Here is a 144,179-nt window from a genome sequence, read left to right on the forward strand (position 1 = left end):
ATGGTGTTTATGTACAATCCTATTCATTTGTAGCCATATAAATCACTATTTAATTAATATGAGAGGGGAAAATTGATTGAATGTCTCCAACTTTTTAATGCACAGACCATAGGCTGAGTTTTTGATATGCTGACTCTCTTAAAAGCTTAGACCATGGAGAATAGAAACAACTGGTGGAATAGCTATATACAAATAATATCAAAGGACATAAATTATGGTGATATTATATATGATAACAGCAAATCCTAACAAAGGGATTTTACAAAGTTAACCCAGTTGCCAAATAATTTGATTATAGCAATAAGTATCTATTGCCTTCTTAAACCCTAAGACAGGAGGAACCTCCTGCTTCCTCTATAGAGCCTCTATTTCCCCAGTCCTGGAACCTCTAGAGTGGGGCTCACTTTCCTGCATGCTTCTCTCAATTCATACGAAATGATATAGCATCTGCTGATCCCAAAATATTCAATGCAATGAGTGCCACCTCAGCATGCTTCATTTCAGACTGTGTCCACAGACATCAGACATGCTACCAGGTTCCAGATGCTAGCATGATGCCAACTGGACTTCCCTGGACAGATGACCCCACCAATGTGTCCTGGAGCTCCAATTCCCCAGAACTCCACCCCAATAGGGAAAGAGAGAGGCAGGCTGGTAGTATGGATCAACCTATCAATGCCCATGTTTAGAGGGGAAGCAATTACAGAAGCCAGACCTTCCACCTTCTCCATCCCACAATGACCTTGGGTCCATACTCTGAGAGGGTTAAAGAATAGGAAAGGTATCAGGGGAGGGGATGGGATACAGTTTTGGTGGTGGAATGTGTGGAGTTGTACCCCTCTTATCCTATGGTTTTGTCTGAGTTTCCTTTTTATAAAAAAAATCATGAAAAAATTAGGTAGCCAAAAAGTAATGAATAAATTATTAGAAACATTCCATATTTAATAAAGAAGAAATAGAAAATCTGAACAGATTAAATTAGAAGTTAACAGACTGAAACTGGGGAGATGGGTTGTGGCACACCTGGTTAAGAGCACACATTATAGTGCAGAAGGACCCAGTTTTGAGCCCATGGTCCCCACCCACATGAGAAAAGTTTGCAAGTAGTGAAGCAGTGCTTCAGGTGTCTCTCTGTCCTTCTCTCTATATATATCTCTCTCATCCATCTTGATTTCTGTCCATCTCCATTAAATAAAGATAATAAAACACTTAAATATACCAAACATTGGAGACTTCCAATCTGTCAACTTTACAGAACATCCAGGTAGAAAATCAATAAAGTAATGAGGGAGCTAAATAAAGAGATAGATAAACTAGAACTATTAGATATTATCAGAGTCATTCACCACAAGAAACTGGAATACACATTCTATTCAAGTCTACTTGAGTCATTCTCAAGGACAGACCATGTACTAGGCCACAAAGACAATGTCAAAAACTCAAGAGCATTAAAATCATCCCGAGCATGTTCTCAGACCACAGTGGAATTAAATTAACACTTAACAATAAACAAAAAAATTAGCAAAAGTCCCAATATATGGAAACTCAACAGTACACTACTTAACAAGTACTGGACCAAAGAGTAAATTAAGGAATAAATAAAATTGTTTCATGGGTTCAATAAAAATGAATACACAAGTTTTCAAAATAGCTGGGACACAGCTAAGGCAGTACTGAGGGGGGAAGTTCAGAGCCATACAAGTACACATTAGGAAATGAGAAAAAGCTCAAGTGAACAATCAGACCTCACACCTTAAAGACTTAGAAGAAGAAGAACAAAGGAACCTGAAATCAACTAGAAGGACTGAAATAACTAATGTTAGGGCAGAAATAAATAACATTGAAAATAAGAAAACCATACAAAGGATAAATGAAGCTAAATGTTGGTTCATTGAAAGGGTAAATAAAATTGGCAAACCCTTAGCCAGACTCACAAAACAAAAAAGGGTGAAACCCCAAAGAAATAGAATTCTAAATGGCAGAGGAGATATCACAACAGATACCACACAAACCCAACACAGCATGAAAATCCTCTATGAAGAATGATATGCCACCAAGATAGAGAATTTGGAAGACATGGATGAGTTCCTATATACCTACAAGATTTCAAAATTAAATAAAGAGGAACTAGAAAATATGAGCAGACCTATCACAGCCAAAGAAATTGAAACAGTTACCAAAAAACTTCCCAACAATAAAAGCCCTGGACCAGAGGCTTTTACAAATGAATTCTACAAAACTTTCAAGAAAGAATTAATACTTCTACTTTTAAAGCTCTTCCAAAATGATTGAAGATACAGGAATACTACCTTCCACCTTCCATGAAGCCAATATCACCCTGATACCAAAAGCAGACAGGGATACAACCAAAAAAGAAAACTACAGACCAATATCTCTGATGAACATAGATGTCAAAATATTGGAAAAAAAATCTAGCGAACAAGATACGAATGTATATTAAAAAGATTGTTCATCATGACCAAGTGCGTTTTATCTCAGGGATGCAAGGTTGGTTTATATATGTAAATCAATCGTGTTCCACCACATCAATAAAAGCAAGACCAATAACCACATGTTTATATCAATAGATGCAGAGAAAGCCGTTGGCAAAATCCAACATCCTTTTATGATAAAAATACTACAAAGACTGAATAGATGGAAAATTCCTCAAGATACTGGAGTCCATATATAGCAAACCTACAGCCAGCATCATATAAATGGTGAAAAACCTAGAATCATCCCAACTCAGATCAGGTAATAGACAGGACAGGCCACTGTCATCATTACTATTCAACATAGAGTTGGAAGTTCTTGCCAAAGCAATCAGTCAGGAGTAAGGAATTAAAGGGATACATATTGGAAGAGAAGAAGTCAAACTCTCCCTATTTGCAGATGACATGATAGTATACATAGAAAAACCTAAAGAATCCAGCAAGAAGCTTTTAGAAATCATCAGGCAATATAATAAGGTATCGGGCTACAAAATTAACATACAAAAGTCAGTGGCATTCTTTTATGCAAACACCAAGTTAGAAGAAGAAGAAATCCAGAAATAAATTCCTTTTACTATAGCAACAAAACCAATAAGATATCTAGGTTTAAACCTAAACAAAGAAGTGAAAGACTTGTATATTGAAAAACATTAGTCACTATTCAAGGAAATAGAAAAAAGATACAAAGAAGTGTAACAATATCCCATGTTATGGCTTGGGGAAATTAACATTATCAAAATGAATATACTAAAAAAAATGAATATACTACCCAAAGCCATATACAAATTTAATGCAATCCCCATCAAGATCCCAACTGATTTTTAGGATAATATAACAAAAGCTACGAATGTTTATCTGGAACCAGAAAATACCCAGAACTGCCAAAACCATCTTCAAAAGAAAGAACAGAACTGGAGAATTCTATCAAACACGGGAATTCTACAAAAAGTGGGAATAGATAGAAAATTCTGTCTATTTACAGAACTGTGAATTCTATCAAACTTCACATTATCAGATCTCAAATAGTATTATAGGGCCATTGTAATAAAAACTGCTTGGTATTGAATATAATAGACCTACTGACAAGTGGCATAGAATTGAGAGCCCAGATGTAAGCCCCTACACCTATGGACATCTAATAAATGACAAAGGTGCCCAGACTATTAAATAGGTAAAGAGGAGTCTCTTCAACAAATGGTGTTGGAAAAAAATGGGTTAAACCATGCAGAAGAATCAAACTGAAACACTATATTTCGCCAAACACAAAAGTAAATTCTAAATAGATCAAAGACTTGTATGTTAGACTAGAAACCATTAAATACTTAGAGGAAAGTATTGGCAGAACTCCTTTCCATATAAATTTTGAATACATCTTCAATAAAACGAATCAAATTATAAGGACGACTAAAACAAAAATAAACAAGTTGGCCTACATCAAATTAGAAAGCTTCTGCACAGCAAAATAAACTACCGCCCAAACAAGGAGACTCCTCACAGAATGGGAGAAGATCTTTACATGCCATACATCAGACAAGAGGCTAATAATCAGAATATATAAAGAGTTCACCAAACTCAGCAACAAGAAAACAGATGATCCCATCCAAAAATGGGGAGAGGATATGAACAGAATATTCACTGTAGGAGAGATCCAAAAGGCCAACAAACATGAAAAAATGCTCAAAGTCATTGTCAGAGATATCAAATAAAGACAACAATGAGACACCACTTCACTCCTGTAAGAATGTCATATATCAGACAAGGTAGCAGCAACAAATGCTAGAGAGGTTATAGGGTCAAAGGAACCCTTCTTCACTGCTGTTGGGAATGTGTATTGGTCCAAGCCCCATGGAGAGCAGTCTGGAGAACTCTCAGAAGGCTAGAAATGACCAAGTGGGGTTTATGACCTTGCAGTTCCTCTGTTGGTGATATATCCTAAGGAAACAAACACACCTGTCCAAAAAGATCTGTGTGTACCTATATTCATAGCAGCACTCTTTGTAATATCCAAAACGTGGAGGCAATCCAGGTGTCCAACAACAGGTGAGTTGCTGAGCAAGTTGTGGTATACTTATACAATGGAATACTACTTAGCTATTAGAAATGGTGATTTCACTGTTTTCAGCCCACCTTGGATGGAGCTTGAAGAAATCATGTTAAGTGAAATAAGTCAGAAATAGAAGACTGAATATGGGATGATCTCACTCACAGGCAGAAGCTGAAAAACAAGATCAGAAAACACTGGGGCCAGGTGGTGGTGCACCAGGTTGAGCGCACATATTACAGTGCACAAGGACCCAGGTTCGAGCCCCCTGTCACCAGTGTGAGTGGTGAAGCAGGGCTGCAGGTGTCTCTCTGTCTCTCCCTCTCTATTATTCCCTTCCCTCTTGATTTCTGGCTGTCTCTATCCAGTAAATAAATAAAGATATATTTTTTTAAAAAGTGGACCCTTTTTTTTTTACTGGGCAGGCCTCCTTGTATTTAGAAGAAGAAGAAGAAGGAGGAGGAGGAGGAGGGGGAGGGAGAGGGAGAGGGAGAGGGAGAAGAAGAAGAGAAAACACTAAGCAGAACCTGCACTGTAGTTGGTGTATTGCATCAAAGTAAAAGTCTCTGGGGTGGGTCGGGGGGAGAGTACAGATCCTGGAAAAGGATGACAGAGGACCTAGTGTGGTTTGTATTGTTATGTGGAAAACTGTGAAATGTTATGCGTGTACAAACTGATGTATTTACTGTTGAATGTAAAACTTTAATCCCCAAAAAGAAATTTAAAAAACCCTGAAACATAAATTCAAATTATCTACCAACTCAAAAATAAAGGACAAGATGTTTTTACTAGTGAATTCTACCAAAATTTCAAAAATAATTTATGTATACTCTTTTGTAAGTCCCCATAAACCTGACAATAAGAGAAAACTTTAAAACACATTCAATTAAGTAAAAATACCCTATTTCTGAAACCAGTCAATGATATCACAAAAAAAGAAACTGATATGTCAGTATATCTGATAAAACAAAATCCTCAATAGAACACTAGGAAACCATTTATAATTCAAGAAGATTTAAATTGTTGGTAGTCTGCCTGGATTTTGATAATTCAAAATTCTAGCTGTTAGAAACATGACTCACTTTGGAACTAAGATCTATAACTCAGTCAAGCTCAACTTTTTATAAATGGACCACCAGGTATAATAATACTAGATGTCTTCTCTATTTCCACCCATTGGTATATCCTGACTGTAAAAGAAACATTGGGATTGGTTCAGGACACATACTATATCACAATGGTTGTTATCCCAGCTGAGGTCATAATTGAGCCTGTGTTATATGATAGCACTACCCTAGGAGATTATCAGTTTTTGGGTAATGGTTTACAAGGTAAGATCAATAAACTCCATAGTGGTAAGATTATTATCTCTTCCTTTTGCTGTTAAATTAGTTACTTGACTGGAAACAATGTTGAAATTATACAGTGATGATGAATTCATACTTGATAAATCTATAGGAGGTTGTAGTAACAGAAGGACTGTGAATAGGTAACATGAACACATACAGAAAATGACTGCTTAGTCCACTTCTTCTTCTAGCGTTTGCCCTTCTTCCATAGCCAGTCAACAGCGTCAGGTTGAGCCTGATGTAAAGTTTCAAGACCTCTGAATCTGGAGAGGTGTCAGTCGTTGACTATGTGGGTTATAGTCTGTCTGTAGCCGCAGGGGCAGTTCGGGTCATCTCTGGCTCCCCAGCGATGGAACATAGAGGCGCACCGGCCATGGCCTGTTCGATAGCGATTGAGGAGGGCCTAATCATAACGTGCTAGGTCAAAGCCGGGTTGACGCTTGCAGGGGTCTGTGATGAGGTGTTTGTTCTTTACCTCAGCTGACTGCCAACTCTGTTTCCAAGAGACTGGAACAGAGAAGTTCAGTGTAGGCATAGGGGACCAGATTGGGTGACAAGACATCAAGCGTTGGACAGGGTGGGTGAAGATATCCGCGTATATTGGCAGATCCGGTCGAGCGTAGACGTGGGAAATGAACTTAGATGATGCCGCATCCCGACGAATATCTGGTGGGGCGATGTTGCTAAGAACTGGCAGCCATGGAACCGGGGTGGAACGGATGGTTCCAGAAATTATCCTCATGGAGGAATATAATTTGGAATCGACTGAGTGGACATGGGGGCTTCGGAACCATACTGGGAAACAGTATTCTGCAGTGGAATAGCATAATGCCAGAGATGATGATCGTAGTGTGGAAGCACTCGCGCCCCATGAGGAGCTGGCCAGTCTTGCAATGATGTTATTCCTCGTGCCCACCTTTGCTGCAGTTTTTATGAGATGTTCGTGAAATGACAGAGTGCGATCGAGAGTAACGCCAAGATAGACTGGCTGGGCTTCATGCCGAATTCTCGTATCACCAAGCTGCAGTTAAGCTCACGTGAGGCTGAGGCATGGTGTAGATGGAAAACAGATGATACCATTTTTGCAGTGCTAGGGATTAGTCGCCATTTTTACAGTAATCAGATATCAGAGACATGTCTTTCGTAAGTGTTTCCTCGAGGATGTCGAACTTGGATGCCTGAATTGCACAGCAGATGTCATCGGCGTAGATGAACTTCCTTGAAGAAGTTTCTGGGAGGTCATTGATGTAAATATTAAATAGCGTAGGAGCCAGAACAGAGCCCTGGGGGAGGCCACTTGAGACAAGTCTCCATCTGCTAGACTTGTCACCCAGATGCACCCGGAATCTTCTGTTTTGGAGAATAAACAATATAGTTTTGGCCACCCATGGAGGCAGGCATCTTGAGATCTTGACTAGAAGACCACGGTGCCAGACCGTGTCATAGGCTGCTGTGAGATCAACAAAGACAGCACCCGTCTTTAAATTCTTCTGGAATCCATTTTCAATGTAAGTTGAGAGGGCCAGGGCTTGTTCGCAGGTAGATCTTCCTGGGTGGAAACCAGCTTGGGCGGGTGATAGGAATTTCTCTGTAAGATGAGAAATACGTGACAGAAGCAGCCTCTCAAGGAGTTTGTAACACACAGAGAGGAGAGAAATTGGTCTACAGCTGGTGGCTAGTGTTGGGTCTTTCTTTGGTTTCAAAACCGCTATAATCTTCGCACGCCGCCAAACTTTGGGCATAGACTCAGATTCCAAGATGTGGGACAGGAATGAAATGAGCCACTTCTTTGCCGCGGGACCCAGGTTAAGAATGAGTTCTGGGGTGATGTTATCATAGCCAGCAGCTGTTCCCGGTTTAACCCTCTTCAAAGCGTCTTCCAGTTCAGACAGTGTAAAGGGAGAGAGTTTTGGAGATGGACAAGATAACCGGAAGTGGGATGACCACTCATGGGAAATTTCTCTTTTCCAGACTGGGTCGATCTTAGCACGTCCAACTTGAGTTAGGTGACTGGCCAATGAGTTTGGAGATACGGGAGGATGGGATATGGGAGGGAGTTGGCTACCGGAACCCAGTCTGTGAAGAAGCTTCCAGGCCTTCCTACTTGAGTGGGTGAAGTTCAGACTTTCCGTGAGTTGTTGCCAGCGGGCTTGGCGTGCTGCATCCAGGGAGGCAATGAGATGGTCAGCCACATCTGGGTCACCCGACTAATCATACTGCTTTAGTAGTTGCTCGCATTCAGCATCAAGACAAGGCGTATAGTTAGCACGTCTCCCACGAGGAATGGCTTGGGAAGCTGCTTTGAAGATGGCTTGGCGGAAGCGCCTGTAGGAATCTTCAGAGGGGATAGAGTTAATTGGAATTGTAGGAATAGATTTGTTGGTAAGATCACTGAACAGACACCAGTTTGCTTTCCAAAAATTCCATCTTAGTTTCTCCGAGCACAGAATCAGTGGGAGCTGGAGACCAATGTGGATGATAGCTGGGCGGTGATGACTGTGCAGGAAGATCTTGAGAATTTGTCTCGTAGCGGGAAAGGCTTGGCTGTTGACTGTGCTAATCCAGCACAGGTCGGGTGACGAGTCTTTATTCCATCTAGCACTGTGAAAAGAGCCTGGCTGTTTGGGATCGTATAATAGGGAGAGGTCATTCGCTGAAGCCCAGTCAGCTAAGAAAGAGCCGTCAGCACGAGTGGAGGAATATCCCCAGTCTTTGTGATGACTATTAAAGTCTCCAATGTAAACGGCTGGGTGATTCGGGCTAGGCAGGACCTCATTATCCCATGAGGCACTGGGAGGCTTATATACGTTGACGAGCTGAATAGTTCCAATAGTAATGGAGTCGTAGAAGGTCGAAGAGGCCGTATGGTAAACGTCCGCAAGACACGATTTGGTGTAGATGGCTCGGCCGTGTTTAGGATGGAGATTATAGCATATTAAATCGAATCCACTGATGGTGAATCGAGCAGCTTCATCGACTGCTATATGTGTTTCTTGTAGGCAGATAATATCTGCCTGATGCTGTATCGCCAATTGACCAATAAGAACGCGTTTGGCAAAGGACAGCCCCTCAACATTAAGTTGGAGGACTCGAAGAGCAGGACCAACAGTTTGAAAGCTGTCAGGAGCTGCTTGTTGCTGGCTTTGAAAGTGACTGGGTTCCATGTGGATTCAGTCGGCTAGGAAGGATCGTCAGTTTCCCCAATGAATGGGTACTCACGAGATGCACCACGGGAAGGTCGATCCAATGCATCCCTTAGTCCACTAATAATAAATACCTCACAAGTAATGAATGTAATCACGGTGCATATTTATACTTATATGATTATATTTAGTTTATGGTACCAAATCAGGAACTCAGCAATGGTTTCTTTTACAAACAGACTGAGGAAGTCATTATCATCTATAAGCAGTTTAGTTTTGTTGGGTTGTGGGGAAGTTCATGATGTATAGCCACATGTATCTCTGTTATGGTTATTTTATTCATAAGTTTTGTTGAGCAAGCTCTTATGTAGCTGGATAAGGACACATAGAGGTATCTACATATATATTTACATATATATATATATATCTGCTTATATATCTACTTATATCTATAGTATCTATTTATGTGAAATTAAGCACTTGCTTAATCCTGATCTTATATATGATGCTATTTGACTAAAACCTGGTGGACTAAATAAGCATAATTTATTACAGGTAACTTGGATCTCAGGATTACTTTGTTTTCAACAACAAGCATTTTTTTCTTATATAAGACACACTAGCATATTATGAACTATTTCTCAGAACAAGTTTTATTTTTTTCTCCATAACCTGTGGGAGAGGGACAAGGTTTAGATTTAGATTCTAGTGGAACTTGCCACCATCGCTATATATAAAGTTGATCTACTATAGACATCTTAAGCACCAATAGACGTGTTGAACCATTAAACCCAAGTTTCAAAGCTATAAGCATAAGTCATCAAAGCTCTATAATTACTATCTGTTGGGATAGTGCAATTATCGATGTCTTTATGGAATTAATTATAATAGATTCATAGAGTAGATATATTGTGAAATAAAATAAGGGACATACTGATGTCAGAAGTATGTACTGAAGTTCTACAATAAGAGTAAATAGGTAAAATATATGTTTTGTGTTTTCTTGCTATTGTATCACTTATTTCATTGTTACAGCCTCACAGAAATGAAATGAGTTTGAATTCTAATGCAAAGTCAATTGTTATGTATTTTAAAGAATGTTTATGATGTGTAAGAAATTGTTTTAAGACCTTAGCCTTACTGGGCAAAGAAGGTGTAACAGTTTTATGAGTGAATTAATATTTATTTACAAAATTAAAAGATGACAGGTACAGTTCCACACTGTTTCCATCACCAGAGTTCTGTATCTCCAATCCCTCCATTGTAAGCTACAGCAGTTCTCCTAAAGTTGCAAATATGGGTCAACTATTATTTCTACAAATATCTGTGTATGTTTATATCTTCTTGGTAATTTGGAGGAGATCCCATCTTCTCTTCCTTTCCAAGTCACACATACACCTATTATTAGATTTAGATGCCCCTCTCTTTTTCTTCCTCTTTCCTTGGTCCTGATAGAGTTGGAGTTCAGAGCCCTCTGGTCATCTTCTTCCTATCATTTCTCCCCCACTGGGAGTATCAATCAAAATTGTTTTATGGGTACAGAAGGTGGGGGTTCTGGCTTCTGTAATGCTTCTCTGCTGGACATGTACATTGACAGGTCTATCCATAACCCCCAGCCTGTTTCTGTCTTTCCCTAGTGTAGCAGATCTCTGAAGTAATGAGGTTCCATAACACATTGGTGAGATTATCTGCCCAGGGAAGACACAATAGAATTATGATAGTTTTTGCAACTTGGTGGCTGAAGGTGGCAAGATACAAAGTGGAACAAAATGATTAATGAACAGGAAACCAAAAACAGAAGTAGAACAGATGAGAATAGGCATCTTAGGGTGGAAAGAAGCTAGGGAGTCCATTCTAGACATGTTCTTAGGGGCCAAAGACTATTGTAGTTTTTTTTTTTTTGCTTGAGTTTGATAGTTAATATGGAGTTGGGCAAAAATATTGTCTGAGAAGATGGTGTCAGAGTAGAGGAAAGGGCTAGAAAGTTGGATTAGGGCAAAGAGTAGCTCCCATTCTTGAAAAAAAATATGAGTAAAATTAACTTTTTACCTCATCCACCTGACCTGGGATATATATGTATAAAAGCCTATGTAACCTCTAAGACTCTATTGGTCTGAGCTCACAGTTCATGGCAACAGAACACTTGGAACACTGCAGGCTGCACTCATTTCAGAACCAGTCTTTGTAGAGTGGCAAGGCAGGATACTCCAGCCTCCTTTCAGAGCCTGGGGCAGTCCCTACTTTTGTTGATTTATGGTGTGGGCAAAGTCCTGGTAAGGCCTGCAAGAGGGCTTACGATGGAGCTCCTGATAGAAGTGACTATTGATGGTTGAGAGAGGGATCCATTTGAAGTCTAAGCCCATCATATTTGTGTGGGAATTCAAGGATTCCCTGATAATGGGGTGGTGTGATATTGAACAAAAAAGCTATTATTAAGTGGGCCAGTCTCTTGTCCTTATCCAAGAATTTGTAACATTTTATTGGCATTTTCATGTGTCTTTTCTCCTATTCACTCCTATTTTTCTATCCTTGACCTGAATAACCATGATGTTTTTAAGAGTGGCTCACATTGTATCAATGAGCAGCTTATATTGTATCAATAGAAACAAAGAAATGAGAACATGCAGGCACTTGCAGTTTCCTGAGGTGACTAGAAACCAGTAGAGCAAAAGCAAGGTATTTGGAGGACTTACCTGGGCATGTTGCATATTTAAAGCTGACCACTCAAGTAACAAAGATATTATAGATGAATCAGTACCATCCAGAGAATGTAACATTATTTAAATTTCCTATTTTGAGGTAATTTAAAATAAAACACATGAATATAATTATTTCATTATAAATCAACAACTATATATATATAGAGGGTTACTTGCACTAGGAATTAGAAGACAATTATAAAAATTCTGGAAGCTCTGGGCTTCCTGGAAATCAAGCAAAAATGAAATTATGATAATTCAAAACTGCTACATGTTAATTTTGATTTTTTTAAAAAAATATATAATGTATTTTCTATGCAAAAATATGTCATGACTTTTCCGACAATCTAAAATATGTAGCTACAGTTGTTAAGATGGTAGCTTCCCCCAACTTTAGTTTCTCTTTGTCATGCAGTTTGGTCTGACAATTCCTTGACCTTTATATAAAATATTTGGCATAAGAGACCTTCTCAAACTAATTGTTTGAGAAGAGTATCTATAGTGTAGCCTTCAGATTCACTTTACAAAGGTTTTTTGGTTGGATTTGAACTCTCAAAGGTAAATGTCACAGATCCCATTAAATTATATTATTATATAAATTATTATACCAAGCTAAAAACCATGTAGAGTTTTTATTTCTCAGCCATTCTCCATAAAATTCTAGAATTATTTCTCTGGTTTTGTCCTTTTACTACTCTTTTTTAGTCAATTCCCCCAACTTCATCTATAAACAACCTATTCTCAGATACAAGAAATGCCTTGAAAAAATTGTGAACATTTCATTTTATCTCAAGAAATGGAGGAAGATAGCAATAATGTTTATGAAGTTTTCTTTGTTTGTCTTACTCTGGCATTCATATTGATTAGGTCAAGGATTTTGCCAAGTAAAATAGCCAGTTCTCTAAAAGAAGAAGCTAGCTAGCACATTGCTTATCAGAGCATTATGATTTTTTCCTGTGCAATTAGTTTGCTTCCTTGATTTCCTGTTCAATATATAAATGAAACTGTTCTAGCTGCTAATGCAGCCTGAGAATTTAGAAAAAAATCATGTAATTAACCATAGAGGATTGGGGGGGATTCACTAAGCTTGAGTTATAGAGGAGAGCTGGACAAGGCACTAGGACCTAGAAGGCATCTATCCACCCTGGCAGGAATTTCTTGCTTGGAGCTCAGACAACAAAGGCATAGAGAGATTGGTTTTCTTTCTCTCAGCATCTCCACCCAACCAGCAGAAAACCGGTGAGTGGGGCTTTCAAGCAATTTTCAGCAGAATGTAACAGATGTCAAATAGGAAAAAGCACAAGACTCTCTCTTTCTTTTTGTCTTATTCTATAGGATTTTTCTTTTAAGTATATACCTGGGATTTTCCTTCGGAAAAGTGAGTTTGATGCTTCTTTGTTTTCACTTTCATGTTTATTTAGAATAATTTTACTTTGATTTTTTAATTTTACTTTGATTCCAGGTATTGATTCTAAAGCAAATCCAGGTATTGTAAGTATGCCCAGGAAATGCTTGCCACTTGTCTTGAGCAGGTGGGGTCTCTTACCACTGCAGATTATCTGACAGAGACAATGCTGAGCTCAGCACAGGTCATAGTGACATTGGAAGGAAAGGGGAACCAAGCCTGGCAAATCTTCTAGACATCAGTATATCCTTTATCTCCTTTCTTCCTGGTCTCTTACAAATATTTTGTGGTGGCAGTGTGTGCTAGCTGAACCTTGCTTGCTTTGTGAGTTCTTTTATCCCCATCTGTGAGATGCATGCTAATAGTTTTGTTCTTAGGCTGTCACTGCCTTTGCTAACATGTTCGGTTTTGGAATCTGACTTTATTTATTATAGGGTGTGTGTGGATCAGTAGAAGGGGGGAGAAAGAAAAACCTGGTAGATGACAATGACCATCTTTTTCTTCAGATAATACACCTGAGTTAAATTTGGGTGAATTGCCTACTATGAGGGCAAAATAATCTTTTAGTCAGGCTAGAAATCCAGAACAATGAAAGGTGTGCTTGTTTTTAATGAATATCCCTTACGTTTTTTTAGGGATACATTTGGGAATTTTTCAACAAATTATTCCATTGAGAGGCAGGGTTTTATTGACAGGGAATAGATAGAGCACCTGAAAAAAAAAAAGGATTTTTGTGACCAAATGGTACTGGGTGAAATCAGAACTACTAACTTAAAAAATAACTGGTTTGTAATATTTTTGTCAGTGTATCTGATGAATGTAGGGATAACTGTACAAGCTTTGTAGAGGGAAAGGAATTGATGAATAACACAAAGACATTGGCTATTCCTTGGAGGCAGTCCCTTTAAAAGAATGATGGTTTATTAGGTAGGGGGGAGGGGATGTACACATTTGAGTAGCGAGGTTTGAGATAAAATTAAAGAACTCTCCATTATAGTCATTTTACTGAGATTTAAAGATTGGTTCATAAACTGAGGGTGCTAACCTTGGCTTGCTCCTTCTGTTCTCTTCAAGGAATATTGTTGTCAGGCTAGGAATCCATTTACAACTGCTCATCATGTGGGGATGTGTGAGGAAACAGATTCCAGTTTTAATGTATTTAGCCTGAAGTTACAATTTGATAGGAGTGACTGTCACTAAGTCCCAGAATTTTAAGCAGTTTTCAAATCCCTCCCTCTCCTTGATTTGGAATAGCATCAAAATTGCCTCTCTGCCTATCTCTTGCCTTAAGCCCCATAACCACCAGATCCCTACTCCTCCTTCTTCTCTATTAAGATCAATATTGTGTAGGTCAGGGGCAAGCAGCAGATGGGTCACTGGCTTTTTTCAACCAGCTTTTTTTTTCAGAAGCAGCAGACTGTAGATCTCAATCTGGCTAATATCTGATTTTCTTTTGTTTTCTCTTCACCCCCTTTTCTCTGTCTCTTTTCACTCCCATCCTTTCTCAAACACTCAGGTCTTTAAAGTTCCAACAAAATATGGAACTTGATTTTGGACATTTTGACGAAAGAGATAAGGCATCCAGGAACATGCGAGGCTCACGTATGAATGGGCTTCCCAGCCCTACTCACAGTGCTCATTGTAGCTTCTATAGAACAAGAACCTTGCAGGCACTGAGCAATGAAAAGAAGGCCAAGAAGGTACGTTTCTACCGCAATGGGGACCGCTACTTCAAGGGGATTGTGTATGCTGTCTCTTCCGACCGTTTTCGCAGCTTTGATGCCTTGCTGGCTGATCTGACCCGATCTCTGTCAGACAACATCAACCTGCCTCAGGGAGTTCGTTACATTTACACTATTGATGGATCCAGAAAAATCGGAAGCATGGATGAACTGGAGGAAGGTAATTAACGCAAGGAGCGGAATGGGTGGTAGTAACTGGTGGGATGTGGCATCACTGGATATAGTTACATTTCTTGGGTTATAGTGAAAGCATTTAAAATATATTTGTCAAATCACTAGGCAAATGTTCAAGCTTCTGATTCTATAGGCATCATATCCATTAATCATTCATTACTCCTTATGGTTTTTAGTCTCTGCGGAGGTTACGGTGTGAATGGTAGTGATAATTAGAAAGGAAAAGCTGTATTATGCCACTCATTTTAGATTTAGATCTTATTCTTACTTAACTCTAAATAGCATTGTTGAGGTAGAAAGTGAAATTGCTAGGGGTTTAAAATTAGGAAAGTTTAGTGGTATGAACAGAGATAAAATATCATTATATCCAAATGTATTTGATCTGCTGAGATACTATTTATGAATTGTACTTCATGGAAATGTGGACCCTGAAAGCAGGACTTCCTGGACATACAAAGGACTTTGGTTTTTGGTAAGTGGTCACTGCTCAGCTGTTGCTTCTAAAAAGCCTACTTCAGGGTGTGTCCCTTAAACTGAGGTCACTGAGAGAAATACCAAAGAAAGCCATAGTCATGTTTGGTATTTTAGTATATGCCATTCCTATCAGAATAAGAAGTGACTCACTGTACCTAGATTTTAAGTTCTTTCTAGATTTTAGTTTTGCAGTTGAATTTTGTGTCTAGATTGCTAAAAATATTGGCAACCTGTGTACCTTCCCCAATTGAAATAGAGTATATCTTACCTCTTACTACTACTTGCTAACTGTGTCGTTTTCTGAAGTTGTCTGGAAAAAAAGACGTTAGAACACTATTTTTACAATATTTTTACATTATCAAATCAATTATATTAAGGACTACACTACCTACACTTTTAAACTGGTGTGACAGACTTGGTCATGTATCCTGACACAGTCTTTTAAATGACTCTCTTAGTGAATGGCAATAATGAATATATTTTCTCCAATTATCTACCTCACTCTTAAACTCTTCCTCTTTACTCCTTCCATTCCTTGAACAAAGGTGAGCTTAGAACTGCCAGATCTCTAAGGAAATCAAATTGTGAAACAGCCAACAGGGAAAGAAAAATAGCACACTAAGTGACTTGGTATGGGAGTGCCCCACCTCTGCTTCACTGTTTCTAGGTTTCTTGTGTTCCTAGACAAAGGAGCATGAATGCATTCCTTATATAAGAGCACATTCTCACTAGAACCTCTTGTTTCCCAAGTCAATTCAAGTGATTTAGGGACTATTGCTTTCAAGAGACTGTGTCTATATGATTACTGAATCTGGGTCTTAGGGTTCAAGCTGACCTTGACAAATAAAGCTGAGGACACTTTGATTACTTCATCATGTGCTGCATGACTAGGCATAGGTTAATCCTAGGATTTTTTTCTGAACACTGAATGGTTATCTTACTACATATATTAAAATAAAGGAGAGTCAGGGCACACTTGAAAGGCTTGAAACTACATTGAGTGAGATAGCAGAATAATTGATAGGGTGTGCATCTTTTGTCACAGTATAATCCTCTTGTCATTTGAATTTGAAGGGTTACTTTTACAAAGGGTTAATTTTACAAAGTACCCTGAGTCACCCCAGTATGTCTTTGTTTCCACCAGCTATGATACTCTTAAAACCACAATAGACCTTAAGGGAGAATTATGAGTCAGATGATACTGAATTTGGAGAAAAGATTTTCATGTTCATATTTATGCTATACAAAAGATCTCATGAAAAGATATTTTCCTACAAATTTGTTTTGTTTTCAGTGTATATTAACCTAAGGGCAAACCTATGGATTGTGTGTGCGTGTGTGTGTGTGTGTGTGTGTGTGTGTGTGTGTAGGGTATGTGCAATAATCCCAATGCAATATAGGTATTAAATATAATAATTAAGACTGCAGTCTGCTCTTGAGTTCTGTTGGGTCCTCCTAGATTGGACTCCTCCTACCTACTACTCCTAGACATCTTTGTGAATAGCTAAACTATGTGGAGTATGAATAGGACAGAGTTTCATTTACTATGTGCTATCGACAACTGCAAGACTTAGTGGGCATCAAATTCCTTCTATACCCGAGTACTGAGTATTGCCCATTCAATCAAGAAAAATGCAGGTTATCTCTGGGACAATAGTGAGAATTTGGGAAGAGCTCCAGGTGAACTCTGTACACACACACACACACACACACACACACACACACACACACACACGCACACACACTTTTTTTTAATGCTCTCATAGATCTGAGTGACACTTGTCAAGGACACACTACTTTTAATGGGGTTGCTGATCTGTGGTGATACTTAAAAACAAAAAACAAAACAGTATGCAGAGATTCTAATTTTAGAGGCAGTAGATTAGAAGTCTTTGGTTCAAGTTTGACTTTATTTAAAATACAAAAGTTGCTGCCTACTAGGTTGTGTGACTTTGGGGGAAGTATTTTGATTACCAGAGCTGCAAATTTTCATTGGTTAAGTGTAAATTACTGATTTGAGGGTTAAATAAGACAACGAAGCTTTCATAATTCTTTCTAGTACACAATAGCAATCAACAAATAGGAACCTCAACTGTTATAACCTCAATTAGTCATTCTAATTTACAACTAGTTATCTACATAGGTTTTTATATGTAAATAAATATTATATTTATTTTTCCTTAGTTGTTGATAGAGACAGAGAGACATAGAGGAAAGAAAGAAGAGAGTAGAGATACCTTCAATACTGCTTCTCCACTCATGAAGCTTCCCCCACACCAAAGGTGAAGACCTGGGAGTTGTACCCAGGCCCTTGCACACGGAAACGTGTGCTTTACTGAGTGTACTACTATCCATCTCTGTTAGGTTTGTTTTTTATCATCTCTGTGATTTATGTTCTTTCTTTTCATAATATGTTTTTAATAAGGTATGATTTTAATATGGTAATTTCAGTCATTTTTAGTGTATAACCTAATTATTTTTAGAAGCTCATCAAGTGTTACAGTAATTATCCTAATCTAATTTTAGACTGTTTTGTCAACCTGGAAAAAAAAAACCTGTAAAATTTGACATGACTGTCCATTTTTCGTATACTTTTCAACATTAAACAAAAACTAATCTACTACTTGTCTCTATAGATTAACATATTCTAAACATTTCATATAAATTGAATCACATATAATGTGATATTTTGTAACTGGATGCTTTCAATCAACATATTTTTTTACCTTGTTCATCATCATGTTTATTCTTTTTAATACCTATATAGTATTCTATTTTATGTTTGTGTATCCATTGTAATATCTGTAACACCTACTCTATATAGTGTGATTTTATGGGTGACATTATGTAATAGATAATGGAAATAGATAAGCAAGGTAAAAATACAACTGAATATTTTAGTTAATACACATTGTGTCTCTTCTCACACATATATGCACACATTCATCTAATCATAGTGGATCTTTAAAATTTATCTTATTTGTTCTAGTGGCTAGTCCAGTACCTTTCCCTGTGACACATGAAAAATTAAGTTCTATTTTTACTTTTATTGATGCATCTTTGTAGAACAAGTGTTTGCAAATTAAGTGAATTTGGTTAAAAAAAAAAGCAAAACCCAACAACATCTACAAGACACTGTTACTGTCAATGATATAATAATGATAATAATTTTAATAATGATGATAGATGCCTGAAATGATCAGTGGTTAACAAGTCTGACTACATTTCAGAATCATTTATAACTTTAGACAAATTTAAAAAATGTGGCCCACAGCCCAGATACATTCAACCAGAATCTCCAAACTAAAGTAATATCTACGCTTTTATAAACCTTCCCAGGTGACACTTAGGAGAATTTAGACTTGGGAGATACTGGATTATTTTATCGTCATAGTCCCCTTGAACTAACTAATATGATAGACACTGCAAAGAAATAAGAATCATTTTGTTTGTTTGCCTGTTTTGCTCTAAGGGACTATAGAAAATAATGAATCACATTATATATCATGCTTCCAAATCAACATATTACTAAATGTTTAAGCTAAAATAAAATTAAAGAAAAGAAAAAAAAATTTACTATTAGTCACTCTGGTCTTATGGCCTTTGTCTGATGTCTTCAGTACACTTTATATGACAAGATATGGAAAACAGCAAGGAGAATATTTTAGACTGAAGTCAGGTCATGATGTTAACTTTTCCACAGTTCCTTGCTTTTATTTATATAAGTGTATATTTACAGAATAAATATTCCAAATTTAAATTATTTTGATATTTCTTGCAAAAATCCTAAACACCTACAACTATAAGATGATGTTGTCAGTGATGTAATAATGTTAATAAATGTAATCATAATGATGCTAGTGAGAGGCTGAAGTGACCAGGGGTTTCTAAATCTGACTGCATTTTGGAACCATTTAGAGCTTTAGACAAATTTGAAGGCCGCATCCCAGATCTATTGTAACAGTGTCTCCATATATTGCCCTTAGAGAAGTTACATAGGGTATGAATATGCATATATTTGCCTTGTTCCCAGTGGGTTGTTGAATGCAATTAGTCTTTCACCATAGAATCTTTCTCTTTCTGTCCAAATTCTTCTCAGAATTCCTTGTTGTGAATACTCAGATCAATCTTAGGAATGTTATAGTGCAAAATATGGGACCAAATATTAACAATTGAGGGAGTTTTAATAGAAAATGTGGGCTGTGTGGTAACACTAGGTATGATCTCATTTATTTGCCACAATATATTTACTCTAATGAGTTGAATCCACCTTCTCACTCATTTATTTTCTTTCTACTGAAGTGAACACATAGCTTAAGATGATTTTTTAAAATTTTATTATGTGTGGGTCAGGGTGTTAATGGTTTACAATATAGTCTTTTTATCTTTTTTTAAATTGATTTAGTAATGATCAACGTGATAGTAGGATAAGAGAGGTACAATTCCACACAGTTCTCAGCACTAGATTTTGCATCCCATCCCCTTCATTGGAAGTTTTCCCATTTTTATAGTCTTTAACATATAGTCACAACCTCTCATCTCTCCTTAATTGGTGTCTAGAAGAAACATCAAGATCCCAGTGTTTCTTCATCCTGCCACTTTTCCTCCTTTCCAAGAGTCATTTGCTTTGGTGCAATACAACACCCCAGTCCACTTTTCATCTTATGTTATGATAACCCAATAAAGTACAACTTAACATTTTAGTCTTAAGTAAGGAAGCACTGGAATTGAGAAAAACCCAGGCAGAAGTGCTTTTGAATTTAGAAAATACTAATAAATTTCATGTTTAAAATGGAAACCTCCTGAAAGTGAAGGGAAATGGACTTTCGATCATCTTGAGCTCAAAGACTCTCTTCCTGCTCTCTTAGCTGAGATTTCATGATTTCATTTCCTTACTCCTTCACTCTGCAGTATGTTGTTCATTCCAGAAAACTCACTTTGCTTGGCTGTCTGAAGTCAGCTTTCCATCTGGCCTGTCAGTGAGGGAAAGGGACCCTGGAAACTGGCAGAATGAGAATCCAGATACATGAAGGTTCGACACATCTCACCCAGCTACAAGTGCCAGGCACCTGGGTGTACAGGATGATCAAATTCTGGCAGTAGATGTAGATGTCTGCAAAATCAGAACAAGGAAAAGTTAGTATAAATAGTCAAAATTTGATACCTTTCCAATACTTAAGGGGGGAACACTCTGTGATCGTCTTTTCTTTTTTTCTGTAACATTGAAATTCATAACAGCTTTGCTTCGTAAATTCTGTTTGGAATGGAGAATAAACCAAAATGTCTTCTTCAAGACTATTCAGACTTAAATACTGGAAGGAACTGAAAGAGACCCCCTTGTCACTAATACAGTATCTCTGATTTATAGATGAAAATCTGAGTCGCAGAGATTAAATAATTTGCCTGTGCACATAGTTGGAAATTGAATCCAGATTGACTTCTCCATTAACCACCATAAATATCCTGCCCTCTGGTGGAGGATACTGATTATTGGAATGGTTATACCCATGTACAAATGGGGAACATAAGGGAAATCTCTATTCCTTCAGGTTTTTTTCTGGAAACCTAAAACTACTCTGAAAAAAAAAGTCTTAATAATATTCTGCCCTCTGTGTACATCAGCATGGCAGCAATGATTTTTCTGGATGTTAGCCAATGGGGTACTACATTTAGCATTTGTAGAAACAAGAGCCTCTCCTTAACCAATAGGAAATGTTATCCTTGAGGCCTAGAACCTGGCCAGTATTCATGTAACATAACATCTCTATTGTAGTTCTGAGATTGCTATCCACCTTACTCGACACCCTTTCTTTCTTCCTCCCTTCCTTCCTTCCTTCTGTCCTTTTTCTTTTTTTTCTTTTTTCTTTAAGAAAGGATTAATTAACAAAACCATAGGGTAGGAGGGGTACAATTCCACACAATTCCCACCACCCAATCTCCATTTCCCACCCCCTCCCCTGATAGCTTTCCCATTCTCTATCCCTCTGGGAGCATGGACCCAGGGTCATTGTGGGTTGCAGAAGGTAGAAGGTCTGGCTTCTGTAATTGCTTCCGCGCTGAACATGGGCGTTGACTGGTCGGTCCATACTCCCAGTCTGCCTCTCTCTTTCCCTAGTAGGGTGTGTCTCTGGGGAAGCGGAGCTCCAGGACACATTGGTGGGGTCTTCAGTCTAGGGAAGCCTGGCCGGCATCCTGATGACATCTGGAACATGGTGACTGAAAAGAGAGTTAACATACAAAGCCAAACAAATTGTTGAGCAATCATGGACCCAAAGCTTGGAATAGTGGAGAGGAAGTGTTAGGGGGACACTCACTGCAAACTCTAGTGTACTTCTGCTTTCAGGTATATATTTTGCAGTAGTTTACGGATACGTGTGAACATATGCTCTCTCTCACAGAAACTGGTGTTTATCTAGGTTTTGGGACTTTGTTAGAAAGTAAACCACCTGAGATGAAATTAGAGTATACTATGAAAGGAAAGGTCTCACCAGAGTAATGAAGTTGAAGGGTTGTCATTCCACAACCCTGTGGTGAGGGGTAGACATGCAGCTTCCTGGGCCAGTGGGGGGTGGGAGTGGGTGGGAGGGATGGGTCACAGTCTTCTGGTGGTGGGAATGGTGTTTATGTACACTCCTAGTAAAATGCTGTCATATAAATCACTAGTTAATTAATACTAGAGGGGGAAAATTAATTTATGTCTCAAAGTTTTTCGAAACACAAACTGAATCTTTTCAATATATAGGCTGTGTAATTGATATGCAGACTCTCTCAAAAGCCTAGACCAAGTAGATCAGAAGCAACCAATAGCACAGCTATATACAAGATACTGGGTACTGTACAGCAAACCCTAACAAAAGGACTTTTCAAAATTAACCCAATTACCAAATAATGTGATGATAACATTAACTATCGATTGTCTTTTTGAACCCTAAGACAGCAGGAACCTCACATCTCCACTATAGAGCCTGTACTTCCCCCAGTCCTGGAACCATTGGATAGGGCCCACTTTCCCATATCCCTCTCCCAATCCATATCAAATAATATTGCATCTGCCAATCACAACCTAACCAACACAGTGATTGCCACCTCAACATGCTTCCCTTCTGTCCTTTTTTCATAGAGGCAAAGATAGTGAGAGATAACATAGAACAGAAGCTTCCTTCAATGTGGTGTGGGCCAGGCTTGAACCTGCCTTCTTTTAAAAAATATTTATAAAATAAAGAATATTGACAAGACCATAGGATAAGAGCGGTACAATTCCACACAATTCCCACTACCAGAGTTCTGGAAGTTTTCTTTATCTCTCTGGGAGCATGGACCAAGGACAATTATGGGGTGCAGAATTGAACCTGTCTTCTTTTTTTTTCCTTCAGTTTCTAGCCTCCTCCTCTTTATATATTTAATCTGAACCCTTCCCCCCTCTTTTTCCCCTCCTTGCATCATGTTCTCTTTATTCATTAAGATGAGGATCTTAATAAAAATGATAGCTGGATTTTGTCAAGAACTTACTATGTTCCAGGCTCTGGATTCACAACTTTTTATTTGCTGTCTGATTTGTGCCTCCTAGCAATGCTATAAGGTAGGTATCATGATCATCTCTACCTTATAGGCAAGTAACTGAAACCAGACTAGGCTAGGTAATTTGCCCAAGGACTAGGAGTTATTTGGGACCACATTCTGACTGACATCACATCACCTGTTCTTTTTCCATTACTCCATACTGGAGCCAAAAAGAGAGTGGAGGGACTATAATGTACTGTCAGAAGGTGCTCAACATAGTTTTGGCTGACTGCTCGACCATCTGGAAAATTCTCGGGTGACACCTAATACTATAACTGCCATCATGCTAATTTTCATCTGGGGATAGTTAATCATAGTCAAAGTTCAGAGGCTTAAGAGTTTTAAAAGACATGAGCATAAAATATCCAGCACCCTAATAGGGCCATACAGCTGACTCTCTAGAGGAGATTGTGGAAGAGTGAAATCATAAATATATTGCTCACACATTTCTAAACTACCAGTTGTCTGACTGTTTTAAAATACATGCCATATTATGGAAAACATCTGACTTAAAGACAGTGCTTTCTTGGAAGATGCCTGCGAATCTGGTGAACTTCTAAGGCAAAACACTGTATCTTGGGTGTGGGGAAAATTATCTATGTATATATGGGAAAACAAAGGAGATACCTTATGCTTTAAATTCACAAGTTAAACACCCAAGTCTTTAAATACTTGGAGAGCTAGGATTAATTTTGTCAGGGATCCAGAGAAATGTGAACTTCTTTTGATCAACTTTTTGACATTCCCATCCTGGGTGATTTTTGTGAACCAGAGGAGAGGATCTGTGTTCATTTACAAATCTATAAATTATTCCCTAGTTTCCTGTCAGGGTAGAACACAACTAGTGACTTCTGAGACTCAAAGTAATATTGGAAGCCACTTTGCATACACTAAATGTCATTTACTCTCCATGTTTACATACACATAAAATGTCCTCAAAGATGCCCTAGAAAATCTGACTGAAAACTATCTAAGCAACAAGTGATAAATTAATGTGACTTAAAAGATTTGTTGCTACAGCATGGCAATCAATATTTGCAAACAGAGTGAATTATCAACCCAATATTCCTGAATGTCTTTAGGCAGTTCTTCTGAGACTAAAGAAGAGTCATAAAACAATAATTATGCTTAATCCTTTTTTTACACTGGTTAAGGTTTACTTATTTATTTATCATTATTTCTGAACAATTAAGTATCATTAAATTATACCAGTTTTATGCAGCTCTATCTCTATATAGGCTTGGACATACGTTTTTTTTTTTTTTTTTTGCTATAAAAATTCAAACTTTTCCATTGTTCTCTCCCCCAGACAGAGCTTACTCCTCTCTCTTCTCTAGACTCCAGTACCAGCTATCCAATCCCCTTTTTGTCTCTATTCATTTCATTTCTTCAGCTGTGTTAGTTGCTTCCTCTCGTCAGAGGGAAATGGAAGTTATACTAGATCCCTCCAAACCATCATTCAAACTGTATAATGTAGTCTCCTATCTCTACCTCATTACTGCCAAGGGATGACCCTGAATACACAAATTCAGTCTTCAGTGTTTGAGAAAATGGAAAGATGAAGAATAGGCAGTGAAAGTAGGGTAAAACATTTATCAACCTCATCAATATAACCGTGAAATCCATCTCTCTGGAACCCTGCCCCACTAGGGAAAGAAACAGGCCAGGATTATGGATCAACCTGCCAACACCCATGTTCAGTGGTTACAGAAGCCAGACCTTCCACCTTCTGTAACACATAATCCTGGGTCTATGCTCCCAGAGAGATAAAGAATAGGAAAGCTTTAGAGAGAGGGGCTCTCTGGTGGTGGGAAGTATGTGGAATTGTACACTTCTTATCCTATAATCTTGTCGATATTTTTTATTTTATAAATAAATTAAAAAAGAAATGAAAAGAAAATAAATTACAAAAATTAAGATAAAACATTTATCAAACAAGATCTAGACTTGAAAATACAAGGAATATGTGTGTGTGTGTGAGTGATTGTGCGCGCTCACACAGATTTTAATGGTTTCATATCGAGATGAGCAGTGAGCAGCATAAAATACAAATATACAACCACATATTCTCTCTCTCTCTCTCTCTCTCTCTCTCTCACACACACACACAAAAACACATGTTTCAGCATTCTACTGTTTAGCCATATAATCTGCAAAGGACAATTTGGACTCATCCAAGTACTTGGTATATGCTTTTAATAGGCAAGCTTTCATTTAACACTTTAATTTGGAAACAATGTGTTTTGTCTATGAAGTACTTGCTTCATAATATAACAATGCATGAAACTGAGTTTAGAAATATTCCAGGAATATTAAGAAAATGGAACATAGTTAAATTACTCCTTTAAAATGCCCCTGGATATTAACAAAGATAATAGAAATTGTGACAAATATTCCAGTTCTAATAAAGCTATACCAAGTTTGAGTAAACATATCAATCCAACTCATTAGATTATATATAGATGTGTTCATTTCCTTTGGGAATTATCAAGTCATGATGTTAGAGTACCCCACTCAAAAATAAATTTGGTTATTATTGCCATATCCTTCAAAAGTACTGCCCCAAAGTCTGTTTATATGACTTTTGTTAAAATAGTCCATGCATCTGCTATTAAACTAATCATAATTTGTTTCTTCTCTTAGGGGAAAGCTATGTTTGTTCCTCAGACAACTTTTTTAAAAAGGTGGAGTACACCAAGAATGTTAATCCCAATTGGTCTGTCAATGTGAAGACATCTGCCAATATGAAAGCCCCCCAGTCCCTGGCTAGTAGTAACAGTGCTCAAGCCAGAGAAAACAAAGACTTTGTGCGTCCTAAACTGGTAACTATCATCAGAAGTGGAGTGAAGCCTCGCAAGGCAGTGCGTGTGCTACTGAATAAGAAGACAGCCCATTCTTTTGAACAAGTTCTCACTGATATAACTGAAGCCATCAAATTAGAAACAGGGGTTGTCAAAAAACTCTACACATTGGATGGAAAACAGGTATGTACTTTTCCCCCTCCAAAATACTCTTCTTTGTTCTGATTCCTTGGTCATCCTATATCTCAGGCATCATTCTTGTTAGGAGACTCTTATCATCCCTACCTCATATGTATATTTCTTATTTGGAAGAAAGACAAAACAATGGTCAAAAAGTGTGAGGTTTCAAAAATTAAAATTAATGTTTATGTGGAATGATCACTTTGACTCAATTTCCTTATCTGCTAAGAAAAATATGCTATAACCTATGTTTTAACACATTTTTGTTAATATCAATATATGTGTAGGGAAATAGGATTTACCCACTAATTTTTTCTTTAGATACACTCTTGTTGACCTTCAGCAACAATTCTGGTATAAAGAGGTTGAATTGCCTGTTATATTTATTCTAGAAAAATGTCAGATATTAAAGACACACTAAAGCCTCTGGTCCATTGTTTTTATCTTATACTAAACAATGTTTCTTCTCTTTCTCTTTCCCATGTGACTTACTGTCTTAATTTTGTTCAACTAGCAGTATATATATATCTGTTTCAATACCCTAAAATTATCTCAAGGAAGATGCAGCCATCTGTTCCCCTCTAAAACAAGTTCTTCATGTCATTGACTATTCCACTAAAGTGCCACCTATATTAATATCTGGGAAAGAATGCAGCCAGGCATTTCTACCAGACAGATGCACTTGGTCATAGGGGTGTAAATACATGACAAAATTATTACAGGGGAATTGGTTCAGTGGTCAGTACTGTTGACTCTAAAGAGAATTCTGGTCTCCCATCAGAGAAAAAAATGTGCATTATTTTCAGTCAATACTTTCTTCCTCTTGCAATATCTTTGGTGATTGAAAACCGTAGATTCTAATAAAAAAAGACTCAGTATACTACAGAATAACTATTCAAAGGCAGAACTGTGCCTCTTCCCTTAATTTTTATTTTTTAAATTTTCTAAAATATTATTTATTTACTTATTATTGGATAGAGACAGAAATTGAGAAGGGAGAGGGACAGAGAGACACCTGCAGCTCTGCTTCACCGTTTGTGAAGCTTCACCCTGCAGGTAGGGACCAGGAGCTTGAACCTGAGTCCTTTAGCATTGTAATGTAAGCACTTAACCAGGTGCACCACCGCTTGGCCCCTTCCTATGATTTTTATATATACTTTATGCTACAACTATTTTAAGTTTCTCAGAAAACTCACACCTATATACCGTCTATCTCATCCCAATCATTTTGTAATCCAAGGTACACTAATTGTACATGTTTTGTATTTGGTGTACCAAAGCCAAGGGCACGTTAAATGTTCTGATATGTCCCACAGAATAGTACCCTAATTAATTATACTGGGATTTCTTAGATTTATTTAAGTAAATTTTTTTGCAGATGAATATATTTAGAGAACATATTATGAAATACTTTTTATGGAAGTTGTTGTATAATTAGGAACTAACTATTGTTACCTTAATGGTAAAATTTGTATGTAAATGAAGCATGCCCACAAACACCAAAAAATTTGCTCTGTTTAGATTAAGAATATTAAATAGAAATATTTGGTTGTTTGAGGACAAATGTACTAATTACAAAATAGGTGCTGAGTACACTGAAAAGTTAGAGCCAAACTCAAAGTTTTGTAACCCAGCCCATTTCTCATAGTTAGCAATGGCAGTTCTAATATTAACACATGTCAGTCACTTTTATTACTGGTAGGTATTCTTAAGACTTGAGAATATGATCTTCCTCTGTGTAGGCTGAGGACACATGTGTTGCAATGGCTTGAACTTCCTTGGGTAAGATTTCATTCCTGTTTTTAGCTAAGTCTGATACTGGTATTAAGTTGGAAATGAGAAAGTATGTTCAAGTTTATTTGTTATGGAACATTTAAATCATGAAAACAAGACCATAATTTGATTTAGGTATTAACTGAATGCCACATAGACCAGATCAAATGGTTTTATCCCTCTATTCTTTGTTTAAATCATAATTTTTAATCAGCCTGGTGGTTAATAGCATATTTATTGTTGCATTTATTCCTGTGTGTACCATTTTGCTGACTGGCTTAATGTAATTGAAAAGCATTATGAAGATAATGGCTTGCATCTCTTTGCATTTTGTTTGCATATGTCTTCAATGACCTTAATAATTTTGGCTTATGTTTGACAGTATTAAAGACCAGTTTCCAGACTTCTTGATAGGAGATAGTTGTGGTCTGTGTAGACAAGGAAATTATCCATCCAGCTTATTCCTCACCTCAGTAAGAAAGTTGTAATATAATTAGGAGTAGCTGGTAATGCCCTAGCTTTCTCATGTGGCATAATATGTCTTTATTTGATAAAGAAAAAAATGATGAAGGGGTGGTTGACCATAGTTAAGTTTGCTCTTAAGTGAGGTTGGCTTTTCTTTTTGTTCATTTGAAGCTGAATTGGTGGTGTGTTGACAAGGTTGCTCAACTATTACTTTCCATATTAAAGCTACAAATTATGTTTTTAATCCAGGTCATGCATTCATAAGTATTAAACCACTAATTTCTGATACACTTGATAGTAGTGGCTTAATAGTTACATGGTCTAACCTTAAATTTATTTCTATAAATTACAGAGTATGTTGTTTCTGTTAGAGGTTCAGAACTTTAATAATAAAGACTTCAGCTTTTGGTATCTAACACAAGCTTCACCTAGTCCTCACACTATCCATTTTCATTCTATACTCATTGGCATTCTTAGTTTCAGTTTTACCCACAATCAGGATCTGTGCAATAAGATTCACTGTTTCTTCAAGATACTGTCTAATGGATATGAATGACCTATAACATTTGAATAATTTAAAAGTTATTTTTACATTTATCATTTACAAATTTTTATATTAGGGTACGTGTATTTCTCCTTTCCACCTTTAGGGAAAACACAAAACAGCCTATAAGTAGAAGAAAGTTAGGAAAGGTTTTTTATTTCTTCCCTCCCTTCCCAGAGTCCTTTGCTTTGGTGCAATATACCATGCCCAGTCCATATGTCACTTTGTGCTCTCGCTCTCAATCCCTACTTTATTAACTCCAGCTAATGAGTGAGATAATTTGATATTTGTCCTTCTCTTTATGGCTTATCTCACTCAATATAATGTCCTCAAGTTTTATCAAAGATGATGAAAAGGAGACAACTTCATCATTTTTTACATCTGAGTAGTATCCCATCATGTATACATACAACAATATTTTTGGCTATTCATGGTATTTTGTGATTCTACAAACATTTCAGGGAGCCAGGTGGTGGTGCACCTGATTGAGCACAGGTGTTACAATGCACAAGGACCTAGGTTTGAGTCCCTGGTCATCACCTGTAGGGAAAAGCTTCATGAATGGTGAAGCAGTGCTGCAGGTCTCTCTTTCTTTCTTTCTTTCTTTCTTTCTTTCTTTCTTTCTTTCTTTCTTTCTCTCTCTCTCTCTCTCTCTCTCTCTCTCTTTCTCTCTCTCTCTCTCCCTCCCTCTCTATAACCACCTTCCCTCTCAATTTCTGGCTGTGTCTACACAATAAATAAATATTAAAAAATACAAATAATAAATTTCAGAAATGTTCCCACTATTTCCTTAAAGAGTACCACTGGGATTTTCATAGGGATTGTACTGAATCTATAAACTTCTTTAAGTGAGATGATCATTTTAACAATACTTATACTTTCAGTTCATGAACATGGGATATCTTTCCACTTCTTTGTTATTTCTTTTATTGTTTATAATAATGTCTTATAGTATTTGCCTCCTTTGATATATTTATTCCAAAGTATTTTATCTTTTTTCCTGCCATTGTGAATGATATTAGTTTCTTGATTTCCTTTTCCTATAACTTGGTTGTGTATTGAAACACAGCACATTTATGTACATTTACTTTGTATTCTGAATTTCACTGAATTTATTGACAGTCTCTTTTTTTAGTGAAATATTTAGAATTTTATAAGTATAGAATTATGTTTTCTGTAAATAGCGATACTTTTCCTCTTCTAATTTGGATTCTTTTTATATATCTTGTTTGTCATCTTGCTTTTACTAGGACTTCAAAGATCACAGTAGAAGTGATGAGGGCCCTTTGTCCAGTTTATAACTTACATTTCCATTCTAGATAAGTCAGATTTTATTTGGAACTGACTTTCATCTCATCAATTCAGTTTGCTCTAACAAATCAACCTTCATTTGTTCCTATCATCTTAGATCACATTTTTCAGATTGTGTTATATATAAATACTAATCTTACCAAATATTACTTGATAAAATAAGCCTATTAGTGTGGCATTATATATTTCCTTGTTTTGAAGAAGAAATACTCAGTAAGTTAATTTAGCTTAATCTAGTGTTTTCCAAACTTGTTTGAATACCAAACCTAAAAAAAAAAAAAAGAACAAAAAAGTTATGACCATATGGTAGAATGCACTTAAGGAATCATTCCTTTATGCCTCAGGTATTTATTTGCATTTAAATTAGAAAATTTTGAAAAGAAAAAAATGTAAAGCTCAAGGGAATAATTGTGGTAAAAAAAAAAAAAAACAGGCACCAATATATTTTTACAGATAAACTGGGGCAAGGCAGCCTTTGTAGATAGAGTATCAACAATCAGTACAAAGATAAGTAGCCTACTCATCCATAGTCAGGGTATGGCTTGAGAGCTTCTATCCTTAAAAATGAATAGAAGGAAAAGGAAAACCTTGATCTAAAAGGAACATTTCCAATGATAGGATGTTTCAAGAATCCTCCAAACTTGTGAAAAGATTAGGAGAATCTTTTTGGTCACATACATTAAAGGCAGGTTTCTCTAATCACAGTGGTAGGGACGTAGCAACATCAATTCCATTGTTGGGTTGAGGACCACCACATCACAAGAGATCTGGTTTTATACAAATCATCATTCTTTCCACTATTACATGCTGCAGCATCTCACTGGAGGAGTCAATTAAACTGCACTGTCATAAGTAGTGCTCGCTATTAAAGAAGACTACACATTTGATAGTACCAAGTCCACACTCCTCCAGCTGGCAACAGTTTGGCAGACATTAGGGGTCTGAATAGTTTGCCCAGAATGATAATATACCATAAAAGAGGTTTGGGGCCAGAGATCAATACCTCTTGAATTCTCATTGTATCTGTAAATTCATTCCTGCTCCCCTGTTTCTTTTCAGTATTGACATTTTAATCTGATGAAGTTAGATATAAATATTTATATATTAGGACATTTCTGGTCTTATTCACCAGATACTTTGGAACCTTGATAAAAACCTTCCTTCTGGCAATCTTAACCTTAATAGTTTTTTTTTTTTTTTTGTAGTTACTGATAGATTCACTTCCTTTTACTGTTTGCAGAGAAGATGAGTCACCTTGCATAGTTTCAAGTGTTTGGTTTGCTGTCTGCTGGGACTTGATGTTTGTGCTTTCCCGGGGATTCCCCCTGATTAAAAGAAGGGCCAGTTCTCTATTAGGTCATTATATTATTCAGGTTTTGGATCTTCAGGAAAAGTTGATATATTTAATGATGTAGCATGACCTTCTTATTCCCTATGCACTTTTGCCATTATGTTCCCCTTCCTCAACCAAAAAGATAATTACCACCCTATTGCTATGAAGATAAATGTATTAATATATATCAAACACTTTCTTCAAAATATAATATTTATTACTTTAAAGAGATTAAATAGTTGCCATAGTTATATAAAAGTATCATGTGCCCTGGACCTACTGCTCCTAATGAATACTTAGTCCTAGGCACACTAGGCAGTTTCCTCAGTTGTTGTTGTGAGTTCACAAGGGCTAAGAAGTGAATAAGAATGTCTTGACTGGGTATTCTTTTTTCTAATTGATTTAATAATGATTGACAAGACCGTAGGATAAGATTGGTTCAGTTCCACACAGTTCCCACCACCAGAACTCTATATCCCATCCTCTCCCCTGATAGCTTTCCTATTCTTTATCCTTCTGGGAGTATGAACCCAGGGTCATTATGGGGTGCAGAAGGTGGAAGGTCTTGCTTCTGTAATTTCTTCCCTACTGGATATAGGTGTTGGCAGGTCGATCCATACTCCCAGCCTGTCTCTCTCTTTCTCTAGTGGGGCAGGGCTCAGAGGAGGTGGGGTTCCAAGGTACATTGGTGAGATAATCTGTTCAGGGAAGTCAGGCTGGCATCATGTTAGCATCTGCAATTTGGTGACTGAAAAAGCATTGAGATAAAGCAGAACATTTTTTTAAAATAATCACCAATCTAAAGGTAAGAATATAGCAGATTGGATATGTTGTCTCCATTTTGGAAAATGCTAGTATGTCTATTTTACATATCTTCCCAGGGGTCAATGGTTTTTCTAATTTTTTTCCTGAGCCCAACAGCTAACATGCAGGTGGAATAAAGGTGTTGTCTGAGGAGATGGTGTCAGAGTTGGAAATAGGACTAGAAAGGTGGCTCTGGGCAGAGAGTAGCTCCCAAATATGGAAAAATATATAAATATTATTAACTGTAAATCCCATCGATTAGATCTGGGGCCCATATTCAGCTCAGGAGTCTGTGTAACCTCTGCATCCCTGTAGGTCTGAGCTCGCATTCTGTGGTCATAGTTAGGAATCAACTGGGTATTCTAAAAGAAAGGTGTTTGGTTTTTTATTGTTATAGTTATTGTTGTTACTGATGTCACTGTTGTTGGATAGGACAGAGAGAAATGGAAAGGAGGGGAAAACAGAGAGGGGGAGAGAAAGATAGACACCTGAAGACCTGCTTCACTTCCTGTGAAGTGACTCCCCAGCCTGCAGAGGAAAAGCTTCACTAGTGGTGAAGTTGTGTAGCAGGTATCTCTCTGTCTCTCCCTCTCTCACTCTTCCTCACTCTCAATTTCCTTCTGTTCTATAAAATAAAGTAAACACCATTCCCACCACCAAAAGACTGTGATCCATCCTTCCCACCTACTCCCACCCACCCCCCACTGTCCCAGGAGGCTGCATGTCTACCCCTCACCACAGGGTTTTTACTTTGGTGCCCTACTTACAATTTAGTCAGGTCCTGCTTTTAGTTTCCCTTTCAGATCTTCTTACTCAACTTCTGTTGATGAGTGGGATCATCCCATACTCATCTTTATCTTTCTGACTTAGTTTACTTAACATAATTCCTTCTAGCTCTGTCCAAGATGGGTCAGAGAAGGTGGGTTCATTGTTCTTGATAGCTGCATAGTATTCCATTGTGTATATATACCACAGCTTTCTCAGCCACTCATCTGTTGTTGGGCACCTGGGTTGCTTCCAGGTTTTAGCTATTATGAATTGTGCTGCTATGAACATAGGAGTACACACCTCTTTTTGGTTGGGTGTTATGGAGTCCTTGGGGCATAACCCCAGGAGAGGAATTACTGGATCATATGGAAGGTCCATGTCTAGCCTTCTGAGAGTTTTCCAGACTGCTCTCCACAGAGGCTGTACCAATTTACATTCCCACCAGCAATGTAAAAGGGTTCCTCTGTCCCCACATCCTCTCCAGCATTTGTTGCTGCTGTCCTTTTTGATGTATGCCATTCTTACAGGAGTGAGGTGGTATCTTAGTGTTGTCTTAATTTGCATTTCTCTGACAATCAGTGACCTAGAGCAGTTTTTCATATGTTTGTTAGCCTTTTGGATCTCCTCTGTAGTGAATGTTTTGTTCATATCCTATGCCCATTTTTGGATGGGATCATTTGCTTTTTTGGTGCTAGGTTTGCTGAGCTCTTTATATATTTTGGTGATTAGTTTCTTGTCTGATGTCTGGCATGTGAAGATCTTCTCCCATTCAGTGAGGGGTCTCTCTGTTTGTTTAATAGTTTCTTTGACTGTGCAGAAGCTTTTCAATTTGATGTAGTCCCATTGGTTTGTTTCTGCTTTGGTCTTCCTTGCAATTGGGTTTGATTCATCAAAGATGTCCTTGAGGTGTAGGTGGGAAACTGTTTTACCAATGTTTTCCTCTAAGTATTTGATTGTTTCTGGTCTGACATCTAGGTCTTTGATCCATTTGGTGTTGATTTTTGTTTCTGGTGAGATAAAGTGGTTCAATTTCATTCTTCTGCATGTTTCAACCCAGTTTTCCCAGCTCCATTTATTGAAGAGAGTCTCCTTCTTCCATTTAATACTTTGGGCCCCCTTATCAAATATTAGATGTCTATAGGTGTGGGGATTTACTTCTGGGCTTTCAATTCTGTCCCACTGGTCTGTGTGCCTATTTTTGTTCCACTACCATGCTTTTTTGGTTATGATGGCTTTATAATATAGTTTAAGGTCTGGGAGTGTGATGCCTCCATTTGTGTTTCTTTTCCTCAAGATGTTTTTGCCAATTCTAGGTGTTTTCAGGTTCCAGATAAATGATTGTAGTTTCTGTTCTATTCTCTTAAAGAAGCTTGGTGGAACTTTGACGGGTATTACATTAAATTTGTATATGGCTCTGGGGAGAATATTCATTTTGATGATATTTATACTTCCAATCCATGAGCATGGGATGTCTTTTCATTTCATGGTATCAGTTTCTATTTACTTGAATAGTGTCTCATAGTTTTCAGTATACAAGTCTTTGACTTCTTTGGTCAGCATTATTCCTAGGTATTTTATTGATTTTGCTGCAACAGTAAATAGGAGTGATTTCTGGATATCTTCTTCTTCAGATTTAGTGTTTGCATAAAGAATTGCCACTGATTTTTGTACATTGACTTTGTAGCCTGACACCTTGCTTTATTACGTAATAACTTCCAGTAGTTTTCTGCTGGATTCTCAAGGTTTTTCTATGTATACTATCATATCATCTGAAAATAATGAGAACTTGACTTCTTCCTTCCAATATGTATTCCTTTGATTCCTTTCTCTTGCCTGATTGCTATGGCAAGAACTTCCAAGACTATGTTGAAGAGTAATGGTGACTTTGGACATCCCTGTCTAGTCCCCGATCTGAGGAGGAATGCTTTCAGTTTCTGTCCATTTAGTATGATGTTGGCTGTAGGTTTGCTATATATGGATTCCACTATCTTGTGGAATTTCCCATCTATTCCCATTTTTTGTAGAGTTTTGAGCATGAATGGGTGTTGGATTTTGTGAAAGGCTTTCTCTGCATCTATTGAGATAATCATGTGGTTTTTGGCTTTGCTTTTATTGATGTGGTGAATGACTTTGCTTGACTTACATATGTTGAACCAGCCTTGCATTCCTGGGATAAATCCCACTTGGTCATGATGAACAATCTTTTTGATATGCTGCTGTATCTGGTTGGCCAAGATCTTGTTTAATACTTCGGCATCTATGTTCATCAGAGATATTAGTCTGTAGTTTTCCTTTTTTGTTGTGTCCCTGTGCTTTTGGTATCAGGGTTATGTTGGCTTCAAAGAAGGTGGAAGGGAGTATACCTGTTTCTTCAATCTAGACCAGATGGCTTCACAAATGAATTGTACAAAACCTTCAAAAAGTTAGTACCCATACTTCTAAAGCTTTTCTCTAGTTGGTGGCGTATAGTTCTTCATAGAAGTTTTGCATGATTTTCTGGATTTCTGTGGTGTCAGTTGTGATATTTCCTCTATCGTTTACAATTCTATTAGAGTCTTCTTTTTTGTTTAGTGAGTCTGGCCAGGGGTTTGCCAATTTTGTTTAATCTTTCAAAGAACCAACATTTAGCTTCATTTATCTTTTGCATGGTTCTCTTATTTTCAATGTTGTTTATTTCTGCTCTAATTTTATTGATTTCTATTCTTCTGGTTGTTTTAGGGTGTTTTTTTTTTTTTAAAAATTATCTTTATTTATTGGATAGAGACAACCAGAAATCAAGAGGGAGAGGGTGATAGAGAGGAATAAATACAGAGAGACACCTGCAGCTCTGTTTCACCACTCATAAAGCTTTCCCCTTGCAGGTCCACGGGCTTGAACCTGGGTCCTTGCACATTGTAATACTTGCGTTCAACCAGGTGCTTCATCACCTGCCCCCCAACTCCTGTCTTTTTAAAGAAGAAAATGGAAGTGTTCCTTTTACAAATACTTTTTCAAAACTATGCAGACAAGATGGACTTATGTCTACATAATTGTAAAATGACATATTGCAGTTATTGGTTTTTTTTGAATTTTTTGTTGCTAATTTCAAGTGGACCTTCATATGGGGGGTATTATCGATAGTATTAGCTTTTTATTTTTTCCAACTGTAGTTTGGGCTAAGATTCAGACACTAGAAAAAATAACTATCACCGAAAAAACTAACAAATTCCAGTCTCCTTCACTTAGCATGACACTTCTGGTTCTGGCTCAATTCACTCAGTGGTATTTAGTTTTACTACTCCACAGGGTCTTTGTTGAGACCTCAAGGTCATATTGAGCAAATCTCTCTCACTCCCTTGTAAAGCAAAAAGATTGTTTAAATCAATGTTTTGTCATTCGCCAACTAAATGTGATGTTCAAGGATGACAGCATCTGCTCCATAATTCCCTTACCCTTGTCAATTCCTGGTCTGAAATAAAGCAGATGTGTGTGGGGTAACTGGGTTTGTTAATGAAATACATACAGCGCAAATGTAAAGAAGTAGACCTTGGAAAAGTTCATACACCAGGCAGAGCTAATGAGTTACATACAAAGTAAGCATAATCAGAGTGAAATCTAATTGGAAAGAAGTAAAGTTAACCAGACTTTTCAAACTTCCCTTTGGAATACAAAGACCTTGATATTCCATTACTCACCAGGGTCATCAAACTATTGGTTTAAAACATAAGGAAGAAAAATATGGAAAATAGATCCTATTACAATTCAAAATCCAACATATTTATTATATGATCAATGCTAGCTCAAGTTCAAATCACCTCTCTCTCTCTCTCTCTCTCTCTCTCTCTCTATATATATATATATATATATATATATATAATTTGTTTTTAAGAAATGAGTTTAGATAGTAGTGAGGCTGGACAATCCAAAATATGTAGGCCAGGACTGCAGGCTCTTCCCATCTCAGAGAAGTGTTGATGTTTCAATCTTGACTTTGAAGGCATGGTTCATTATAGAAAATATTTGCCAAACATTGTAGTAGAGGAAGGAATAATATAAAATAGTCTTTGCATAGAGACTCATTCTTTACCAGAAAAGAGCTAGGTAATCAACAGTAAACTGCTGTCCCTCATTGGATCTAAGTTTCCATTTTTTAAAATTGTTTTTAAAAACATTTTCTTTCTTTTTTGTTTGTTTTTGTATAGAGACAGAAAAGATAAATTGAGGGTGAAGGAGAAGATAGATAGATAGATAGATAGATAGATAGATAGATAGATAGACAGATGATAGATAGACTGATTTATGATAGATATATTCAGCACTCTTTTACCACTTGAGAAACTTCCCCTATGCAGGTAGGGGCAGGTGTTTGAACCTGAGTCCTTGCACACTGTAATGTATGCACTCAATGAGATGCATCATACCTTTAAGTTTCTATTTTTTTTAAAAGTAGATTACACTATAAATTCTTTGTATTATCAGTGAACTAACTCAGTGTGCTGCTTTGTCATGTATGACAAAGGTTTGACCTAGGTTCAAGTCAATCTTCCACCGTATTAAAGGAAGATTTGGTGCTATGGTCTCTTTCACTCTATCTTTGTCTCTCTGTCTCTACCTAAAAAATCCTATACACAGGAAACATTCTATGCTTCATTACCTTTTTCATATTTATAGTTTTTTAACATAAGTCTGGAAGATCCTAAATAAACAAGTTTAACTAATTTCCTGTATGTCTAGAAATGGCTCCACACTGGCAAGATTCCAAGACATTAGTAAATTTTGATTATCTGTAACACAGAGAATAAACAAAATGCCCAATATTTCCAACTTATTGATTATTTCCTTAGCAGTAGTAGATTATATTAAGGGTAATTGATTGTAGCAGTCTTCCATAATCATTAAGCAATGATGTTTTCTGTAGAGTATCATATTAAGTACTACTTATCCTCTAGTTATGGAGAAATAGTCCATATCTAGAATAGTATCATAAGACTTATAGAGCAATATGTAACTATTGAGAAGACATACACACTGTTTACTTCAAGGGTGTATCCTTAGGATCTAGAACAGTGTCTACAAAACAATATGCATACATATGTATAGTGAATGTGTAAAGGGTAAATTATCTAGTAGTAATTACTGAAGAAATGTGTGCACACTTGGATCAGGATCAGGTAGAAGCTAATTTGAAAAGCCCTTCTAATAAAAGATAATATCTAGTGAACTCAGGGAAGGAAGGCAATAGTTAAAGGGTAATATTTCTAAATGCTAAATTTATGTATACACAGAGCAAAAGTTAGGGTTAAAGACAATAGTGATTTAGAAATTTTACTAGAAACAACCTGGAAAAGAGGCATAATCATTAAAGTATAGAGATACAGGTTATAACTCCCATGTAAAAACCAAATTAGTAGTTAACTTGTGGCAGATAAGTTACAAATTTTAGTTATTGTTGTGATCAAATCCTGCCCCATCTTTTACATCTTGTATCTGTTGTTCTCTATTATCATAAACATTACTAGGGATTCTACTGCTTAAAGCTGAAAGAAATGAATTCACTTGTAATAATAGTTTACACTAGTTTTAAATGTCAAGGTTATTGATATTCCTTCACATTTATTGTTTTCATTGTTACAGCAACTTTATGTAACCCTATTGGGTAATAGTAACTGTTTTCATTTAACAAATGCAGACATTTATACATTAAATGAAGAAAGTCAAACCACAATGATTATTCAAATAAAAATAATTTCAGATATTCATTCTGTGCTAATTAGGTACTGCAGACACAAATGTGAAACAAGCTAAAGTCTATAGAATTCTTAAACTTTGCAACCCAGGAGATGGTTCAGTAGATAAGGCATTGGATTCAAACATGAGACTCCTGACTTCTATTTATTTTTTTTATTTAAGAAAGGATTAATTAACAAAACCATAAGGTAGGAGGGGTACAACTCCACAGAATTCCCATCATCCAATCTCCATATCCCACCCCCTCCCCTGATAGCTTTCCCATTCTCCATCCCTCTGGGAGCATGGACCCAGGGTCATTGTGGGTTGCAGAAGGTAGAAGGTCTGGCTTCTGTAATTTCTTCCCCGCTGAACATGGGCGTTGACTGGTCCATCCGTACTCCCAGTCTGCCTCTCTCTATCCCTAGTAGGGTGTGTCTCCGGGGAAGCTGAGCTCCAGGACACATTGGTGGGGTCTTCAATCCAGGGAAGCCTGGCCAGCATCCTGATGGCATCTGGAACCTGGTGACTGAAAAGAGAGTTAACATACAAAGCCAAACAAATTGTTGAGCAATCATGGACCCAAAGCTTGGAATAGTGGAGAGGAAGTGTTAGGGAGGTACTCACTGCAAACTCTAGTGTACTGCTGCTTTCAGGTATATATTTTTGCAGTAGTTTATAGATACATGTGAAGATATGCTCTGTCTCACAGAAACTGGTGTATATCTAGGTTTTGGGACTTTGTTAGAAAGTGAACCACCTAAGATGAAATTAGAGTATACTATGAAAGGAAAGGTCTCACCAGAGTAATGAAGCTGAAGGGTTGTCATTCCACATGTGAAGTCTCTGGACACAGTCTGAAGTGAAGCATGTTGAGGTGGCAATTGTTACGTTGGTTAGGTTGTGATCGGTGGATGCAATATTATTTGGTATGGATTGGGAGAGGCATACGGGAAAGTGGGCCATATCCAAGGGTTCCAGGACTGGGGGAAGTAGAGGCTCTATAGTGGAGATGTGAGGTTCCTGCTGTCTTAGGGTTCAAAAGACAATCGATAGTTAATGTTATCATTTCATTATTTGGTAATTGGGTTAACTTTGAAAAGTCCTTTTGTTAGGGTTTGCTGTACAGTACCCAGTATCTTGTATATAGCTGTGCTATTGGATGCTTCTGATCTACTTGGTCTAGGCTTTTGAGAGAGTCCGCATATCAAATACACAGCCTATATATTAAAAAGATTCAGTTTGTGTTTTGAAAAACTTTGAGACATACAGTTGATTTTCCCCCTCTCAAATTAATTAACTAGTGATTTATGTGTCTACATTTTGCTATGAGTGTACATAAACACCATTCCCACCACCAAAAGACTGTGACCCATCCCTCCCATCCCTCCCACCCACCCCCCACTGTCCCAGGAGGCTGCATGTCTACACCTCACCACAGGGTTTTTACTTTGGTGCCCTACTTACAATTTGGTCAGGTCCTGCTTTTAGTTTCCCTTTCAGATCTTCTTACTCAACTTCTGTTGATGAATGCGATCATCCCATACTTTATCTTTCTGACTTAGCTCACTTAACATAATTCCTTCTAGCTCTGTCCAAGATGGGTCAGAGAAGGTGGGTTCATTGTTCTTGATAGCTGCATAGTATTCCATTGTGTATATATACCACAGCTTTCTCAGCCACTCATCTGTTGTTGGGCACCTGGGTTGCTTCCAGGTTTTAGCTATTATGAATTGTGCTGCTATGAACATAGGAGAGCACACCTCTTTTTGGTTGGGTGTTATGGAGTCCTTGGGGTATAACCCCAGGAGAAGAATTACTGGATCATATGGAACGTCCATGTCTAGCCTTCTGAGAGTTTCCAGACTGCTCTCCACAGAGGCTGTACCAATTTACATTCCCCCCAGCAATGTAAAAGGGTTCCTCTGTCCCCACAACCTCTCCAGCATTTGTTGCTGCTTGTCCTTTTTGATGCATGCCATTCTTACAGGGGTGAGGTGGTATCTTAGTGTTGTCTTAATTTGCATTTCTCTAACAATCAGTGACCTAGAGCAGTTTTTCATATGTTTGTTAGCCTTTTGGATCTCCTCTGTAGTGAATGTTTTGTTCATATCCTCTGCTCATTTTTGATGGGGTCATTTCCTTTTTGTTGCTAAGTTTGATGAGCTCTTTATATATTTTGGTGATTAGTTTCCTGTCTGATGTCTGGCATGTGAAGATCTTCTCCCATTCTGTGATGGTCTCTTTGTTTTTTTAATAGTTTCTTTGGCTGTGCAGAAGCTTTTCAATTTGATGTAGTCCCATTGGTTTGTTTCTGCTTTAGTCTTCCTTGCAATTGGGTTTGATTCATCAAAGATGTCCTTGAGGTGTAGGTGGGAAAGTGTTTTACCAATGTTTTCCTCTAAGAATTTTATTGTTTCTGGTCTGACATCTAGGTCTTTGATCCATTTGGAGTTGATTTCTGTTTCTGGTGCTGACTTCTATTTCTGACATCACATGTGCTAGAGTGATGATCTGCCTCTTTCTCTTCCCCTCTCAAATATATAAATGATTTTTAGTTATTTGCTTCAATTAAGGCATACAGAAACTGTAAGAAAGACATAGTTAAGCTCTTCTATTTTGAATTTCGCAGTATCAAAAATTTATCACCTGTTGGCAGGCAGTACATGCACACTTCCTAAATCGAAGTCTTGCATTATACAGGTATATTAGAAAGGCAGTTATGCTCACCACTATGCCACCAACACTGCTATACAGCTATGTTGGGAAGGTAGGACAATATTATTGCATTATCAAAAGCCCCTTAGAGTGGACTATAAAAAAGAACCTACATCTATTAGTATAAACTGAAGCCAGAGGACTTCTCTTTGTTGTCATTTTTTTTACACATAACCTAATTTTCAGTGTGAGTTTCAATTTTGGACAGTCACTCATTCTGGGGTTTAAATCTTAATACAGACATTTCCTATTGACAAGTAAATGCTGAAGAATAAAATATTTTACTTGAACAGAAAAAATGAAGATAAAATATGCTGGTTTTCTAAAGAAGATGTTTGTGAAATGAGTTCTAGACAGAGTTACCTTCTTTTTATTACAGACAAAAGGTATGACAGCCTACTTAAATCATTTTTTTTTACATACAGACTGGGAGAAGTGGGTAGTGCAAGGGGGAGGAGGAGCAACATTATTTCTAATGGCCAAAAAGGGGGAACAGACCAAATGACCAATATTACATGGATAGATGGATGTATGGATAAACAAAATGTACTACATCTATACAGTGGATTAGTAGTCAGTCATCAGAAGGAATCAAGTGTTGGTTTGCAATATATCAGTACCTAACTTGGATAGTGTTGTACTGCTTTGGCTCCTGTGCAACCCAGATTCAAACACAACCCCCATAACATAAAAGGAAGATTTTGTTCTGTGACTTCTTTGACTACTGTCTTTCTCTGTGTCTATCTCCATCTGAAAAAAATAAAGAAAGAAGTATTTCTATATAATGCAACATGGATAAACATAAAAGCATTACAGTAAGTGAAAACCTGACACAAAGACCACATGTAACTATGACTTCATTTATATGAAATGTCCAAATTAGACAAATCCATAGAAACAGCGACTAGGCTAGTGGCTGCCTAGGGTTGGGGTGCTCAAGGAGAAATGTGAAGTGATTACTGATAGGACCAAAATTTATTTTGGGGGTCATGAGAATATTCTAAAATAATTTGGTGTCTATGGCCATACAACCTTGAAAACACCTGATAATATCTGGTCTCAGAAGCTAAAAGAGTTGTTGTGATAGATGCACAACCCTGAACATATCAAATGCCATTAAATTGTATACCTGAAGTAGGTATACAATTATTTGGTGAATTCTGTCAACTAAGCTATTCTCTAAATTTCTGTTATAGAGATACTCAAATTCAGTAACATGAATATATCAAATAACCATGCAATTAACAACTAAAATAGTTTGCAATTCTCAACCATTTTTCCTTTTATGACTTGGGGCTTCTAACATGTGTTATTCTCTCTTTAAACACGGATGTAGAAGTCTTATTTTTTATTGTTTTATTGGGTTTACTGGTTTACAGAATAGTTGTTGAAACATGGATACAAATTATCTCCCTGTGAATGGTGCCTTCATACCACTCCTATTACCAAAGTAAGACCCTCTTCATATTGTTCTGGGTCTCCAATGCCCTCTCTACCTCTGCCTGTCTTCCTCTCCTCCAGAGTCTTTTTTTGGTGCAATACATCATACCAAGTCCAAATTTTACTCTGTCTTATCCCTTTCCAGAATAAGGGTTGGTAAAATAGTTTTGCTATTTGGATTACCTAGGTTTGATCTTGGTTTCCACTGCATTGAAGTTGGCTTCTGTGCTGTGGTCTCCCCTCTCTCTCTCTCTCTCTCTCTCTCTCTCTCTGCATTGAAGGTGGCTTCTGTGTTGTGGTCTCTCCTCTCTCCCCCCCCCCCTCTCTCTCTCTCTCTCTCTCTCTCTCTATATATATATATATATATATATATATATATATATATATATATATAAATTCACACTATATACAATATTTGAAACTTCTGAGGAGCATTGTCACTCCAAACCCTATCTTAGCCTTCCCATTTTCACACCCAGGGTTTGCCAGAGCAGGTGGAGGTGACAGGAAACTGAGCTCAAGCAGCTTCATTTGGCAATTGACTCACAACAGGAAGGGGTTTTGATTCCTGCTTATCTTTTCTTACTAGAATATAGTATTAGACTCCAAGACAAAGATCAGATTGATGCTGGCTCCACCCCACCCTTTTTCTCCTGGCTTCTTTTCTATAAGTCATGCTTTTAGTGTTTGGAGTCTGGCAGCTGCAAGGCTTGGTTGCTAGGTAACAATTTCCCAGCACAAAGAACCCTCAGCTGGGAAGGTCAGGTCTGTCAGTATGAAACAACTGTACAGAATTTTCATTTGTCTTTCTCTTGTTTTGGTTAATCATAGGGCATGGAATCAGAGTCATACTTTTCATATAAATGAGAAATGCTGGAGTATACCTGTTCAGCTGCTGCTTTTTAATTTTCTTTCTTACTCTTCAAATCATAGCCTTTCTATTCAGGATCAATAGAGCCCCCAACAAGCCTGACAGACTGCAAGTGGAGGCAGGAGATGGAGTGGCCATGTGTTCTTTAGACAATTTAGCGTGTGGGCAAAGAAGGGCATACAAGAATCACAAGCTAAGACGTTAACTCCCTTTCATAAAATTCCCCAGAAGATACCTAGGGTTTGGTTGCCTGATTAAATATAGGAAATCAAATTAAATTTGAGTTGTAAATAAGCAATGAGAAGTTAATGTTTAACTGGACATTCTGTATATTCATTTGCTAAATTTGGCAACCCTATTTTAAATTCAATCAATTTGGTGTTAATTTTGTATGGGACTGATAAAAAAGTGAAATGGAAGTGGGGACAGAAATTATTGTCATTTTTTTACCAATAGTTAAACCTCAATCCTGACTTGTCAGTGCTTTGACAAATGTGCTAGAAGCTGAAGTCATTGGGAGTTATTTATATAAAGGCAAGCAAAGGCAGAATTGGTTTCAAAGACAGAATTGGTTTCAAAGACAGAATTGGTTTCTATCACTGTCACCTTTCATAATGGTGATCCATCAAATGTTAGTCTAGTGACTAAATTGGAGGGTGGTGCCCTGGAATAAAACCAAAGAACTGGAAACTAGAGGCCTGGGGTATTGGACTTGACTGGATGAACTATTAACCAGCTATGTGATCTTGAATTCATCACTGTTACTTTAGGTCTTGTTTACCTTTTCTGTGCCCTAGAGGTGTTGGACTAGGGCATGGTTTTCAAAGTGTACTCACTCTTCCATCAGCACCACTTGGGAATTTATTAGAAATGCAGAATACAGTGTTCTACCTCACATTTGAAGCAGAAACTTGGGCTATGGCTTCTTGCAATCTATGTTATAATAATCGTTCAAAATTATTCTTTTTTAAAATTTTTTATTTAAGAACGGATTAATGAACAAAAACATAAGGTAGGAGGGGTACAACTCCACACTATTCCCACCACCCAATCTCCATAACCCACCCCCTCCCATGATAGCTTTCCCATTCTCTAGCCCTCTGGGAGTATGGACCCAGGGTCGTTGAGGGCTGCAGAAGGTAGAAGGTCTGGCTTCTGTAATTGCTTCCCCGCTGAACATGGGCATTGACTGGTCGGTCCATAATCCCAGTCTGCCTCTCTCTTTCCCTAGTAAGGTGTGTCTCTTGGGAAGCTGAGCTCCAGGACATATTGGTGGGGTCTTCAATCCAGGGAAGCCTGGCCAGCATCCTGGTGGCATCTGGAACCTGGTGATTGAAAAGAGAGTTAACATACAAAGCCAAACAATTTGTTGAGCAATCACGGATCTCAGGCTTGGAATAGTGGAGAGGAAGTATTAGGGAGGTACTCACTGCAAACTCTAGTGTCCTTCTGCTTTCAGGTATATATTTTGCAGTAGTTTATGGGTACGTGTGAACATAAGCTCTCTCTCACAGAAACTGGTGTATATCTAGGTTATGGGACTTTGTTAGAAAGTGAACTACCTGAGATGAAATTAGTGTGTACTATAAAAGGAAAGGTCTCACCCGAGTAATGAAGCTGAAGGGTTGTCATTCCACACGTGAAGTCTCTGGACACAGTCTGAGGTGAAGCATGTTGAGGTGAGGGGTGAGGGGTAGACATGCAGCTTCCTGGGCCAGTGGGGGGTGGGAGTGGGTGGGAGGGATGGGTCACAGTCCTTTGGTGGTGGGAATGGTGTTTATGTACACTCCTAGCAAAATGTAGACATATAAATCAGTAGTTAATTAATATAAGAGGGGAAAAATCAATTGTATGTCTCAAAGTTTCTCAAAACACAACCTGAATATTTTTAATATATAGGCTGTGTATTTGATATGCGGACTCTCTCAAAATTATTCTGATGTGCACTTAACAACATAGAAATAGTGAGTTAGAGTACATATCAGGGTTCTTTTAGTTTTCACTTCCATTGGTTCTGTTTGCTCTTTGTTAAGCCACAGTGGGCAGCTGGTTATTTGAAATGGTATGATCTCATTTAACAGTCTCCTTAGGGAATTAATCCATATTAATTTTGTATGGGCTTTATTTCATAGCACAGACATCTCCTTTATACTGCACCTTTGTCAGTGTCAAGTGAATGTTTCCACAAAGGTCAGCAATGTCCCAGCTTTTGTGTGCATGTTCCATCCAAGAGAGAAATGATTGTCTATGGGAGTGTTCCTATGCAGGGATAACATCAATTCTGGTTTTTATTTTCTTAAACTTCTGCTTTCAAAAGCCCCTTTCCTGCCTCTTTACTGGCTCCTCTTATAAAACATCATAGAATTTGACCATACTGTTTTCATAAATATATGATTACAGAGGGGAGGAAGCAGAACCAAGGGGAGAAAACCAAGTTACTAATGTGGTCATAGTCTGTTTCTCACAATAGCTGGCAATCATTGTTGTTGTCCATGGTGCTGAACATAGTTGCAGATTCTAATCTTGGATAGTTTTCTCAGAAATACGTACAAGGTATTGCAGATACTAAATTGTTGTAGTATGTCCTATTTTTATTTCATTTACTATTAGAGACAACCTAATGCAATTGTTAATTATAAGTCACTTTAGTCCACTTCTGTTAAAGGAGTTAGACTCACATAGGCCATGCAAGGTGGATCAAACTACTGATAGCTGAAGTTGCTGCTGCAACATCTCAAGAACTGTACTATCCATAGAAACAAGAGTATATAGAACCAGAGTTTCCATAGTACACATTCTTGTGTACTAATAACCCTGAATGAGGAACAGAGTCATATCTTTTTTATTTATTTAATTTTTTATTTATAAAAAGGAAACATTGACTAAACCATAGGATAAAAGGGGTACAACTTCACACAATTCCCACCACCACAACTCTGTATCGCACCCCCTCCCCTGATAGCTTTCCTAATCTTTAACCTTCTGGGAGTATGGACCCAAGGTCATTGTGGGATGCAGAAGGTTGAAAGTCTGGCTTCTGTAATTGCTTCCTCGCTGAACATGGGTGTTGACAGGTCGATCCATACTCCTACCCTGTCTTTCTCTTTCCATAGTGGGGAAGGGCACACAGACATATCTAACATATTTTATTCCTTAAGTTTAGAATTGAAATTTCCACTCAAGAAAGAAATCTCCTAGGGGACTGGGCCAGTCACTGGTGATCAATATTCACAAATATATCTTTTATATCTTTTGTAGATTTAGGAACTAGAGAAGGAACTTTTTCAACTTAAACTCAGTTCCTCTATTTATACAGTCCTATTTTTAAATAGGACGCTTAGCCCCTCTGGGACTAGAAGGATAATGATTGAAAGGTCAGCCTTGCTGTGTTTTGGCCACAAATCCAATAAATAATAGTATCATATCACAATAATGCATACTCTAGGGATATTAAATCTATGGGTGTTGTGATAATGGTACACTGACCTTCCTAACAAAGAACCTCATTTCATTGCATTGTTTTATCAGCTTTCTTCTATTGGCAGGAATCCGGTCCATTGCTGACTTCATCATAACCTCAGGCATTCAGTTAGCTAAATTGCTAGCTACTTCTCTTCTTTGGTGGAAAGGACCCTAACAATTTTTATGTGATTAAGAGAGACCTAGCAGTCTGAGATTTCAAAGGAACCACAAAGCTCAGCACCCCTTCTCATCCTCGTCCTACTTTCTTTGCTACCTGCTTGCTGAACTTAGCTTTCAAAACTTTGAATTTGGTTTATTTGTCATTCATAGCCTTCCTGATTGTTATAAAAGAAGTACTGTTCTGTTTTCAGCTGTTGCCATGCTTCCTCTTAAGACTCAGATACAGAGTTTACTATTAGATACCCATCTGCTACACTTCCTGGAGGATGCCACTCTCTTCTGCTTGCCAACTAACTGTATCATATGTATTTGCTAATCTGTGAGGTCAGACTGTTAGAAATGAGTGGCTCAAAGTGATACCATCTTACTTAAGAAGAAAATGAACTCTGATGTGCATAAACAGCCACCTTGAATGGAATATGGATAATTTTCCAGTTTAAGGAGATTTTTATTTGGGGGAAGGGAAGCATAGTGCCGCTTGAGTAAGCCCTGCCCATTCTCTGGTTCTGTGAAAATGTTAATCATGCTGCTTCTGGCAAGTCTGTCAGAGATGAAACAGATGATGTAACTGATTTACTTGCAAGCTCTTTGTCTGTGAGACTGCAGCACAGCTGCAGAACAGAGCGCCAGAGAGTAGAATGTGTTAATGGGGGAAATGAAAAGCGCTTCCCCTAGTTCTTTCTTCTAAAAGGATGTTGTCACCAGGGGCTTTGTGTTTTGATCTGTATGGTGGTTTATTTCATTGCTAGGATTTCTTAAAGTCACAATGGAAAGGACATTGTTAGGAATAGAATAGATAGTTTTCATGACAAAATGTGGACTAGCATCATTGGGCTGGTGAGGTTTCTAATTATGTTGTGTATTTGGTTGTTGGTCTCCTGCATTCTTATGGACTCTGTAACTGAATAAATTATACTCCCCATAGATACTAAATATATGAACATAATACAAGATGCATATAATGAATATATATATTTAATTCTTAGTGTGTCAGGTATAGAAAAGAAAAATATGAGAGCAAGAGTAGATAGCATAATGGTTATGCAAAAGACTTTCATGCCTGAGGCTCCAGAGTCCTAGGTTCAATCCCCCAGACCACCATAAGACAGAGTGGAGCAGTGCTCTGGTAATAAAGAAAGAAAGAAAGATAAATAAAATAAAATAAAATAAAAATATGACGATTAACAGTATGAAGATATGGTCCTTCAAGGAAAATGCACTGGAATTATATTCTTGCTTTTCCAATTATTAGCTGTTTGATTTTAATCAAGGTGCTTAGCCTTTATAAGCCTCTTTTCTTTAATTTACCCTTTTTTTTGCCCTTGTTGTCTTTTTATTGTTCTAATTATTATTGTTGTGGTTATTGATGTCATCGTTGTTGGATAGGACAGAGAGAAATGGAGAGAGGAGAAGACAGAGCAAGGGAGAGAAAGATAGACACCTGCAGACCTGCTTCACCGCCTGTGAAGTGACTCCCCTGCAGGTGGGGAGCTGGGGCTCCAACGGGGATCCTTATGCAGGTCCTTGCGCTTTGCGCCACGTAACCCGTTGCGCTACTGCCCGACTCCCAAGCCTCTTTTCTTATTTAGTAAGATAATGACCCACATAGTCAACTACTGCCACCTCTCTAGATTCAAAGGAGGTTCGAAACTTTACATCAGGCTCAACCTGACGCTGTTCACTGGCTACGGAAGAAGGGCAAACGCTAGAAGAAGTAAGATAATCACAACAGTAGGGAAGATTCAATGAGATACTCTATACAATTAGCTGAGTGCCGAAAAGTTCTAAGCACTCAGTAAATTTTAACTTCATTACTAATTACTTATGGTATCTCATTTAAGTCTCCCAATCAGCCATGTGTGAATATGCTATTACAATCCTTATCCTATAGATGAGGAAATTTTTACTGTTCAGAGTTTAACTTGCCACAAATGTCATAACATTTGTTAACCTGGACATTACCTTAAACTAGATGACTCCAGAACTGTTCACCAACAAGTTCTACTGCCCCAATGTTGAAGAGAAGTGTAAATGGATGCCAAATCTGATTTGCTAGAGAAAAAATTACATTTGCCTTTCAGTTTGTCCTTTTTAGAAGCTAGTCTCATGCATTTCAATTAAAATCATCTGGAAAAAACCAACATATAATTGTGGTTGCCTTTAAAAGTGGGAAGGGGTATTTACTAGGAAGATTATTGAAGGAATTTTTTATATATCTTGACAAATGTTTGCATAATAGCAATGTGTGATTTTGTAAGAATTCATCAAACATAATTCACTTTATGCATGTCTCTATATGTAAATATATAATTAAAATAACTCACTTTTAAACTGATACTGCATCCACATTAATAATGTCTGTAGAACTGTTAAACAGTAAAATGTATTGATATCTACAACTTATTCTTAAATATAAAATACAATATGGTTGATAGATTGATAATAGGATACATATGTAACAAAGAAGTATAACAAATGAAAAATATAGAGTTTAGGTGACACAGACTGAACAAATTGTTTGAAAATATTCATAGTAAAATGTTGAAAAATAAATTAGAATAATTTAGGGAACTTTGTAAAAAGTATTAATGCCTAGCATACTCTCAAAGTCTCAGAAATAAATTATTCTGGAGTACACTCCAGATACGGGAAATTTTAATGTTTTATTTATTTATTTATTTATTTATTTATTATTGGATAGACACATAGAGAAATTGAGAGAGGGAGAGAGACAGAGAGATACTTGCAGCTCTGCTTCACTGCTTGTAAAGCTTCCCTCCTGCAGGTGGGGACCAGGGACTTGAATCAGCATCCTTGAACACTATAATGTTTGCGTTTAACCAGGTGCATCACCGCCTGACCCCCGATATGGGAATAATTTTAAGTTCTCAGAGTAACACTAACAAACATTTAAAATAAACACATGTAGTCTGGGCTCTTAAAACCAACTTAGTTAGTATAGCTATTTTTAGATTCCAAACTGGAATTGTCTTCATGACATGTTAGAATGTAATCATCTATTTCTCCTTTTCATCCACATTTTGTTACTCTTTACCCTTACGTCCTAACTTGAAGCATTTATTCTTGCTGAAAGCAGTATTTAGAAGAATTATAATGAATACTGTCAGATAGATGATAGATGGAAGAAACCTCCCTCTTGCATATAGTGCCAAACACAGATTATTGCCCCAAACTGAGTTCTAACCCATCTGGACCTCCAGTTTTAGCACTTAAAGATACTCATCTTTTGGCTAAATGTTCAACTAGACAGATGCAGTTGAATATAGCATGCAAGACCTTGAATCTTGAGCTTCATGTCCAGATACTGAAGATATCAGGGTCTATAAGAAGGACCTCAAGGTTGCTTAGCTTGTAGCTGCTGTCTTGTTGCCATTTGTTTTTAAGGAGCTAGTCTGGGACTGATTTCTCAAACACTATTTATGCATCTCTAAGGGGAGCAGAAACCCCAGAGTCCCATAATTCCAACTTGCTAGCTTTCCTCAAAGCAATTTCCGTTTATCTCCTACCACCCCAGTCAGGATTTCATATTATCTCATCTGTCTCTGTCTCTCTCTTTCTATAATAGTAAATTTATGGGAAAGAACTCAAACTGTAAATGATCCATAAGTTAAAATCACAGAGAAATAGTTCTTGCTATAATCCATGTCTCAGATGCCATAGGCTGTTTATTCAGTGGAGCAGTCAACCAGGATTGTCAGCATTGATGAAATTGATAAAGGGAGTTGTTTCTCCTCTGCATTTGGGAAACAGTTTGGCCAGGAGAAATAGGCTCTCCCTAGTTAGACTGACAGATGGATAAGGGAGGGTCATGTGAAATTTGTGGTGGAGTTTGATGGAATCATTTTAGAAACCACTGAAGTCACCAATAATGTAGAATGAAGGACATGGAATGAAAGTTACATGCTAGATGAAGTAAAAAGTGGTCACTCCTGTAGTATCCAAAATATAGCTGCATATTATGTTCCAATAAACAAACTACTACTTTTTGGCATAATAAGAAATAGAACTGAGTAGGAAAAACATTTTGTACCTACTAACTCTATCTGCCAAATACCATGTATCTTGTTAACAACATCGTGGGCAGTTTTGATTCCCCCATTGTCTTGGGCCTATCCTATTCCAAACTACACTCTGAGCCAGGGTTTCCCTAAAGGTAGTAGACATTCCACTTGTGTGCATATTTTTATGGACTTCCTACATAAATGTTTCAGATTTTATTTTAGTTACTTTTATATTTAGTGTTTTGGGGAAACATGACACAACATGTTATTTCATTATTATTACTACTTAGAGTGAAACTAACTTGTTTAGACATAAGTATTCATTTTTTAAAGTATGAAGATGACAAAATTATGAAGGTAATACTCAAATGACTAAAAATTAGTATAAATTGCTCTAAACATGTAGTTTCAATCTGGAGTGATTTCATGTCACCTACCCCCTGTAGCAGGTTATTTGGCAATGTATATAGATATAAAAATATTTATTTATCTTAGTGAAGAGAGAGAGGGAGAGAAGGAGAGAGAGAGAGAGAGAGACCAGAGCACTACTCAGTTTGGTTTATGGTGGTGCTGAGGATTAAATTTGTGATCTCAGAGACTCAGGCTTAAAATTTTTGCATAACCATTATACTGCAGAGATGGGTGCTTTTGGCACCAAATAGGTAGGGGCTAGGGATAATGATAAGCACTCTTCAATGCACAGGATAGTTAGCTCAGCCATGGCCAACCAAAACTTTTTTTTCCCTAACTTCCAATGTCAATAGTGACATGGTTGAGAACCCCTAAAATAGACAAGTGCTCCTCATATGAACAGGTCACTTGGGAATAACTTTAAAATAAAAATTCTCTTTAAACAAGTATGAGGTAACATATGAGATTTTTAAAAATTTCTGAAAAGTTCTTAGGTAGTCTTTATAGTGCTATTTCATGGACTACAACACATTGATTGACAAGGTCTTATGGCTTCTTTCTTTGTTCCTTCACCGAAATGCCTATTTAGAAAAACTCCTGTCAAAGTTATGTTTGGGATTTGGTTATGTTGAAAAAAAAGTTGCTATGGAATAATGGCCAAGAATATATTAATACGTATTTTTTAATTTTTTTAACCAGAGCACTATTCAGCTCTGGCTTATGGTGGTGCAGGGGATTGAACCTGGGACTTTGGAGCCTCAGGCATGAGAGTCTGTTTGCATAACCATTATGCTATCTACCTTCTGCTCATGTATTTTGATTTTATTTAATGAGCAAAAGATAAAAGAGAGAAACGAAAGCACTTTCCTGCCATTTTTATGATTCTCTACTTGTTTTTGCTTTTCTTATTCTCATGCAATGCCAGAGATCAAATCCAGGGTCTCAAACATTCAAAGCCCATACACTTTGCTACTGAATCATCTCCCTGGCCCCAAATTAATGTGTTTTCTACAATTAGTAGAATCATTAAAATCTTAAATCAAAAGTTATGCTAGATAAAAACTATAGGTACTAAGCATAGTGAAATAGAGATGAATTTTGTAGTAAGGTATGTTTGAAGAATGGGATTATCTTTTTAGCAGAGTTTTCAACAGAAACCTGGTACATAAAAATTGGATTTCTAGGAGCGATTTACTCATTTTCACATACCTGTTACCTGTAATAGTAAAAAGTGCAAAACTCAAAGCTAATGCCCAAAGTATGTTTCCTAGAGTAATTGACACTCCTTTGTATATATTTACTGAAGCAGCAAAGTAAGGAATCTACTGAGACAAGACCCTGTTGTGAATTCTTAGAAGGTGATAAAAATTCCATTTGCTGCTTTCCACTAGAATGGATTACACTAAAATGGGAAATGTATTTCTTACCCCTGGGAGGCAGCAAAATCACTTAACATTGTCGTCATTTTACATTCTGTTCGAAAAAATTGAGCAAACATTGCCTTACAATATTGTAAGATTTTAGGAATATAGTGTCATATCTATATGTGTATATATTACTCACCACAGCCACCATGGAAGTTACAGTTCTACTACACAAAAGACCAATGTTATTTCCACCACTTCTTTTTTTTTTTTAAATTTTTTATTTAAGAAAGGATCAATGAACAAAAACATAAGGTAGGAGGGGTACAACTCCACACAATTCCCACCACCCAATCTCCATAACCCACCCCCTCCCATTATAGCTTTACCATTCTCTAGCCCTCTGGGAGCATGGACCCAGGGTCATTGAGGGTTGCGGAAGGTAGTAGGTCTGGCTTCTGTAATTGCTTCCCCGCTGAACATGGGCGTTGACTGGTCGGTCCATACTCCCAGTCTGCCACTTCTTCCTCTTCTCCTCCTCCTCCTTTTCAATGTTATCATTGGGACTTGGTACCGGCACTATGAATCCACTGCTCCTGGTGGCCTCTTCCTTCCCCCCCCCCATTTTATTAAGAGAGATAAATTGAGAAGAGAGGGGAAGATAGAGAGGGGGAGAGAAAGATAGACACCTGAATATCCGCTTCACCACTTATTAGGTGACCACCCTGCCCATGAGGAACCTGGGATTGGAAATGGAATCCTTTCTCCAGGTCCTTGCGCTTTGTACTATGTGTGTTTAAACTGGTGCACCACTGCCCGAACCATCTCCCCCCCACTGTTATTTCTATGGTTTGTTTCATTTGAAATATTTGCAGTTTAAATAGCAGAACCACCTCAATAAATCTGTTTTAAAAGAAGTAGTGACAATGCTGATCACAGAAACCTATTGCTAATTTGAGTTCAGACTAGTTAAACATGTCTTATGCGATTTCATATACAGTGAAGAGTGTTTCTCTTATCCATCCACTTGTGATTTTAAATACCATTGGGAAGAAAAATAGGACTTTTAACTGCTAACTTTTAACTGACTTTTAACTGCTATCCTTAAAACTACTTTTAAGGTGTTTACACCTTACTGTTAATGAAAGCTAAAAAGGCTGGCGTGTGATGATTTTGTCAACTTGGTGAAAATTGTCCAACACTGGGGGAAATGGATGCCAAGTAGGAAGTGGAAAATAATAAAATAAACTGATCTTATTTCTCAGTTTTCCTCTGGACTTGTCTTTGCTGCTAAGTATGGCCAGCAACCTCTGGATTTAGAAAGATAAATTAAGATGAGCTATCATCAATTTAAATATAAATTGAGATGAGCTATCATATCAATTATGAATCTACTCCAATGGACCACTGAGTCTCCTACTATACAACACAGTGTAATCTGTTACTCCCTTTGGCCTTATTAATGTCAGGGAAACTCAGAAGAAAGGAATGACTACAGGAAGACAAAGGGAATAGGCATTCTGTAGAGTTGTGAAATATGTATTTCACAGTGAAGAATTCAATACTGGGTATCAAATGGAGGTAGTTTGACTTTTGACTGGTAACTAACACTGGCTTCAATGAACCACAGTTTTAAAAAAGCACTGCGTAAACTCCTCTAATTGAACTCATTTCATTATTAAGAAAGTGGGTGTTATTTTCAAAGCATAATGACATCCTGCAATGCTCTAGCCTGCTAAGGAGAGATTTTATTATCTCTTCAGATTTCACACCAGAGCCAGTCTTTCTTGGCTTCTTTTTCTTTGTGTCTGCAGACCTCAAAGTGTCATTGAAGATCTTGTCAGAAAAAGGCCAGATGGGCAGGCAGGGCAGTGATCCAGCACCAATGGAAATAAAATACCCAACCTGTCTTCATTCCCCACCCCAGGCACTGGGGAGTGAGGTACCAGACAGTGACACAGGAGGAGGTGCCTCCAACTTAGCTTGGTACTGCAGAAACCTGGACCAGACGAGCATTCTTGGATTTTAAGCAACAGGGAAATTGAATTTCCATGTTGTAAGCTCACATGATGAAATCTGATTCTATCCTCCCTATGATCTAGAAAAACCTAGTCTCTACTCAAATAAGAGCCGATCTCAGACTAACAACTCAATTTTTAGCCCCCATGTCCTGTGGGAGGCAAATTGAAATATTTTAAGGCTAGATAGACATGGATGGTGTTAATATGAGAGACCTTCTTGTTTTTACATTTTGACTCCTGATAAATGTTTTCCTTTAGTGACAATGTTATGAATAGACTTACTACTAAATGATTTGAGTCAGTTGTTTTTTAGACTTTTGAGGAAGATCAAGTGTAAATCATCTCATTGTCATCTTTTTTATTATTAAATATTTTTTATATTTATTTTATTTATTTATTCCCTTTGTTGCCCTTGTTGTTTTATTGTTGTAGTTATTATTATTGTTGTTGTTGTTGTTGGATAAGACAGAGAGAAATGGAGAGAGGGAGGGGAAGACAGAGAGGAGGAGAGAAAGATAGACACCTGCAGACCTGCTTCACCGCCTGTGAAGTGACTCCCCTGCAGGTGGGGAGCCGGGGTTAGAACCGGGATCCTTATGCCTTGGTCCTTGGTCCTTGTGCTTTGCGCCACCTGCGCTTAGCCCGCTGCACTACAGCCCGACTCCCCTCATTGTCATCTTGACATCCTCAGCACCTAGCAATGTTTCATATGTGATACTCATTATATGTTCTTTTTTTAAATGGTAAGACTCTCACCTAACTTTACTCTTCCCTTGTTCCTTTGAAATATAAGAATTGGAGTCTGTTTCTTCACCTCAAAAAAACAAATTTCCATATGACCTATGTCTGTCCTATGAATTGGTCATGTCCTAGAAGCCTAGACAATGTCTACACAAGATAGATAAGGGATAAGGCATTTCTATCCATGAATTTATTTCTTTTGTGCTCAATAGTAGGTCAAAATAGGGTTACAGGGTATAGTTCCACACCACACCCACCAGCAATATTCTGTGTCCTTACACTCCCGTTGATAACAAGCATAGTTCTTACAGTCTTAGGGATTGTTTGTGTCTTTTTTGTTTGTTTGTTTTGCTTTTCAGGATCATGTATTCCAGTACTCTAGTTTCCACATATGAGTGAAATCATCCAGTTGTTGTCTTTCACCTATTTACTTATTTCCCTTTAAGAATTGTTATTTCTAGTTCTGTCCACTTTGTCCCAAAGGACAAGATAACTCTTTTTTAAATTTACCTCAGAATAGTATTCTATGAAGTATATCTTCCATGACTTCTTTAATCAGACACCTGTAAATAGGTATTTAGACTGTTTCCAGTCTTTGACTTCCATTAATAATGCAGTTATGACTATAGGGGTACATACATGTCTGTCTGGATAAATGTTTGTGTGTCCTTTGGGTAAATGCCTAAGAGTGGTATTGCTGGGTAGTAAGGTAATTCCATTTTTATTTGTTTGAGGACTCTCCATACCATCTTCCAAAGCAGTGGCATATTCCTACCAGCAGTATAGAAGAACCCCTTTTCTCCGTAACCTCATCAACATCTTTTCTTCATGCCATTTTCTATTTCTTTTAACAGTGTACTATAGTTTTTACTGTAGAGATTTTTCACCTCCCTAGTGAGATTTACTCTGAACTACTTTATACTTAGGATTCATCTGTAAATTGGATTTCTTCAGTTTTCTTTCCTCTGACTCATCATTTTTATATGTAAATGCCAGATTTATGGGTATTAATTTTATATCCTGCTAATTTTCTGAATTTGTTAATTATTTCCAGTAGCTTTTTACTGGAGTCTCTGAAATTCTGTAGGTATACTATCTTGTCATCAGTGAATAGTAATAGCTTGTTTTTTTTTTTCCTTTCCAATATGTATACTTTTGATATCTCTTTTTGCTTGATTGCAAAGGTAAGGGCCTTCAGGACTATGTTGAATAGTATTGGTGATAACAGACATCCTTGTCTGGTTCCAGATTTTAGGGGAAATGCTTTCAGTTTTTCTTCAGTGAGGATGGTGTGAGCTGTGGGTTTATTATATATGGACTTTATTATGATGAGGAAGTGCCCTTCCTTTTCCAGTTTCTGGATAGTATTTATTATAAAGCACTGTTGGATTTTTGTTAAATACCTTTTCTGTATGAATTGATATGTTAATTTTTTAATTTCTTTTTGTTAATATGATCCATTGTATTGACTGACTTGCAAATGTTGAACCATTCCTGCTTCCTAGATATGGATCCTACTTGCCTTGGTGAATTATTATCTTGATGTGTTGTTTACTTCTATTTGCCAAAATTTTGTTGAGAATATTTGCATTGATGTTCATAAAAGACGAATGTTTTCTTTTTTGGTAGAGTCTTTTCCTGCTTTAGGGATTAATGTGATATTAACCTCATAGAATTTTTGAGAGCAGTTCCCCTTTCATTTTCTGGAGTAGTTTGAGAACTGGTGTTATTTGAAAGTCTTATAGAATTCACTAGTAAAACCAACAGGATCTAGACTTTTATGCTTTGGGTTTTTTTTTATTACTGACTCAATTTCTATATTTATGATTGACCTGTTTAAATTATCAACACCTTCTTGGGTTAAACTTGGAAGGTGGCACAGTTTTAGGAATTCATCTACTTAATCTAGGTTGTCTAATTTATTTCTGTAGAGGTGTTCATAGTATCCTTGTATGAGTCTTTGTATTTCACCATCTTCAGTTGTAATATCATGGCTCTCATTCCCAATTTCTTTTTGTCAAAGTTTTTTTTTTGTTTCCTCTCTCTTTTTTTGGTAATTCTGTCCAGTGTTTCAGAAAAGAAATCTTTATTAGCCAAGAAATTATGCTTTTGATTGCTTTAAAACTTGATCCTGGAGTAAGCTCTGGTTGTCTTCCTTCTCTTAGCTTTGACTTTCAGCCTCATGAGTCTCTGAACTGACTATTTCTACAGAATTAATTGGTTTTCTGATAACTACCCAAGTTCCCCCTGACTCGTGATCTGAATACTAGTTCACAGATGTTAGAGGAAAAGCTTTGGGTTTTAATGATTACTTTAGAGGTGATGAGTACTCTTGTACTCTTGTACAGCTCTGGGTTGAGGAATGCCAAGCTAACTTACCTAGAAAAGTAGCAGTCAGAAAACAAGGTTAGGTTACTAAGGTGTTAAGTCTGTACATGACTCCTTGAAAATGCTTGTCAAAGTTTCCTAAAATGCTTGTTGGATTGTGAAATTGTAGGGTTAGGGAGAACACACATTTATATTTTTATCATCTGCTTCCAATTGCCTTCCGAAGATACCATAATATGTATGTTTGACACTCTCACCAACACTTGTTTTACCAGAATATTAAAAATATAATATCTTGCTTATGTTCAATTTTCATTGCTTTTTTATAGATCGAGTTAAGCAGCACTTATTTATTTGCTGATCCTGATATATGTTCTTATCTGTGAGTAGTGATGTTCTAATCTATTGATCACTCTGTATTACACAAACTTTCCAATAATTTTAAGAATGAATGAGAAAAAGATCTGGACTATATAAAATATAGAAGTCAGTCCATTAATTGTCTTTTCTAGCTTTTCTATTTAAAGGGGATCCTGAGTCATACTTACACCAAAATGACTCTTTTTGTACATTACTGAAAACCCAAGAAAGTACACCTATATTAGGAAAGAAATTAGTGCCATTCTTGTCACTGCTTCACATTTCCCTGAACTGTGAGCTCACATTGTTAGGCCAGTTTCTTGACACTAAATAGCCAGCAGGTACTGCCAGTCAGTTTCACTCCAGTCAAATACAAATCTGACATGTGGTGAAGCATAAAGAACCATGAAAAGAAGTTTATGAACTGAATGCTATCTGCTGTCCGTGCAAATGGCGTTTAGGACCATTAAATTTCAGTTAATCTTCATTAAAAACATCTGTTGTCTTTCCTGCTTGAGAAAACCAAACTTTATTTATTTATTTCATGGAGGATAGAAGTGGAGTTGCTTGTAACAGCTACAAATAAGTAGTTGTATCAATTATTTTCAACCTGACTCCAGCAGCACAAATTGAAAGAATTGTGGCAAGAAAATATGTAACATGCAATATATAGTTCCTAAAAACTAAATGAATGATTCTTCAATATCCTGGGGGATTATTTGGAAATAAGTACTTTTATGTCATGAACTTTTGTGGTGATAAAGTCAATTAAGCCCTGATAAATTTCAGGATCAGAAGAAGGGATGTTAAAGATTTAACCAGAAGTAAACCTTGACAAGATTGTATATGATCAAATTAGATTGTACCCAATCTGGTCTTTTTGTTCTCCCATTTTTCTCCACATGTTCATCCCCTTTTACCTTATCTCAAATTTTGTCTTTTTTCCACAACCCTTATCTTGACCTCTTATCAGTTGCCCTGAATTCTTGCAAGGCCTTGTGTCTCTGCCCATCAATAGCAAAAATAAGATTCTGATACTCATCCTCTCCTCTTTCCCCATAAAACCTAGCATACTTGTGCAGAAATGAGGAGCAAACTGATATAGCATGGATATTTTTTTTATCACTTTGACTTCACAGTTGCTACTAACTGGAATAGCTATTATTCATAAGCCCCAGAAATTTCCAGAAGACCATTGCTAATTTCATGAACTGAAGACTTAGATAAAACAGTTGGTTTGGGTATCACTAACTTCATTTTCATGCTTATGCTTGCCATCATTCATTGAAAGACAAGAACAAGTCAGCTACAGTAAGAGTAAACCCTGGATTAGCATTGTGTACTGTAGCTGAAATTTTTGCTGTAAATAAAATGCACAGATTATTTAAATCTAGTTAGACAGGAAACAAGAAGTTACAAATGAGCCTTTGTTGGAAAATGGCCTGGTTGTTTACCTGTTTGTGTTTCCGAGATTGATTGATTTTTCACATTTTATAAAGAGATCGTTCCCAGCAGGTATGACTATTATAGGCATTATTTTATTATTACAGTTTAATAATTTGTGCAAAGTTAGTAAAGTCAAATTTCAAAAGTGTGGAGATGAAAGTAAGAGTTTTAAGTTTAATTATTTTAATTACTATAAATTTCTCCTCTTAGGTGCATGAAACACTTTAGTGCTAATGATTAAATATTATGAAATTATATCTTCAATGCAAAACAGGAGTTGCTTTTCCCAATGATCTTTTAAATTGAATATACCCAGACAGGAATTGCCTTGCTATTAAAACACATATATGCCCACATAGAGGGCCAGTGGATTGCCTACTGGATAGAGATTTCACTTTACCATTGGTGAGACGCTAGGATTGAATTTTTAGTACCACATAGGAACAAGTTAGCACCAGGAGTTGGAGCTTGAACCCATGTCCTTGTCCATAGTGATGTGTGCCCTCAACCCAGTGTGCCACCACCTGGTACCCCAGTTCCAGTTTTTAAAATGTTTTCCCTTTTGTTGCCCTGGTTGTTTATTGTTGTTATTATTATTGTTGTTGTTGTTATTGTTGTTGGATAGAACAGAGAGAAATCAAGAGAGGAGGGGAAGACAGAGAGGGGGAGAGAAAGACAGACACCTGTAGACCTGCTTCATCTCCTGTGAAGTGAACCCCCTGCAGGTGGGGAGCCAGCAGCTCAAACTGGGATCCTGATGCAGGTCAGTGCACTTTCCACCATGTACTCTTAACCCGCTGCACCACTGCTCAGCTCCCCCAGTTCCATTTTCTATAGCTAGAAGTTGAAGTGAATGCTACTCTAACTTAACCATTAGGATATTGGAGTACTGTTACGTCCCCAGATACTCCATTTGTCAGGTTAAGAACTCTCTTAAGTATATACTTTTCCCATTATGATCATTCTCTCTAAATGTATTACACTTTTCCTTGCCCCTCTTAATGCTTGATATTTCAAGTGGAAGAGAGTTCAGATATTATATGATAGGTGCAGAGTATGGAAAACTAATTTTATTTGCACACAGCATTGTTATCAAAGACTGCAATGTTAGAACCATATGGTTTTAAAATATTTTTATTGCATAGAAATATTTTAGTAATGAAATTTTAGTCAGAATTCTAAACAGCTAAAAGTGATTTTTTCCATTTCTTTGTATCTATTTTTCCTTGAATAAATCATAATTTTCAGTGCACAAATCTTTCACTTTGTTAAAATACGTTAATGTTTTTGATGCTATCGTAAAATGGATTGATTTCTAGATGTCTTCTAATTGAGTACTTGCATAGAGGAATACCACTGATTTTTTTGCCTGCTATTTTAATATATTGTAAAGTAATTTCTAGGAGTTTTATTGAACTCTTTGGAATTTTCTATACATAAACAATCATATCATCTGCAAATAGTGACAGTTTAACTTTTTCCAATCTTTACCCCTTGTTTCTTTCTCTTGCCTGGTTGTTATGGTTAGGACATCCAAAACTATGTTGAGTAGTATTGGTGATAGTGGGCACCCCTGCTTTGTACCTAACCAAAGAAGGAAAACTTTCAGTTTCTCAGTATTGAGTATGATGTTAGCTGTAGACTTGCTTTATATTGATTCAACTAATCTAAGAATTTTCCATCTGCGGTGAAGATTGCTGTGAGGGGTTAATCATTTCTGCCCTGCACTAGGGAGGGAAATAGTTTGTCAAATTTGATCTAGTCAGGAATCAAAAAAAACTTTTTTTTTTTGCACTTCCACTACTTAAATTACTAGTAACTTCATCAAAATAATTGTTAGCTAGAGACGACAAACAACCCTTCTTTGTATCCACTGATAATTTCACTTGGGTATTGACAATTTTCTTTTTTTTTTTTTATTAATTAACAAAACCATAGGGTAGGAGGGGTACAACTCCACACAATTGCCACCGCCCAATCTCCATATCCCACCCCCTCCCCCGATAGCTTTCCCATTCTCTATCCCTCTGGGAGCATGGACCCAGGGTCATTGAGGGTTGCAGAAGGTAGAAGGTCTGGCTTCTGTAATTGCTTCCTCGCTGAACATGGGCGTTGACTGGTCGGTCCATACTCCCAGTCTGCCTCTCTCTTTCCCTAGTAGGATGGGTCTGTGGGGAAGCTGAGCTCCAGGACACATTGGTGGTATCTTCAATCCAGGGAAGTCTGGCCGGCATCCTGATGACACCTGGAACCTGGTGACTGAAAAGAGAGTTAACATACAAAGCCAAACAAATTGTTGAGCAATCATGGACCCAAAGCTTGGAAAAGTGGAGAGGAAGTATTAGGGAGGTACTCACTGCAAACTCTAGTATACTTCTGCTTTCTTACTTTGGTGCCATACTCCAAACTCAGTCAATTTCTGCTTTGCGTTTCTACTTCTTTTTTTTTTTTTTTACATGCATAACATTCCCCAGATTCCCACTTAGCAATACAACCCCCACTAATTCATTCATCATTTTTCATGGACCTGTATTCTCCCCACCCACCCACCCACCCCAGAGTCTTTTACTTTGGTGTAATACTCCAATTCCATTTCAGGTTCGACTTGTGTTTTCTTTTCTAATCTTGTTTTTCAACTTTGGCCTGAGAGTGAGATCATCCCATATTCATCCTTCTGTTTCTGACTTATTTCACTCAACATGATTTTTTCAAGGTCCATCCAAGATCGGCTGAAAACGGTGAAGTCATCATTTTTCACAGCTGAGTAGTATTCCATTGTGTATATATACCACAACTTGCTCAGCCACTCATCTGTTGTTGGACACCTGGGTTGTTTCCAGGTTTTGGCTATTACAAATTGTGCTGCCAAGAACATATGTGTACACAGATCTTTTTGGATGGATGTGTTGGGTTCCTTAGGATATATCCCCAGGAGGGGAATTGCAGGGTCATAGGGTAGGTCCATTTCTAGCCTTCTGAGAGTTCTCCAGACTGTTCTCCACAGAGGTTGGACCAATTGACATTCCCACCAGCAGTGCAGGAGGGTTCCTTTGACCCCACACCCTCTCCAGCATTTGCTGCTGTTACCTTTTCTGATGTGTGACATTCTCACAGGAGTGAAGTGATATCTCATTGTTGTCTTGATTTGCATTTCTCTGACAATCAGAGACTTGGAGCATTTTTTCATGTGTTTCTCGGCCTTTTGGATCTCTTCTGTGGTGAATATTCTGTCCAATTCCTCCCCCCATTTTTGGATGGGGTTATTTGTTGTCTTGTTGTTGAGTCTGGTAAGCTCTTTATATATGTTGGTTATTAAACTCTTATCTGATGTATGGCATGTAAAGATCTTCTCCCATTCTGTGAGGGGTCTCTTGATTTGGGTAGACAATTTTCATATAACACATTTTAGATATTTTTAGCTATCAGCATTAATTTATTGACCGGTTTAAATTTTCCAAGATATATGCTTCTTGCCCTTTTCAAAAATTGGACAATATTTCCTTTTTTTTTTTTTTTTTTTTTTACTTCTGGTGCCTCTTTCATTTTCCAAGAACTTTCCAGGTGGTGGTGATTCATTTGGAGAAAATGGATCCTTTCACTCGTACCTTTCAACAGCATTGTTTGTAATGGTCAGAGGCCATGACTAGGAGAGCTGTTTCTTGGAAAAAGTGTATTTGAATTGAGCAAATCAGAGACTGAAGTCAGGATGGCCAATTAATGTGTTATTGACAGAGGCCTGGCTGAGAAAGACAGCCAAGTTCAAGGACGCAGTTTTCTCTGAACCATAGCCCAGTAAGCATTTTAGATGGCCCTCCTGTCTCTCTTCCTTTCCCCTTCTCTTGGCCTCATATTCTCCTTTCTCTGGAGTTTGTCTTCTCTGAGCTGAATCTGGATGGCTCAAGTGTAGCCTCAGCGTAAAAATGATGGGAAGAATGCATATCTGCCCTAGAGTTCCAGATGAGGTCTTATGTCTGTGACCGTTAATGGCAGAGATAAGCCAAACAGGAAACAGGTTCAAGAAATTGAAAGGCATTAGCTTAATAATGCATGTACTTCAGGATATATATACATATATATACACACAAATATTCTTGAATATATATCTATATTCAAAAAAGAGGACATAAACTATGAAGACACAAAAATACAGAAAAATCGTGTTTTTTTAAATACTAAAATCAAAGATTTTACGTGAACCTACTATGTACCCAACCCTGTGTTAATAATTGAAAGATATCGGACAGACACATAATGGTTATGCAAAAAGACTTCCATGCCTCAGGCTCCGAAGTTCCAGATTCAGTCCTCCATGCCATTATAAACAAGAGCTGAGCAGTGCTTTGGTAAAAAAAAAAAAAATGAAGGTAATACAAAGTCAAAATCTTAAAGATGTTGTAATAATTAAAAAATTCTACCATAATTAATGAACAATAATCCAATTCTGAAATTTAGTTTTAAGTCTTTCCCTTCAACAATATTTGGAATAAAAATATAAATGAAAATTTTAAAGTCTGCCCTTCAATAACCAGCAATTTAAGTTTATTCATACTCTGTTCTGTTAGTTAAGTGACCTTTGCTCTACTGTAAATACAAAGAAAATAAAATTGAGAAAATTGCAGTTTATCTCTCCACTCAGCTTTATATGTTACTTGTAGAAACTCCAGAAAGTCTGCTCTTTATTGAAATGGAGAATTCTCACTCTGAGTGTTCAGTCCATCTACAGCTTTTATCTCTTCAATATGTATCTTACCACTTACATAAGTAAGAGCTTTAGTGAACAGTGAACTTTGATCCCCCAGGAGGTTGTTCTATTGCTATAAACAATTTAAAGTTTGACTCCTTAGCCCAGAAATTCATACAAGGGACAAATGTAGACAGAGGTCGCTTTGCTTGCAGCAGGAAGGTTTAAGTTGAGCTCCTTCCAGATCACACTGTCTGCCATTTTATACAGTCTATTTTCGTCCTCCTGTACACATCCTCTCAATTTGCATTCCTGCTTAAACTTGTCTCTACTCCTGCCTCTCCCTGTGGGAGGTAGAATAGATTTGAAAAGGGAGTGGGATAAAGGTCTCTTTGTGAAGTGAGGAGACTATGGAACTTCTACTTGCTATTCCTCCTAAATGTTTTCAGAGAAGCATTTTATCTCTGACCTTCTTAAGGGTTTTTACAGAAGCTCCATTTTTAGCATAGACATAATCCTTGTTTCTTGGTCTATTTTATCTTTAGCTCCTTTGAACCAACATGGTTCATTAACATGGCTATTGATATAATGAAAAGATAAACTAATAATGTGGAAACAAAGCTGAAGATTGTTTACATGAAGAGGATGATTCATATGATCCGTTAAACCACTCAAATATTGCTCTCCAAAACTTAAGGGGCAGTTGACTACTATTAGAATTTCATCCCTTGGGGTCCAATATGGCCCTCCATAGGCATAAACTACACAACTCTGAGCTGGATGCATATTAATCTACAGTTATCCTATAATAAATTTGTTTGTCAGAAACTTGCAAAGTTAACTGTTCCTAGAAACCTGCTATTGTCCCTTGCTAATATGTTAGAGTTGGTCTATTTCCCTCAGTCTTCAGAGAAACAAATTTAGTTGTATAAATTCACAATCTTAGACTCAAAAGGCAACTAGTATGAGTAAAAATGTGGAGTGTTCAGCAGTTTATATTATTACTAAGGCCTAAAAGTTAATTTTTCTGATCATTAAATATGAGTCAAATGCAAGAATAGAATATGTCAAGCAGAAAGTAATCAACCAGAACTTACTACCAGAGCTGAGGAAACAATTCCACTAATAGATTTGCATGCTTATGGTTCCCAATTCAAACTCCAGTACCATACGTACTGAATGGTACTATAGCTTATGAACTTGTATCTATTTACCATCTATCATATATATATATATATATATATATATATATATATATATATATATAATCTATCTGTATGTCTATCCATTATCTACTTTATCAGTCATTTGGCTACCTATCTGCTAGCTACCTATTTCATATAATTAGTGAGATATATTTATAAAGAAATTTTTACCAGATTAGCAGTTTCTTAGGGCTAGGAGTTGTGACTTATTCTTGAAAGAAGCCCTAAGAATTATCATGATGATGGATTATCACGTGTATTCACAGAATGCCATTTAATAAGTGAATGGATTCAGAATAATTTCATGACTAGGAAGTTTATTCCAGAACATAGTACCTGATAATGCTAGTGAGTATTTTATCATTTAGACTTTTATGAGGTAATATAGGTAATAATATGTTTGAAACATGGAGGTAAAATGCTCTACTGAGACAGAAAATGACAGTGGATTTCACTTTCTAGTTCTTGAGTGCTTTGAAATAAGCTGAAGTTTGTCTCTGTCATTTACACCAAAGGGGGAAACAAAAAGGGTAGTTTATTTTATCAGCTTTTCTTTGTCCCACCTCATCTACCTTCATTTCTCCATAGGTTACACATCTTTTTAAAAAATATATATTTATTTATTTGATACAGAGAAATCGAGAGGAGAGGGAAATAGAGAGGGGAAGAGACAGAGACACCTGCAGCCTTGCTTCACCACTTTTTGAAGGTTTCCCCTGCAGGTGGAGACCAGGGGCTTTAACCCGGGACCTTGTGCACTGTAATGTATGCACTTAACCAGGTGTGCCACCACCTGGCCCCAGGTTACACATCTTTTACATAATAATTGTATCAGTGACTTGCATTCATATAGCAGGAATTCTTTTCCAGGTATTTTCGTATGTACTTTTTTTTTGTTCTAAATTGGAAAAAAATGCTGTGAGGCAGTAAAAGTCACATTGGTTCCATTTTTTTAATGAAAGAGTTAATAGGTATAGTATGTCAACAGCTCTCCCATGATCACAAAACTATGTTTCAGAACAAAGTTAGAAGTCAGACCCTTTGTACATTATTACTCCAAGTTTCAAAATTAAAAAATGAGAGTTTTGTTAGGAAAATAGCAGGTTTAAAAGTAAAGTTCCTTCATGGTTATAATCCTCATACTTTTTGTTGTTTCAAATTCACTATTTGTACTCTTTTTTAAACATATGAGGGTGGCACTTAAGGAATGGTCAAATCAGACATTACTTCATTTGTGGGTTATCATTTTTCAGGTTTTTTTTTTTCTTCAGAAATGGAGTGCACATTCAACTTAATTTAGAGCAACATTGTATAGGACATTCTATCTAATTAAAGCAGATTACACAGAAATCATGCAGGAGGATCTCTTCCCTTTTACCAGTGAATGCTTCTTTTCTTTCTTTCTTTCTTTCTTTCTTTCTTTCTTTCTTCCTTCCTTCCTTCCTTCCTTTCTTTTTTTCTTTTTTTTTTTTAAAAATATTTATTTTCATGAAGAAGAAGGGTGAACAAGAGTATTGCTTAGTTTTGGTTTATGGTGTTACCAGGGTTTCATTGTGCCACATCTGGTGCCTTAAGAAGCAGTGGCTGGTACACTACCTTTGTGATATATCCTTGATGCTGCCAGCTGATGCTTTATAGACTTCTTTGCTTTCTAGAGCTGGCAGCTGTATTACACAAATTAAGGAACCAGCATATCTTGTTCAACTACCAACCCAAACCCTATTTGGTGTCCCAAAATGGAATGACTATGGCAGTGTTATACTAAAACTATGGATGAAGGTGGACCTCAGAGCCTGGGAAAGAAGCCAAGACTAGAAGAGCCTTTGCAATAACCAGAGGTTAGGCAGGTTGTGAATCATTAACCAGACAAGCAGTTAGAAATGTGTAAATAGGAAGCTTCTATTGGGGCTAAAGCAAGGCCAAGGGTCAGAAATTAAATAACAGTGAATTATAGTAATACCACCACCAACAACAACACCAATAATTAAATTCTTCCTTGGTCCAGAATTTTGTCTTGGCCTAGAAGCTAGTTAAGATGAAACTGATTTTAGACAGTGGCTGTCCAACGATTCATAAGTAGAAGTAAGGAAATACTTACAGGTGGGGAAATGAAGAGTATGGTGGACATTGCAAAGATGCTATCTTAAAAGTTGCAAAATATACAATAGCATGGTTTTTCAATCTTGGCTCTACTGACATTTTGCTTCAAGTTTTTCTTTGTAGTATGACACTGTTATATGCATTGTAACTCTTTTTACAATATCTCTGGACTCTACCCACTATAGTAACAACTCCCGCCCCCAATTGTGACAACCTAAACTGTCTCTAAGTAATATCCAAAGTCTCTTGGGGAAAAGGGAGTATGGGGAGGGAAAAATGGCCTAGATTGAGAAATACTGCTCTAAAGACACTATTCATGAGAGTTTAACAGTCACGAACTGTTTAGACTCGCTTATTTCTATTATAAATTATCTTCAGACTAGTAAATCTAACACAGTAGATATATGCACCTACAATCCCATCCTTCCCAGATGTACTTTTGAATCTAGTTACTGGCTAATCCTTTTCCACTACGCATGATTACAGTTCCTAAATACACTGAAGCCAAAACTTTCCTCAAATCTTACTTAACTGAAAAGTCTGGTGGACATCTGTTCACAGTTTTTATGGAAATTGGTTCACATATGAAAATTCATTTTTTCTGCAGTTGAACTCTAAAAATATTTCAAGATTTTTTCTTCTTTATTTTGAACTTTTTATTCTTTCATTTTCATTTTTGTATAACTTTCAATCATCAATCTTTTTAAATTTTTTTTGTTTATTTAAAAAAGGAGACATTAACAAAATCCTAGAACAAGAGGGGTACAACTCCACACAATTGCCACCACCAAATCTTCGTATACCATCCCCTCCCCTGATAACTTTCCTATTTTTTAACAATCTGGGGGTATGGACACAAGGTCATTGTGGGATGCAGAAAGTGGAAGATCTGGCTTCTGTAATTCCTTCCCCTCTGAATAAGGGCATTGACTGGTCTATCCATGTTCCCAGCCTCTCTCTCTCTCTTTCCCTAGTAGGGAGCTCCATATAAGTAGAATTCTAGGACACATTGGTGGGGTCATCTGTCTAGGGTAGTCTGGTTGGCATCATGCTAGTATCTGGAACCTGGTGGCTGAAAAGAGAGTTAACATGCAAAGCCAAACAAATTGTTGAACAATCATGGACCTAAAGGCTGGAATAGTGCAGATAAAGTGGGGAGGTCCTCCATTTTGTAGATAGCTAGTAGGCATATTTTAGTTATATTTTAAAGGGCCTGTAGCTATACTAGTTTCTTTTTTTTTTTTCTGAGCCTGAAATCTGATATGGAGGTGGATCCAAGTTATTGTCTTGGGAGGAGATGTCATAGCTGGAAAATGGACAGAAAGCTGGATCAGGGAAAAAAGTATCTCCCTAATATGGGGAAGGGGTATAAATATTGTTGACTGTAAACCCCATCAATTTGATTTAGTCTGGGGCCCATATTCAGCTAAGGAGCCTATGTGACCTCTGCATTCCTCTAGATCTGAACTCACATACTGTGGTAATGAGTAGGAACATTCCAAGCTGCTCCAGTATCAGGACCCATCTTCCTCAGGTGTAGCATAGAGTTTATGGATACCTGTAAACATATGCTCTGTCTCAAGGGATCTGGTCTATATCTAGGTTTGGGGGCTTTGTTAGGAAGTGTACCGCCTAGAATGGAATTAGAGAATACTATGAAAGGAAAGGTCTCACTTGAGTAATGAAGCTGAAGGGTTGTCATTCCACACCTGAAATCTCTGGACACAGTCTGAAGTGAAGCATACTGAGGTGGTACTCCTTGAGTTGATTAGGTTGGGATCGGCGGATGCAATATTATTTGGTATGAACTGAGAGAAGCACACAGGAAAGTGCGCCCCACCCTAAGGTTCCAGAACTGGGGGAAATATAGATTCTATAGTGGAAATGTGAGGTTCCTGATGTCTTAGTGTTCAAGAAGACGATAGTTGTTACAACCACATTATTTGGTAATTGGGTTAACTTTGAAAAATCCCTTTGTTAGGATTTGATGTATAATACCCAAATCAGCATAATTATGTCCTTTTACATTTTTTGTATGTAGTTGTGCCACCAGTTGCTTCTGTTCTCCCTGGTCTAGGCTTCTGAGGTAGTCAAAATATCAAAGACTGTCCTATGCTTTACATTGGTTTGTTCTAGCCCTCCCCCGCCAAGAGAATTGGATCAGTCCAGTTAATTTCGCGGGCCCGCTTGGCCCCGCCCCAAGGGACCCTGGGAGAGGGTTCCTGAGTTCGAGAGTGCCAGAGTTTTCAGAGGGTTCCCCAGTACGAAAGTTCCAGAGTTCCAGAGTTGGAGAGTTCATGAGTTCAAGAGTAAGAGAGAGTGTTTGTGCCGCCGAAAAGAGACAGCAGAGTTCTGTTTGGTGATTAGTTTGTCTTAGTTTATGAATCGTTCCTGAATAAAGAAATACAGCTTCCCTGCCCAGCCGTTGTCTCTGCGTCTCTGTTACCCACCATGAAGCTAGCCCGGCCAGCTGGAGCCGTCCGGAATTTTAACAACAAAAGACTTAGCCTATGTATTAAAAAGATGCTGTGCTTTAAAAAGTTTGAGACATACAATTTCCCCTCATATTAATTAAATAGTGATTTATATGACTACAAATTAATAGGAGTTTACATAAACACCATTCCCACCACCAAAAGACTGTGTCCTATCCCACCCAACCCACTACCCATGAGCCCCGGGAAGCCTAATATCCACCCTCACCCTCACCCTCACCCTCACCCTCACACCAGGGTTTTTACTTTGGTGTCTTACTCCAGATTTAGTCAAATCTTGCTTTTAGTTTCCCTTTCTGTTCTTCTTTCTCAACTTCTGTTCATGAGTGGGATCATCCCATACTCATCTTTATCTTTCTGACTTAGCTCACTTAACATAATTCCTTCTAGCTCCTTCCAAGATGGGTCAGAGAAGGTGGGTTCATTGTTCTTAATAGCTACATAGTATTTCATTGTATGTATATATACCACAGCTTTCTCAGCCACTCATCTGTTGTTGGGCACCTGGGTTGCTTCCAGGTTTTAGCTATTTTAATTGTGCTGCTATGAACATAGGTGTACACATATCTTTTTGATTGGGTGTTATGGAGTCTTTGGGTTATATACCCAAGAGAGGAATTACTGAGTCATATGGAAGGTCCATGTCTAGCCTTTTGAGAGTTCTCCAGACTGCTCTCCACAGAGGCTGGACCAATTTACATTCCCACCAGCAATGCAAAAGGGATCCTTTGCCTCTCCAGCATTTATTGCTGCTGTCCTTTTGGATGTATGCCATTTCACAGGGGTGAGGTAGTATCTCTATGTTGTCTTTATTTTCATTTTTCTGACAGTCAGCTACCTGGAGCAACTTTTCATGTGTTTGTTAGCCTTTTAAATCTCTTCTGTAGTGAATGTTCTGTTCATATACTCTGCCCATTTTTGAATGGGGTCATTTGCTATTTTGTTGCTAAGTTTGCTGAGCTCTTTGTATATTTTGGTGATTAGTTTTTTGTCTGCTATACAGCATGTGAAGATCTTCTCCCATTCTGTGAGGGGTCCCTTTGTTTGTGTGATAGTTTCTTTGGCTGTGCAGAAGCTTCTCAATCTGATGTAGTCCCATTGATTTGTTTCTGCTTTAGTCTTCCTTGCAACTGGGTTTGTATCATCAAAGATGTCCTTGAGGTTTAGGTGGGAAAGTGTTCCACCAATGTTTTCCTCTAAGTATTTGATAGTTTCTGGTCTAACATCCATGTCTCTGATTCATTTGAAGTTGATTTTTGTTTCTGATGACATCAAGTGGTTCAGTTTCATTCTTCTGCATGTTTCAACCCAGTTTTCCCAGCTCCATTTATTGAAGAGAGCCTCCTTCCTCCATTTAATACTTTGGGCACCCTTATAAAAGATTAGATGTCTATAGGTGTGGGGGTTTAGTTCTGGGCTTTCAATTCTGTCCCACTGGTCTGTGTGCCTATTTTTGTTCCAGTACCAGGCTATTTTGATGATGATGGCCTTATAATATAGTTTGAGATCTGGGAGTGTGATGCATCCATTTCTGTTTCTTTTCCTCAAGATTGTTTTGGCAATCCTGGGTGTTTTATGGTTCCAGATAAATGATTATAGTTTACGTACTATTCTCTTAAAGAAGCTTGGTGGAACTTTGATGGGTATCACATTAAATTTGTATATGGCTCTGGGGAGAATATTCATTCTGATGATATTTATTCTTCTAATCCGTGAGCATGGGATGTCTTTCCATTTCTTGGTATCAATTTCTATTTCCTTGAATAATGACTCATAGTTCTCAGTATACAAGTCTTTCACTTCTTTGGTCAGCATTATTCCTAGGTATTTTATTGATTTTGCTGCAACAGTGAATGGAGTGATTTCTGGATGTCTTCTTCAGATTTAGTGTTTGCATAAAGAAATGCCACTGATTTTTGTACATTGATTTTGTAGTCTGACACCTTGCTATGTTGCCTAATAACTTCCAGTTGTTTTCTGCTGGATTCTTTAGGTTTTTCTATGTATACTATCATATCATTTGCAAATAGTGAGAACTTGAATTCTTCCCTTCCAATCTGTATTTCTTTCATTTATTTCTCTTGCCTGATTCCTATGGCAAGAACTTCCAATAATATGTTGAAGAGTAATGATGATAATGGACATCCCTGTCTAGTCCCTGATCTGAGGGGGAATGCTTTCAGCTTCTGTCCATTGAGTGTGATGTTGGCTGTAGGTTTGCTATATATGGACTCCACTATCTTGGAGAATTTTCCATGTATTCCCATTTTTTGGTAGTGTTTTGAGCGTGAATGGGTGTTGAATTTTATCAAAGGTGTTCTCTGCATCTATTGAGATAACCATGTGGTTATTTGGTTTTGCTTTAATTGATGTGGTGACACGAGTGTCTTTTACAATAGAAGTATATGGATAATGTGGTATAACATACAGAGATCAGAAATAAAGATGAAAAGTAGAGATGGAACATTGATAGGGTCATTTGGAAAGAACTGGGTCTAAGAACCACTTATCTAAAAAAGTGCCAGAGAATACTGTATCAATTTATCTGTCTACCATATCAGCCTACTTTCTTAATCTCTCATCATATTGACCCTTGCTTAAAAATGTGAGAATGTATTGCCCCAAAGTAAAAGACTGTTGGGTAGGGTGGAAGGCTCAGGTTTTGGAACATGATGGAAGAGGAGGACCTAATAGGGGTTGAATTATTATTTGGAAAACTGAGAAATGTTACACATGTACAAACTACTGTATTTTACTGTTGACTGTAAACCATTAATCCCCCAATAAATAAATTTAAAAAAAGAAAAGAAAAGGAAAATAAAAGAAAAGGAATTTGCTCCTTCGTAATAAATATATAGTCTTAGATTTTAAAATGTGAGGGAAAAGTTTATATACTTTTTTCTCATTGTTGCTCTTTTGATTGGATTTCCTTTCTGACATAAGAAACATGAGTTCTCTGAATGCATGTTAATGTTTGTAAGGATGAAATTAGTTACTAGAATGTAGAGTCCTTGTCTATGACTATTTTCACTACAACCCAAAGTCTCTTCTGTATCATGTTTCTGTCCACAAAGAGCTTTAACAAGTCATAGCCTCTAAATATTCTTCAGTGTTTTATTAGGAATAAGACAAAGAATCTCAGTATCCAATTGGTAAGGAACATAACAGCTTAATTGTAGATTCTCTGAGATGGTTACTTAAGAACAAATGCTCAACATGACTGGACAGAATGCTCATGGCTATAAACCTATTGCATTTCCTTACATAATTTCTCAAACTTTATAAATATCTATTTAAGTACCAAGAAAGAAGCAAGGACCAGAGACATATCTTACTACATAATGGTGCTTATCTTGCTATGCCTGCTTCCCAGATTCGAATCTCACACCATATGGAAGTATGACACTAGGGGAAATTCTAAAGCTGTGGCATCTTTCCCTATAACCTTTGTGGACAGAAACATGATAACAGAAGAGACTTTAGGTTGTAGTGAAAATAGTCATAGACCAGGACTCTAAATTCTATTAACTAATTTCATCCCTATAAATATTTTGATATTGTAAATCAACTAGACTTGGTTTAGCCTCAGTTTCTTTCTGTATGATATTGAGTTACCAGTTTGCCTACATGGTAACTATATGACCCCTCCGTTGAGACAATGGAGTGAAAACATTATGAACTATATAAAGACATTCATACTTTCAAAATAATATTATTGTTTAATTACATTTCACACCTCTTCAGTTATTCTTGTCAAAATGTCAGTGTCATATAGCCACCCTATTCTAAGCTACACCAAAAGTTATTTTCTCTTGTTGCAGTGACAAACTTACTATTTAGATCTACTCTCGTGTTCTACCCCGTTGCACCCTGCTTTGCACCCTCCAAAACTGACCCATATCAACAGATTCTTTTGTATTCTATATTTCAGTTGGGTTTGACCAAATGGTGCCACTGGAAGAGAAAAGACTAGGTTAGGCTTTTTGTTCCCTGACACCTTGCAGGAGAGGTCACTAAGCAACACTTGAGTAGAAATCATAGGGAACTATGACCAGGAAACACTTTTATAGACTTTTAATTATTCTCTTCTTCCTAGGCACTGATGTCTGCTATCTCCACTCTTTCAATCCTAAGGATGACAGTGAATCTTACTATTCCTAGTCTTAGGATATTTCATATCCTTTATGGTCTCTTTATACTCTTCCCATATGTTGATAATGAATCTCCTTTTCATCTGTCCAATTTATCCAATTTGAGTGTAGCGCGGATTTTCTTTTCTTTTTTATTATTTATTTATTCCCTTTTGTTGCTCTTGATTTTTTATTATTGTAGTTATTATTGTTGTTATTGATGATGTCATTGTTGGATAGGACAGAGAGAAATCGAGAGAGGAGGGGAAGACAGAGAGGAGTAGAGAAAGATAGACACCTGCAGACCTGCTTCACCGCTTGTGAAGTGACTCCCCTGCAGGTAGGGAGCTGTGGGCTCGAACCAGGATCCTTATGCCAGTCCTCGCGCTTGGTGCCACCTGTGCTTAACTCGCTGCACTACCGCCTGACTCCCTAGCACGCATTTTCTACAGGAATGCAAACTGATGTGCAAACCAAATTTATTTTTCCTTTCCTTTCCTCTTATTTTTCTTTCTCATATCTTCTTTTAAAAAATAATTTTGGAACAACTACAACAGTAAAATAAGGGCAACCAAAAAGAGAATAAATAAATATTAAAAATCTTAAAAAATAATAATTTTATTTATTTATTATTGGATAGAGATAGAGGAAAATTGAGATAGGAGAGGGAGACAGAGATGGAAAGAAGTGGAGAAATAGCTGCAGCCCTGCTTCACCACTTGTAAAGCTTTCCCCTTGCAGGTGGGGACCCGAAGCCTGGTCCTTGCACATTGTAGTATGTGTGCTTAACCAGGTGCACCACCGCCTGGCTCCTCTTCTCCCCTCTCCTCTCCTCTCCCCTCCCCTCCCCTCCCCTCCCCTCCCCTCCCCTCCCTTCCCCTCCCCTCCCCTCCTCTCCTCTCCTCTCCTCTCCTCTCTTCTCCTCTCCTCTCCTCTCCTCTACTTTCCTCCCCTCCCTTTCCTCCTCCCCTCCCCTCCTTTCCCCTCTTTCTTTCTCCCCTCTCTCTCTCCTCCCCCCCTCATCTCTCTCTTCCTATTCATGGATCCAAAATTATCTGCTTATAGTGCCTACTTTTTAATTCAAAAAAAGGTTATAGGGAAAGATGCCACAGCTTTAGAATTTCCCCTAGTGTCATACTTCCATATGGTGTTTAGATTTGAATCTGGGAAGCAGGCATAACAAGGTAAGCACCGTATGTAGTGAGATATGTCTCTGGTCCTTGCTTCTTTCTTGGTACTTAAATAGATATTTATAAAGTTTGAGAAATTATGTAAGGAAATGCAATAGGTTTATAGCCATGAGCATTCTGTCCAGTCATGTTGAGCATTTGTTCTTAAGTAACCATCTCAGAGAATCTACAATTAAGCTGTTATGTTCCTTACCAATTGGATACTGAGATTCTTTGTCTTATTCCTAATAAACCACTGAAGAATATTTAGAGGTTATGACTCTCAAATCTACTCTTTCCCACAATTTTTTTTATCCTTGCTAAATTCCAGCAACCTGGGAGGCAACTGTCTGATGTATAGTCCAGTCTCTGGCTTGTTGTAAATCAGTTTGCAACCCTTTGCTTCCCTTGGACTAAGTTTGCAGAGAATGATCTTACATCCTTTTGCTTCCCTTGGACTGGAGTGTCAGGAAGTCTTGGAAGGGGGGTACAGTTAAGCCTCTGGCATTCCACAACAGCTGCCAGCTTTCTGGTCCTGGTGTCTCTACTTATTAACTGTGTCCAACCTGGAATGCTTCATGGACTTACAGAGCTAGAAGAGTCCTCAGAAATCAACTAGTATAGAGGTTTTTAATTTGGAATCTAAAGATGTGTTTTAAGGAAACCATTAACTCCTTTAATTTATTTAGAAAATTGGCTGACTGTTGTGCACATATAGATATTTTCTAGAGAGAATATTCAAAGCTTCCATCAATTTCTAGAAAGAGTGTGTGACCTAAAATGACAGAGACCTCAAAAAAAGAAAGAGAGAAAAAAATAATTAAACAACAACTAAACTATCACTCTAACTTTATAGCAGATGAAAATAAAACCCAGAATGAAGGTCGTTTATCTAAGATTCCCTAGTGAGTCAATGACAAGGTTTAATCTACAGACTAAGTGGACAAACCTTTCTTTCTCAAGGGAATTCTAAATCCATGTCCCCACCATAAGTTGAGGACATCTAACATGAAAAACCTGTCTAATGTAACTAATAACTGCATTGGACTTCACAAACTATATTTTAGTTGACTATGGTACAAAGAACCTAGAGTTGTTTGGGGCCTGGTGCCAGTCTTAGAGATTACTGGTGCCAAGGGATCAAGCAGGGTTTTTCCACCCCACTTCTTTCTGATGAATGGAGTTCTGTCTTGTCCCTGTTTCTCTGAGCCAAAATGTCCCCAGGGCTTGTGGAGGGGCAGGTGTCAGTACTGGGCATAGACTCAGCAGCCCAACTCCAGTGCCTCTGCAGCTGTTCTCAACTCTGTGAAGTTCCCAGTGGGAGCTGACACAGACACTCTTGGAAAATGGCAAAAAAAAAAAAAAAAAAAGCTAAGGAAAAAACACACTTGAACATTGAGGGATTGCCAGGCTTCAAGGGGAGCTGGCACTGCCCAACTCAGGCTATTAAATCACAACTAGCTCCTAGTAATGTAGGGCAGAAAATTTTATTGCTTACCATCTCCCTCTTCATTCCCCTCAGTCCATGTCCTAGGTATTTTTCTACTAACCAGAGTCCCTTAGTGTATGCCCTTATGTAGAACTCATTGTAAAAGGAAATAAGACTTTGGCTGTATTACTTAGGTACCAACATGTTAGAGTGAAAGAATTTGTTTGAATCCTATTAGTAGCTCCATAACTACTAAAAATGTGATCTTTTGAATCATTTAATCTTAATGAAAGTTTATGCTTTATTCATAAAAATAAAAATGCTCCAAGTCACTAATTGTCATCAAAATGCAAATAAAGGCAAAAACGAGATACCACTTCACCTCTGTGAGTATGCCATACATTAGAAAAGGTAATAGTAACAAATGCTGGGGATGTTGTAAGGGGAAAGGAACACTCCTGCACTGCTGGTGGGAATGTAAATTGGTCCAACTCCTGTAGAAAGCAGTCTGGAGAACTCTCACAAGCTAGAAATGGACTCTCCTTATGACTCAGTAATTCCTCTCCTAGGGATATAGCCTAAGACGTCAAATGCATTCATCCTAAAAGATACACGTATACCTATGGTCATAGCAGCACAATTTAGAATAGCTAAATAGAAGCAACCTAGGTGTCCAAGAACACAGTAAAATACTACTCAACTATTAAGAATAATGAATCTACCTTCTCTGAACCATCTTGGATGGAGCTTGAAGTAATTATGTTAAGTGAGATAAGCCAGAAAGAGAAAGATGAATATGCAAGTTGAGAAAGAATAAGAAAGGGAAACACAAAACAGTTAGACTGGGTTTGTAGTATTGCATCAAAGTAAAAGACTGTGGAGTGGGGGAGGAGGGTAGATTATCAGACCTATTGTTGGGGGCTGGGGATAGGAACAAAGATATTTGGTGAGCAAATGGTATTAATATATACTCTTAGTAATTTGTAGTCTTTTTTTTACCATCTTTTTAATGTATAAAATAGAAACATTGACAAGACTATAGGGTAAGAGGAGTACATTTCCACACATTGCCCACTCCCAGAGTTCCATATCCAATTCCATCCCTTGATAGCTTCCCTATTCTTTATCCCTCTGGGAGTATGGACCTAGGATCATTGTGGGGTGCAGAAGGTGGAAGGTTTGGATTCTTTAACTGCTTCTTTGCTGAACATGAGTGTTGGCAGATCAAATCAGTGGGGTTTGCAGTTAACAATATTTACATGCTTTCTGAAAAATTTAGTAAAGTACTTATTTATCATAGAGACAGCATTCAAGTAATGGGAGCTCTGAAAATCATTACATGACTGTGGCATGAAAAGAGGAGGTCAAGGGCATGGAAAGATATGGGAAAGGGACAAATAGGCTGAAAAAGTATCTTATCATATTTAATGAAGTTAGAATCCAGGGTAGAAAAATGTTGATATTATATAAATAACCCAGGAAGCCCATCAAGTCTTAGGCTTCCCTAAGTCTCCCTCCCCTTTTTGATATCTCTTGAATAATTGTGAAGCTAAGACAGTATCGTCATCTTTAAGCATCTCTAGCTTTGTGCAAGGCTTGCAGTCATCTGTGTGAACCAATTGTTCTTGATTAAATATTATTTAAAATTTATTTTATTTTATTTTCATAGAGACAGAAATTTAGCAAAAAATATTCTGGAGGTTAAAACCAATGACTTAGGTGTGATTTTTCCCTGCCAAAATATTGTGAAGTTCACTGTTACAAGACTATTTAATGTCAATTCAGTGTTTCTGCTTATTCTCTAGGTAACTTGTCTCCATGACTTCTTTGGCGATGATGATGTTTTTATTGCTTGTGGCCCTGAAAAGTTTCGCTATGCTCAGGATGACTTTTCTTTGGATGAAAATGGTAAGTGTAACTACTGGTCCTTATTGATTCATTTTTCTCCCCCTTTTAGATGCTTAGAATTAGGCTCATATGGTATGACCAACTTCCATGCGTGGTTCCTCAAGAGAAAACATTGTATCTTTCTCCTGTGCATTTGGACATATGAGTCATTGTGTGAAAAGTTGGTTATTTCAGATTCTAGTCTGAATAAAACTCACTATCTATCCCAATAGTAACAATATTTCTTGAATCACATATTGTGTTGTATTAACTAACAGGTTAAATCAGAGCACATGAAAGAAAATTTGGTGTAAGAGCTTGGATAGTGTGCATATATGCTCATTCCAATCAACATTTTCCAACTAGTTGGTCCATGTAGATGGTCCCATAGAAGAATCTTAGAAGAATCTTCCACTGTGGTCCCATAGAAGAATCTTCCACTGTGGTCTTAGTGTCAAATCTTTTACTTTTTCCCACTCTCTGGCATATTGCCCTACTCTCACTACCTACTATTAAGATTTGAGTTTTCAGTGTCACCAATCTTAAGAAAGACGTATCTGCCCATCTCCCTTTAATGGAGTACAAGATCCAGGTATAAATTAATGGTGAATTAACTCACATAGCAACAGAATTAGGTTATGATCCTAATGGGAAGGCAGATTCAAAACATATTTTCCACTTTGGAGGACTAAAGTGGGAAAAAAAACAAACTGAGTTCTGCTAATATAAACTCAAGTAATGGGTGGTATTTCTGCTGTGTTATTTTTAAGAAGAGACAAATTATCATAAAATAGTTTTTAAAATACCAGGATATTTTCCATTTACTATGCCTTCTTCATCTCCAGATCTGAACAGTTGTCACTGAAGTTTATCATGTTAAAAAACAAAAATGAGGGTTGTGTGGTTTTTAAAAAATATTTATTTATTTAAGAAAGGAGACATTAACAAAACTGTAGGATAGGAGGAGTACAACTCCACACATTTCCCACCACCCGATCTCCATATCCCATCCCATCCCCTGATAGCTTTCCCATTCTCTATCCCTCTGGGAGTACGGGACCCAAGGTCATTGTGGGATGCCGAAGGTGGAAGATCTGGCTTCTGTAATTGCTTCCCCGCTGAACATGGGCATTGACTGGTTGATCCATACTCCCAGTCTGCCTCTCTCTTTCCCTAGTAGGGTGAGTCTCTGGGGAAGTGGAATGCCAGGAACATTGGTGGGGCCGTCAGTCCAGGGAAGTCTGGTCGGCCTTATGCTGGCATCTTGAACCTGGTGGCTGAAAAGAGAGTTAACATACAAAGCCAAACAAATTGTTGAACAATTATGGACCTAAAGGCTGGAATAGTGCAGATGAAGTGTTTGGGGGGTAATCGCTGCAGACTCTTGTGTACTTCTGCTTTCAAGTATATATTTTGCCCTCTTTTATGGCTACCTGTGAACTTATGCTCTATCTCCGGGTACATGGTCTATATCTAGGTTTGGGGACTTTGTTAGGAAGTGAACCACCTGGAATGGAATTAGAGTATACTATGAAAGGAAAGGACTCACTTGAGTAATGAAGCTGAAGGGTTGTCATTCCACACCTGAAGTCTCTGGACACAGTCTGAAGTGAAGCATGCTGGGGTGGCACTCATTGTATTGATTAGGTTGCTATTAGTGGATGAAATATTAATTGATATGAATTAAGAGAAACATGCAGGAAAGTGCGCCCCACCCTAAGGTTCCAGGACTGGGGGAAATATAGGCTCTATAGTGGAAATGTGAGGTTCCTGCTATCTTAGGGTTCAAGAAGACAATGGATAGTTATTGTTATCACATTATTAGGTTAACTTTTTTTAAATTTTTTATTTAAGAAAGGATTAATGAACAAAAACATAAGGTAGGAGGGGTACAACTCCACACAATTCCCACCACCCAATCTCCATAACCCACCCCCTCCCATGATAGCTTTCCCATTCTCTAGCCCTCTGGGAGCATGGACACAGGGTCGTTGAGGGTTAACTTTTTTTTTTCATCACATTATTTGAGTTAACTATGAAAAGTCCCTTTGTTAGGGTTTGCTGAATAATACCCAGCATCTTGTATATAGCGGTGCCACCCATTGCTTCTGTTCTACCTGGTTGTGTGTTTGTTTTTGCTTACCATAGTTACCTTTAAGAAAACTCAGTTTATGGAGTCGGGCGGTAGCACAGCGGGTCAAGCACAGGTGGCACAAAGCGCAAGGACTGGCTTAAAGATCCTGGTTGGAGCCCCAGGCTCCCCACCTGCAGGGGAGTCGCTTCACAGGTAGTGAAGCAGACCTGCAGGTGTCTATCTTTCTCTCCCCTCTCTGTCTTCCCCTCCTCTCTTCATTTCTCTCTGTCCTATTCTATCCAACAATGAAGACATCAACAACAATAAAAACAACAGCAACAAAAAGGAAATAAATATTTTTAAAAAAAGAAAACTCAGTTTAACAAAAAAGAATACCTAAAATTTCTGAGTAATTTATATACCAAATGTCTTTAACTAGTAGGTAATATGGAGATATCCAATGAGAAGTTTATTCTGTCCCTAGGTATTTGATTGCACATTGAGCTGCACAGCACAAAGTCAGGAAAGCTATGGTGGAAAGAACACTAGATTGGAACACAAGAAACTTGTCTACTGGTCCTTGTTCTGCTATGTTAATGCTCTGTCTTAAACTCTAAAAGAGGCTTAAAATTTTTGTAGTCTTTTGAGCAAAATGAGAATGATCCTCCTAATATGTTATGATAATCAATGTCCCTAAATTGCCATACTAGAAATGTTGAGTAACCTGCGTAGAGAAGGTGCTCTGAATGTATAAGACTAAAGATGGGGGAAATAGCAGGAAAGTTGGAAGACTCTTCTAAATACCTGTGAGAGTTCTACATTCTGAGTGTCAAAGTCAATTATCAGTTCACCCATTGAACCAGCATAAAGTTGAAAATCAAAAAGGACTCAACAAATGTAAGACGATAGTGGTGATATCCATTCATATCGATGATATGAATTAATAATCTATTGTAATATGTGATATGTAATGGATTAGGAGTGGTAGTTCCTATCCCCTGAATTAATTATTATTATTGATTGCCCCAGCATTAATTATTGGAATCAGTGCCTGCAGCATGTTTCCACCATTCCAGCATCCTTTTTCTCTTTTTCCTTTTTCTCTATTTTCTTTTTTTTCTTTCCTCCCTTTTTATAGACAGAGATAAATTGAGAAGGAAGCAAGGGAGGAGAAGGAGAGACACCTGTAGCACTGCTGTATTGTTTTTGAAGCTTCCGTTCTATAGCTGGAGATCAAGGGTTTAAACCCTGGTCCTTTCTCATGGTAACATGTTCACTCAACCAGGTGTGCCACTACCCAGCTTTATTTCTACTTTTTTAAATTGTTCATGATTGCTTTTATATGTGTGGCTCTAACCTCTGAGTTGCCAATATCTTCTATAAGGAAATTGATGAAATATTATGTCAACAGGTGTTATTCTGATACATGGCTTGCTTTTTCATAAATGATTGAGTTTATTATTTAATTATCTACACAACCTGCTTTTCGACTCCTTTCCTTGCTTCCATAATCCAGATATTTTCATGTCTGGTTTTCTAGCTATCTGTCTTTGTAAGAACTCTGATGGTTATGGGGGATGAGAGTAGGACACAGAATTTTGGTGGTGGGTGTGAGATGAAACTATACACCAGTAATTTTATAATTTTTGTAAACCACTAGTAAATCACTTGTAATTAATATTGAAAAAATTTTAACATATGATGTAGCCCAGGTGACCTTTGAAAACTTCTCACTTGCCTTCTTTACCCAAGGTATTATTAGTATGAATGGTGACAACTACCTTGTCCACTTTGACCTGGGGTGGTTATTTTCATTTCCAGAGGTTGCTAATTTTGTAAGCCTCAGGTTTTCTGAGGTCTTACAAATCTTTGTTCTTTTCCATCAGAGTGTCGAGTTATGAAAAGCAACCCATCAGCCACAGGTGGCCCAAAAGCATCTCCAACACCTCAGAAGAGTTCAGCTAAAAGCCCCGGCCCTATGCGCCGGAGCAAGTCTCCAGCTGACTCAGGTAACGACCAGGATGGTGAGTGCTCTTCTCCTAACTGTGCATGCTGGTATTATATATATATTAATGCCCTCTGCATGTGGAAGAATGAGTTCCTCATAGACATCATTGCGTTTCCATGCTACCAATTTATCAGTTCAGAAACTAACATAGAAACAAAACAAAACTTGCTTGGAGTTATGGAAACAAAGTCTCAGCCCTTATTCTACTGATGTGGATGCAGCATAAATCTGGTCTGTGTGCTTCCTGTAATGCTTATTGTCATGGCTGTCTTCATTAACATTTTCAACACCATCCAACAAAGTTATAATCATCAAAACAATCATGTCAAACATAGATTTGAAGTAGAAAATCAGAATAACAAATAAGAATGTAAGACAGTCACCCCAAATTGTCAATATAATTGATGCACTTGAGTTTCAAAATATGACTTTGAACCATCTAGAAGTAAAAACCAAAAAGGAAGCAAGATAAATTGCATTATTCTTATATATGTGTGTGTGTGTGTGTGTGTGTGTGTGTTAGATTCTGAGAGGAAACAAAGCTATCTGTCATCTAGAATCTTATTTATTGGGTAGTGATCAATCTAGAAAAAAAAAATGTGGCCTGTGGATCACTGTCAATTGGTGAACCATTTATTTACCTTGCAAGATTAGGAGCTTGTACCAGACATCAAACAACTATGTACTAAGCAAACCATTTACTTCGCCTGGCTTGTTTTCATTACATAATTTTATTGATTGTGGTGGTAATGTGTTGGTCTACATTATGTTACAATATACTGCACTTGCAGATTAAGTGGAGCTAATCTAAAAGATACCCATTCAAGTCTAAATTTAGAAGCTTCTTCTTCTTCGTCTTCTAGCGTTTGCCCTTCTTCCGTAGCCAGAATTTAGAAGCTTATGTGTCCTTACACGGACAATACAAATTATTTATAGGAAGGAAATTATATAATCCACAAGTCTTACAATTTTTTCTTACCACGGCTCAAGGTTCACCATGAGAATTCTGACCTGAAGCCTTAGGGCAGGGAGCATAAGGTATTCTATCATTCCTTCAATCTGAGTCTGCTTGAATAACCTAGTGACTTAAATGCCTATAGCCCGAAAATTCAGCCTGTGGTGCCTATTTAACTTAGCTCAGTGTGCATATTATCTGCTATCTCCTTCATTGTAAGCACAAAGAAGTAAATTATGGAAAGATAGTTCAAGTTTTTCACACTTCCATGTCTTTTCACACCTTGTTCTCTGCACCTGGAATGCCATTCCTCTAACCCACCACTCTTCTTTGTTAACAGTTCTTCAATGCATCTTTAAGAACAAAAATATAAGTAATTGATTCTCGGCAATATAACAACATGTTATTCTTATTTCTGTGGGATCAGGTACCATATTATGCTTTAAAGTGTGTCTCTACTTGCAGAGTACTCTACTGAGTTTCATAAAGGCAAGGTGTCATGAGCTATTTTTTGTACCCCATATGCCAAACACATAGCCTATCAGTCCAAACAGATGCTCAAATAATCTATGTTAGTAAAAATATTCATAACAAGGGACCAGTTAGTAGCACACCATGTTGTTAAGCTCATGTTGTGCCACGTTTCAGGACCTGCACAAAGATCCCGATAGGATTCCCCAGCTTCCCACCTGTAGGGGGATTGATTCATAAGTGGTGAAGCACATCTACGGGTGTCTCTCTTTATTTCCCCTCTCTGTCTTCCCCTCTCTCAATTTCTCTCTGTCTTGTTCGACAACAACAGCAGTAACAACAATAACAGCAACAACAACAGTAACCACGACAACAACAGTGGAACAAACATGCCTTCCAGGAGCAGTAGATTTGTGGCTCAGGCGCTGAGCCCCAGTGATAACCCTGGAGGCAAATAAATATATATATATATATATATATACACACACACACACACACACACACACACACAAGAAGAGCATGCACTAAGCATGGTACTGTGAACTCACTGAGCATTTAAGCAATCTATACAGAAAGAATAATAAATAAATGTGATTGATAATATTTTAGTTACATGTATGAAAAACACAAATATAAGAAAACACATTTTCAAAGTGACACAAATCTAGGTTTTGATAATAGAATTTATGGATCAATATGTCAATGCCCATGTTCAGAGGGGAAGCAATTACAGAAGCCAAACCTTCCACATTCTGCACCCCATAATAACACCCATGGGGTAATTAAGAATAGGAAAGCTATCTGGGGAGGCCCTGGTGGTGGTAATTGTGTGGAGTTGTACCCCTCTTATCCTATGGTTTTTGTCAGTGTTTACATTTTATAAATAAATACATTAAAATAAAAAGTGAAATTGTTAGTATAGATTCTAAGCAAGGCATTGCACAATAGTAAACTTTACAACTCTTTGGTCCAGTTTAATAGAGCCAGGTTATAACCATTTAGCTAATAATTTTCTTCAGAACTATCAATGACTCTGTGAGGAATTTCTAACGTATTACTAATCTCTTATTATGAAACAAATCACCCAAAAGTTTTGAGTGATTTAAAAGACAAACATTTATTATATTACAGTGCCCTTGGATTAGGAATTATGGGGGAGCTATGACATGTTTTCTTCTTAATCAGGATCTCTCATATAATTGTACTTATGATATTATTAGGGAGATATAGTAACCAGAAGACTAAACTAGAGCTGTGAAATACACTTCCAAGATAACTGTTGGTATGACTGAATTATTCGAGAGAGTACACAAGAAAGAAGATGCAGTACCTTATGAACTAGTTTTAAAAAACACACAATCTCTATTTTAGGCTTCATTAAAAGTTATCATTGACTCATGTTCTAAGGGAGGTGAATAAGGTTGTACATGATATATGGTGTAGTACTAATGTTTTAAATCAAAACATTCTTAGAAATACTGTGATGTTTGAAGCAAATACATTTATTTTAGGAAAGAGAGAAATAGAGAGAGTAGGGGGAAGACAGAGAGGGGGAGAGAAAGATAGACACCTGCAGACCTGCTTCACTGCTTGTGAAGCGACTCCCCTGCAGGTGTGGATCCAGGGGTTGGAACCAGGATCCTTACGCCAGTCCTTGGGCTTTGCGCCACCTGTGCTTAACCCACTGCACTACCGACCAGCACCCTGCAAATACCTTCTTTGTGCAGAGTATTTGCTCCATAATTTCTGTCATGATTTTTCCTTATTTCTTAACTTGTCTCTTTCCTGTTCTACCCATGAACAAATAAAAAACACTCCACTTTATTTCCTCCAGATATAATTCCTTGTTCTGCCAATATTGTGATTGCCATAAACTGGAATGCCTGTTGCTAAGTCCTAAACTCAAATTAAGGAAGGATTTGGTTATCCATATAGTGTTACCATAAGAACTTCTTACTAGGAGAGTTGAGGCACTCTTAGAATCCATGTTCCATTTTCCATGTTTATCTTTTAAGAATGTGAAGTGGTCTGGCAAAATAGCTTACTTGGATAGTGTATCTCCTTTGCCATATTCATGGCCCAGATTTCAACTCGGCTCCAACTGCATTTTCCACCCAACCCCTAATCTCTGTCTCTCTTTCTATCTGAAAAATTAGTCCTGGAGCTGTGAAGCTCAGGTGATGATAAAACAATAAATAAATAAAATAACAAACAAATGAATATCAAAGGACTTTGCAAACAGATAAAATCTGAGTTTAGCAAAATAGCACACTTGGATAGTAAGTTGTTTTGCCTTGTGTGCGACCCAAGTTAGAGTCCAATGCACATGGCAATGGAGAAAGCTTTGAAGCTGTTGTCTCTTTCACTGTTTCTCTGTATTCCCATCTAAAGTCATCCTGGAGCAGTGAAGTCTTGGTAATGTAAAAAATATATATAAATAAGTCTCAGTCCAGAAGGTTCTTATGGACTATCTAAATAAAGTTTATACAGTATTGCATTTTGATTAACTCAAGCCTGACCATTTTGATGGACAGATTTACACCTAACTTTAGAATTAACAGATATTTCTTGTGCATCTCTTTTCATTATAGACATTAATGTATTAATTTCTCCTTATCTGTAAGTACCTCCAACGGAATTGGATTAAATTTTAAAAAGAAAATTTTCAGTTGCTAGGAAATAATATTTCTGCCTTTTTTCCTTTCTTTTTTTTCTAGGACATGTGGTTTATTTTTTATTTTTATTTATTTTTTTTAATTTAAGAAAGGATTAATTAACAAAACCATAAGGTAGGAGGGGTACAACTCCACACAATTCCCACCACCCAATCTTCATAACCCACCCCCTCCCATGAGAGCTTTCCCATTCTCTAGCCCTCTGGGAGCATGGACCCAGGGTCGTTGAGGGTTGCAGAAGGTAGAAGGTCTGGCTTCTGTAATTGCTTCTCCGCTGAACACGGGCGTTGACTGGTCGGTCCATACTCCCAGTCTGCCTCTCTCTTTCCCTAGTAGGGTGGGTCTCTGGGGAAGCGGAGCTCCAGGACATATTGGTGGGGTCTTCAATCCAGGGAAGCCAGGCCAGCATCCTGGTGGCATCTGGAACCTGGTGATTGAAAAGAGAGTTAACATACGAAGCCAAACAATTTGTTGAGCAATCATGGATCCCAAGCTTGGAATAGTGGAGAGGAAGTGTTAGGGGGGTACTCACTGCAAACTCTAGTGTACTTCTGCTTTCAGGTATATATTTTGCAGTAGTTTATGGATACGTGTGAACATAAGCTCTCTCTCACAGAAACTGGTGTATATCTAGGTTATGTGACTTTGTTAGAAAGTGAACCACCTGAGATGAAATTAGAGTGTACTATAAAAGGAAAGGTCTCACCCGAGTAATGAAGCTGAAGGGTTGTCATTCCACTCGTGAAGTCTCTGGACACAGTCTGAGGTGAAGCATGCTGAGGTGGCAATTGTTGCGTTGGTTAGGTTGTGATCGGCGGATGCAATATTATTTGGTATGGATTGGGAGACGCATATGGGAAAGTGGGCCCTATCCAAGGGTTCTAGGACTGGGGGAAGTAGGGGCTCTATAGTGGAGATGTGAGGTTCCTGCTGTCTTAGGGTTCAAAAAGACAACTGATAGTTAATGTTATCATCACATTATTTGGTAATTGGGTTAACTTTGAAAAGTCCTTTTGTTATGGTTTGCTGTACAGTATCCAGTATCTTTTATATAGCTGGGCTATTGGATGCTTCTAATCTACTTGGTCTAAGCTTTTGAGAGAGCCCGCATATCAAATACACAGCCTATATATTAAAAAGATTCAGTTTGTGTTTTGAAAAACTTTGAGACATACAATTGATTTTCCCCCTCTCATATTAATCAACTACTGATTTATATGTCTACATTTTGCTAGGAGTGTACATAAACACCATTCCCACCACCAAAAGACTGTGCCCCATCCCTCCCACCCACTGCCACCCCCCCACTGGCCCAGGAAGCTGCATGTCTACACCTCACCACAGGGTTTTTACTTTGGTGTCCTACTTACAATTTGATCAGGTCCTGCTTTTAGTTTCCCTTTCAGATCTTCTTACTCAACTTCTGTTGATGAGTGGGATCATCCCATACTCATCTTTATCTTTCTGACTTAGTTCACTTAACACAATTCTTTCTAGCTCTGTCCAAGATGGGTCAGAGAAGGTGGGTTCATTGTTCTTGATAGCTGCATCTTTTTTCCTTTCTTTAATCTTTATTTATAAAATGGAAATATTGACAAGACTATAGGAAAGAGGGATACATTTTCACACAGTGCCCACTCCCAGAGCTCCATATCCAATACCCTCCCTTGATCGCTTCCCTATTCTTTATCCCTCTGTAAGTATGGACCCAGTATCATTATGGTTTGCAGAAGATGAAAGGTCTGGCTTCTGTGATTGCTTTTCCACTGAACAATAGCATTGACAGGTTGATCTATACCCTCAGCCTGTCCCGCTCTTTCCCTAGTGAGGCAGGAATCTGGGGAAATGGGGCTTCAAAACACATGGTCAGGGCATCTGCCCAGGGAAGCCATCATGCTAGCATCTGGAACCTGGTGGCTGAAAAAAAGTTAAGATATAAAGCAGAACAAATTGTTGACTAAACATGAACCTAAGAACAAGAATACTGCAGATGAAGATTTGGGATCTCCATTTTGGAAAAAGCTAGTAGGTCCATTTTAGGTATATTCCAAGGCGGGGTGGGGGATCCATAACTTTACTAGTTTTTGCCTGCGCCTGACATTTACTACGCAGGTGGACCCAGGTTAGTGTCTAGGGAGATTGTGTCATAGTTGGAATAAGGACTATAAAGTTGGATCAGGGAAGAGAGTAGCTCCCAAATATGGGGAAATATATAAATATTGTTAACTGTAAACCCCATCGATTTAATCTGGGATCCATAGTCAGCAAAGGAGCCTATGTAACCTCTGCATCCCTGCAGGTCTGAGCTTGCATTCTGTGGTCATGAGTAGGAACATTCCAGGCTGTACTAATTTCAGGACCCACCTTCCTCAGGCAGTAGGTAGAGTATATTATACAACTTCCCATCGGAGAATGGAATATTCCCTACTGCTGTTGATCTACATTGAGGGCAAGGTAGTATAGGGGCCCACAAAAGGGTCCATTAAGTTGTTCCTAATGGAGATTACCAGTGACAGTGGCTAGAGGGATCTGTTAGAGGTCTAGGCCCATCATGTCTGTGTGAGAATCCCAGGACACCCTGATTAGGGCCCAGGTGATGGGCTGGCCAGGTAGTACTTAAAGAGTCATCATTAAAGTATGCCAGTTTCTTGCCCTTATTCAACTTTTGTAGTCCTTTCCTAGCTCATAGGACTTCTTAATTCCATTTCACTTTGTCTGACAAGGTTAGCTTTGGAGTGATTGAGGAAAGTGAAATAGGAAGTAGGTGAGGAAGCTATCTAGGTCTAAATAGAAACTGCCTCATTACATACTTTAAGGTGTCTTCTTAGGTCTTTCTACCTGCTTGCTTCACTTATTGATTCACTGCAAATTATTGTGTACTTTTGCTTTAAGGTATGTATTTCCCCCTAACTTATGGATGCATATACATATGCCCTGTCTCATGGGCCCTGGTTTATATCTAGGCTTTGAGGTTTTTTTAAGAAGTGAGCCACCCAAAATGGAATTAAGAAATCTTATGACCTAGGAAAGGTCTCACCAGAGTAATGAAGCTAGATTTCCAGGTTGAGGGAAATGTAATGTGATAGTCAGTTTGCTATTATTTAACAGTAAGTCATTGTATTAACAAGCCTGTGGTTCTCATCTTTCTTCTCTTAACAATCTTATTTTATGAGAGAGAGAGAGAGAGAGAGAGAGAGAGAGAGAGAGAGAGAGAGAGAGAGAGACTAAAGCCTCCTTCAATGCTGTGGGGGTTCAGCTTAAAGTTGAGATGCACACCTGGCAAAGGAACACACTGATTCCAGCTGTTATTTCACTATCCCTCTTTCCTTAAAGTTTGTACACAAATTTGTAGAAGTCAGACTTTTCCTGTTCCCAGGATCCTATGAAAGAATGACGTTTCTCCTAGGCCTTTGTAAGGGGTGCTCAGGGGGCACAAAAGAATGTGGTGTGTGTGTGTTAGCCTATGTCCAAAATCAAACGTCTAGGAAGTGATTAAGCGAACCTCGACTGATTCCAGAGGATGTGTCCTTCCACAAATTTCATGGAGTTCCTGCTCCATGAAATCAGGAGTGAGAACTAACAAAAGGATTTCTCCACCAAGACACATTTTAGGCCGACAACTTGCAATAGAGAATAAATGATGGGGGAGCCTCCCCTTGCGCAGGCTTCAAATCCCAGGCCCCTACTTGCAGAAGAAAATTTTCATGAGCTCTAGAGCAGTGTAGAAGGCATATTTCTTTTGTTTTTAATTTTTGAATTTTTAATTTTATTTATAAAAAGGAAACACTGACACAGTCATAGAATAAGAGGTGTACAACTCCACACAATTCCCACCACTAGAACTCCCTATCCCATCCCCTCCCTTGATAGCTTTCCTATTCTTTAACCCCCTGGGAGTATGGACCCAAGGTCACTGTGGGATGCAGATGATGGAAAGTCTGGCTTCTGCAATTGCTTCTCCACTGAACATGGACATTGACAAGTTGATCCATACTCCAAGCCTGCTTCTATCTTTACCTAATGGGGCAGGATGCTGGGGAATTAGCTCTCCAGGACACATTGGTGGGGTTGTCTGGTTGCATTATGCTAGCATCTGGAACCTGGTGACTGAAAAGAAAGTTAACATATAAAGCCAAACAAATTGTTGACTAATCATGAACCTAAAGGTTGGAACAGTGCAGGTGAAGAGTTGGGGAGGGGAGTTCTGTTTTGTAGATAGCTAGTAGTCATATTTTAGTTATATTCAAAAGGGCATGTGGCTATGCTGATTTTTTTTTCCCTGAGCTTGAAATCTGATATGTCAGTGGATCCAAGTTATTATCTGGGGAGATGATGTCATGGCTGGAAAAAGGACCGAAAAGCTGGATCAGGTAAGAGAGTAGCTCCCAAATATGGGGAAGGTGTATAAACATTGTTGACTATAAACCCTATCGATTTGATGTGATCTGAGGCCCATATTCAGCTTAGGAGCCTATGTGACCTCTGCATCCCTGTAGATCTGAGCTCACATTCTGTGGTCATGAGTAGGAACATTCCAAGCTGCCGCAATATCAGGACCCATCTTCCTTAGGTGTAGCATAAAGTATGTTTTCCAGCCTCCCTTCAGAAGATGGAACATTCTCTACCATTCTTGATGCAAGTTGAGGGCAAGGTCCGATCAGGGACCACAAAGGGGTCTATTGTGTTGTTCTTGATATAAATGACCAGTTATGATGAAGAGAGGGATTTATTCAAGTTCTAGGCCCATTAAGTCTGTTTAGGAATCTCAGGACTCCGTGACTAAGACCCCAGCTGATGGGGTGGCCTGATAATGACTAAGAGTCATTGTTAAAGTATGCCAGTCTTTTGACATTTCATGCATGAGATCTCTGGACACAGTCTGAAGTCAAGCATGCTGAGATGGTACTCGTTGCATTGATTAGGTTGGGATCAATACATGCAATATCATTTGGTATGAACTGAGAGAAGCATGCAGGAAATTGAGCCCCACTTTAGAGGTTCCAGAACTGGAGAAGTATAGGCTCTATAGAGGCAGTGGGAGGTTCCTGCTGTTTCAGGGTTTAAGAGGGCAATAGAGGGATTCGGGCAGTAGCGCAGTGGGTTCAGTGCAGGTGACTCAAAACACAAAGTCCAGTTTAAGGATCCCAGTTTGAGCCCCGGCTCCCCACCTGCACAGGAGTCACTTCATAAGCGGTGAAGCAGGTCTGCAGATGTCTGTCTTTCTTTTCCCCGCTCTGTCTTCCCCTCCTCTCTCCATTTCTCTCTGTCCTATCCAACAACAATGACATCAACAACAATGATAACTACAATGACAAGGACAACAAAAAGGAATAAATAAATACTAAAAAAAGACAATAGATAGTTATTGCTATAATCACATTATTTGGCTATTTGGTTAACGTTGAAAAATCCCTTTGTTAGGATTTGCTGTATCATACACAACATCACCATATTTTATGTCATTTGACATTATTTGTATATAGCTGTGCCACTGCTTGAGAAGGCATATTTCTTTCTCACTCCCCTTCCATCTCCCAACCCTCTCAACTTCTCTCTGCCTCTATAAAAAGAAGTCAAAAAGGTTACGAGGAGTAGTAGATTCACTTTATAGACACCAAGCCCCAGCAATTTCCCTGATTGCAATAAATAGTGACAATGTTTTCAGTCCTTAGAAAATAATTCTGTCACTTCCATTAGCCATCTTACAAGAATTTTTTTTTCTTGAGGGAAACTAATCTCTATCAAAACATTGCAGGAGATGATATATACATTTATTTGTTTTTTTATTTATTTAAGAAAGGAGACATTAACAAAACCATAGAATAAGAGGGGTACAATTCTGCACAATTCCCATAACCCGATCTCCACATCCCACCCCCTCCCCTGATAGCCTTTCCATTCTCTATCTCTCTGGGAGTATGGATCCAGGGTCGTTGTGGGTTGCAGAGGGTGGAAGGTCTGGCTTCTGTAATTGCTTCCCCGCTGAACATGGGCATTGACTGGTCTGTCCATACTCCCAGTCTGTCTCTCTCTTGGGGGAGGGTGGCCATTGGGCTTCCTGGCATGGCGGAGGGTCGGGGGTGCGGGGGGTGGTGGGGATGGGACACAGTCTTTTGGTGGTGGGAGTGGTGTTTATGTACACTTATTTGTTATAGAGAAGAATTGTCTCTTGTTTAAAGTATTCACAAGGTCATACTGTTTAAAAATTGTAGTTTAAAATCCAAATCCAATTTTCCAATCCTACATCATCTTTTATCCTATGAAGAATTTTACCTAAGAATAAATCTTATGATCAAATCAGTGAAGAACCATTTCTGGACTCTCAGTTTTTGCTTCCCTAATGGTTGCATCCAGAATGATGAGTAAAAGCTTTACAATGTGCAGAAACAAGTAGCCAAACCAACCCTGATGTACACCAAGGAACTCTTTGAAATGAAAGTGTGAAAACCACAGGCTCTGTCTCTTGGCCTTGTTCATAAGTAAGTTGAAACCACGCTGGTTCCACTTTGATGCCCCTCCAGAAAAACTCCCTGTATATGTAAGAAAAATATTGTGGTCTTGGATTTGAATGGAGGAAAATTTATAATATCTTAATATGAGAAAAATGGGGAAATCGATGAATTATATTACATTTTCCTCTATAAAATATTAAGGAAAATGCAAAACAGAGAACCAATCATTAAAAAGTCATAGTAGAAAATATGTGATGTACTAATATTAAGGGAGGTTTGAAGTGAATCTGCGAACAAATCCATGAAACCACCGTCCTGAAGCTACAATTCAGGGAAGGCGCTTTATACCATTAAAGAAAGTCATACTGTCTCAGTACTTTTTTCTTGTGATTAAAAAAAAAATCAATATGCGTGGATACCATCTATTGTAGTCATCAGGAGAAAAATGAGATTTCATATGTGGTGAAGTGGCTCGTCCACTCTGAAGCATTCAAAAATATCACCCAAATTACTTGTATTGAATAAAATTCATTTTAGTAAATGTTCTTCAGGAAGATGGTGATATTGAACTAAAAGACTGAAACAACTCCTTCATATTATACTCCCCGATTTTTTATTTTAATTTTTAATAAAATACAAATTTTGACATGACCGTAGGATAAGAGGGGTACAATTCCACACAATTCCCACTACCAGAACTCCGTATCCCATCCCCTCCCTTGAATGCTTTCCTATTCTTTATCCCTCTGGGAGGGAATATGGACCCAGAAACATTATGGAGTGCAGAAAGTAGAAGGTCTGGCTTTTGTAATTGCTTTTCCACTGAACATGGGCATTGGCAGGTCGATCCATACTCCTAGCTTATCTCTCTCTTTCCCTAATTGGGACAGGGGTCTGGGGAGGTGGGGCTCTAGGACATATTGGTGGGCTCGTCTGCCTGGGGAAGTCAGGTAGGCATCATGGTAGCATCTGGAACCTGATGGCTAAAAATAAATTAAGATTACCTCCCCTCTATATTGACTACGTTCTTGGTGACCAGAAGTCTTAGAGGTATTTTCAGTTATCCCTACACAACACTACTGGTCAAAGCACAAACTCACTGAAATCTGAAGTTTCAACATCAAGTTCAAATTGAACATTCTTTATTACTTCCATTTTAGCTATTATGGATAATGATAATCAAGGAAATGAATATTTTGTTTTTATATTAATACATTTAAAATTAATTATATTATATTTATATCAATTACACTTTATATTAATTATATAATATATTAAGTACATTTACTTATGCATTATGTTTTATATTAATTAATTTTACATTAATTAATTTTATATTAATTACATTTCCTTATGCATTAAGTTAGCCAATTACTCCCCTAGGGTTGGACCTATTTCAATTCATTTGGTAAGCTTAGTAACCATTTGTAGTATAGCTGTTTTCTGCTACATATACACAGGTGAATAATTAGCCACTCAGAGTTCAAAGGTTCTTCACTTCCCACCCTTCCATCCCTTTGCTTCCCAAATTACATGTTTCTTTGGGCTAGAACTTATATTGCAAATACCATTTTACTGGAACTAAATAAATGAGTGTTTTGTCTATCTGTACTGTACTTCTGATCAACTAAGCATAAATCAGAAGTTCCCACAACCCTTTCCTTTGGCTCAATTGACTTGCTATTTTGACTCACAGGACCCAGAGAAACATTTTAGGTATTGGATTACTGGTTTATGATCACATGGTATAACTCAGGAACAAAATAAATGCATGGAACAAAGTATGGATAAATAACAAAGAATTCCATGTTCTCTTTAAGCACACTTATCTCTGTAAATTTCCATGTAATAATCAACTTATAAGTTCTTCATACCCAGCTCTTTTGTATTTTTATAATCTTCATTACATAGATTTGATTTGATTGGTTAAGTCATTGGCCATTGGTAACGGACTCATCCTCTAGGCCCTCTCCTCTCTCTGAAACTCAACATGGAACTGAATATTCCAATGTTGTAATCACATGGTTGATTGTTCTGGCAACCAGTCTCCAATCTTGGGCACTTTCCAAAAGTCACTCCATTAACATAACAAAAGGAGCTTTTATGAATCTTAGTACTGGGCCAGAGAGATGACATAAATCAAAATTTTTTTTCTTTATTTAAGAAAGGAGACATTAACAAAACTGTAGGATAGGAGGGGTACAACTCCACACAGTTCCCACCACCCAATCTCCATCTCCCATCCCCTCCCCTGATAGCTTTCCCATTCTCTATCCCTCTGGGAGTATGGACCCAGGGTCATTGTGGGTTGCATAAGGTAGAAGGTCTGGCTTCTGTAATTGCTTCCCCGCTGAACATGGGCGTTGACTGGTCTGTCCATACTCCCAGTCTGCCTCTCTCTTTCCCTAGTAGGGTGTGTCTCTGGGAAAGCAGAGCTCCAGGACACATTGGTGGGGTCATCAGTCCAGGAAAGTCTGGTCGGCATCACGCTGGCATCTGGAACCTATAAAGATATTTTTATTATAAATCATAATATATATTTTGATGGATCCAAGGATATAAAGATTACTGAGTACAGGTGTAATCATTTAGAGAAATCAGTGAATCAAGATTTGCATGGCAAAACTTTTCAGAAACAAGATTATACATGGCATGAGAGTATATATTTTTCTTTCTGGATTTTTAATCTACTATTGTTTCATGGAAATGATATGTCCAGTTGATCCATTAAATGAAAGGTCCTACTAATCACCAGGTCAAATAGTATAAAAGTCCAAATGATGGATGCAAGCTCCGATGCCTGATTTCATCTTCTTCTTATTCCTTTTTTTTAATCATTCCTTCCTATTCTCCACCAGAAAGTTGTCTTAAAGGGGCTGGGCAGTAGAGCAGTGGGCTAAGTGCACCTGGTACAAAGTTCAAGGACCCATGTAAGTATCCCAGTTTGAGCCCCGGGCTCCCCACCTGCATGGGGGTCGCTTCACAAGCAGTGAAGCAGGTCTTCAGGTATATGTCTTTCTCTCCCCCTCTCTCTGTCTTCCCCTCCTCTCTGGATTTCTCTCTATCCTATCAACAACAACAGCTATAGCTACAATAACAATAACAACAACAACAAGGGCAACAAAATGGGAAAAATGGCCTCCAGGAGCAGTGAATTTGTAGTGCAGGTATAGAGCCCCAGCAATAACCCAGGAGGCAAAATGAAAAGAAAAGTTGTCTTAAGAAGGAAGAACAGAAGGAAATAATACTAAATTAAAAGAACAATGTAGCAAAAAGTGAAACATGAAAGCATAAAAACTTTTAAATCAGATACCTGCGTTCAGATTCCGATTTCACTATTCACAACTGGAGCAAGTGTTCTTTTTTCTCAGTGTGTGTGTGTGTGTGTGTGTGTGTGTGTGTGTGTAGGGGGGAATAATATTTAGCTTATTATAAATAATAAATAGTAACTTATTATTTCTCTCTTTTTGTGTGGTACTAAGGATCAGACTCAGGATTTCATACCTTCAGAACTCTGTACTCTACCACTGATCTAATGTTCTAGGAGACTGAAAAGCTTGTGTGTCTAGGCAATCACACACTTATTAAAGCACACAAAGATAAGGGTTCAAGTCCCTGGTCTCTACCTACAGGGGGAGCTTCATGAGTAGTGAAGCAGTGCTGCAGGTATCTGTCTCTTAATTTATCCACCTAGCAACAAACTAAACAAATAAGTAGAGAGAAAAATTCCTGACACATCTTGCTTTGGGGAGATGGATGAATTGTATGATGAGAAGAAAAGAGTGAAAGGGTTTAGAGTATGTAAATAAAAGTTAACTTTTAGAGACTAGATTCTATATATGGAAGTCCGTGGAAAAATATCTGGAAGGAGGCATTTGATGCATATTCTAAAGTCAGCAGATTTACTCAATTTTCCCCCTAACTCTCTATCAACCCTGCTGCTCCCCTCAGACAACCCCTGGCAATTGTTGATCTACTTCTAGCTCAACTCTATAGATTTTATTCCAGAGTCATATATTAAGAATTTTTCAGAGGCTGCCTGTTATTGTTTGCCCTCCTGGTTTCCTGATTTCAAAACTCCTCTGAGCAGCCACTTGCATGGCTCATTTGCAGTATCCAACTCACTCTATTCTTTATAGTTTATAGGTTTGTCCCAGAAACTAGGAAAATATTACCTTAAGTGGTGCAGAGGAAGTATAGCCTCAGAAAATATTAATGAAACATCAGTTTAAACTTTACCTTTAGAATTAACAACACTTTCAGGCTAGTCTTCCTGCTAAACTTTCACATTTTCTATCTTCCCTCCATCTCTAGCCTCCATTCCTCCTATATTCTCTCTGCTACAAACCCTTATGGAAATTGTCTTTATATTTAAAGCACATCTCAGAATATCTCTAATTAACAATGTAGGTCATTAGATTTGAAAAATAAATAGCATGAGATGCCTGAATACATCCACTTTAAAAGCTGTTTAATTTTTCCTTTTTTATGCACCACATTTCTTTTTATATAAGCAAATAGTCAAAATCTCATTAAGGAGTATGAAACAATTTCAAAACACAATATAATATGAAGATGTTAAATATTAAACCATGTAATTTTCAGCGTTTTATTTACTAGAGACAAATCCTGCTCTCTTACTATCACTGTCTGCCACTCACTATCCTTTTCTTCCTATACTATACATCCCCATTCTTCTCTTCATCTATTAAACCAACCTCCTGTCTCTCCTCTCTTCCTGATCTCACATTTTTACTTCCCTCTTCTGCCTGTTTTGTTTCTTGAGTTTTGTCACTCTCCTCAGCATCCCCCTCCACCACTTCTCTTTCTTTATCAGTCCCCCAGCCCCCAGGATGAGATAGGGATAATAAAGTTGGGGGAGGAGTTGATAATCGGAAAAATAAAGAGACTGACTATAGGGTTGCCCTTCAACTACCAAGAGTGAGCTTTAGTTCACATTACTCATATTTCTTCCACATTAAGGTAGGGCACAAAAACTCTTTGTGCTTCTTTTTAAAGAACTGGAATAAAATAATACAGTCTCAGACTAGCTTCCAGAGATGTGTTAGGGTCAGACTTGGAAATGAGTGTGTGTGTGTTTTTTTTAATTTTAAAAAAGAAACAGAGCCTATAATTGGAAGCACTCAAGGGAAAGGGTAGGAGAATCATGCCTTACACAACACTACAATCTAATTAACTGAGGATTGTAATTCATGAGAAATGTGTCTTTTCAGCTTAGTCATACTCATCAAATCACTTGGTTTCCTGTGTACCTTGTTTGAATGTTCTTAGTGTCTTCAGAGAGTAAAGATGACTTACTTGCTACTTTAAATGTTGATTTTTGACCCTTTCCTTTTCTCTTACCTTGGGCTAGCGAACGGAACATCTAGCAGTCAACTTTCTACACCGAAGTCAAAGCAGTCTCCTATTTCTACACCTACTAGTCCTGGAAGTCTCCGGAAGCACAAGGTATTATGTCTCTTATACCTTACTAAACCTCTTTGCACTTAGATTTTAGATTTGGTTGAATGACAGGATGAGGTTTCTCTCTTCCATCCACTTCAACAGTACATCAGGAATAGATTTCCCCTTAATCCAGTCTATTAGCTTGAAACCTTGGAAATCTCAGCAGCATACAAGTATCCAGTCATTTTTGCTTATTCCTCTGATCCCTAGTTTCCTTAATTCCAGTTATGCTTAATTAAAAAAAAAAAGAACTACAGATACAGCAAATGCCGGTTTTGAGTTAATGTTGTCAGAGCTTCGGTTGAGCATTTGCTACAACGTTTGTTTCCCTAATTCAATGTCATCATACAGGGGTTATTAAGGGAAATGTATGCCCCATGATATCTATCAATGAAAGCAATATAAATGCAGGTGTTGGAGAAATTTGCATTGATCTCTTGCTCCACTTACATTTGATGAACATCAGAAAAGAAAACAGACCTTCATTTTACATGAATGTATGCTTCATTACTAAGCAAATTTTGCACAAGGTAGAAATAAAGGCCATGTACACATTGCATTGACCTTAGACAAGCACCATTATTCCTCTAAGTCATCCCAAATAAATATACCAGTAAAAATGTAGAAGTGGATAAATTCTGTAACTCTTATTTCTAAATAGATTCCAACCCAGAAATATTTTCTGTATGGAACAGTATCTCAGAAGTAATATAGATATGGCTGCTGCTGTGATTATTGTATCCAAAGGTCACTTCCTCTAAGAGTCTTTTCTTGTTTTCCTATTCACAAGACTGATGTGAAGTAATAAAAGGCAAAAGGCCACCAATATGGTCCACTCCATTACAGAACTATAGATTATCAGAGCTGGAAGAGATAAAATAATTTCATTTGATTCTTTAAATTATCTCGTGTGGTTGATATTTTACAGATGAAGAAACTGAGACTCAGATAGGTGAAGTTGTTTACTCAGTTAAGATAGCTAGATTTATCTTAGCAAAAAAGGCTGGTACTCAGGTCACTGCTAGTGCTATACTAAAGTCTGTTCACACTAGTTCATGAGAACTGATTGTGTGTATCACTTCCTAATTCTCACTGAATGTGACATTATTGGTATCTAGAAATTGACTGTGATGGCAATGTTTGCATGATGGAAACCACCAATTGCTACAAATTAAGATCATTTTCCCTCACTGAACATTAGCTTATATGTGTTTAGCAGCATATTACTGCCTGACATTTATTTCAATTTCCTTTTCTCTACATCAATAATTATTTGCCTGGTTAATCTATTTATTGTTCTATCATCCTTTAATGCATATTTCTTTCTTTTGTTGACCCTTTCAGACCATTCTGATAATGACACTAGTCCAAAATTTATGATTGTTCTGCTGACTTGCTTATTTTACATAAAGAATCCATTGTACTGTTTGTGTATCCAACATTATCCAGACATTAAGATTAATGTAAATTGTCTTTTAGCCAGTTTTCACGTATTCTTATGAACAACAAAGTTTGCCAATGTGGACATTCCAAGTGGGAAGTAACAACCTTTGTTATTTTGCTGTATTTATACAATCTCCTTACTACATTTCCCATGTATTTCTACCCTTGATTTTCCTCTGGGAAGTGTGATATCAGTACTTTGGTCAAAGGATTGGGACAACTTGGACATTTGGCCTGGGCACTAGAGTGCATTCAACTTATCAACTGTTACATTCATTTCATTTAATTTGACAACCACTTCCAGGAGCCCAATGAGATGAATGCTGACACTCTTAAGCAAGTCCTCTTATTTCAATTTTTTAAATGTTTTATTTACAAAAAGGAAACATTTACTAAACCATAGGATAAGAGGGGTACAACTTCACACAATTCCCACCACCAGAACTCTGTATCTCATTCCCTTCCCTTGATAACTTTCTTGTTCTTTAACCCTCTGGGAGTATGGACCCAAGGTCATTGTGGGATGCAAAAGGTTGAAGGTCTGTCTGGCTTCTGTAATTGCTTCTCCACTGAACATGGGCATTGACAGGTCGATTCATACTCCCAGCCTGTCTTTCTCTTTACCTAGTGGGGAAGGGTTCAGGGGAAGCAGAGCTCCAGGACACAATGGTGGGGTTGTCTGTCCAGGGAAGTCTGGTTGGCATCATGCTAGCATCTGGAACCTGGTGGTTGACAAGAGAGTTGACATAAAAGCCAAACAAATTGTTTACCAATCATGGGCCTAAAGGCTGAAATAGTAAAGAGAGAGGAAGAGTGGGTGGGGAGTCTCCATTTTATAGATAGCTATCTCCCTAGACAGTAATTAGGATCTACCTGCATATCAGATTTCAGGCTTGGGCAAAAACAAAACAAAACAGAAAACAAACAAACAAAAACCACTAGTATAGCCACAGGTCCTATTTAAATTTTTAAGCTTTTGTATATTTCCCTTTGTATTAAAATACAAAATCTAATTTAAGCCTTGAGGGACTAGAACTAGCTCATAGACAGCAGTGTTATCAGAGCATTGCTGTTTTCTTAATTGTGAAATATTAGTGTACCATTTAGCTTTTGAAATTACTTTTGGGAACATTTAAGCAAATAAACTTTAAGTAATAAATCATAATATTTTCTAAAGGAAATACAGAAACAGCATTTTGAGTTGGTATATATCTTATCTATGTATGTATCAGTTATTTATTGATTAATTGATTTTGCCTTCAGGGTCACTAGTGAGGCTTAGTGCCTACAAGATGACTGCACCATTCCCAGTGACCTCTCCCTTCCATTATTTTCCTGGAGAAATGTAAAATTCATTCAGAAAAAGAAAGTTTATATCAACTGGCTAAGTTTTTTCAATAGATTCAATAATGATGTACAAGACCATAAGGCAAGAGAGGTACAATTCCACATAGTTTTCACTACCAGAGTTCCTTTTATCCCATCCCCTTTATTGGAAACTTTCCTGTTATTTTTCCCTCTGTGAGCATAGACCCAGGATCATTATGAGGTACAGAAGGTGGAAGGTCTGGCTTCTGTAATTGCTTTTCCAGTGGACATGGACCTTGGCAGGTTGACTCATACTTCCACACTGTCTCTATCTTTCCCTAGTGGGGCAGGGGTCTGGGGAGGTGGGGCTCCAGGACACATTGGTGAGGTCGTTTGCCCAGGGAAGTCAGGTTGGCATCATGGTAGCATCTGCAACTTGGTGGCTGAAAAGGCATTAAGATATAAAACAGAATGTATTGTTTAATAATTAGGAATCTAAAGGTACAGCAGATGAGATTTGGGGTCTGCATTTTGGAAAAAAAAAACTAATAGGTAAGTCTCTTTAAGGTATATTCCAAGAGGCCATGACTTTACTAGATTTTTCCTGAGCCTGACAGCTAACATACAAGTGGGCTAATGGTATTGTCTGGGGAGATGGTGTCACAGTTGGAAATAGGACTAGAAAGCTGGATCAGGGAAGAGAGTAGCCCCCAAATATGAGAAAAGTATATAAATATTGTTAACTGTAATCCCCATCCATTTGATTTGGGGCCTATTTTCAGCACAGGAGCCTGTGTAAACTCTGCATCCCTATAGGTCTGAGCTCACATTCTGCGGTCATAGCTAGGGACATTCTAGGCTGCACTCATTGCAGGACCCATCTTCTTCAAGTGATAGAATTTGTTGACTCAACCTCCCTTCAGATAATAGGGCAGTCCATCCCCTCTCCTTTTTTTTTTCTCTCTCTTTAATACAGAAATAGAGAGGGAGAGAGTAGAAGTGGTACAATTCCTACTAATTACCTAACTTTGTTTTTATATCATTTCAAATTTACAAAGGAGCCCCAAGAATAATAAAATAAATTTCTGTATGCACTTTACAGAGTTTAAACAATTGTTTATATTATGACCCATTTTTTTCTCTCTCACAGATTTTACTACTTTAACCATTTGAGAGTAAGTTGCCCTTTTACCTCTAGATACATCAGTGTATCAGAATAACAATAAGAATAGTTTTTATAACATATCATTGTCAGAATTAATAAAATTTTACTGACAATGCAATTTTATATTCTATAGTCCATGTTTATATTTTATCAATAGTCACTTTTTTTCTCTTTGAGGATTTAATTTAGGATCATACATCTCCTTCAGGTGTCATGTCACTTTAGTCTTCTTTAATCTGGAAAAGGAACTGTGTCTTTTTTTTGCCTCCAGAGTAGACAAAGATAGACATCTGCAGACCTGCTTCATTGCTTGTGAAGCAACCACCCTGCAGGTGGGGAGCCCGGGGCTTGAACCGGGATCCTGATACCAGTACTTGTGGTCTTTTTTTGTTTTGATCTTTTAAGATACAAAGTGTACAGGCCAACTATATTGGTAGACTGTACTTTGATTTAGGCTTCTATGATGTTACTTTGTGATTAAATTCAAGAACAAGAATGTAATAGAGATGAAGCTTTGACTCTCCTAATGTATCTTATCAGGAGCTAATAGCTTCATGCTTACAAGCTAAAAAATGTCTTGTAATGCTATCTTTATCTTCTCGGAACTCAGGTCTCAGTTTCTTGCTCACCCTTTCACATAGCTACCTGAGCCTTAGCACCATAATAAAGTCCTTGGGCAATGGGCCTGAGCAGATTTCATCTGAACTTCCCTCCAAGTGGACCTAAAAGGTATGAGTCATAGTGGAAACAGGAAGCAGGTGGCTGAGGCCATGACTTTCCTCCTGCACAATTGGAAACAAACTTGAATTCCCAGCATCCCTTTGGTAACTTTTGATGACTGTTGCAGGGCCCTAAATTGTAATCAGTCTTTTGGCTTCCCCTCTTAAACAGATTATGGAGAATCCTCTTTAATGCAGCTGTGATGGGGTTAGCCAAAGTCCGCATACTCAAGTGCTACAATATGGACACAAACTTAGTCCTTGTATGGTTAATGAGAACAACATTTTGTACTTTTATACTACTTCAGACTTATGCATATCCACCTTCTCATTCTCCTTTAATCTTTCGTATCCCTGTTGAAAGAGACAATATATAGTATTTTTATTTTACAGATGAGAAAATAGAGGTGAAAATTTTAAAGACAACCTCAGTATTATTCAACAATTTAGAGACTGTACCACATTAAAGATGTTCTAAAAACCTATAAACATAGTGAAATTTTTTTTATTTTTATAAATTCAGACTAGTGGTTATACTCAATAATATTGATGCATTTGCACTACAAAGTTGAGTGGATATTGAAGGAGATTATATTCAACATATTATTTGAGAATATAAATAATATTATTCAGATATAACACCTGTTTCAAGACTATTTTTTCTTCCTGTAAGTGTTTAGAGAGATAGTTTGACAGGCTGGAGGTATGGATTGGACTGTCAGTGCCCATGCTCAACGGAGAAGCAACTACAGAAGCCAAACTCCTACCATCTGTTCTCCATAAACAACTTTGATCCATATTCTCAGCGGGGGAGAAGTGATAGGATGAAGATAAGAGGACTCTGCACTCCAGCTCCATCAGCACCCAGAGAGAGAAAGAAGGAAAAGGAGAGGGACATATGGAGGTAGCTATGATGTAATGAGTGGCTTAGAGGGGAAGAGAGGATTGAATCAGAAAAAGAAGGGGCAACTATGTATAAATGTGGACAAATAGTTGTAAAGAATAGTTGGCAAATGTCTACAACCTTAGGGGAACTGTGGTGGATTGCAGTGGGAAAGTGAAGATTCAGAACTCTGGTGGTGGGAATGGTGTGGATTCAAACCCTTGTCAATATATAATTCTGTAATATAAAATAAATAAATAAATAAAAGAGAGATAGTTTAATGAACAAAACAGAAATTTGACCCTTAAACCACAGAGACTACACTAAGCAGATTTTGCTAAGAATAATCAAGAGGGCTACAGGAACACAAAGAAGGGTGAGAAAGATATCCTATGGCTCTAGAGTGTGCGACAGGAAAGCATTCTAGACTAGGTGATACTTAAAACAGGGTCTTGAAGCCTGAGTAGGCTTTTCATTATTGCTGAAGTGAATGGGATTAAACAATCAGCAAGAGCAAAGTATCAGAAAAGTACAGGGTGCACTGGGGAAAAAGCAAACTCAACATAAAAGCCAGGTTTTTTGAAACTACTTTCCTATTTCCTTTGGATTATAAGCTCCTTGGATCAGAAACTAACTTTTTTTGTTTTCTCTAATACAATTATATCGCCAGCACAGCTGTATTTGTTACAAACATTTTGTTCTTTAGGGCTCCAAGGGACTAAGCAAATGAATTTCAGGTGCAAAACATTTGTATTGTTAAGCAATATGTTTGTTTTTCTATCTACAATCAATCAATAACAACAAAATGTTGAGATAAATATTTTTCCTGAAATTTTTTAAATATTTATTTTATTTATTTATTCCCTTTTGTTGCCCTTGTTGTTTTATTGTTGTACTTATTATTGTTGTTGTTGTTGGATAGGACAGAGAGAAATGGAGAGAGGAGAGGAAGACAGAGAGGAGGAGAGAAAGATAGACACCTGCAGACCTGCTTCACCACCTGTGAAGCGACTCCCCTGCAGGTGAAGAGCCGGGGTTCAAACCGGGATCCTTATGCCGGTCCTTGTGCTTTGCGCCACCTGCGCTTAACCCGCTGCGCTACAGCCCGACTCTCCCTGAATTTTTTTATACCTATAGAAGAAAACGCATTTTGTAGACTAAATAGACTAATGGAAGACAAAAGTACTGACGTTCATAGTAAGGTCATTGCTATATATTTTCTCCAAAGCTACAGCTCAGGATACCATTCCAATTCATACAAGTTTCAAAAGGAGTTCCCTCACACTTCACAAATATAATGGAATTTAAGGAATCAATTAATTAATCTCCCAAATACTTCTCTGTTATTGCTATATAATTTAATTACAGTATTTCCTTCCTTTCTTCCGTTCTCTCTCTCCCTCTCCCCTCCCCCCACTCTTTCCCTTCCCTTCCCTTCCCTTCCCTTCCCTTCCCTTCCCTTCCCTTCCCTTCCCTTCCCTTCCCTTCCCTTCCCTTCCCTTCCCTTCCCTTCCCTTCCCTTCCCTTCCCTTCCCTTCCCTTCCCTTCCCTTCCCTTCCCTTCCCTTCCCTTCCCTTCCCTTCCCTTCCCTTCCCTTCCCTTCCCTTCCCTTCCCTTCCTCCAGGGTTACCTCTCGGGCTCATGCCTGCACCACGAATCCACTGTTCCCAGAGGACGTGTTTTCCCATTTTTGTTGTCCTTGTTGTTGCCCTTGTTATTATTGCTATTGTTGTTGTTGTTGCTGGACAGGACAAGAGACATAGAAAGAGGAGGGGAAGGCAGAGAGAAAGATAGATACCTGCAGACCTGCCTCACCACTTATGAAGTGACCTCCCTGGCATGTGGGCAGTCAGGGGCTCCAACCAGGAACCTTATGGCAGTCCTTGCTCTTCATGCCATGTGCGCTTAATCCACTGAGCTACTGCCTGGCCACCAATTCCAGTATTTTCAAAGAGATCAATTTTTATGGTTTTACATCTTTAAGAATTTGTAGAGACTTGTTTTTACGATTTAATAAGATCCATCATACAGATTGTTTCATGGGCATTTGAGGAGAATGTATATTCTGTTGTTGGAAAAATACTCAACAGATATAATAAGTATGATTGTTTATAGTGTTGTTCAAGTATTTTCTTCCATTGTTGGTCTTCCTTCCAGTTATGCTATCCATAATTAAAAGATATCCACTGAAGTCTTCAGCTATTAAAATTCAAAGATTTATTTTTCTCTGTATTTCATTTTGAAAATATTCTATTTATTGAGACATAGAAATGAATTAGAGCACCACTTATTCATACGCAGTTCTGGAGATGAAACCTAGGGCCTCAGTTTGCATTCTGAACCACCTTCTTGGCCATGAACTTGAACTGGCAAGATAGCTTACTTGGATAAACACCTGCTTTTTCAAGAGCCCAGGTTTGAGCCCAGTCCTCACTACAATCAAAGAAGCTTCTGTGCTTTTGTATATTTCCCTCTCTTCCTCTATTTGAAAAAGTCAGCCCAGAGTGGTGAATCCCAGCAGTGACAAAAATATATATATAATTAAGTCACATTTTTGCTTCAAGTATTTCTGTACACTTGTTGAATTGCATATATGTTTTATTACTCCTTTACATATGTATTTACCTTTTAATCATTTTAAGATCTCTTTCTTTGTTTCCAGTAACTTTTTTTGGTCTTAACTTTTTTCTGACATTATTATTGTCATTTCTACTCTCTTTTAGTTATCATCTACACTGTGAAACTTTTTCTTTTTTTAATCTTTTTACTTTCACCTTGTTTGTATCTTTGAGTCTTTTTTTTTTTTTTTGCCTCCAGGGTTATTGCTGGGACTCAGTGCCTGCACTACGAATTCACTGCTCCTGGAGACCAATTTTACCACTTTTGTTACTCTTGTTGCTGTTATTGTTGTTATTGCTGTTGTTGGATAGGACAGAGAGAAATCGCTAGAGGAGGAGAAGATAGTCACGGGAAGAAAAAGATAGACACCTGCAGACCTGCTTCACCACTTGTGAAGTGACCTCCCTGCAGGTGGGGAGCTGGGACTCAAACCAGGATCCTTATTCTGGTCCTTGGCTTCATGCCATGTGCACTTAACCTGCTACGCTCCCACCCAGTCCCCTAAACTATTTATATATATATATATTATATATAATATATATATTCTTTTAAATTTATTTATAAAATGGAAACACTGACAAGACCATAGGATAAGAGGGGTACAGTTCCCACTACCAGAGCTTTGTATCCCATCTCCTCCCCTGATAGCTTTCCTATTCTTTAACCCCGTGGGATTATGGACCCAGGGTCATTATGGGGTGCAGAAAGTGGAAGGTCTGGCTTCTGTAATTTTAACAGTATAGCCTACATTTTTACATCTACTCTGTTAACATTCATCTTTTCATTGAGTAGTTAATCTACTCATATGTAATGTTATTGCTGGTGAGGTAGACATTTGCCCTGTCTGCTTGTTCATTTGATCAGTGTCTGGCAGTACTCTGGGATCCTGGAGTAAACCCACATATATATTCACAACTGATTTTTTGCAAAAGTGTAAAAGTCAGTCAGTGGAGAAAATAGAACCTCCTTAATATTAGGAACTGAGGCAATTCAACTTCCATAGGCAAAAGAATGACCTCCAACTTAAAACTCATATCTTATACAAAAAGTAACTAAAAAGGCTTATATGTGTAAGCATATCATATTTAGAAAGGAAGCAAAGGGGAAATTCTTTCAATATTCAAATATGCATTAAGTTCTTAGATTTTAGAAAATCATTAATGACAAAAGAATAAATAATAAATTATTCCTCATCAAAATTAAAAACGTTTGACTCTGTCAAAGATCATGTGAGGACTCTGAGATAAAAAGATTAGGAGCCCAAGGAGGCTTCTCAATGGTTATAACATATACTTCTGGGCCTGGGTGGTGGCGCACCTGGTTAACCGCACATGTCTCAACGGGCAAGGACTGGGATTTAAGCCCCCAGTCCCCACCTGCAGGGGGAAAGCTTTGCAAGTTGTGAAGCAGTGTTGCAGGTGTCTCTCTGTCTCTCTCCCATCTCTACCACCCCCTTTCCTCTAAATTTCTGGCCGTCTGTATCCAATAAATAAATAAAGATATTTTAAAAAATTAAAAAACCAAAAAAATTAAAAGAACATATGCTTCTGTACATGACTCCCTGGATTTGAGCCCCTGACACCACATAGAAACAAACAAATAAGGAAAACCAAGTTACAGACTGTGAGAAAATATATGCAAGTTGCTTATCTAATCAATAGGAGATACATAATATAAAAATATCTCAATAGTAAGAAAACTCAAAATGTAAAATGAATAAAAGACATGCAGAAATAATTCACTAAGGAAAAATTAGATGTAAATGATGCTTATGAAAAGATGATATCATTTGCAATCAGGGGAACACAAGTTAAAACCAGAATGGACTGTCTTTACAAACCCACAAAAATGACAGATAGAATTACTAAAATCACAAAATATTTATGAGGCTGTGGATATGATGAATCACTAATACTTTCTGATGAAAAAATAGATGGCACAACTATTCAGGCAAATAGTTCAGAAGTCCTTACAAAATTAAGCATGTGATTACCATATAACTCAACAAATGCCCTCTTAAGTATTTGTCCCTAGAAATAATAAAAAAAAACTTATCTTTACACAAAAACCTTTATGTGGATGTTCATAGACACTTTATTCATTTATGTTATTTGGGTTGGAGGGTTAGGTGATTTATTGCAGGAGTGATTCATGCAATAAAATGAACATAAATACTTCAAAGGATATAAGGAAAACAGAACAGAGTAGGATGAAGATCAAGCTAGAATGATGTACTATCAGAGACAATATCAACCCCTGTTCTGATCTTAAGGGAATTTGGAAACCAAAGGCTACAGTAAAAGATTTCTCCCTCAAAAGTGGGGGTGGGGTGGGGAGTGAGCATTTAGTAGGTAATATGATCATGCTCTGTATCAACTCAATAAAGTGGATCTGGGCTAGTCATCAACAGTCTATTCCCATTTGATATTCAGAAGTTGATATATGACCAGGCACATTTTAGCATGGGAGAAAGAGAGAAGTCCTTTGTTTCTTTTTTCTCATTTCTTGCAAGAAATTATCCTTTCCTTAGCAAACACCTTATTGAAAATGAAGACAGAACACACAAGTGAGCCTGTTTGGTTAAGAAGGTACATCATTAGATACTAAAGGAACACTTAGCCATTGGCTAGAGTTGGGTGGGTGTGCTTTCATAGATATAAAGTTAGTGTGGCCTCACCCAGAATAGAGGAGAGTTGAGAGGAGGAAAGAGGATGAGGGAATAGGATAGGGAAGGAGAGGAGGGGAGCAGTTTCATTACCATGTAGCTATTATTCATAACTGTAGTTAGTGTACTGGTAGTTGAATTATAAAATATTATACAGTAAAAATAGTACCTTTGTTGTTTATTTTCTCAGTTTATTGTAGTTTTAGTTGTCATAGCCCCAAACTAGAATTGTCCAAAATGCCCTACTTTCAGTCAATAGTTTTATAACCTGTAGGATATAACAATATAGAATTGTAATCAACAATATAAGAGTGAATCATTGGTTTAGAAAGCTACTTGAGTGAACCTCTATAGAATTGTGCTAAATGGGAAAGGTTGTTCCTTAAATGATAAAACTTTTGAGTGAGAAACATTACTGGTTGCCAGTGCTTCAAGATGGCGCAATAAAGTATATTTGGGGGTAGCATGAAGTTACCATTTGGTGAGGGTTAAGTTCCACATCTTGACTGTTGTGATGGTCACACAAATATAAACATGTGATAAAATTGTATAGGTACACACACACATACATTAAAAAAACAGTAAGATGCATTATGGAAACTGAAGAGTACAAGAATACTTCCCTATACTTCAACTTTTTGTGAATATATAATTATTACAAAATAATATTAAAGCAGGCAATTAAAAGCAATAAGTAGTCATATAATCTTGCTCATTTCAAAGGCATAATGTTAAGAAAAGGAAAGTTAGGGAGTCAGGTGGTAGTGCAGCGGGTTAAGGGCACGTGGCGCAAAGCGCAAGGACTGGCGTAAGGAACCCGTTGGAGCCAGGCTCCCCACTTGCAGAGGAGTCACTTCACAGGTGGTGAAACAGGTTTGAAGGTGTTTACCTTTCTCTCCCCTCTCTGCCTTCCCTTCCTCTCTCCACTTCTCTCTGTCCTATCCAACATCGACGACATCAATAACAATAATAACTACAACAATAAAACAAGGGTACCAAAAAGGGAATAAATAAATATCTAAAAAAAAAAAGAAGAAGAAAAGGGAGAGTTAACTGTGTCTCTTGTCTTCTTACAGGATTTGTACCTGCCCTTATCCTTGGATGACTCGGACTCACTGGGAGATTCCATGTGAAGGAGAATGTTCACAGTTCAACAGTCAATTCCAAGTATAAAGTTAAAATAGAGTATTTCTGCTCAAGTGTCCAACAGGGCTATTGGTGCTTTCAAGGTTTTATTTACTGTCGTTGTTTTAAAGAACACTCTGTAATATGTTGAGTTTCTTTTTCTGTGATTTCTCCTCTGGGCCACTGATCCACAGTTACCAATATAAGAGATAGATCGATAACCATCCTTAGTGGTAACTTTCCAGGGAAGCAAAATGTGCACACCCTTGACCTTTCTATTGAATCCTTAGGCACCTGCAATATTTTCCCATTTTGAATTGCTCATACACATCAGTCTTCCTTCTGTAGAAGGTTGTTTACATGCATAATACTTAAAAAATGTATAGGGTGAAAAAATGCTCATTAGCAATTTTAACAGTGACAAACACAAGTTTCCCTTGTCTACTGATCTCAATACTGCTGGAGGACCCTAGGAGGAAGGTAAGGCATCTCCCCAACCTTCTTCTTCATTCCAGCTTAAATCTTTAATTAGTTGTCTAGCAGGAATTCTCTTTGTCAAGGGGGAGATACACCAGCAACTTTTTAATTGACACCAGATGTTTATGATCTTGGTGCAGTGATAACTTAAACAAAACAGGAAGATTTGGGAAGCACTTTAGACATTTCAGTATAGTTTATAAAGTACAACAATCTCCTTATCAATGTTTCACCAATGAAATTTAAAATCAATAAGCAATTAAATAAGAGTAGGGGATGAGGGATATCTTATACCTGATTCCCCTAGGAGGCTGTGTAGCTTAGCAAGTTATTATACAAACTGTATGTTATCCATCTATCTCTGTTCTATTGAATGCCTTGTAAACAGCCAACACTGAAAACACTGTGAGAATTTGTTTTCAGGTCTGACACCTTTCAGTCACTTTTTATAGACAGAAGCCAATATCCTTTTTATAAAAAACTCATATCTGTATTCCAGGAGCAAACTCTTCAGGCTCCCTTTTTATAAACTGGTGATTTTTCTTTTGTCTAAAAAACACATGCATAAAATTTAGCAAAAAAATTGCAGAAGAATAATGTAGTTTAGAAATCATGCTGTCACTGCCAAACAGAAACCTCCAGGAGAAACAAGATAAGTAGCAGAGGCCAATTCAATAGAATCAGTCTTTTGATAACTTTTTACCAGTTATGCTTACATTAATAATCTCAATGTGGACCAGACATTATATTTTAAATGAAATGTTATGACATATTTTAAACAACACCTTTTTTTATCTATAATCCTGATATTTCATACTGAATATGCAGAAACCTTTCACTGATCTTTAAAACTAGAAAGGATTTCTCTTTACTAAGGACTTGATCATTTGAAATATTTCTCAGTTTTTAAGGTACAGGTTTATAACACTGCTTTTCATCTATAATCATGGCCCATAATACCAAGGACAATTGAATTTAAGTGAAAGCCATGCATGCTGAGTGTTTGCTTTTAGCAGATAAGAAAATTTCCTTATTTGTAATTATTCAGATATTTTGAAGGGTGCAGCATTTGAGGTCAAACTGTTGTTTGGCTATTGAATGACTCGCAGTTGTTTCCCCTCTTTAACTGGAATGAGCGTGTGTGTGTGTGTGTGTCTGTGTGTGTGTGTGTGTGTGTAATATTTTGTGCATATATGTGTGTGTTTGCAGCTGCTTCATAATTATGAGACACTAATATTCTGACATGAATCATTGGCAATTTGGTGGCATTGCTGATGTGTTCTATATAGAAAACTTGGTGGAAGGGGGAGCTCAAGTATTTCTAGATGAGCATCAAATGTCTTTAGCTATAAGAAACATTTTTGGTGCTAGAAGCACCCAGACAATAGTCACATTTATTCCTGAATGAATTACTCATCAAATGACACGCAACTATAAGAATGTTTGCCCAACTCCTTTACTTGTAATTCTGTTAGAAACCATTATGAAGCCCCTTTAACTTATCCTCCCCCGCCACACACACACATACTTCTTTCTAGAAAGTAAGGTTTTTAGTGCCTCCTAAATCACTTGGTAGTTAACTGGGAATATTGGTAATTGGGATTTGGGGGAGGGGCACCTAATGGTAGAAGGTTTTCTTCTAAACTTCACATCAAACCTCTAAAGATTTCACCTGTATTCTGCCTCCAGATCTCACAACACCTTCAATTTAAGTTGAGAAAATAGAGGTATTGAGAATAAAATGATCTGCTGTTAATGAGAATGATAAATATCCTCATTCCAAGACCATATCTTTTCAAATATTTCCTTCTTTGTGGTGTATGTACCGTTAGAAAATTACAAATTGACATATTTTCTTTAGAAGGAACTTATGAACCAATGTTCCTTATTAATAATAGTGATGATAATTTTCCATCTTCCTTTTAATGAGTTGTAAGGAGATACTTTGGTATTCTGGCTTCAGGGGATATTGGTGTAGTTCATGTTCAAGCCTTCAATAATAGCATTTTAAATTAGCCCAGTTTTAGGTGAAAATTGCATGTGAGCACCCTCACCACCACTCATTCATTCTCAGATTTACCCAATGCAGTTTCACTAGTAACTTGTTTTACTTTCTCCAACATTAGAAGATATGAAGTCACTCAACAAACATTTGTCACCATTCCCCCCACTTATCCTCATCTCTCTCAATATCTCAGTCTCTTTGTCTTTCTGTATCTCTCTCTCTCTCTCTCTCTCTCACACACACACACACACACACAATCTGTTGCTTGTTCCTGCCTCCTGATTTTTCTTCCTTACAAAAATAGAAATAGGGACAAAGAAGGGAAAATGTATATATAGAGGCTTGGCTAAACAACTTCATAAGTAGTGTTAACTAGGGATAAATTGGGAGAAAAGTTTCTTTTCTCTTTGATGTTTTGGAAAGGATAGCCATTAGTTGACTGCTTTGTGTTCATATGGATTTTAGTATTAACCTAGATTGAATTAGAGTTTTCTAGTTGGAAGAAACCTTAACATCACATCATAAACTCCAAATTCCTTATTTTGGGGCCAGGAATGGAGATGCAGAGGTAATGTAATTTCCCCAAGGTCACACAGCTGGCCAGGGGCAAGACTGGGATTAGAACCCACATCTCCTGGCTCTTATTCCAGGACCTTTTCCCACAAAATAAAAGTATTGCTTTCCACTAGACTCCTGAGAATTCTTTCCCAGGGTCATGTTGCATCTTGGAGCCATATGCTTCTGCTCTGATCTAAGTGGGAAATCCACCCAGCAACCTAATACTTCTCTCTCTCCCTTTATTCACGTGTTTCTCATCCACATGTACCGCAGATGTCCCCAGAGAGAAGGAGACACTGAGGACCAACAGGAAAAACTGGGTCTCTGATTTTGCCCATACTACTGAGGGGATCACTGCTCCAAGTTTAGAAGTCCTTAAAGCACCTCCCTGACATCCAAAGGGCATAGAGGGAATCCATTTTTCCCTGTCAGCTTGTCTTATTTCATCTTAAACTTATGTCACTCTGTGGACTGAAGGAAATAGTTCTTGTTCTTAGAGCAGGAAAGGAGCAAAAGGTAGAACAATTGCTTTGTTCATTCTGGCATTGTAAGGTAAATTTTCGGAATCTTTTTCAAATGAGAATGGCTACCAGTCACTAGCAATGAGTTATTTTAAATATGGTAATGAGCATATATAAAGAAAGTAACCTGGCATTGCCGTGGGTGCACTCATCCACTATGCTCCCTCATGACCATGTTGCCCCAATGAGAATAATTTCCAGCTAAAAGTAAAGGATTTTGGGACTGAAATTTACCATGGTTGATATTGAACATCAGATTCCTGTGTTTACACTAAAACAGCAAGCTAAGTATTCTGTACCATTCCGTCTTACGTACACTACTCTTGTGACCTCCCATGGTAGAAACCAGGGCAAGAGGCCTGCAGAAAGATGTCACAATCACCCTCAAATTTTGGTCAGTATATCTTTAATACACACACACACACACACACACATACACACACACACACACACACACACACACACACACACACAAACACACACACCCCTCTTGAACAAAGAAACAAACATACAACCACCCACATACACACATACTCCAGTTATCACTAGCACAGTGATGGAAATTATTTAAAAAAAAGGTTATGGGAACCTGCTCTTGGCCACATGGAGCTACGTGAATATCCAAGGTCAGACTTAATTCATGATTGCACCACTTTGCAATAAAGAATTGGACTTGTAGACTCAGACTAATTTCTTAAATAGACTTTGGAGTTTTGAAGCTCTCTGGGGTGGATGAGTGAGGGGGTTAAAGTGCTTTTTAGGAAACTAGAACCTAGAGAAAGCAAAGGTCCAGCTATTGATATGCCAGAAGTAATCTGAGATCTCTTATGTAGCAATAGCCTTGCAGTTATTTGGTTTCCAGATTTGTTCTCCTGGTTTGGATCTTCAAAATTGTCACACTTTTACCTCTGCCCTAACAATGGGGTCCCACATGTAGCCTCATTCACTAGTCTGTGATTCCATGCAAGCTTTGGTCCTTCTAGGTGTGACCACTTAGAGAAAAATTACTGCATTAATTCCTTGTGCTTACCTTTTGACTAAATGGACATCATTAACAGATTATCTGGGTATCTGAGGTCCAGACCCAGACTGCTGTTATTAACACTCAATGTATTGAACTTAGTCATAAAGGCTATAATTAAAGACCAATAATACAACACAGGATATTTCTTAAAAACACATTCTCATATTGTTTGTTTTGTTTTGTTTTGTTTTTCTTCATCTGGCTAGTAGATTATACTTCCCTGGTAGATAAAATGTTGGAAGTTCTTGTGACAGTAGCTAAGACTACAATATTGTGAGGGAAATGCATTTTAATCCCACAGAACACTGACTCCAGTGAGGATCTACCATGGACCAAGAATCTTAGCATCTTCTCCTAGCCCCTTCCTCCTTATTTTTATTTGTTTTAGACACTAATAAATCATCCTCCCTATCAGAACAGTCCTTTTTTTTTTTCACTGCAATTTTCCTGATTCTCTTCAGGAAGTGGCAACTTCTTCCTCTGGTCCACAGAGCTTATATCCAAAGGCCTAATATGAGCTTTATATGTAAAATCTTGGTGTTACTTCTTACTCTCAGTTCCCATTAAGGATCTGTGTAGACCTTTCACTTTGGCCTAGTTAGTGCAACACAATCATATGACAAAACTCTTGGACCCCTCAACCTCTAATTGTTAAATTGTATTCTTTTCTTGACAAGCGTCATCATTTTATGGCATCAGACATCTTTATATTTACTTTGGACACCTATGGGAGTGAATACTTCTCATTGGGGGCTAAGGCATGACTAAGCCTCTGCATTAAGATGGTTGGAAGAGGTTCTATAGTGGATACAACAGAAGTTAGAGGAAATGACTTTTAAGTTAAAGCAAAATATTGTAACTTTGTCTACCAAGTGGGTTAATAACCTGAGGAAATCAAAGGTTTTTTTGTTGTTTGTTTTTTGCCACTCTACTTTCCTTATTAATTTCGTGTTCTTTTGTTCTTTCTTTCACTCTTTATGATAATTGCTTTTATCTTCGTACTCCACAATACAAATGTATATCCTTTGATAGCTTCCCTTTTTCTTGTCTCCTTTTGAATTTTTTTTCCTCTTCATTACCCAAGCTTTGGATATATGCCTCTTCTTAGCCATGTGATTTTTCCTTGAAACATTATTTCTAGATTCAGTCTACCATAGTCTAGTCAGAAGTATGTTGTTGGGAAATTAGCCATCCCTGGCCCTTTTTTTTGTCTCCATTATCACATCTAATTGCCTGAAGAAGCAGATCTTCACAAGTACAGCTTACAGCTTAAGTATCTTGGTTCTTCACCTTCCAAGCACTGTACAGAATACTTTGTGGTTCCTTTTTAGCCTGCCATTTTATGGAACAGTAAAGTGTGCTCAGAGAAATAATCAGCTGAACAGAAAAAAATCCACTTGTGGATTCATGTCAGCTAAATACTATATATGGACTTTATGTTCTCATGGTTTAAAGAGCTGCAATATAATATAATATGAGACCACAAAAATTTCCTGTCATTTAGTTTGACTAGGTAGAGATATTGGGGGTGGGGGGTTGTTAAAGATTTTATGATTACACATTGAGCTTTCTGCAGTAATCTTATGCTTTGGGGTTTTCAATTTGAATTGCTTTAGTTAAACTGATAGGAATTTGAGCTAGTTTAAGTGAAAATACCATTTAACAAATCCACATTATTAAAACATTCATTAAATTGCATTATGTTTCCTTTTGTTACTAAAGTCACCTAGACATTTCTTGTTGACAACAATTCTTTGTCCTTGTTGGGCAATACCATATAGAGTGCCCTTTCCAATAATTTTCACTTACAAGTTCTCTTAAAGTGGTGGTTAGCAAGTAAAAAGTTATACCTAAATGTCTCTAATATATGGTCCTATAATATATTGCAGCTTGAAGCCAATGATTCCCTATAACTTATACACAACTGATGCATGTTTTGATTGACTTTTGCATTTCTTATGTGTGGTAAGTTCTTTAAAACATTTTGGTCACCTTTTTGTGCCATTAAACTTGTACATAAAATGCTCTTATGGCCATTTTCAAAGGGAGAAAGTTTAAAATGGAAACAGTCCACCCTTTCTGCCTGATAGCAGTAGTTAGAACTCATTAACTGTAGCAAAACAGCTGTAATTGGTGATTGTAGTGTTAGAGGCGTTAGCTTGCTAGTGACTAGCTATGGAGAGTAAATGCATGTTATTGTACATCACATTTTTTAAATAAGTCATTTTAACCTGTGAACAGAATATATTCTTCCTTGTGATCCCTTTTCCCTCTCATGCCCTCTTCCTCCCACTGCTTCTGGTCTCTTACAGTTCTAAGTAACTGATCTTGGGGCCAATAATTTTTGCCAACTATAGTCAGCAAAGAACAAACAAAGGAAAAAGATAAAAAAGACATTTCTCAACAGTCTTTAAGCAATTATTGGCCATTTATTTCTCAAGGAATAACATCATGATTGTGATCAAAGATTCAACTCCCTTTTGTATAAAAATCACTGGCAAATTGAGAGTTTCTATGACCATTTGATAACATCTCAAATTAACTACTATAGTTCTCAGAATCACATATAACCTTATAAAAATCAAGTGTACAATGATGTCCCTAATCTTGAAGCAGTTTTTAAATATTTAGAAACCTCAGAATACTCTGCTTGACCAATTTGCAATAATTTATTAAAAGAAATAAAAGGCAGAAATTTGGAGATTTTTAGCTGCTGCTTTAGAAAGTTATAGCCAGAAAAAAAGGGCATGAATTTAGTTGTGTTGCTGTTAATTACTCCAGCAGTACTTAGCCATCTCTTAGATTGTGATTGAAAACCTGTACTCTAAAGCAGCACCTCCTTTTTCAGTTTGCTACTCCCACTTGTACTGGTAGGTTTGGCGAGGCCCATACAGACCAGCTGGAGCAGATCCTTTTCATCTCCCATGCCTGTTAATACCCCCCCTTCCTCCCTCCACAGTTTGATGAAGGCATTCTTTGGTCAGAGGACTTCAAAGTCTAGATAAGTTCCCCATATGTGTAATGTGTTGTGAATGGTGAATGCTGCAGATCCACAGCATTCAATAGTGGGCAGCCAAAGAGCTGCTCGTGCAATCTTTTGACTCTCAAGCTCTGTTCTTCATCTTATTCTCATTTCTGTGTACATTTGCAACATGTGTGTAATGTCTTTTTTCAAAAATAAAATTTGATTTCAATATTTCTTTCTGAGATTTTCTCTTTTTTTTAAAAACGTCAAATCAATGATCATATAACTACAGAATATATTAGCTGGCAGAAAACTTTGACATTATTTTGTCCAACCCCCTTTAATTTTATAGATAAGTAAGCTGAAGATGAATGTATGGTGAAAACACATAATTAACAACACAGCACATTTGGAATAGATATGATCTAACATAACTCTCCCAGAATTAAATAGGATCAAATGTTCTCTTGTATATGTACAGAGTCTTTGGACAAGGTCAGTTTGTCTCAACAAAATAGATGGTCACTTCTAGTACCTTGTTTGTATAGGGCTACATGGATTCCTCATAAATTCCTCTACATACCGCTGACTATTTGAAAGTGTGGCTGTTCTCTTTCAAAAGGTCAATGCTTCAGCTGCACTCTGGGAGTGGAAAATAATAGAAAAATCTTATTCATTCTCAGACATAGTTAATATGTTCCTTAGGTAAGATTTTATTTTGTGGTAATAAAAGTGATTGAGCTTACAAAGAAGTTGAAGGACTAGCTAGGAGGAGAGCATTATGGTTATACAGAAACTTTTCAGGTCTGAGGCTCCAAAGTCCCAAGTTTATTCCTGAACACAACCATATGTTTGAGCTAAGCCAGTGCTCTGGTCTTTCTCTCAGTATATCTCTCAGTAAAATTAAGTTAACACATATTTCTTGATCTATACTCCTAATTTTGATCAGTGGCTAAGAAAGTTGTGAACACACACACACACACATATATAATGCAGCTGTTAAAAAAAAGAAGTCATTTCCTTCACCATGTCTTGGATAAAATTTGAAAATATCATGTTGAGTGAGATAAGCCAGAAAGAGAAGAAGGAATACAGAATGATTTCACTCATAAGTGGAACACGTAATCAGAAAATACAGTGAGAAACATGCAAACATACAGTGAAACTTAGAGTGGGTGTGCCATTCTGTTCCCATCAAAGGAAAGGGATATGGAAGGAGGGAGAGGGGTGGGATGAAGGAGCTCTAGGGTTCTAATGTGTGGTATTGAAAATGGATCTAGACAGTGGGAGAAAGTGTTTTACAGACCCCTGTCATGGGAAGATGAGAAGTTCTACCTATGTGTCAACAACTATACTGTAAACCATTAACCCATCCCCAGTAAAGTAGAAAAAAATAAATAAAATGTGAAAGACCTCTCACGGAGATTTCTGGAGATCATAAAAAATGAAGTTGAAAGATATAGAGGGAGAATTGGGTACAGAAAGATGGAACTGAATTCTAGGATAATTTGATAAATCTCACAGTTGCTTGAGGGACAACTCAGCAGCTCTCACCTTGCCTTTGTTTGGAGAAACCATGATATCAGCATGTTGGGTATAAGAACATTTTCTTAACACATCATTTTATTAACTAGCCCTATGACAATCCAGTGGATACAAAGAAAATAGATGAAGATGTAACTTGATGTTACTAATTCAAGAAAAAAAAAACAGATAAATGTGCCAAGGGGATAGCATAGAGGTTTACACAATAAACTTTGATACCTGAGGCTGCAGACATCTCACTTTCAATCCCCAGCATCATCATAAGCCAGACTTGAACAGTACTTTGGCAATAAACAAACAAACAAATAAGCTGGATGCAAGAATCACACTGATCAGGCTAGTCTTAATACTATCATTTGGTCCTCCTCATCATTGAGTTCTTATGATGTCTATCTTATCCCACCTTGATTTACCCTGTTAATCTCTGAAAGTAAACTCTTTTTAAAAATAGCATTTTTATTACATCATTCCTCTGTCTAGGAATTTGATAGCTGTTGATTAAGTCCAACTCCTCTTCTTAGTTTTCATTAAAACAACTATGAAGGAAGCACTGTACTCCAGGGACCCTCCATGGCTAGGTCTTTTTTTAAAGTAAGGGTAAGTTTATTTAGGACAGCAACTTAACTTAAATTCAAGCACAAACATTTAAAGGATTTTTAAAGAGGTGAGGAGACAAAAATACACTACCAAAACTTTGTGTACTCCCCTCCTCCTAGCTGCTCACACCAAGAAGCAAGGATCTAGGCAAGTCAAAGGAAAGAGTTTGTGGGGTCTTTCTTTAGCCCACTCCCCAACCCCCAGTCCCCATTGCTTATAAAATTGGTCAAGTTTTTGAGCTGTTAACTTTCCTTCAATAGACCCACCTAGTACAGGTTAAGGCCTGCTGGGGGATGGCTTTCAGGTAATCCTGGCTAAGGATAAACAACAATCTACACCTCTACTCTCGTCTTATGTAAAGTCCAACACCCAGGTTATCTGTCTGCTTTTGTTTATCACCTAATACTACCAGTACATATCTCTGCAACATTTTAAAAAAGTACTTTGAAAGTGTGAAGTAGTTTTACTTCCTCTAATTACTTTATCCAGGGTAAATTTTTCTATCACTGGACAACTCCAAACATAGATGATCTCAATGTTAATCCATTTGCACATAATTAGAATAATTGAGATGATGGGTATATTGTTCACTTCATGAGTCTAGCGAATTTTATAAAATTTTTTCTCTCCTACATACTGTACTATGCTAAAATATTTAAAGATGTGATAATTATCATGGCTAATAGATTATCACTGTAAAAATGCTTGAAAATTTGCAAGTTGAAGAGTGACATTATGATAAAGTGTTGGTATGCATGAGACCCTTTCTGTTTCATTTGGTTTAAATCCCCCCTGCTTAACACTATTCTATTTACATAACCACTTCATTCTATTTATATAACCGCTGTTAACAAGCACCTCCCTCCAGGGCATTGGTTCAATCCCCACTGTTTCATGATATGTTTTTGCTCCACCCCCCTCCTTGTCACACCCTGATCCTCTCCTTGTCACACTCTGATTTTTACCAGTCACTTTTCTCTCCACCCTCTCTATGTCACATCCTGTTTCCACCCTACTTGGCAAGTATATATAAAGACAGCATTGTGAGTTTTAGAGTACTTTACCTTTAGTTTAGCTTAGCTCGGCTTAGATTGTGCTGTGTCCTGCATGAATAAAGAGATACTGCCTACAGCTCAACTATGAGTCCCTGGTCGTCTGTTACCTGCCCGTGAAGCCAGCCCGGCGAAAACAACATAACCCGTCGAAAACGACAATAAAGTGTACTGTAACTTCGTAAGACTCTAAACCTGTAGAGATTTCTAATTATGCTTTCCATTAATAAAAATGCAGCCAGAAAAAAACTGATAAATTTCTAACAGCTACACCCCTGCTGATTATACAGAACTTCATTATGGTAGAACATTTAACAATTTAATTCTGAGCTCTCAGAGGAAAAGTCTGTAAAACGTTTTGCTTATGTCTCTTTTTAAGCACTAAGCTCATGCTTAAATAAAAGATACATGGAGCTATGTATCTTTTATTTAAGTATAAACTATGTCATTAAGTCACAGCAGTGAGTTTGATGACAATGGGGAAAGACAGAAGAAATAAATACAATCAAAGCATTTCTGAATACTTGATTCTGACAACATTCTTAGAGAGCAATAATGATTGAGATAACTATAAGGGCAGTTTTGCTACAAAGGGGATTCTCCTGATTCCTAAGAGATATGTTTTAAAATATCCTTCAAATACCAGAAAATATATATTTAGGTATATCAATGTCTTCTACCAAATGGATGTGTTCAGCCTTCCCCTCCTTGGGGGAGGAGGGGGCAATTCTTCCACCGCCTCACTTGATTTTTTATTAGAAATTTAATATTGGGAGTCAGGTGGTAGCTCAGCAGGTTAAGTGCACTTGAAGCAAAGCTCAAGGACCAGCAGAAGGATCAGGGTTCGAGCCCCCGGCTCCCTACCAGCAAGGGAGTTGCTTCACAGGTGGTGAAGCAGGTCTTCAGGTGTCTATCTTTCTCTCCTCCTCTCCGTCTTCCCCTCCTCTCTCCATTTCTCTCTGTCCTATCCAACAACAACAACATCAATAACAGCAATAATAACCACAACAATAAAACAAGGACAACAAAAGGGAATAAATAAATATTTTTAAAAATTAAAAAAAATTAATATTGATTTACAAAGTTGTAAGATAACAGGGGTATAATTCCACATCTTTCCCACTACCAGAGTTCTGTGTCCCCATTCCCTCCACTGGAACCTGCAGTGGTTCTCCCAAGATCACTAATATGGGGTAATTATCATTTTTATAACTATCTATATGTACTTAGATATATTTGCCCACTTTTTCTATTGCCCTGTCTTCTCTTCCTTTCTAAGTTACACCTACTACTCTTGAATGTCCTTTTCCCCCTTCCTCTTCTTTCAATGCCCTGATGGAATTGGAATTCAGAGCTTGCTGGTAAACTTCCCCTAACATTTACCCCCCTGGAAGTGTGGACCAAAATTTTTATGGGGTGCAGAAAGTGAAAAGTCTGGATTCTGCAATTGCTTCTCCAATCGACATCCATGTTGGCAGGTCCATCTATATCCCCAGCCTGTTTTTAATCTTTCCCTAGTGAGGTAGGGCTCTGGAAAGGTGAGGTTCCAAGGTACATTGGTGAGATCATCTTCATGGCTAGGTCTTGATCTTCGAGTTCTGTCAGTTTTAATAAAGATAACATGGCCATAATATAAACAAGTGCTATAGAAACAACAATTATTGGCTAATGTCCCATGAGGATGAATGTCCAGAAAAATGTTAACATTTGAGAACAAATTAAGAGTTATCTAGGTGGGCAGGGAATATTCTAAGCAGAGGAAAAGTCCAGCAAATGAAAAAAGAAAGAGAGGAAGAAAGAAAGAGAGAGAGAGAGAGAGAGAAAAGCCAAGTCCTTTCTGAAAGTTGGAAATAATCCAAGGTAGTGAGACCAGTACAAAGGAGTTCTGGAAAGAAAATAAAGTGTGAAGCCTAAAATTATAGTTGAGTGGTTTAAACCAGAGGTTTCCAAGTGCTGGGTAGCAACCAATGATAGTCTTTAGCAAAAAAAAAAAAAATGGTCAAACTATTGTATAATGTATTACATAGCATGTAATAGTGTTACATAGCATTTCATAGAAATAAATATGTTCCATTCAACTGTTTTTTTGTGATTATACCCTTTTTACCTTTTGTTAAAAATGTCTATCTTTGGGAGTCGGGCTGTAGTGCAGCGGGTTAAGGGCAGGTGGCGCAAAACACAAGGACCAGCATAAGGAACCCGGTTCGAACCCTGGCACCCCACCTGTAGGGGAGTCGCTTCACAAGCAGTGAAGCAGGTCTGCAGGTGTCTATCTTTCTCTCCTCCTCTCTGTCTTCACCTCCTCTCTCCATTTCTCTCTGTCCTATCCAACAATGATAATAACTACAACAATAAAACAAGGGCAACAAAAGGGAATAAATAAAATAAAAATATTTTTTAAATGTCTATCTTTAAAAAATAAATAAACAATAAAAATTTTTTATCTTTTATAGCATTTTGCTTATGGAAATTATATATGTTTATTTTAATGTCATAACAAGGAAAAATTAAAATGAATAATTCTAATAAATATATTCTTTCTTGTTTATAGATAGGTAGGTGTATTAATAGATAGTTTATGATGTTAGATAGATAGATTGATTGATTGATCTCAGCACTAAAGCTTCCTTCAATGCAGTGGGGGCCAGGTTCAATCTTGGGACATGTGTTTGGCAAAGCATCACACTCCTTTTTAATTTTGCCGATTTTAAAATTATAACATTTACAAGTTTCACAATCTGGTCTAAGGCTAAAACAAAAGTGAAGTGGAAAAACCAGTATGGGATGAGTCACAAGAAAAATGGTTTTGGTATTTGATGAATATTCTATGAACATTAAATTTTCTTTCCTGACCACCCACCCACCCCACTGTTTTCATTTGTTCTCCCTTACTGGATATCCTTTCCCTAATCTCTTCCTTTACCCAATTTTGTTCTCTACCTCTTGTTACCTTCTTTCTATTCTTTCCTGAGTGAAACAGAGATTTCTACCTTCAAGGTGTTCACACTGAACAGAATGCAGGAACTCATTTGGAAGCTTATCAGAAAGGCCACTTTTCTGCCCTAAACCCACATATACTGGATCAGAAACACTGAAAGCAGAGCCCAGCCAATCTTGTTATAGCAGGACCTCCAGTAAACTTTGAGTCTCTCAGTAGTTTGAGAATCCCTGTTTTTATGAATTCCATTTCATTTTCCCCAAGACTTGGTGGAGACCTAAGTAGCATTTTTAATCTCATAGGACATTTGAACTACAGATTGTATCTTACTCAGAAGAACAAAGACTCAAGAGGTCATTCTGCTGATATATCCTTATAGTTAATTTTCTGAATAAATACTGTCATTTCTTGCTCTAGAAGAATTTTGCATAGGTGAAGACACAATAATGATTCTTTATGGGTGTTGCAGGAGTCCATATGGGGACATGAGAAAATCCTAAATAAAGGCCTGAATAGAGTTAGTGAAGGAAAAGGATAGGGCAAGAGCTGGTTAGTTAGAAGTGTCAGGATTTGGTGGATAAATGGTATGTAGACAGGAAAAATGAATGAAATAAAGCCCTGACTCAATATGAGCAATTCAGTCCCAGCTCCCCTTGCCCCTAGATGTGGTTTTCTCCATTGGACATCTGAGTAGTCTCCTTTTTATCCACCTCCTCCCATGATTTGTGCCCTAGCTACGCAATGATCATTCACACTTTACTCCTGCTGACAGTCTACCCTTCTTTCCCTGCCCAGAAAAATACCCCCCCGAATGTCCTTCCACATTCTCACCACCTGTCTAAATTTCAGATGTAGCCAAAACTGAACAGCAACGGAACTTTAAGACACATTTATAAGAAAAATAAATGAAAACATGGAGAAAAACTGGCAACTTTCTACACTGAAATTTCCAGGGAAGGTCTGATCTTATGCAATGTTTTTTTTCTTTTCCAAAAAATATGATTTGTTAAACATATTACTAAATGATATTTCAATTTTAGACCTTTCTTTAAAGTTTTATATAAGTACACTAACAAATAGTAAAACAACCTTTTTCATTCACATTGAAGGTTTAGAAAATATGGTTCCTCCTTCCTGCACTGTTGGTGGGAATGTAAATTGGTCCAACCCCTGTGGAGAGGAGTCTAAAGAACTCTCAGAAGGCTAGAAGTGGACCTACCCTGTGATCCTGCAATTCCTCTCTTGGGAGTATATCCTAAGGAACACAACACACCCATCCAAAAGGATTTGTATATACTTATTTTCTTAGCAGCACAATTTGTAATAGCCAAAACCTGGAAGCAACCCAGGTGTCCAACAACAGATGAGTGGCTGAGCAAATTGTGGTATATATATAGATATATATACAATGGAATACTACTCAGCTATTAAAAATGGTGACTTCACCATTTTCAGTCCATCTTGGATGGAGCTTGAAGAAATCATGTTAGGTGAACTAAGTCAGAAACAGAAGGAATATGGTATGATCTCACTCTCAGGCAGAGTTGAAAAATAAGATCAAAAGAGAAAACACAAGTAGAACCTGAAATGGAGTTGGTGTATTGCACTAAAGCAAAAGACTCTGAGGTGGGATGGGGAGAGTGCAGGTCCAAAAAGGATGACAAAGGACCTAGTGGGGGTTGTATTATTATGTGGAAAACTGGAAAATGTTATGCATGTACAAACCATTGCAATTACTGTCGAACGTAAAACACCAATCCCTCAATAAAGAAATTAAAAGAAAAAAGAAAAATGAGAAAGGTTACACAGGTACACAGGTACCAGCTACTATATTTTACTGTCAACTGTAAACCTTACCCCCCCCCATAAAGAGAAAATGGAAAAAAAAGAAAATATGGTTCCTTTTGGGATGGGGCTCACTTTCCTGCATGCTTCTCTCAAGTCATACCAAATGATATTGTATCCGCCCATCCCAACCTAATCGATGCAATGAGTACCTCATTAATGAGGGTGAAGGGCTGACATACCATGCCTGACTTCTCTGGACACAGTCTGAAGTGAAGCATGCTGAGATGGTACTTTAGTTAAATTCCAAAGGGCCTGTGGCTATACTAGTTTTTTTTTTTTTTTTCTTTTTTCTATTTGCCCCTGAGCCTGACATCTGATATGCCATTGGATCCAAATTATTGTCTGGGGAGATGATGTCATGGCTGGAAAAAGGATCAGAAACCTGGATCAGGGAAAAGAATAGCTTCCTAATAAGGGAAAGGGGTATAAATATTGTTGACTATAAGCCCCATTGATTTGATGTGATCTGGGGCCCATAATTAGCTTAGGAGCCTGTGTGACCTCTGTATCCCTGTAGATCTGAGCTCACATTCTGTGGTCAGGAGTAGGAACATTCCAAGCTGCCCCAATATTGATCCATCGTCCTCAGGTGTATCATAGAGTATGTTGTCCATCCTCCCTTCAGAGGATGGAACATTCTCTACCATTGTTGATCTACATTGAGGGCAAGGTCCTATGGGGGCCCACAAAGGGGTCTATTGTGTTGTTCCTGATAGAGATGACCAGTAACAATGGAGAGAGGGATTTATTCAAGTTCTAGGCACATCAAGTCTGTTTGGGAATCTCAGGACTGCCTGATTAGGGCCCCAGCTGGTGGAATGGTCTGATAGTGACTAGAGTCATCCTTAAAGTATGCCAGTCTCTTGCCCTTATTCAGCTTTTGCAGTCTTTGCTTTGCTAAGGTTAGTATTAGAGTGAGTGAGAGAACTATAATAGGAAGTAGGTGAGGAGGGTATCTAAGCCTAAGTGGACACTATTTCATTGTGAACTTGATACTGACTCACTACAGACTATTGTGTATTTTTTGCTTTCAGGTATATATTTTGTCCTAATTTATGGACACATATGAACATATGCTCTATCTTACAGGACCTAGTCTATATCTAGGTTTTGGGACTTTGTTAGGAAGTGAACCTCCTGAAATGGACTTAGAGACTACCATGAAAGGAAATGTCTCACCCAGTTAAGCTCACATAGTACAAACTGCAAGGCTGCAGGTTTGAGCCCCCACTCTCCAGAAGCAGTGAAACAGGTCTGAAGGTTTCTCTCCTTCCCTCTCTATTTCCCCCTTCCCCTCTCAGTTTCTCTCTAGCCAATAAAATTGAATAATTGTCTGTAAGGAGCAGAGGATTCATAGTGCAAGCACCAAGTGCCAGTGATAACCCTGCAGGCAAAATATATATATATATTTGGAATTCTACACTGAGTATCTCTATTTACTATATTCACTAAGGAACCACTTACATGTTAAATTGCAGAATGCCAAAGGTGAAAGGGCACTTGTCAATGTTTTTCAGACCTCCTCAGGAATATGAGTCAGTAAAGATGCTTATTATAAATACAATTTTGAGTTTCCATCTCAGTTCCACTTCATCAGACTCTCCTACACAACAGTCAAGGAAGTTGTACATTTAAATATATATAGTGGTTCTTTCACCTTGGAAAGACCCAGTGCTTCCCCTCCCTAAACTTCTTTGTAGATATAATAACTACAGCTCTTGTTAAAATCCACATTTTGATTTACAAGATTTGGGGTGAGGTCTAGATTCTGCATTTTTAACAAGATACCCATTGATGCCCCATGCACTTGGTGCATGAACCATAATTTAGAGAGCAAACTATTAAGTTCAAATCTTTCTTTGTTCAGAAGAGAGAGGTCAACAGAAGAAAAGAAGGTTTCTTATATTCAGACACATGGGTAATAGCAAAGATGGGCTAGTGCTTGGAACTCCTGGGCTAGTTTTCTTTCTTTAAGGTCAGGCTGCCTACCACCAGCATGTACTAAAAACAGTCTGGCTATATGGTACTGTTTTCAATCAAATGCTAATTGAAAAAATGATGCTTCCTGAAAGGGAATCAGCCCTGGCTTGTCTCAATAATGAGTGGACACACTGGCAGGAGGTGGACAAATGGTGGGGTAGGGGGCAAAATTTATGTTTCATTTTAAATGAAGAAATGAACCAAGGTCCCCTTACAAAGAACCAGGAGGTCAAGGTGACTCTGTATCTTCCTACCTCTTCCAGGGGAAAAAAAAACCTAATGTAACTAACCTAAATTAAACTGAATTAAATTAAACCAACTCACCAAACAAAAATAACTTAAAGTCTTGAGAAAGCGTTAAACAGAGAGGCTACAAAAAGCAGAGAGAGCTAAAAGGAAGGGCAGTCTAGTTTTTAGAGTGGGTGATGAAGGCTGCTAGATATTGAAGTTAGTATAATAAAACATTAATGATGAAGAATGAGCTAAAAATTACCCTGCCTAGAATAAATCTTTATTTTAATGGTTCCCTTTAGGCATGGCTTCATGGAGAAGATGAAACCTGAGCTGAAGTTTAACCAACAAGTTGGAGTTTGCTAGCTGAAAAAGAAAAGGCTTTGGGGCAGGGGCATTCCAACCAGAAAGACCAGTGTGAACAAAAGCAAATAAATCTATGCCCAATATATCTTGGGGTCAGAAAGTCCTCCAGTGAAGTAAACTAGTCTAGTGTGAAAAGTGTAAAGAAATGAGTGGATGGAGAACGCACTGGACAAAAGAGGTAAGTTAAACTTCATTTGACAAACATGTAACATGCTGCATGCTGGATGTTATACTGGGCTGCAGGGGTGGAGAGCAATGAACAGACATAGTCCTTCACCTCACAGTTATAAGTCCAGCTTGAAGGAAACAGTTATTACTACACTGTTTCAAGTGTGGTGGCACAAGGAAGCAGAAAATGATAGCGATGCATTTAATTCAGCCTTAGGGAGTTAGCAGAGCCTTCCCCAGGAAATGACAACTTAGCTTAGACTTAAAGGTTAATAAAATCTAGCCCAAAGGAGAATGCACTAGGCTAGGAGAAAAAAAAAAAACTATGTCAAAGACCTGAGAAATGTATTAGATTTTGGAGCTACTAAAAGAAACTCAATATAGCTAAAGTTTGTTCTGTCATGGAGGAGAGTTGGCGAGAAGTAAAAATAGAGAGGCAGATGGAGATCAGACCATGTAGGACTTTATAAATTATGCCACATAGTTTGAACCCCAACCCTGGAAATGAGTAGAATTTTATGCTTGCAAGAGAATGAAATGAAGAGACAAAAACTGTATCATTTGGGACAAAATGAATGGAACTGGAAGTAATTCTGCTACACCATGGAATACTACTCAGATGTTAAAAATGATGAAATCATCTCCCCTGCCTCATCTTGGACAGAACTTGAAAGAACTGTGTTATTTATCATGAGCCAAAAAGAGAGAGACGAATACCAGATCATCTCATTCACAGATGTAATATAAAAAAAGGACAGAAAGGGAAAATACAAAGTAAAACTTGGACTGCAGTGTGGTGCATTGCAGCAAAGCAAAGGAATTCGGGGAAGGCATGGAGTGGAGAGAGGTTTGGGGTACTGTTGTATGATGGTGGAAATGAACCTTAGTCTGAAGTGAGAGTATTTTGTAAACACCTATCAGGGAAGATGAGAAAATGTACCTATGTGTCAACAACTACATTCTAAATCATAAGCCTCCAATAGAAGGATAATAATTGAGTCTCCCTTTGTAAAGGAAAGAGAAAAAGCAACACATTCATTGAGATACTTATCTATATTCATTAAAATAACTTCTAAATAGTTTATTACTTATTTATTTAAATATTTTGTTTATTTTAATGAGAGAGAGAGACACCAGAGCAATGTTTAACTCTGGCATATGATGGTACTGGAAATTGAACCTGGGATCTCAGAGGCCCAGAAATGAAAATCTTTTGCATAACCATTATGCTACCTCCCCAGCCCCTAAATATTTTTTGAAAACAAACCAAAAAATTAAAAAGAGACTCAGACATTAAGTAGTGTTGAAAATGAAACCCTTTGTGTACTTCTAGTGGGTATGTAAAATGATGTAGTCACTATGAAAAAAAAAGTGTGATGGTTCCTCAAGAAATAAAAACTGTAATTGTCATATGCTCTAACAATCTCACTGCTGAATATATACTCAAAATAGTTGAAAGAATTTCAGTGAGATATCATGGCACATATTTTCTTTTCTTTTTTTTTTTTCAAATGAGAATTTAATGGCAAATACACATGTGTGAATACAGTTAAAAAAGCATCAGCAGGGAAGCAAATTACAGAAGCCAGACCTTCCACCTTCTGCAACCCACAATGACCCTGGGTCCATGCTCCCAGAGGGATAGAGAATGGGAAAGCTAACAGGGGAGGGAGTGGGATATGGAGATTGGATGGTGGGAATTGTGTGGAGTTGTACCACCCTATGGATTTGTTAATTTATCCTTTCTTAAATAAAAAATAAATGAAAAAAATGAAAAAGAAGCATCAGTATTCACTGTAGCCAACATGTAGAAACCACCCAAGTTTCCACTTACAGATGAATGAATAAACAAAATCTCATATGCACATGTAATATACTATTGTTCAGCATTTATTTGTTTGTTTTGTTTATAAGTAGGAGAGAGGAAGAGAATCTGAGCACCACCCCAGCACATGTGATGCCAAGATTAAGCTCAGGACCTCATGCATGAAAGTACATTCTTTCCACGGTGCCATCTCCTGGACTTGTTCAGCCTTTAAAAAGAAAATTCTGGGTACCTGTGGAAGCACACCCAGTAGAACACATACTTTACCATATGTCAAGGCCAAAGTTCAAGACCCTGGTTCCCAACTCCAGAGGGAACCTTCACAAAAAGTGGGGCAGTGCTATAGTTATTTTCTCCCTTTTCCCTCTCCCTCTCCCTCTCTTTTAGTCTCTGTTTCTCATCTTCTATAAAAAATGGCCATGAGGAACAGTTGAGTCTTTCAGGCACCAAATCCCAGCATAACTGGTAGCTAAAAGGAAAAAAAATCTGAGACATGTTACAATATGAATGAACCTGGAGTACATTAATAAAAGAAGTTAGTCATATAAATTCAAATACCATATGACTCCACTTATATGATATATCTAATATCCTCAAATTTATATAATGAGTAAGTATTATGGTGGTTAAGAGGAGAAATATATTGGGAGTTTGGCAGTAGTGCAGGGGGTTAAGCACACGAGGCACAAAGTGCAAGGACCATAGTGAGGATCCTGGTTTGAGCCCCTGGCTCAAACCTGCAAGGGAGTCACTTCACAGGTAGTGAAGTAGGTCTGCAGGTGTCTATCTTCCTCTCCCCCTCTCTGTCTTCCCCTCCTCTCTCCATTTCTCTCTGTCCTATCCAACAACGACAACATCAACAACAATAATAACTATAACAACAATGAAAACAAGGGCAACAAAAAGGAAATAAATATTTAAAAAATCAAAAGAGGAGAAATATAGTTTTCTCTTAGTAGGCATACAATTTCAATCACATAAAGTGAAGAAGTTCTGGATCCCTTTTAGAACAATGTAAATATCCTTAATTATACTGGGCTAAAATTTTTGTTTATATTTAAAATTTGGTAAAATTCTGGATTTTGGAGCCAGGAGGTGATGCACCTGGTTGAGCATACATGTTACAATACACAGGATCCAGGTTCAGTCCCCCAGTCCTCACCTACAGGGAGAAAGCTTTGCGAGTGGTGAAGCAGTACTGCGGGTGTTTCTTTGTCTCCCTCTGTACCTCTCCTTCTCAATTTTCTTTAAAAAATTCTGAATTTTAAGTGTTGTATTGTAAAATATTCAATGTGGTCTTCCTGCCTCCCATCCTACCACTCCTTGAGTTTTCCTGTGCTATCCTAAGCTTCACCCAAAGAAAAAAAATTCCAGACAATGAGAAGAATGGAAATAATTTTCTGAGCTGAACATTTCCAAACCTCCTTCCTTCATTCCCAGACTACAAAGTCCTCCCTCTCTTGCTTATACCCATTGGGTGTTCTCAGCCTATTTTGAGGGTGCTAATACAACATATATTCTAAGAGATACTGAATGAAGAATGCTGATGACTGAACAGTTTGTTCCAGTCCTCTAAGTTATAAGGAGCTCTGCACTTGTCCAGCAATAGCACAGCTTTGTAGACTTCAGGCAAGCCTGTGCTTCTGAAATGTTCTTTTCAGTACAGGTACAAAAACATAGTAAACCACAACCCCCTCGAAAAAAAGCCTGTCCACCAATGAATGGTGCTTTGTAAGTCAGTTAATGTATAACACTTTAGAAAGCTGGACAGGGGAGCATGTTTGCTTTTCCAGCAGGAACCACATCAGGAGTGTCAGATGCCAATAATGCCAGGAATCTGTGGCCATGGGCTTTGAATCTACATCCAACATTGACATCCAGATATGGAGGCCAGTGAATTCTAACCTTTTCACCACCAAGAATCATTTTTATTACTTTTCCCCAATGGGCCCCACATTTGGATAGATTTTTATCTGGCAAAGCTATATTCATTATAGAATATCTCATTTTCCCAATATTTTACTCACTCAGAGCTTCTGATCTACATGAGATAATCACATCAAGCTAACAAATGTTCAGTCAAGAGCAAAGAAACATGATATTGTACTTAGTTCTCTGTGATTTTTTTCTTGGCTAAATGTACATGTTCTATTACACTTTCTAATATTAAAAATAGTTTAAGGGTACCAGTTACTCCATTTACAAACCTCCAGATTGAGAATGACTAGTACAAGTAGTAGGTGACAGGGAGGATGATGGAATGACTATGAGTTTAAGAAGTTTTGTAGGTGAGTTAAAGGTATTAACTGGGGAGATGGTGTCAGAGTTGGAAATAAGACTAGAAAGCTATATCAGGGAAGAGAGTAGCTCCCAAATATAGGAAGGGTATATAAATACCATTAACTGTATACCCCACTGATTTGATCCCGGGCCCATATTCAGCACAGGAGCCTTTGTAACCTCTGTATCCCTGTAGGTCTGAGCTCACATTGTATGACTGTAGCTAGGAACATTCTAGGCTGCACTCATTTCAGGACCTGTCTTCCTCAAATGGCAGAGTATGTTGACCCAACCTCCCTTCAGATAGTGGGATAGTCACTACCATTATTGTTCTACATTGAGAGCAAGGTCTTGTAGAAGCCCACAAGAGGTTTTATGAAGTTTTTCCTGATGGTGATGACCAGTGATGTGGAGAAAGGGATCTGTTAGAGGCCAAGGCCCATCATATCTATGTGGAAATCCAGGGTTCCCTGACTAGGGTTCCACATGATGGCATGGCCTGGTAGTGACCCAAAGGGCCATCATAAAATGTGCTGGTCTTTTGCTGTTATCCAGTTTTTGTAGTCCTTACTTTATCTGACATAGTTGGACTTACAGTGATTAAAGGAAGTGAAATAGGAAGTAGGTGAGGAGGGTATCTAAGTCTAAGTAGAAACTATTTGATTAATTACTTTATGGTGTCTTTTTGGGTCTTTTTACTTGCTTCCTGCACTTACTGAGTCACAGAAAACTATCAGGTAAAATTAGTAAAGTTACAGGTCCCTTGGAATATATCTAAATAGACTTCCTAGCTTTTTCCAAAAATGGAGACCCCCTAAATCTCATCTGCTATATTCTTACCTTTATAGGTTACTGACTATTAAATTATTTGTTCTGCTGTATATCTTAATGCTTTTCAGCCACCATTGTGGATGCTACCATGTTGCCAACCTGACTTCCCTGGGCAGATGATCTTACCAATGTGTCCTGGAATCCCACCTCTCCAGAGCTCTGCCCCGCTAGGGAAAGAAGCAGGTTGGGAGCATGGATTGACCTGTCAATACCCATGCACTGCTGAGAAGCAATTACAGAAACAAGACCTTCCACCTTCTGCACCCCATAATGATCTTGGGTTCTTGCTCCCTGGGGGATAAAGAATAGTAAAGCTACCAATGGAGGTAGTGAGATATGGAACTCTGGTGGTGGCAACTGTTTAGAATTGTACCCCTCTAATCCTACTGTCTTGTCAATCATTATTAAATAAATTTTTTAAAAAGAAAGTCTGATAACCATGAATCACCCATAGAAGAGAAACTGTTCATGAGGAGGCTCTCATGCTTCATTTCACTAGTTTAAGCATTTTTCCCATGTAAAAAGAATGGTTAAAGAGATAATCCTCAAATATGGTAAATGTTTACTAATCCCCCTACATAGTATGGTGACAGTACTTAGTACTATAACAGGACATGTCTCAGATACAAGCATTTGCCTCTCCCCAGATCATTCCTTCCTCAGTTGCAATACATGCTCACTCTATATCTATAATCTCTGGTCATAAATTATCTTAAAGATTCATCTAAGTCAACCATCCTAACCACACTGAACACAAAGGAACATGCTCATGTTTCTATCCATACTGCTATGCTAGAAGACTCTTGAGGTTAAAGACCTTGCTCTATTTTTCTCTGTATGTCTAACAACTGATGCAGTACCATACCTGGAACTCATAAAGTGCTAGTGATAGATGATAGAGTTCTAAATTGAAATAATAGTGAACCATTGGGAAATGGAAAGTAGAATGTGATCTGCCTGAGGGCGGACACTGGCTTTTTCATAGTTATGTTCCTAGTATCTGGCACAGTGAATCCCACAGTGCGACCACTTAACAGATGTTTGGGAGGACATACAGATGTGTTGCTGGAATCCAAGAACTGGTACCCTGTCACTAGATACCCAGTGGTGACTCATAGCTCAGTTATAGCAGGCTCAGAAGGTCAGAGGTTGCATGCAAAATTCCCTCTTCATCAATTATTTTTCATTCTTTTAAAATTTTTTTTTGCCTCCAGGGTTATCACTGGGGCTCAGTGCTGCACTATAAATCCACTGCTCCCAGAGGCCATTTTCCCCATTTTGTTGCCCCTGTTGCACTTGTTGTAGTTTTTATTGTCATAGCTTTTGTTGTTATTGGATAGGACAGAGAGAAATGGAGAGAGGAGAGGAAGACAGAGAGAAAGATAGACACCTACAGACCTGCTTCACCCACCGCTTGTGAAGCGACTCCCCTGCAGGTGGGGAGCCGGGGGCTCAAACCGAGATCCTTACTCTGGTCCTTGTGCTTTGTGCCACTTCTGCTTAACCAGCTGCGCTACCGCCCGACTCCCATTATCAATTATTTTTCTACATCACCACCAAGTTCTTCTAATTGTTGGCTACTGTACTTCCTTCCATGAGACTTAGCATAGTTCTTTTTTCTCCTCAAACATGCCAAGCTTTCATCTTGCTACTGACTGTATATGCAAATAGACATTTACCAGTTTGATAAAAAGGCATGGTTCATAGCTTTGGCACCCCATTTTGGAAAGGGCAATGACTCCTACTATAAAAGGAGCTTAGAAAGGATGGAGGATGAATACAGCCTAGACATGTCTCTCCCTGTGGTGTCACTGTGTGTAATTTAAGCAGAGGCATTCCTGCAGTTGTTACACCCAGGCAAGTGTGGGGAATGAAACAGTTGTCTGTGACTGATTTAAACTTTGGTTTTTGACAACTGTGCCCCAGATTGAAGTGTCCCATCTGTTAAATTTAGTGTCCAAGGGAACTGTGAACATGAGCTCTAATAACAACAGCTTCAGTTCTGTGGGGTCCCTGACAACTTAGGAATAGTTCTTTTTTAATTTTTTAATATTTATTTATTTATATTCCCTTTTGTTGCCCTTGTCGTTTTTTATTGTTGTTATTGATGTCATCGTTGTTAGATAGAACAGAGAGAAATGGAGAGAGGAGGGGAAGACAGAGAGAGGGAAAGAAAGATAGACACCTGCAGACCTGCTTCACAGCCTGTGAAGCGACTCCCCTGCAGGTGGGGAGCCGGGGGCTCGAACTGGTATCCTTATGCCAGTCCTTGTGCTTTGTGACTCTTCTGACTCCCCAGGAAGAGTTTCCATCCCTAAATCAAATTAGGCATTTTCTTCATATATATCTAAGGGTTGTTTAATACAACAATTCCAGGCAAGATCCTAGAATGCAGAAACAAGGTGGGTACAATGTGAAGGGGACAGAGAGAGGAAGGAGGGAAGCCTGGTTTTAAATGTTTAAGAAGTAACCAGGCATTCTCTTGCACAAAGATCCAAAAGTGTTCTCTTCACAAATCTTGTATCTACCCTAATCTTGACTTCAGTCCTAAACCCCTTTTCTCCAAGACAGAAGTCCTTTGATAGCTACTTTCTCCAAGATAGAAGTCTTCTAATAATTACTTCCTCTAGCAAAGTCATTGTAGATTCCTGTCAAAATTTAAACCTTATTAAGATATTATCAACCTTTAACATTTACTCTGCACAGATGGCCAGATTATGCTATTAAAATCCAAGAGCAGGGATGACGGAAAGTGAAGTATAAAAGACTCTAGACACACAGTTTTGCCGCAGTTGTAGTTGTGGTTCCTTTTTTTTTTTTTTTTTCCATTTCAGAAGAGTTTGATAGGAAAGAAGTTTCAATTATATCACCTATCATCAGTGGCAGCCTTTCTAGTTGACCTAGTCAACTAATCCATGACTGTCTCTACTGTTGTATTTGGTCTGGGCAGGTTCCTGTGTCTATACATATGAGCATGCAGCACTCACATAAATTCCTAGCTCATCCAAATTTAGCCTCTACGGAGTCTGATCTCCCCTTATTTGCTGACATGATCTCTAAAACCCAGGGCCAAAGTCCTTCACTGATTTTCCCTGAAGTCTTTCCCTAACATTTAAAACATTTACACCAAAATGACCTAACAATTTAAATTCTAAGCTCTCTCTACCTCACATCCAAACTGGATGCTTAATTTCAAAAGGCTATTAGCCTTACAAGTCCAAATCAATATGCATTTATTTCACGAGTAATTTATATTTTATTTTAAATTCATTTTTTTCTACCAGGGTCTCATAAGGCTTTGTGTATACACGTTCCAACAATCCCAGCATATTCTTTGTCCCTTTACTTTCTTTCTTCCTTCCTTCCTTCCTTTCTTTCTTTCTCTCGATAAAGAATGAGAGACAAGGAAGGAGAATGAGGCAAAGGGAGAGTGAAGAAACCAAAACATAGTTTCATTACTCATGAAGCTTCCTTCCATTTCACAAGAAGCTCCCATATGGTGGCCTGGAGCTCAAACTCAGGTCCTCACACATGGCAAAGCATGCACTATACTGGGTGAGTTATTTTCCTACCAGAAGAAGAATTTCTTTACAGTATCAAATTCTACAAATTGGAAACAAAAATATTTGAAACTGCACAATATGTTGGGACATATAGTTAATCAGAGAATTATAGTAGAGTATATTGCATAGAGGATCTAGAGTCAAATCCTGGCCCTACTAATTACTGAGTGCATAGCTGTGGATAAATCACTCAAATTATTTTAACCACACTCACTTTATCTGTAATATAGGGGAAATAACATTGGACTAATAAAAATGCACATTAAATAAGCATTAAAATAATATGACACAGTACTACCCCCTTCTATTCTAGAGCCCTAGACTTAGTCTGAGAAGCAGTAAGGATTAGCAGAAGATCTACAATTCTGTAAGGAAAAGAAGTAACATGGAACTCAAGAGTGAATGTCTATAAGAATTGTGAAGGGGGGAAGCAATTACAGAAGCCAGACCTTCTACCTTCTGCAACCCTCAACGACCCTGGGTCCATGCTCCCAGAGGGCTAGAGAATGGGAAAGCTATCATGGGAGGGGGTGGGTTATCGAGATTGGGTGGTGGGAATTGTGTGGAGTTGTACCCCTCCTACCTTATGTTTTTGTTCATTAATCCTTTCTTAAATAAAAAATTTTAAAAAAAGAATTGTGAAGGGAAGAAACTACACTTTCTTTTTTAAAATTTAATTTGATTAATTATTCAATATTTATTTACAAAATTAAATTACACACCATTCCCACCACCAGAGTTCTGTATCCTCTTTCCCTTCACTGGAAGCCACAGCAGTTCTTCCAAGATTGCAGATATGTGCTATCATTTCTACAACTATCTGTCAATATTTGTATGTACTTGCCCATTTTTCTTCTTTTTTAATTTTATTAGTGATTTAATATTGATTTACAAAATTACATGTCAACAGAGGTGTAAATCCACTCCATTCCCACCACCAGGGTTCTGAATTTTCAGTTACCCCACTGTAAGCCACCACATGGGCCAGCCATAATCTCTACAATTATCTGTCTACATTTGTACATAATTGCCCCACTTATTTCCTGATCCAATCCTCTTTTCCCCTCCAAGCTACTCATGACAACATTATTACCTCTATATGTTCCTCTCTTTTTCCTCCTCTCTCTCTGGGTGCTGATGAAGTTGGAGTTCAAAGCCCTCTTATCTTCTCCCACCTTGGTAGTATCAATCAAGGTTGTTTTGGGGGTACAGAAGGTAGGAGTTCTAGCTTCTCCACTAGACATGGGCATGGGCAGGTTGATCCATACCCCCAGCCTGCTTCTATCCTTCCCCACTGCTGCCCCCCCTTTTTTCCATGGTCCCATCTTCTCATCCTTTCCAAGTCACACCTACACCTTAAGCATGCCATTCCATTTCTTCTTCTTCTCTCTCCAGGTCCTAGTAGAGTTGGACTTCAGAGCCCTCTGGACACCTTCCCCCTATCATTTCTCCCCTGCTGGGAATATGGATCAAAATTTTTTTCAGCCTGTTTCTGTATTCCCCTAGTGGGATGTGGCTCTGGAAAGGTGAGTTCCAAGATACATTGGTGAGTCTGTCTGCCCAGGGGAGTGACTACACTTTATAATGGAAATCAGAAGGAAAGAGCTGTTTGGAAATGAAAAATGGGGGCAAAATAAACAAAACTGGAGAAAGAACTACTTGGAAGATAGGAATAACTTCTCAGTTTCTGAAAAAGGGGAGAAGGTGAGAGAGTGATGGACTCCATCCCCTCCATATACACATCCTATAAGTCTCAAAGTTCAGGTTATCCCTAGCTGAGGGAGTGCCATCACTGCTCTCTTTATGGAAAGTAAGATGTTTATTGTTAGCAGTTTTTATGAGAAGAGTTTCCAGATTACATTTTCTCTTTGACTCTTCCATTATGAAGCTGCCATTATCTCCTTTCACTCTCATTATTTATTTATTCAGTATTTTTATTTCATTTTTATTGAGAAAATATTGTTTTCCAAGACAGTTGCTGTCTAAAGGGTACAGTTTTACATTTCCCACAAATTTGTTCCAGAACACCTTGCCCACCACCAAAATACCATCACTTTCCATGACAAGGAGGTATGATACAATGTCCTGGCAGGAATCTCACCTCTTTTGCTGAAAGGTCCACCTACTGTTATGAAGGCTAAACATGACAATATATTGAAATCACATTGCACACAATAGCTGCTCAATAAAAAATGAGCTGAATCAGAATTGCTAAAGAATAATGTGATTCCTTTGCTTGGACTAGCAACTCATATTTAGAAGCAATATGCTTGTGTTCTTTCTCCAAATTTGTTCTACCAATCTATCCAGTAATCCAGAACTCCCATCGCTCTTGTAATTCTATTCTTTTGCTACCTGCTTAACAGAATCAAAATTTAACCAGTTTTCAGCATAGAAACAGATCTCTTTTGTACCATGAGGCAGGACCCAGGCCTGCACTCACTGAGCTTTGATCTTCTCACTGGTGGGTGCATTGAAATCCATTATCTCTCTCCCCTACATACTTTTAACTACTCTTCTTCCCCCTTTATGTTATCAATGTCAAGCTTATCTTCCAAGGCCCAATTTAAATTCCTCACCTCATGAATCCTTCTCTCATATTATATCATTGTTAACATAAACACACACACACATCTACATTTTAGCAAAACGTTGTATAAAAGGTGGCTGTTTCTTTGTTTTGTTTTGTCTTGTCTTGTCTTGTCTTGCTTTTGTCTGCCTTCCCTCCTTCAGGCAGAATTGCAGAAATCTAAGAGCTAAGGACAGTTATATCTCCTTTTTCTTCTGTACTCTTATATTCCTCCAAGGACAAAGAACTATGTTGAGCATTGGAATTAGTTTGAAATAGTCCCTGGATTTATAGTGGGGTAAACACCTAAAAGAATGATTTCAAAGGAGTGTTATGACATTGAGATAATTGACCAGGGAAAGGTACTCAAGGCAAAGCAAAGAACACCTGGAAAGATATGGGAATAGGAAAAAGCAACATATAGGAGCCTGCCCACACAGCAGGGAATATAGGTGGAGGGGGAGAGTAAGACCACTTCTGAAAGGTCTGGGTTTTGAGACTAAATAGTCTCAACTATCCTATAAGCAATGAAGCCAAGAGATGTTCTTCTGATTTCAGCTATCAGACTCAGAACTTTTACTTTCAGGTCCTAAACCCTATCACTGAAACACCACACCAGATGTGTAATTGGACAATTCTCAGTCACTATTTTTTTCAAATATTTTTTAATCCCACGTCCTTTACTATCTGCTTCCGAGACTCCAATTATAAATGTTCACTCTTCCATTATTGTCCCTAAAGTTTCTGAGGTTCTGTTAACCATTTTTTTCAGACTGCCTTCTCTGTTATTGAGGTTCAGTAAATACTGTTGATCTGTCTTTATACTTATTGAATCACTCCTGTTATCTCTATTATTATAAGCCCATTATAAAAACAAAACATTTTTTTCAGTTCTGTGGTCTCCCTTTGTTTTTTCTTTATGCTTTCTATTTCTTTGCTGACATTTTCCATCTGTTTTAAAATAATGCAGGGTAGCTTGCTGAAGGCAACTAGCCAAGTCCCACTTAGCCTGTTCAGCATTCTTGCTATAGAAAGGGGTGTGGGGGAAGCTACATGGAGCCTCAGCATGCTTCTTGACTATAATCATAGAACTGGAGAACTGACTGTTTTCTTTTTTTATTTAACTATAAATAACAAGTCCATTGGATAAGAGGGGTACAATTCCCACCACCAGAGTCGTCCATCCCACTCCCTGCATAGGAAGCTTTCCTATTCTATACCCCACTAGGAGTATGGATCCAGGGTCATTATGGGGTGCAGAAGGTGGAAGGTTTGACTTCCTTAATTGTTTCTCCATTGGACATGGGTATTGGCAGGTTGATCCATATGCCCAGCCTGTTTCTATCTTTCCCTAGTAGGACAGGGCTAGGGAAAGTTTGGGTTCCAGAACAGACTGGTGAGGTCATCTGCCCAGGGAAGTCAGGTTGTCATCATGGTAGCATCCACAGCTTGGTGGCTGAAAAACATTACTATATAAAGTAGAACAAAGTGTTTAATAATCAGGAACTTAAAGGTAAGAATATATAAGATGAGATTTGGGGGTCTCCCTTTTGGAAAAAATATAGCAAAATTATTCTAGTTATAGTCCAAGGGGCCCATGACTGAGAGATCACCAGTAATGGTGGAGAGAGGGATTTCTTAGATAACTTTGTTTAGTAATCAGGAACCTGAAGGTAAGAATGTAGCAGATGAGATTTGGGTTTTCCATTTTGTGAAAAGTTAGAAGTCAGGGCTGGGTGGTGGTGCACGTGGTAGAGAGCACACATTACAATGGACAAGGACCCAGGTTCAAGCATCCAGTCCCCACCAGCAGGGGGAAAGGTTTGCAAGTGGTGAAGCATGGCTGCAGGTGTCTCTCTGTCTCTTTCTCTCTCTATTACCTCTTCTCTATCAATTTCTAGCTGTCTGTATCCACTAAATAAAGATTTCAAAAAAAATTTAAAAATAATGATTACAGATCATGCCAACTATATTCAATTAATAAATTGTTTTTTAAAAAAAGTTAGAAGTCTATTTTAGGTATATTATAAGGGGCCCATGACTTTACCATTTTTTTCCTGAGTCCAACTGTTAGCATGCAGGTAGGCTAAAGATATTGTCTGAGGAGATGATGGCAGAGTTAGGAATGAGACTAGAAAGTTGGATCTGGGCAGAGAGCAGCTTCCCCAAATGGGAAAAGTATATAAACACTATTAACTGCAAACCATTTATCTGATGTGGGGCCCATATTCAGCACAGGGACTTGTGTGACCTCTATATCCCTGTAGGTCTGAGCTCGCAGCATTGTATGGTCATAGCTAGGAACATCCTAGGCTGCACTCATTACAGGACCAATCCTCCTCTAGTAGCAGAGTATGTTGACTCAGCCTCCCTTTGGAAAGTGGGAAACTGAGTATTTCTATCAGTCAAAGGAATTCAGTTCTCCGCTCAGTTCCACTGAAACTATAGGAAATTGGTACACAGTTTTGCCATTGTTGTTTAATTGGAGTAGGATGGTCAACACCAAAAAAAAGGAGGAGGAGGAAGAAGAGGAGGAGAAGAAGAAGAAGAAGTAGTTATTTTATGAGTTTAACTTTTCCCTGATTATTTAGTTGTCCTAATTTCCAGGCTTTCCTTGGAAATTTTGAAGCTATTGAAATTGCAGAGTTGGAAGTTCTGCAGCATCATTTCTAGAATATATAGAAGGAAATAAATTTTAAAAAAAGATAGCTCAAGTTTATACTGTTTGTCAGGTTCTGAAATCCTTAGTTGGCCTACTTTTTACTTTTCTTTATATGCTTTGTTATGTCACTTGTTTTTAGTTTTAAGAGAGAGCATTTAAGAAGGAAGAATGGTCATACTTAAGTCTTGACCAGATCTGAAAGTCTAGGTCTTCCTTATATTTTTTAATAAAAATTCATTTATTTTTTATAACAGGGAAAGAAGTAGAGATCAGAGTGCTACTTTGTCATATGCAGTGATTGAATCCAGGACCTCACATATATGAGAAATGTCCTGTACCCTCTGAGAAACCTCTGCAGTCATTTAATATTATTTCAGGAATTCAGTCAGTCAATTCATGACTGTTATTGGAGGCTTTCTGATATATGTGCAATAATCATGCCATATTTCTCTACTGTATTAGAGTCCTTGTAGTACTTTCATAGCCATGGTTTCATTTATTCCTAGGGACAGTCAATGAGATAGGTCCTATTGTTATTCTGATTTTTCCTTTTTTATTATTTATTTTCCCTTTTGTTGCCCTTGTTTTATTATTGTTGTTATTGTTGTTGTTGATGTCATAATTGTTAGATAGGACAGAGAGAAATGGAGAGAGGAGGGGAAGACAGAGAGAAAGAGACACCTGCAGACCTGCTTCACGGCTTGTGAAACGACTCCCTTGCAAATGGGGAGCCAGAGGCTAGAACCAGGATCCTTAAGCTGGTCTTTGCGCTTTGTGCCACGTGTACTTAACCCGCTGCGCTACCGCCTGACCCCCATTATTTCAAATTTTATAGATGGGGAAACTGATTTACCCATATTAATTTGTCCTCAGTGACAGGCTGGCACCTGAGTCGAGGCTTCCAGTCTGTATTTTTTTTCTT

The 144,179-nt window shown here is 37.8% G+C and overlaps 1 protein-coding gene across 2 annotated transcripts; it reads left to right on the forward strand.

The window, feature by feature from the left end:
* Positions 1-13,035: 13,035 nt before the first annotated feature.
* Positions 13,036-115,264, forward strand: DCX (doublecortin). 2 transcript variants are annotated; one of them, XM_060183188.1, is made up of 7 exons: positions 13,036-13,102; positions 14,646-15,031; positions 25,723-26,063; positions 79,143-79,245; positions 83,185-83,322; positions 99,234-99,328; positions 111,204-115,264. In XM_060183188.1, exons 2-7 carry the CDS (start codon positions 14,668-14,670, stop codon positions 111,258-111,260), a joined length of 1,098 nt encoding a protein of 365 aa, XP_060039171.1. In that variant the 5' UTR covers positions 13,036-13,102; positions 14,646-14,667; the 3' UTR covers positions 111,261-115,264. The 2 variants fall into 2 exon arrangements, with proteins under 2 accessions (XP_060039171.1, XP_060039172.1); XM_060183189.1 differs by having other exon boundaries at positions 83,185-83,307.
* The last annotated feature ends 28,915 nt before the right edge of the window (positions 115,265-144,179 follow it).

Source organism: Erinaceus europaeus, chromosome X (assembly GCF_950295315.1).
Source record: "Erinaceus europaeus chromosome X, mEriEur2.1, whole genome shotgun sequence".
NCBI classification, from domain to species: domain Eukaryota; kingdom Metazoa; phylum Chordata; class Mammalia; order Eulipotyphla; family Erinaceidae; genus Erinaceus; species Erinaceus europaeus.

Excerpts from the sequence above, each read along its gene's own strand:
- DCX (XM_060183188.1), top strand. The coding sequence starts at position 14,668 with ATGGAACTTGATTTTGGACATTTTGACGAAAGAGATAAGGCATCCAGG. Across the intron at positions 83,323-99,233 it reads CTCAGGTAACGACCAGGATG|CGAACGGAACATCTAGCAGT; the intron begins GTGAGTGCTCTT and ends ACCTTGGGCTAG. Across the intron at positions 99,329-111,203 it reads GAAGTCTCCGGAAGCACAAG|GATTTGTACCTGCCCTTATC; the intron begins GTATTATGTCTC and ends GTCTTCTTACAG.